General features: G+C 42.4%; 2 protein-coding genes and 1 long non-coding RNA gene across 9 annotated transcripts in view; 1 reads left to right on the top strand and 2 right to left on the bottom strand.

The window, feature by feature from the left end:
- The window catches only part of ELMOD1 (ELMO domain containing 1), a 64,454-nt gene extending 20,197 nt beyond the window's left edge, over nt 1-44,257 (bottom strand). The window contains exons 1-9 of one of the 5 annotated variants that reach the window (XM_067562800.1): nt 44,110-44,257; nt 43,456-43,487; nt 23,480-23,566; nt 13,066-13,218; nt 11,352-11,489; nt 8,122-8,267; nt 7,986-8,014; nt 5,926-6,023; nt 1-51 (exon numbers count right to left, since the gene is read on the bottom strand). The exon at nt 1-51 is cut by the window's left edge and continues 79 nt beyond it. In XM_067562800.1, coding sequence (XP_067418901.1) covers nt 1-51; nt 5,926-6,023; nt 7,986-8,014; nt 8,122-8,266 — 323 coding nt within the window. In that variant the 5' untranslated portion in view covers nt 8,267; nt 11,352-11,489; nt 13,066-13,218; ... (1 more) ...; nt 43,456-43,487; nt 44,110-44,257. Of the gene's footprint in view, nt 52-5,925; nt 6,024-7,985; nt 8,015-8,121; nt 8,268-11,351; nt 11,490-13,065; nt 13,222-23,479; nt 23,567-43,455; nt 43,488-44,109 lie in introns of those variants that run through there. The other 4 variants (XM_067562799.1, XM_067562797.1, XM_067562802.1 and 1 more) reach the window with 4 other exon arrangements.
- A 19,997-nt stretch (nt 44,258-64,254) lies between these two features.
- On the top strand, nt 64,255-131,585 carry ALKBH8 (alkB homolog 8, tRNA methyltransferase). 2 transcript variants are annotated; one of them, XM_067562795.1, is made up of 13 exons: nt 64,255-64,290; nt 65,817-66,005; nt 72,272-72,461; nt 74,757-74,997; nt 76,449-76,580; nt 78,012-78,107; nt 80,497-80,601; nt 84,109-84,179; nt 107,816-107,922; nt 114,152-114,303; nt 115,696-115,958; nt 129,044-129,193; nt 130,851-131,585. In XM_067562795.1, the coding sequence occupies exons 3-13, from the start codon at nt 72,333-72,335 to the stop codon at nt 131,418-131,420; spliced, it is 2,016 nt and encodes a 671-aa protein (XP_067418896.1). In that variant the 5' UTR covers nt 64,255-64,290; nt 65,817-66,005; nt 72,272-72,332; the 3' UTR covers nt 131,421-131,585. The 2 variants fall into 2 exon arrangements, with proteins under 2 accessions (XP_067418896.1, XP_067418897.1); XM_067562796.1 differs by lacking the exons at nt 64,255-64,290; nt 65,817-66,005; nt 72,272-72,461 and having other exon boundaries at nt 74,950-74,974.
- Nucleotides 113,602-121,112, bottom strand: LOC137162906 (uncharacterized). Of its 2 annotated transcripts, XR_010922560.1 has the most exons (4): nt 121,048-121,112; nt 114,906-115,058; nt 114,421-114,647; nt 113,602-113,986 (listed from the first exon to the last, which is right to left on the bottom strand). It is a non-coding gene; the product is annotated as an uncharacterized lncRNA (long non-coding RNA). The 2 variants fall into 2 exon arrangements; XR_010922559.1 differs by lacking the exon at nt 113,602-113,986 and having other exon boundaries at nt 114,230-114,647.
- Nucleotides 131,586-144,179: the final 12,594 nt, after the last annotated feature.

The following is a 144,179-nucleotide window of genomic DNA, read 5'->3' as shown; positions in this document are numbered from 1 at the left end:
TTTCTGTACCCTACAATCTGTAGGAGACAGGCCTGAAGAGATACTCCTAACCTAAGCAAAAAGAAGTCAAACAGTGAGGTAGGGAAAAATACTGCACACAGCCACTTAATTTATATGAATATCCTCAATGAATCAAAATCTTTAGTAAGTTTAATTATGGTGGAAGATTTTCATGGGGTCAATTTTTCTCAACAGAAAATTACATTTAAAGAGATCTTGTACACTGCACAATTTTGCCATTTACTAGCTCTCTTTAGTATTTAGACTTCCTTTGTAAGTTAATTTGTTTCCTCCTAGAACTGCAGTGAAATCTCTCACATTTGTTAACATCCCATTCTGACAGCACAGAGCAGCTGTGCTTTCAGCAGACATCCACGCAGCATCAAATCTTTCCCTTCATGCAAACCTTCTAAAAAGGATAAAAAAAGCCCTGGGATCAGGGGTGAACTAAAAAATTCACATTGAATTAATCACTAAAACTATATGTTTTGTTTCCATGCCACAAAAACCCACACAATTCAGCAACAAACCTGAACTAATGTGTCTTATACAGCCTTTATGGGATCTGCCCTTAGGTTGTAATTTTTGCCTTACATGCTGACAACTGCTGTAATGGTTCTGTTTTCATACCATATTGTAAGTCAAAACATTTAGAGATTTATGCACCACTTAAAAATCACTAGGCTTCCAATGCTTTAAATTAAGGCAATTTATTCAAGTGTTAGGTTTGACAGTCTACAGCATATTATTAAATGCAATTATATACTGAATGTTACTGAATGCCAATACCTTTTGCATCTCATAGGCAAACAGGCTATGAATATTTAGGCAGGTATTTAATTTGAGATTTTATGGAAATGTTTTTTTAATATAATCCCTAACATGAGTAAGGAAAGCACAATTAGCTTAATTTCAATGCCGTTTGCATGCCACTAAATCAGATACCAGAGATGATAAAGATCTAGTGGGTTATCTTGTACATCTCTCTGAAAATGCAAGACTGTCCCATTCAGTATATTAAAGTACTTTGATTAATCTACTGTAGTATTAAATGACTAGAGCAAAAAGACTCCACTTCTTGAAGACTATTCCACAGACTGTAACAGATATCACCATTAGGATATTTTTCTTGCCTCAGTTTCATACTGACTCCTAGTTAGACCCCTTTGGTCTACTTTTAAACAACAATTATCTTCTGGTGTTTACAGGCTTCACTTCTTACATCTTACATTTTTATAGTACCTTTCATTCCAAAGGAGGCTAACATGCTCTACTAAACTATATAGGACGACTTTCACCTCATTGCTAAAATGCTGCCACAACTGGGCTTAACTACAACAAGGAACACAGCAGTTTAGAGCAAGGAACTAAGAATACCATTGGCAGCTGAAACTGCAGGGCTAATTTAGATCGACAAAAAAGTAATTATTCAAATTAGAATTACATTTTTTTTAAAAAGATTAATGTTTATACAATCTTATGTACACACTCTTTCTTCATCTAAATCTGCCTACAGTATGCACACATTAAATCTATCTATCTATAGCTAAATTCCAAGGTCAGAAGGGACCATTGGGATTATCTAGTCAGAACTCTGGTATAACATAGGCCACAGAATGTCCCCAAAATAATTTGTGTTTGAACTACAGCATACTTTAAAAAAAAACCAATCCGGATTTAAAAATTGTCAGTCCATCAAAAGACGACAGGAGTCCCAGCCTTCCCTCCATCTGCTCTGCCTCTTGTCCCAGTCCTCCCCATCACGTACCTATACCCTGATCCCCCAGGCCTGGCTCCTTACACCTTTGCATTCCAATCTGGCTCTTTCCTCTCTCTCATCCTTGCTGCTAGGGTGACAGCAGGGGAGCCCTGAGAGAAAAGGACTGGGAATCTTTCTGCTCTTAGTTCCTTTTCTTGGCATCAGTGATAGCCCGTAGGAACAGCAATTGCAGGGAATGTCCTGCTCACCTCTGCAGCATGCGAAGCAGAGATGGAATCTTTGGAAAGCTTTGCCGGCAAATTCTAACAAGTCTCTACTGAGCGAATGTGCAAACAGATTTTCAGAGGCGTATAAATTTGGCCAAATTTGAGTGAACTTTTGCAGAGATGGTAAAAGACATATCTCCAATGCTAGGACAAGTCCTTGCTCCAGAGCATGGGGGCAGTACATTTTCTCAGCAAAACAGCTTTTAGATTATTTTTTAACATGGGCAGAACAATATAGTTTTTTGCTAATCTCACTCAGAAATGGCTGAACTATTTTTGCAGAAATTTCTCCATCAAAATTCTACCTAAGGTAGACTCCTGGCATGTAAATTTTCAGCCCAAATGGTGAAAATTTGGCAAAGTTAGAAGCAACTAAAAACAAGGTCTTATAACAGAAAGCTTTGTTGGAGATACTTTCTTTCAGAAGGGATACTTAATCAAGGGCTACAAAAATTATGGTCACTAAGGGCTCAGTCCTGCAAGGTGGAAAGCATATTCCAGTCCAGGAAATAATTTAAGCACATAATTTAAACTTAAGCATGTGAGTAGCCCATGAGTTAAGTTAAAAATGTGCTTAAATGCTTTTCTGGATTGGGGACCAAAGTGCACAGTGCTTTGTAGGATTGAGCCCTGAAGCTCCGGTTTGAGCGACCACTACTCATCTGGATCTTGACTTTACATCTCTTCTGAAAGACTATCTCCAGGAGCAGAGTGCCCACAACATCCTGCTGCATCTTTGTCATCAAACAGTTCCTGGAGCTATCCCATCAAATTACCAAAAAGGCCTCACCCTGCTTAGCCTGTGAGAAAGTAAAATGCCTGAAACGGCCCAGCTATCATATCAGCAGCTAGTCAAGCCAGACCTATTTCTTTCTTGTAGTATTTACTCAGTCTTGTCTGACCCTTTCACCATTTTGGTCCTCTGAATTTCCTCCAACATATCAAGGTCTTTCTGATACCGAGGTGTCCTGACCACCACACAATACTTGAGATGGGGTCTCACAAGGCACAGACAGACGGAGCGGCAAATGAGAACATCCATTAACACCTCATTTTTGCTCCAGATGGAGTTACTGAACAGAGGAGGATTTTAACACTTTGGCACAGAGGCTAACCTGTTCCCTAACAATTATGGTAGAGGCTGCAGAGACACCCTACGTAGATACAGGGGAAAGAGAATGTTAATTTGGTTGGAGATTCACAAGTCAGTCTGGGACATGAAGGGCTATCTACATATCAGTAAAGACCCCAAGCAGAGGAGAAGAAAACCAGTGTGAGTGAGAGTGTGTGTGTGGAGGGAGGCAGGGAACGGGAGGAGGGAGGGGAAGAAAAAGTCAGGTAACTGTTCAATTTCAAGGAGCTTTCAAAATGGATATAGGAATGAGCCAAGGCACACAAGTGCCTATTTACTCAGGGAAACAGAGGTGCATATAGCATTGAATAAAACTGGAACATGCTGAATAGTTTTGAGAACAGACTAAAGCACTGACCAACACGTGACATCTGTGCAAACATTGGGGTGACTGCACAGATACAACCCAGGCCTCCATAGATAATATATTAATACAAGCTCACACTTGCCTGTTTGAAACAGCATGAAAGCTATAATTGGCAGGGCTGAGGAGCACGGACAGTACACACAGAGGGTAGAACACCTACTCAGCGGTAGGCTACCAAGACACTGAAATGCTGACAGGAAGCGATGGAAAGGTCCTAATTTCATGTGACACGAAAAACTGAACCCTAAGGTATAAAGTGAATACCTGCTGAAATCGTTGTGCTGTCACTGCAAAACCTGTAACCTGTTACTCACTATTAGGAGAGAGAGAATTTTACACTGATCACAGTTCATTGGATACGATTTTCTCCCACTCCTTTTTTGGGAACTTTGTTTTAACTAAGATCCCTGGGGTTTAAGACCACTGGGAGTGGGAAGAGACCCCACCAGATGTTCCTAGAAGTGAAGGGGGGTTCCGGACTGTAATGTCCCGCAGGTTCTTGGTCAAACGAATGGACCAGAAGGTTCTGTTCCCCAAGGTGAATGTTGCTGCCGAGACTGTAAGGCGTGAGGAAAGCTAAAATATGGATGAGAAGAATTTCAGTGGGAAAAGGGCTAAAGCCTCCCTCGTCTGTAACGTGCCATCATATCACAATTATTATTATTACTGTCGTGCCTAGAGAATGGGGCCCCATTGCGCTAAGGACTGTACAAACACATCATGAGAGAGTCCCTAAATAGACAAGACAATCAAAGAGGTGGAGGTCAAAGACAGGCACATTGACGCTACGTGATTTGCCCAAGATCAAGTAGTAGGCCAGTGCCATGTCTGGGAATATAAACCAGAACTCCTGAGTCCCAGCCCTAGGTGTCCACGAAAGATAGGCTGAAAACTGACTGAACAGAATTCAACTACAGATTTCCAAGGGGGTCCGCATCTCCATTCAAAGTTTTCTAGGGGTCTGCAAATGAAAAAAGGTTGAGAACCACTGATTTAAACCACACTGCCCCACGATGCAATCTCATCTCATATCTATTTGTATTAATCCTTCTCCTCAACAATTCTCAGTTTCACACAGTCTGTGAATTTAATCAGTGTTCTGTTTACTACTCCTTCTAAGTCATTGATAAAGATGTTAAACAACACTGGACCTAACACCAATCAGCAGGTTTCTACTGGGCATCTTCTATCAGCTGGGTTCATTGACATTTATCATTAACATTTGCTTATGGTCTTTTAGCCAGTTTTCAGTCCACATGGACGGTGTTAATACCCAAGCCAATTTAAATTTATTTTCTCTTTCAAATTAAGCTCCAGAGCTCAACTCCCACTTCCCCTGCAACTAGTGAAGCCATATTTTAGTGCTACCATAATTATTGCCATTATCACTAACAGGATTTGAACCTATAATGTAATGAACATGATGGTATTTTTCCCTCTGAGTCCTTACTACTTCAAGTCCCAGCTAGAAACCAGGGCACATTTTGCTGTGGAACATGTTAGCCAACATTTTTCAAAAGCGACTAGTGATTTTTGGGTGCCCAATTTGAGTCACCTTCACAGATTCTGAAAAATCAGATAGGACCATTGTGATGCTCCAGTGTGCATGATCTGCAGGCTACAGCTATGTTATACAGATGACTTGCATAACACAGACCACATTATTTCAGTCCAGGCTTCCTGAATCCAGCCCACCACCCGTGGTTAACTACAGTATCTCTTTCAGGAAACATGCAATTTGTGAATTAAAGAAAAGAAACCTTAGAGGGATCCAATTTTCAGAAGGTACTCAGCACTTTCAACAAAATTAAGCCCCTCTGAAGTGTCGCAAGCTGGACACCCAGAAAATAAAGGTAACCTGAAAATCACTACTCCCTTTTGAAATACCATCTTTTGCATAAGAAATAAAACCAAAGTCCTAAGCACTTTTGATCGTTAACATCTTGTGGCATTTAAATAAAAAAACCAAAACAAAAAAAAGTGTTAATCACGTTGCCCTGGACAAAATTCCACCTTGGGTAATTAAAAGGAGAATTTTAGGTAGAAATCAGAATATTGTTTCAGTTGGTTATGGCATGCTTCTTTCTTCCTTGTCCTAAACTGCTATGTAATGTTGCTGTGCACTGCTAAAAAAACCCCACCATTTTCATTGCCATGAACACCAGCCACAGCTGCATTTCATCTCCGGGGGAAGTGACACCTAGATCGTTTGTATATCAGTTTATAAAAGACAGCAAGATTCAGAAAACCACCAAGTAAAGAGGCACAGGACTGCTGCCAATTATAATCACCATAAAAGATTACTTCTTATTTTGACAAGAAGCACAGTAGCAGTTTCACACTGACAAATAAAGTTAAGCATAAGGCCTGATTCTCCATTGAGACAGGCACTGAAGACAGCAACAATTCCAAATTTTCTGATAAATAAATCAGAACTTACTGTGGATTTACATCTGGATTAATCTTTTTCAGTTCCATGATGTCATCTATAGTTTTTTCAATGGCATCTGGATGAACACTCACTGAAGTTTGCAGCAGCTGGAAATAGGTTTTAACATACATTAACTACTATAAAAGACGATATTTAGTGAATACTCACCATGGTGAAAGGTGATGCTCGTTGAGAGCTTCTAGATGGACAGCCATGGAAATTCAACTTTCTATTTGCATACAGAACAAATACAGTTTGGGCAGCCCTTCCAATCAGTTTAACCTTGATCCTGATCATCCTCCCTAATTGTGAGGAGTCGGGTCATTTTCCCAGACTCACTCAGTCCTGCACATCGCTATGGTGGCTGCCAACTGTGAAGATGCTTTGTACTGTGGACTTTTGTCTAATAGGAACTAGACTGAGACCACCAGCTCAGAACATATATATGCATTTCTGGAATCCATTTGGTATTAAATTACCCAGAGTACATAGTATACAGCATATGCTGGGATCTAGAGGGTTTTGTAAGGTACATACTTGGGGCATATAGCAATAAAGCAAGAAAAAAGGTTCCCCCCCCAAGCACTTACAAGTGATCCCACCACAAAGGTTACAGATGCACAATCTCTAGAGTGAATTAATAGGAAAGCACCGCTGAACCATCAAGTGATCAAAATCTAGCAAGAACTCAGAGACAACTTCAAAATAGGGTTGCATCTTTTGAGGATCTGCTCTGGCAACCTGATCTGTCACTTGCACATATGCATGTATTCACTATATAAAACAGAATCATAGAAATGTAGGTCTGGAAGGAACCTCAAGAGGTCGTCCAGTCCAGCATCCCCCCCCCCATGCTGAGGCAGGATTAAGAATACCTTGACCACCCCTGACAGTATCCAACCTGTTCTTAAAATCCTCTATGTAGGGGATTCTACAACCTCCCTAGGTAACCTGTTCCTGTGCTTAACTATCCTTATAGCTAGAGTTTTTCCTAATACTTAACCTAAGTCCATTACTTCTGGTCTTATCCTCAGTGGACTTGAAGAACAATCGATCATTGTCCTCTTTATAATACTCTCTCATATATTTGATGACTATTACTATGTCTCTCTCATTCTTCTCTTATCTAAACTGACCATGCCCAGTTCTTTCAAACTTTCTTCATAGGTCATATTTTCTAAACCTCTTAGAATGTAGCTCCATACTTTCCAATTCCATTAACTGTACTGTAACATGTATAGAGTAGATGCCATTTAGTTTATTGTGTGACATTTTGTTTTGTAATGCAGATATAAATAGCGTGCTTTCCAATGATTCTGCATTTCCCTTCCCAGACAGAAGTGTATTGTTTAAAAGTACAGACTATGTTCTCATGCTCTTCGCTTTAACTCAGGCAATCGATTTAGAACAACAGAATTCTAATTTTACAGTATGAGAAAAGAGCGTGAGGCTGTTTTTAATATTTTTATGAACATTCATGAAAGTGAGGGACTAACACCACAATGCCTGCCCAAGTATATCTACATGTCCCCCAATCACCCTAATAATGGTGAAGTAATAACCCCATTTTCACAGCTAGGGAAACTGAGGCACAGAGTGATTCAATGATTTGCCCATGATTGCACAGGAAGTCTTTGGCAGCATCAGGAACTGAACCAAGAGCTCCTAAGACTTAGCCTAGTACCTTAATAAAAGGGAAGAAGGATGATCTTAGGTTTTATTTGTCTCCAGTACTGCCTACAATGTGCTAAGCATCATATGAACACAAAAGCAATCTCCCAATATAATTGTGTCAAACAATTCAACCTTATCTTGCAAAACCACCTGCTACTCTAGCCACAGACTTCTCCTAAGTAGAGGTAGCTATTTATGCTAAAGTGTGTCAGTCTTTAGTTTTCCCACCTCACAAAACCCATAGTGTGCTAATTTTGACAAATGAACACATTGTCATCTATTGTTAAATTTCACTTTTACAAGTTGGAAAAAAGCATGCTGTGAAATGCTGAGCAGAAAAGCATAGGAGAAAAAGAGAGAGAGAGAGAGAGAGAGAGAGAGAGAAGTTCACTCACCTTATTTTTTGAATCTCTCAGTGATGTCTCTGTTAAGAAAACAATTTAAAAACAATTATCTCAGTTCACTTTCAAGCTAAGTAACATACACAGTGTGTGTGTGTAATGTGAAGAACAACAAGTATTTTAAACTTACCTATCTTCATGGTTCTGCTGGCCCCAGGCTTGATGCTGTAACAGATCCTTTGTAATTCACACCGTCCCGTTAATTTCCTCACCACGAATTTAAGACAGCGCCACAAACATTTACAGTAGAAGTACAGGCACACCTGGACAAACATTCTGTCAAAGGAAACCTTAAAGTAAGAATTTTGAACTGAACTTGTCTAAACAACCAGATAAGATATTAAGATATGTAATTGTATCTCGAAGGAGAAAACTTTTATACAAGAAACAAGTAGAGTCTTATTCTGCAATAGATTACTTAACACAAGTAAGATTTGCAGAGTCAAGCCCTTCAATTTTACCGAGTTACAATAGCCAAACCATGAATCAGTTCAGAAAAGAATCTCCAAAAGAATTTTAGTTCTATGTTTTTTCCCCTTAATATATATATATACACGAGTTTGTGAGCACAAGTAAATCTTATTAATGTCAAGAGGAATTATGCCAGCATAACAGTGGATGTACAGACCACAGAATAAATATAGTACTGTAAAGTCTTGCAAACCACAACTCCTTAAATCTGCATCCCACTTTGATACAAATTCTCTCTGTGGCCTTTGGCCAGTCATTCAACCTCTCATCCTGAGAAGTTAAGGGACTGTCCATACTGATTAATACAATGACAATACTTACCTACTTCCCAGGGGTGCATGAGAATGAATGGCCCCAATTACAGAAAGCACTGAATCCTCCTTTAACCACGTGTTTAAGTGGCTGTACTGAATAGGAAACATTCCCAAGAAGGGCCAATGTTTGTACAGCCCTTTGAAGATGAGGAGCAGCAGTGTTTATATTTACAAGGTCAGAAAAGTTTAGATAAGCTGCAGCTCTGAAGAGGATTCTATTTTACATTCATGTTAATATTTTGTTATTAAAATAAAAATTCTAACAATATATTTTATTGTGTTTATTATGGTACTGCTGAAGGACCAACCAAAGATGGGGACTGTACAAACACAGAGTAATAGAAGGTCCCTGCCCCAGAGAGCTTACAGTCTAAATAGGCAAGACAGACAACAGTGGGGGGAAGGCTATAACACACAGAGTGAACTATGTGATGGCAGTAAATGTTCCAAAAATTTCTGTTTAGGTAGGAGGGGATAAGGTAAGTAAAAACCACAATAGCATGGCTGCTGTTAAAACAATTTTCACAGAACTGTGAATATTATGTTCAGAAAAACCTTCAGACCCAAGAAATTATCTGAGCAAATCAACCATGTAGTCCTTTTACTGCTGTGGATATGAAAGATTAGATTTTGCCATGCCAAATAACTCTTAACTCCCATTATTTTCACTAGGTGTGGAGGGAAGTGCAAGAAGCACTTAGCACTCCACAGGATCAGGCCCTAATTTCAGAAGTAACAGTCTAATTACAAAAATAGCCCTGATAATTAGGAGAATGACTCATTAATTTTCAAGTGTATTATGTTAAACGGGCTCAAGAAGAGTGACCCATTACATTCCACATCTCTCATTCTACTACAATTTTATGTGATGAATGCTATGTGTGTGTCAAAAATATTTGGAAAACACAAGATCAGCAGTAGTCAATTTTTTGTCAAGGTCCATATTTCTTGGTCAAGATCCAGACTCCAAAGAAATATTTAAAAAACCCCAACAATAATAATGCTAAACATAAGTAAATAAAAAGATTTTGGGGTTCATTCAAAAGCATACAGCAGGAGGATTAAGCTAAAGTGAAGGAAGGGCACTTTTCATTTGAATGAGAGCATCCACATGGGGGTTAAATGAACTTTAACTAATGTGCTTTGACTTTACATTATTAGATAATTTGTCTTGATTTACTTAAATGTCCCCGTGTAGACAAGTTCTTAGTGTTTATGCCACAGGAAGTCTATATTTTGGATTCAGACAAAAAACCTGAAGACTATGATGTGTCACCTCCAGTATCTGAATCAAATACACACAGATATGGAGAATATCCCAATTGCTAGCACTAAAGTGGTTCTTGCACATTTTAAAAAAAAGGTATTTGCTTCAATATATGCCAGGCAACCAATTTTTTAGTATTCAGAGAGAAAACAAAACAGTAGTCAGGGAAAAAAAAAATCACACCACTAAGCAGATACATAGACATCGTTAAGGACTTTGCAGCAATCAGAAGCATAAATCAGGCAAAAGGAGCAAATAAAATATGTCACACAAAGCCAGTCAAATGTCTTCATACAGAATCTCCAATTCTGTTCTTGCTAAAATGAACTCTAAAGCTCTGAGTCATTGGGGTTGTTACTATTCTGGATTAGGTTACCATCTTCAAACAAGAAAACAAGCACAACCCAGCAACTGATACCTGATGAAGTGAATGGAACATTAAAGTGTTCATCTGCATTCCTTATTAAACAAAGCTCCCAGTGAAGTAACTAGTTCTATCTAACAACATTGTTGGATGAGACTGAAATGGAGTAATGCAAAAATTTTGCTTTTTGATCATTGATCTGAGCCGTAAATTAAAATCACATACTATTGGTGGGCAGGACATTCCATGATTATAACATACTTCTATTTCAGCAGTGTCTGTAGCCCACAGTGGTTGTCTCTTTGCATATAGACAAAAGACCCATTTAATTTCAGGCGAGCTGCTCAATTGAAATGTTTATTTCCAACCCAGAGCATTACTCTTATGAACAATATAGCTAGTTTATAACAACTGTATGATTGTAGTTAACTCACTCCCTTAGGGCTTAAACATTACAATCCATCTTTTACTGGCAAAAATCTGATTTCATGGAGAACCAACGTTCTTGGAAATAGATGAAGTGTCCATAAAAACTTGCTAGTTGTGACATGTTATTCTGGCACTGCCTTTAGATTAAATGATGAAAAATTCTTATAGAGATACGAGTTTGGACATTACAGTTTTTCCCCGGTTCCAATTATGTTCACCATTATAATTTTGCATATGACTAGTACTAAGAATGGCAGTCGCTATCTATAAAATGGAATAATGATTCTGACCTCTTTTGAACAGCATTTTGACATCTACAGATGAAAAGGGGCTATAAAAGCTAGATTATTAACAACCCAAGCACAGCTATTAAAAATGGATCACAGTGCAACAGAACAACAAAGATACTGCATATGTGACTTATCATAAAACATTTAACAGTGGCTGTTTTTAATAAAACAGACTGCACTAATTTTAACTAGTCAGCTAACAAAAAATTTTTGTTTTGTAGATACCTGTAGTGTTATACTACTCGTCCATCTTAACCTTGTGATAGTGGAAGTCTTCTTTACAACGAGAATGGTATGAACAGTTACTGAAATTTGTTTTCAATGATTTTTTTTAATAAAAATGAATTCTTGCTTGCAGAGATCCTGTAATGAAAGCACACTGCTGATGAAATGGGCTAGGTTTTTATTTTAAAAATAAACTGAATTTCCTAGACACCAACCAAAACAAAAGACTGAGAACTTAAAAAAACCAAGAAAACAAGAAAAACAAAAACCTAGTGAAGCATTACAGCATGATCACTGAATTAGGCTGGATGAGACACAAATGACTGACTCTGGCAAGATAGCCCCATACTTACAAATTCTTGTGGAAATATAGTCCCTGTTCTCCCCTCCCCCAAGCCTGCTGTGGGCCGGGCACATATTTTCTTTGTACAGAAGATATACAGCCTGATTCACCACTGGCTTGTGTAGTCATTTACACCTGCTCAAAGTGAGTGCAACATGATACTCAATCCAATTTCTCCACTTAATTAGTGTTAATTCAAACATTATGGTTCAGAAAAGTAGGGTTTGTTCTCCTACAGCATGAGCTCCACAACACTGCATACATGCACATTATGTATCACACACATAATTTATGCATAACACAAATTATAAATAATCCAGAAGGAAAGCCTTCTGCCTTTTTTTTTTAAAACCAAAAATTCCTTGAGTTTCACTATATCTATTTGCTTTTTGTCCAATTTTCACCCTTAATTTGGACCACTCAAGTACATGAAAATACTGATTATGTTAAGAAAATCCAATCCATTACATTAGATAGAAGTTTTTAATGTTAGATTAATTAGTCTAAGTGTAAACGTGAGGCAGTCTGCTAAACTAAGGCAATGTAATGAAAGACACATGCATGCTTGAGTCTGCACAAAGTGATGATGGCTAGCCACCTAGGTTACCAAGATGCCACCTCTATTTATTGCTTTTCTCTGTTCTCCTGTCCACAAAATTTACCCCAAAAACTATTGTTAATTTTTTGCCCTGATTTTCACCCTTTAAATTTTTGTAATAAACACTGATAAATTCCTAGGATATTTTAAACAAATTAAAAACCTAAACTGAAGGGCCTCACACGTAAGTTAGCTGTACAGAAAAAGAAAATACTATACAATATGCACGTGGCCATGTTAATAACAGTGAACTAGTAAACTGTAAATGTTCTACTTTTCAGTGTTTCACTCCTGATCCTTAATGTTGTATTAATACTAGTATATGCACATGTTCACACATGCTCATGCACCCTTTCACAAATCTCTCTCTCTCACACGAGTGCATGCACACACACACACTAACTCCATCCCTTAGCCCAAACATTTTGAATGTTGAAAGTGATTTGTTACATGCAGAGCAATGTACTAAGGAAGCTCAACATAATTGGGATAACACGACTCAGAAGACCCTAAAAGTGTTTACCTCTACACTTCAGGCTCCAAGAGGGGTTTTTGGGTCAGAGTTAACTGCTCAGGTCTCTCCCCGCCCCTCCCTGTGTACTTAGGAACAGGCTCACACAGCAATGTCCAATGGCTGCAGAATACCACACAGCGGTTTGAAATGTTACAGGGATTTAATTATAATTTTATAACTAGAAGCTTTCCCGTACTATTTCAGATGACAAGAGATTTTCTGTGGGAGTTTTTTCCTCAGCAGTTTCTCTTTGACTCACCAGACTGAGTATAGGTATTGCATCCCTAACTCATCGCTTTCTTTTTCTTGCTCTTCCACTTCCTCAAGTTTTCAACTCCCTTAAGCCTTTCCTTCTGCATGTCACTCTCTTCTGTTTCCCTGGGTCTTCTCAATGTTCATTATCTGCCATGAACTACTTCAACAGAGAAAGGAATTGGGCATTTAGCCTTACGCTGTGTTCTCTATTTTCCTTGCAGCATGGTGAAACCAAAAAGCTACTTGAAGGAGCACAGCAATGAAAATGTTAATTATGGATTCTCTTCCATGAGTGGAGAGGAGAAAAGAGGGTGCTAGAAACTATACAATTCCTACAATCTGGTATCAGATTTAAAGCCATGAGAAGCAATAACCAATCAGGCCCGTAAACTGTATCATTTAAGGTTCGTCTACCAGGGGCATTCAGTAAAGTTAAGACGAATTAACTAAAGACGTGACATGAATGTGCATTAAACCCCCATGTCTATGCCCTCATTCAGATGTTGAGTGGTCTTAGTGCACCGTAACTTATTCCTCCTCAGATTAGGTTACAGCAAACTAAGGACATAACTTCTGTATTAAAGCTGCCAAATGGGTGTTTAATGTGCTTTAACTTGCATGTAATTACCTGTATAGCTAACCCCTTAGACTACTATGATCTCACAAGTTAAGCTGAGTTGGTCCTGGGAAGTAGCTGAATAGGAAAGTTCTTAGGAAGCCTACATGCAGCAGAATGTGATAACAGTAGATGGTGTTCTTCACTCTGAAATTGTCTACATGAGCATTTTCAGCAAAGCTTGCAAGGGGTGTCAAACATGGCTGTAAATTAGCCCCATGGTCCTTTCAACTGGAGTTAAACATTGTTGTCCTAATAGTGTGGACAGTGTCATCTGAGTTCAGTAATCACCACAGAAAAGTGTGCTGGATATGGTGTTTTCAGATGAGAGCAGTCAGATTTTTATATAAAGGATAGTGGAACTCAGCTGATCTTCTCCACCATAGCAAAACACACCAGTTCAGGGGGACCCATGTTTGTCATCCATTGTGAAACAGACTAAAAATCTGAGAAATGACTCAAAGTTAATAATGAAGCCCCATCTCAACACTGGGTTGTCAACTTGGGTAATAGTCTGTCCATCTAAACTTTCTTTGCAATTTCAGTTGGATAAACTGCTGCTTTTCCCCCTTTCTAAATCATGGTGCAATATAGTATTTCCATCCTCTATTAAACAAATGCTGCGTCTCACCCAAAACATGACTGCATGTACGTGACTAGTGAATTAACTGCCTGTACAGCCCTTTCAAATACTATAAGAGGCATTAGAAATGTAAGTTAATCATGAAAGCTCTCATTGAAGACAATAATTCTAGCCAAGCATAAAAAAAATCAAATCCTCTTTTGGCTCAAAGATTTCTCAAATTCCCTAACGCATCTGAGAAAAATCCTTTCCTGCATAAGGTATTCCCCCCAAAGATTTTCAAAAACACTCTGCATTCCATTGATTCTAATGGGACTGAGTCAGGTCAGTGAGGAGTGCTTTTGAAAATCCCACCTTACATTAAAGAATGGAACAAGCCCAATTCTTTCTCATCTCCGATGATTTTTCAGAGCCTCAGGAAGACTAGTATTTTCAAAGCCAACAATAGATCAGCATGAAACAAATTCAACTGCCTGAGCCCTTGGTGAACTGAATGCTTTTTTAATTAGATGCCCAGTGCTGTTGACTAAGTTTGGCATAAATTAAAACAAAATTTGCTAATTTAAAAATCTATGCCATAGATGCATGCATTTTGTTTGTCACCCTTATTGTCTTCCCTTCATGCCCAGTTTTAGGTCCTGCAGATACAAGAGATACCTATGCAACTATTTTTTCCCTGCAGACATACACAAATCAGTGAAAAATGTTATTTCTGTCACGTCAGATAATGGATGATGTTTAATCATTTTGTCTGCAGGATACCAGTGCAATATATTAAGGGCTGCTCACTGTACCATTACTGGGTATCTGCACTCCGATTTTAGCTTGGAAAATAAGACTTCTATATTCCATCCACAGAACAGCAGCTTGTCCAAGTAAGAAAAACCCTTTTAAAATGTTACACTGTCTTTTATGAACAATTTAATTTGATAGGTCCTAGTTTTATTTTTGTAACTTGCAGCTATAAACAAGGAACAGCAGTAAGGCTTTTTGCTAGCCTCCATTACAAGGGGAATTATCTGTCTGCCCCATACAAACCTTTTGATAGCTCCTTTTTTTAAAACAATTGTATGACATAATATCAGACAGTTTTTCAGACATAAAGACAACGGAATTCCAATTTACCCATCTGCTTATACATGGAGGAAAATCTCTATAGCAACCAAAGAACACATCAAGACAGAATCATTCAAAAGCATTCCATACCGGGAGCTGCACCTTTGCATTCCTTACTTTCAGCTGCCTACATGATTTTTATTTTACTTGATGGGATCAGGACAAGACAAAACGTGTCATAAAAATTTGCTAGTGCTTGGAGACACTTTCGCAGTAGAACAAGGAAGGGTGACTAGTATCTGGGAATTCCTGCAGAAAAACTGCACTACAACCAACTCCAGCAGATGTTAAGTACAGTAAGTAACTAATTTTCTAGTATCTGAAATAATCGTCATCGTCCTCCTCATCAACAAAAAGGAAGGGCCATCTTGGCAGCCTCACCAAAGATCAAGCTGTGATCAAAGCTGGTTCTATGAAAATCTTTTCCCTGTTTTTGCCAAAATTTCAAACTTCAGGAAATTTTCCAAAATGTTCCTGAAGTCAAACTGAAGCAAACAAAACAAGCCTAAGACTATGCATGTGTGATAAGAATCAGAAAGTGAGAGCTAGACTCCTCCCTTCTGGTTGGCTTATCAAACTCACACTTACTTCTAAATGATCTGATAACTGAGTAACCAATATTTACAAGGCCTCTGCTGGTACTGCACAAGAAGAGGGTGAGGGTCCAAATGAGTACATAAATCTAAATCATATGGACAGCCCCAGTATGGTCACCCTCAGTTTCTACCCAGTCTCCTTACTCTAGAACCTAACCGGAAAAGTGACAGAACGGCCTCCTAGTGCATTCACCTTGGCAAACAGTAGATATTCACTTCCGAAAGCTCCTGAGCTGCCACGCTTAATTCTCTCACAGATGTCTAGCACTGTGCACAGTTTCTAGGTGTTTCTCACTAGTGCTGTATAGACAGGGGTCATGACCTCCCTGGCCTGGTGCGGAATGCCTCTGCAGCTCCAAACATCATTGCTTTATTTACATAAGAATGGCCATATTAGGTCAGACCAGTGTCCATCTAGCCTAGTATCCTGTCTTCTGACAGTGGCCAATGCCAGGTGCTTCAGAGGGAATGAACACAACAGATAATCATCAAGTGACCCATCCTGTTACGCTTTCCCAGTTTCTGGCAAAGAGAGGCTAGGGACACATCAGAGCATGGTTTTGCCACCATATCACACCACATGCTGGTATCTAGTTTGCTGCTCACTATCACCCTAAGTCTATTTAACAGAGCTGGTTGAAATTTTTTTTGTTGTTGAAAAAGTTATCCTGGACAATTATTTTGACAACAAAAAAATAATTCTGGGGAAAAGCCAATTTAGACAAATGTTTTGGATTTTCTGATGAGGAAGATTCAAAATGAGATGCTTCATTTTGAAATGTCAATTCAAAAATGAAATATTTCATTTTGAAATGTTCAGCTGTTTTCTTCATAACTGTCCACTTTTTCCAATTCAACATTTCCAAGCTTTTCAGAATTTTCCATTTTGCAAAATTTTTGCTGTTTTGATGTTTCAATCCAATTCAAAATGGAAAGTAACTACAAAATGTTAGATTTTGCCATGAATGAAAAATTCTGTTTCCCAAACAGCTCCAGTATGTGGTATTTAGATACTTATTTGACTCACTAGTGTAACATCTAAGGGCCTCTCAAGTAAACAAACAAGACTCTCTCTCTCCATTCACTGCCTTTAGTAGTATAATAAAAGGAAGTAAAGAGATGGCAGTTTCCTTCTGGGCATCCACAGAAATTTATTTTAATTTCTAGTGTGCCCATCACTATGCTCCCAACGGGCAAGGCTAATCCTCTCCAATTAGTCACCCAACAGGAAAGGAATCAGAAACAAAAGGGGAAGTGGTTATATGGGTCAAAATGAATGCATTGTGTATCTGGATGGGCTTGATTAAAAGAGGAGTTTTACTAAATAGTACACTAAAAACAGAGATCTGGTCACCGGTGTCAGACAGAGACATTCCTTTGGGGAAAATCTAGTAATGGAGATTCTCTATATCCTAGTAAGGAGGAGAGGATGGAAGAGGATAAAATATGGGTAGGATCTGATGAAAAACAGTCAAATGAAAAAGAGTCCCATTCAATTACATCACATAATGGCAGACAGCCAAAAAAGTGATAATTTTTTAAAGTGCTTATATACAAACTCTAGAAGTCTAAATACTAAGATGGATGAACTTGAATGCCTCGTAATAAATGAGGATATTGGTATATCAAACTTGGTGGAATGAGGATAATCAATGGAACACAGTAGTACTAGGGTATAAAATATATCGGAAGGACAGAATAGGTCATACTGGTGGGGAATAGCACAATATGTGAAAGAAAGCAAAGAGTCAAATGAAGTAAAAATCTTAAATGAACCAAACTGTGCCATAGAATCTCTATGGATGGTAATTCCATGCTTGAATAATAAGAATATGGCAGTAAGGTTATACTATTGAACCTATCACCTGATCAGGATGGTGATAGTGACTGAAATGCTCTAGAAGATTAGAGAGGCTATAAAAAATAATAAACTCAATAATGCGGCATTTCAACTATCCCCATATTGACTGGGTACATGTCACCTCAGGACGAGATGCAGAGATAAAGTTTCTAGACACCTTAAATGACTGCTTCTTGGTGCAGCTAGTCCTGGAATCCACAAGAGGAAAGGACATTCTTGATTTCGTCTTAAGTGGAGCACAGGATCTGGTCCAAGAGATGAATATAATTGAATTACTTGGTAATAGTGACCATAACATAATAAAATTTAACATCCCTGTGGGGGGAGACACCAAAGCAGCCCACCATGGTAGCATTTAATTTCAGAAAGGGGAACTACACAAAAATGAGGTAGTTAGTTAAACAGAAATGAAAAGGAGCAGTGCCAAAAGTTAAATCCCTGCAAGCTGCATGGAAACTTTTTAAAGACATGATAATAGATGCTCAATTTAAATGCATAACCCAAATTAAAAAAATATAGTAAGAGCACCAAAAAAGTGCCACTGTGGCTAAACAGCAAAGTAAAAGAAGCAGTTAGAGGCAAGAAGGCATCCTTTAAAAAGTGCAAGTTATATCCTACTGAGGAAAATAGAAGGAGCATAAACTCTGGCAAGTGAAGTGTAAAAATATAACTAGAAAGGCCAAAAAAGAATTTGAACAACAGATATACAAAGACTCAAAAAGTAACAGTAAAAAAATGTTTAAGTATATCAGAACCAGGAAGCCTGATAAACAACCAATGGAGCCACTGGACGATTGAGATGCTAAAGGAGCACTCAAGGAAGATAAGGCTGTTGTGGAGAAACTAAATGAATTCTTTGCATTGGTCGTCATGACTGAGGATGTGAGGGAGATGCCCGTACATGGACCATTCTTTTTAGGTGACAAATCTGAGGAACTGTCCCAGACTGAGGTGGCATTAAGGGGTGGTTTTGGAACAAATTGGTAAATTAAACAGTAATAAGTCACCAGGACCAGATGATGTTCACTGAAGAGTTCTGAAGGAAATAAAACGTGAAATTACAGAACTATTAACTGTGGTATGTAACCTATCGTTTAAATCAGCTTCTGTACCAGATGACTGGAGAATTGCTAATGTGACACCAATTTAAGACTCCAAAGGCAATCCTGGCAATTACAGGATGGTAAGCCTAACTTCAGTATCAGGCAAATTGGTTGAAACTACAGTAAAGAAAAGAATTATCAGACACATAGATTAATATAATTTGCTGGGGAAGAATCAACACAGTTTTTGTAAAGGGAACTCATGCCTCAACAATCTACTAGAATTCTTTGAGGGAGTCAATAAGCATGTAGACAAGGATGATCCAGGGGATATAGTCTACTAGGACTTTCAAAAAGCCTTTGACAAGGTCTCTCACCAAAGGCTCTTAAGCAAAGTAAGCAGTCATGGGATAAGAGGTAAGGTCCTCTTCTGGATCAGTAACTGGTTAAAAGATAGGAAACAAAGAGTAGGAATAAATTATCAGTTTTCAGAATGGAGAGGTAAATAGTGGTGTTCCCCAGAGGGCTGTACTGGGACCAGTACTGTTGAATTTAGTCATAAATGATCTGGGAATAGGGATAGACAGTGAGGTGGCAAAATTTGCAGATGATCCAAAATTACTCACGATAGTTAAGTCCAAAGCAGACTGCAAAGAGTTACAAAGGGATCTCACAAAACTGGGTGACTGGGCAACAAAATGTCAGGTGACAATGTTGATAAATGCAAAGTAATGCACATTGGAAAACATATTTCCCCCCCCCCCCAATAAAATAATGGGATCTAAATTAGCTGTTACAACCCAAGAAAGATCTTGGAATCATTGTGGATAGTTCTCTGAAAACATCCACTCAATGTGCAGCAGCATTCAGAAAAGCTAACAGAATTTTAGGAATCATTAGGAAAGGGATAGGTAAGATGACAGAAAATATATTGCTTCTTTATAAATCCATGGTACTCGCGCATCTAGAATACTGCATGTAGACCTGGTCGCCCCATCTCAAAAAAAGATATCAGAATTGGAAAAGGTACAGAAAAGGCAACAAAAATGATTAGGGGTATGGAACAAACAGCTTTCACATGAGGAGAGATTAATAAGACTGGGAGGGTGGTGAATCACTGGAATGGGTTACCTAAGGAGGTGGTGGAATCTCCATCCTCAGAGGTTTTTAAAGTGCGGCTTGACAAAGCCCTGGCTGGGATGATGTAGTTGGGGTTGGTCCTGCTGTGAGCAGGGGTTGGACTAGATGACGTCCTGAGCTCCCTTCCAACCATAATCTTCTATGATTCTAAGACTGGGACTTTTCAGCTAGGAAAAGAGACGACTAAGGGGGGGATATGATAGAGGTCTAAAATCATGACTGGTGTGGAGAAAGTAAATAAGGAAGCGTTATTTACTCCTTTTCATAATACAAGATCTACAGGTAACCAAATGAAATTAATAGGCAGCAGATTTAAAATGAACAGAAGGAAGTATTTCTTCACAAAATGCATAGTCAACCTATGGAACCCCTTGCCAGTGGATGTTGTGAAGGCTGAGACTATAACGGGGTTCAAAAAAGAAGTTCATGGAGGATAGGCTCATCAATGGCTATTAGCCAGGATAGGTAGGGATTGCTGTTTGATAGAAGCTGGGAATGGAGGGGATGGATTATTTGATGATTACCTGCTCTGTTCATTCCCTCTGAAGCACCTAGCATTGGCCACTGTTGGAAGATGAGGTACTGGGCTAGATTGGCCATACTGGGTCAGACCAATAGTCCTCCTTATGTTGTTACGAATGAACTGGAGCTGAGACATGCATACAACTCTAAATCATCAGCAATGGTTCCCAGAGAGCTTCTATACAGAGTGTAGTGCTGCTGGAGGGGCCCGGGACGTCGTGCTGGCACCTGAAATCCAGGACAGAGCAACCCACTGGCACTTCACCTGGTGCTCGGGTTGCAACACCACTCACATTTGGCCTGGCCACCCCTCCCTCGGGGCAGGGAACAGCCCATCCAAATGTGAGTGCATGACACTGCAACCTGGTGCTCGGTGTGGCAGTGCCACTCAGGTTCGGCCTAGCCACCCCTCTGCCTGCACCAAACTGGGCTGGCAACGTGACCCTGTGTGCCAGGCTGCAACACCACTCATCACTCAAATCTGGCCTGTGCCATGAGAGTGTTGGGTGGGCGATGGAAGCAAGCAGAGCTGTTGGGTGGTTGGGGTTGGGAGGAGCTCCCCTAGCCTGGGACAGAAGCAGAGGGTTGAGCCAGGGATGCACTGGTGAATGGTCAGGAAGGTCCCGGGGGCAGTGGGTGAGGGGCTGGGGTAGAGTTGGTGGGCTGTGTGGTGAGTGGGAAGTGGTGAGGGCCTGTGGGGTGAGGAGCTGAGGGCAAGAGTTTGGGGGCTGAGATGAGCAGGATGTATGTCCAGGCTGCTAGGATATAGGGGGAGGGGGCTCTCAGGTTAAGTGGGAGCTGGTGGAAACCATTGTCACCCTGGTCTGATTAGCCAGTCAAATTTGGTTTATGCAATAGCTCAAAACTAGCTGGAGTAAACCAGTGAATCTTGCCCTTACTTGAAGTTTGTAGAGAATATGAATATTGTAAAAAAAACCCTGTATTTTACATGTGCTGACAGTGGGCTTTTTGATTAACTACATGTGTGCTTTAAAATGAGCCTTGCTACCTAGCTTAAAATTTGGCATAAAAAAGCTGAGTTGTGTCTCTTTCATGTTGATGCAATGTGTGTATTTATTACCAATGCATGAAGTCTCACAATTGCTGTTGTGCAGATTTTCAGTTACATAAAATTTACTGGTAAAATGTTAGTTAGATTTCGGAGAGCATCTCGTGTGCTATGTCACCGTAAGACAAAGCACCCATATTCAAAACCATTCCCCCACGTGGCAGAATTGACATCCTGACATCCCTTCTGAAAGGCTTCTGCACTATAAAATTTAGCACTACACTAATGCTGACAGAAGTAGTGAGGGAAATCCATTTAAACAAAAGAGGGATGGCAGCGAGGTTGGCTTGGGTACCAGATCATTACGGATGATCCACCTCAAGTAACAATACTGAAATCTGCAGTACAAAAGGGATTCTCTGCCATTATGAATTCATAGCTTGGGGGGGAAAGGAGTGGGGGGGGGGGTGGAAAGAGGAGAGAGAGAGAGAGAGAGAAATGCTCTGTTGAGAATGTAAATTTCTAGCTCTGTTGAAGAGGTTTTTTCAGTCCAGAGATAGCTATGTGGCTCTCCTGACTCAAACATATCCCCAAGGTTTATAACACTTTCCCTGTCACATGACAATTAGAAGAGATGAACAGGTCTGGAAATTACATTTTTCCCTTGCCTATTATTACAAGGAACATGGAAAACAATTACCAAAAAGAAATTGTAACTGAGCTGCAGATTGGAGGGGAAGTTTATTTTCTCTTATATTTCCTTTCGGTTGCCTTTCTGTATTTGACAGCTTTTGTGCAGTCAGTTTCACTGTTTCCCTATTATAGTCAGTCAAACAGCTACAGCAAAAACTGATTGCATGCAAGTGCGCAAAGTAAACACATTGGTAATAAACAGAAAAATATGTTCTCCTCTCTAATCTCTTTCAGTCATAATCTCCTAGAGGCTACAAGTAACAATAGTAAGTAAAAAAACAAAAACAAAAAGAAAAATGTAGATGTGTAATTTTTAAGTTGATGGCATCCCTTTATGCAGAGAGACAAAGAATCCAATATCAGTGATTCTTCCCTGGCTGTTCAATTCCTGGAACCAGATGATCTCAGTTTTGCTTTCCAATTTACTCGGGAAAAATTAAACATGCTCATTTTTCATAGATTGAACTATTCAGAAATCTACCTAATTTTTTTTTGGGGGGGGGGGAGGGGGGGGAGAGGAGGCGGCATATTAAATAGGACAAATCTTTCAATTGTTTGTTGTCACAAATGACATGTCTCCGTTTAAAGGCAAGTTCCCCAGATAATATCAACTCACATTATTGTATTGAAATAGTAGGCTACAGAGAGGGCTCAGGAAGTTGAGGTTGTAGAAAACATTATTTATATTAACACAGGTATCAGACTATTTTTAGTTTCCTGCACTATACTATTTTGTCTCTTGTTTTAGGTACTTTATGCTCTGAATCTTTGCAGACTGAACTATGGTCAGCAGCAATCCAGACAGGTATTGTTTATTATAATTGTATTTGTTATTCATTTCAATCCAGCAATTTAGTTGAGATAGAAAGAATGCCTCTTGCTTCAGAACATTAGCCACTAGTGAAGGGATTTTAGGGAGACCTTTCCCCAACGGGCACGTCATTCTTCAGTTGTCCATCTGTGAGTTCCTTCAACTTTTCTCTGTAGCATTAGATACTGGATTAGATGGCTCACTGATTGAGTCAATAGGCCAGTTCCTATATTCTATACAACTGAAAATGAAGTTAATAAAATCAAGCATTTTGAAAGTTTTAATTCAATGGTAGTGGCCAGGTAGTTAAAAAGCAACCAAATAATAAGCTATGTTCCTCTAGTAACACAGAAGATAATGGCCAAAATACCGCAAAATTGCTCTACAATGCAATGAATTATCACTAGACAGTTTTGGAGAAGAGTTACCTCAGGAAGTGCTTCATTGTGGTGGTTCTGATGATGCAATACTTCAACTGATCACAGATAAATTTGTTCTTGTGGAAATAATTGATGCTGTAGAAAAAAAGATTAGACATGTTTACTAACAGAGAAATAACAGTGTCCCAACATTCGCAGCTGGTCAACAGACAATGTATTTCTTCTACAGACTTTTCACAATTATTTTAAGAATTCCAATTACAGCAAAAATAGTAAGTTTATGTTCAAGTCCTCAGCCTGAAATCTTACATGTAAATACTTTGTTCTATGCCTTTATTTTTCAGATTATAGGATTTTCTTAAAGCCCAGGACTAAGAACAAGAATGCTTGGATTCCAGATGAAAAACTCTTTAATAGATGTCCTTGGAACTTGGAAGCTGCAACATCCTCCCCATCTGTAATTGCAAAAAATATGCACCAAACCTCACATGGGCATTGTAAGCCTCTATTCTTAAGCATTTGTAGCGGTATTTGGAGATCCTTGGATGAAAATCATTAAGTGAGTGTGAAGCATTAATTATTGGATCCTGATTTGACACATACATGAGACACATGAAACAGCTAACTAGCCTTCCAGGCAACAAGATCCCTGAGGTGATAGGTTTGCTATCTTACAATTTATTTCCTTGCATTTTTCTCAGCATCTCCACTACACTCTTCTCAGATCTGCAAGCCTAGTTAAGTTCCTTTGCGATTACCAGCTAGCTCAAAGCAAGCCTGTACACTACAGATTTCTAGGACTCTTCCCAGCAACTTTTTTTCTCTATAAGCTTCTAAAATGTGGTATTTTTCCCCCACCCTGAAATAATACTTCCAATAAGATGGAGAGTTCAGATATCAATTTTACTCAGCAAAATACTCAAAGGATAGATAAATAGGAGATGTTTTACCACCTTTCATCCTGAAGGATCCAAAAGCACTTTACAGATGTCATATATAGGGGACCATTCACCCATTCCTGAAAGTGAACCATCAACAGGGCAGCACATTCTGTGCCAGTAATAACTACATCCCTGTTTTTAAAAGGTAGAGGAAACAAAGATGTCTTTTTAAAAATAATCTAATCACCTACAGGCCAGATTTTCAGAAGAATTAGTTCTCATTTAGGCCCCTGACTGAAGTCCAGATTTTCAAACAGTTGGGCACCCAATATTTTGGAAAGAGCTCAGCATCCTTTTGAAATTCTTGCTACTTATTTTGGGGCCCAAAGGGAAGCTGAATTTTGGAAAACCTGGCCCTATGTACTTTTGCAAGACCAAATGATACTGATAATCCAGTGCAAACTTCCTTAGGTGGAAGAAGGGTGGGGAGGGGATCATTTTCCTTTCCTCTTTTAGAACTTTCTCTGAATATTACATTATATAGTAACTGGCTGCAAAGAAAAGAACAAGCGCTCTGTTTATTAAAAAACAGCTATCTGTTTGGATCACATCATACTGCTTGCTAAAAATATATAATCTCTAAACTATGAAAGCTTCATTTATTTAGATTGTTTTTGACTGGCTGAATCATGCTGCTGTCCCCTGAATACAGCTGTAATTGCTACTGGCTGCTGTGACACCTGCTTGAAAGGACAGACAGAGTAACAACAAACTCTGGTTCATTAATGAACACAGCAGGCAAGCTTCTGATGCTCCCTGGAGAAGCTTTTCATGTTCCTCAGACAATATCAAATGCAGGGGAAATGGGAGGAGAAGGGCAAAGACTGGAGGGAATGTAAACTGTCCCCCCCTCTCCCTTCCCAGCAATAGTTTTCTGTCTATATATGTAATTTTGCAGCATTCTCACTGCTGCTGGGTCTTAACTTCTTCGCATGAAATAAATGAACCACCTTTTGGTCTTAAGATATTTTGATCCTTAATGACAAAAGTAACAGGAACAGGACACAATCCAAACCCTTTTCTGGCTGTCATACCCCACTCCTTGCTAAGTATATACGTTGCCCTCTGAGCATTCCCAGTCAGTTCCTTCTTGACCATGGTCAGTGAAGGATCTTCCTGTTACAGATTGTGCTCCTCTGTTGTCACAGATCCAGAGGAAAGACCAACTGCACTTATAGTTCTACACCCCAGAATTCAGAGCTGCAGCACTGGGAATCATTAGCATTATATGGTGAAAAGTTCCAGAGGGGTAGCCATGTTAGTCTGTTACAGCCCACGAAAGCTTATGCCTGCAGAAATTAAATTTGTTAGTCTTTAAAGTGCTACAGGACTCTCGTTGTTATTAGCATTACAAGTTTGTGAAACCTTCTGTCTTCATGGGTCAAAGCCAGTCCCGTGGAAAAAGTAGAGCTGGTTGGGAATTTTTGAACAAAATTTGTCATTAAAAATTGGTCTGTTTCAAAAAGTGGTTTTAAAAGGTCATATATTGGTTTTTTTCATTTTTCATGCCAAAGTTATTGTTTTAAAAACAAACATCTCAACAACATAGTTTGATCAAAAGCTTGGTTTTGGCACATGAAAAATATTAATTTTTAGATAAAAATGTCTAAAAAAATCAGTAATTGATCCATGTGGAATCATTTGGATCTAAAACAGCTTTGAAATTACTCACAAAACTAACTTTTTTCTTTTTTAAACCAGTTATAGAAAAAAAGATAAATACTAAGGTTGATATTCTAGCCTCATTGACATCTATGACAAAACTGTTATTGACTTTACTGAAGTCAGGATTTCACCCTAGGAGCTTTAAAATAAAAAGCTAGTCCTCAAAGGCATAGATCTGGCCCAACACCAAGTATGGGAAGCCTTTGATGTGAATGAGATGGCAGCAAAGGCTACTGCCTCAAGGATGCACATATATAGCCAGAGCCCTGCATGGATACTAAATTTGCATCCGTGCAGGGAAGAGACACAAAGGCTACACTAGTCTCTTGGTCCTGTCCCCCATCTTCCATGGAGGTGTAGAAACTTGCTGAGTTTGGCAGGTAGTATCCATACTCAGCATGGTGTTGGGTTGAGAATACCTTTGTGTTATGTTCCCTATTCCTTATAGGTAAAATCCTCAGTGTGGGAATCATGTTAATTAAATGAAATGTTTAAGCTTATCGCCATTTTGAAATGGCGAAAGAACAACTAGGACTCTATCTTGGAGGTCTTCTTCCCCAGTGTTTCCCGCCCTTTCTGGGAAAAAGGTGGGAAAGGTAAGGTGAAAAGTGTGGCAACAGTATAACATCTAGTGACGTGGCACTCGCCCCCACTCGCCCCTTCCCCCTCCCGCTCGGCAATTACAGTAAACCCGAGGCCTGACCTTATCAGGACCTTTACTGACACACCTAAGATAGCACGTCTGAAACGGCAAACAATGGGATGTTGCTAAAAGCCAAGGGCAGCCATCGGCCATTCCGAATACTGCACATCTCTCACGAACAAGGGCAGCCATCGGCTGTTCCGAATATTGCACACCTCTCATGAACAAAGCATAGCCCAAGTGTATAATACTGCTGCATTTTGGCGGGTCTGGCAGAAGAGCTGTCGGCCCGCCAGACTGATCACCTGGAGCTGCTACCTCTTCCCGCCCCCGAGTCCTCTGCTGGGCGAGAGTCGAGTCGAGTGTAACCGGTCCGAGTTATGAACCCGAGCTTTTCTCGTGTCCCCCATTGGTCAGGCGTCATGACCCTGTTCCTCGTGGTGGTAAGATTTTAAATAGTACTCGTTATAGTTTTCAGATATTAGTAATATTAAGTTGATTATAATTTTGAAATTCATATAATCATTATTTAGTGTACTGTGTGTCTATTGTTGTTCTTCTAATCGGCTTAAATCCCCCTGTTAAGGAAAGTAGATAGTTCTGTTATATGTATTGTTCTTTTTACCCTCATAAAACCCCACATCCCCTTGGCCCCAAATAAACTTGTAAATAGTTAAGAAACTGTTTTCTCAGTGTGGTGCTTGGTAATCAGGGGATCCCTTTACCTGTCAGTAACATGGCGTCACGAACAGGATCCCCGGTTACCAACCCGCAATGCCCCTATCAGAATCCGGGTGCCACTAACAGGGACCTCCAATTCGAACATCTTCAGCACCACCTCCTAGTAAATAGAGGGTCCCCGTCAGCCCTTGAATGGGTCTGTTCCATAGGAGAAGGGACGCATTGTAAATCCTATACTGTTCCCTTGACACCCGACTCTGTGGGATGTTTAACTTATGCCACCCTCAATTCAGAGCTACCCCTAGTGACACCAGTCTCCAACCCAGGTGTACCTCCACGGGAGACCGGGGTACCGATACGGATCCTGCAGAACTATGGTCTGATTGTACCCGGGTCCTGCCCAAATTGACCTCAGCCCCCCGCATCTTCCCTGGTGGGCCTGGACACAGCCTCTTAGTCCAACTTATTGAGGCCCTAGAGGAAATTAAAAAAACCAAAAAGCTCAGACCCGACGCTTATAAACCTGAAAAGGTGGCCACCTGTCTTCACAACATACTCGGCAAAACCCTGGACAAGTTAACCGTAGTCCAGGGGGCGTTGGTCACCTGTATTCAGTCCCAACTGTCCACCGCCTCCACTACCCCGCCCTATTCTACTACCAGCCTCCCCATCCCTCCCCCATATGAGCCCGAGCCTGGATTAACACCCCTCCCGACCAAACCTAAAAGCCTCTACCCCCCCCTTACCGGAATCATTGAACCCAGAGCCCTCGGCCCCTGTCGAGGCCCTTCCCGTAACCGTCACCCGCCTTAAGGTGGATGACCAGGGCCAACGATCCCAGGTCTCCGAGTCTAGGACTCGCACTAAACCCGAGATGAAGGAATTCATGCGGGATACCGGCCGAGGACTGCTTGAAGCCCCACTAATTTGGCTTGGGCGCTTAGTGTTGGAAAATGGTCAGGACTGGTTAGACCCTGCGGAGGCAACTATTATTGCCTGCACGGCCAATTGGGCCAGGGGGTTCGCCGGTCACGCAGTCACTACCAATACCATCTGGAATCTCACGACCCTGGCCATAGCGCTCCTTCACCTTCACGGGTCGGCCCGGGGGATGCATATCCCCACCAACAGTATTAAAACGTCCCAGCAGCTCATCTACGCTATCGCCGGGGTATCTCTCACGGCATGGAGCCCCCACACCCACCCTCTCGATCTTACCCAGGTTCAGGTGGCCTCACCCTCACCATTCCTCTTCCTAACCGACCCTACCCTAATCCCTATTAATGAAGGAGCAGCTGACGTGGCTCTTGAGGGCTGTTCCTACGCAGATACCGGGGCCCTCCTTTGGCTGCGCACTTTCCGAGGTCACCCCATTAGTCGATTGTATGAAGCCGTCGACCGCATTAAGTGGCCCCAGGACGCTCGGGAAGCCTTAACCACCTCAGTCTCACGGGGATTTCCAGCTCCCCAAGACCCCCCCGAAGTGGTGGCCACCCAATCCCCCATTACTAAGCTGAGACCTGATAAACCCCGTTTCCCTGAACGCACCAAAGTCGAGAGGGCCATGTCGGGTTCCTCCTTAACCAAGGGATTAATAAAGAAGCCCTGCGCAAAATGACAGATAATGAACAAAAACAGTTAGCAGTAAAATTGGGATGGACTGATTACGGCACCTCTGGCCCCACCTCAGGAGAAAATTCAGGTTGGGTCCAGTACTCTTGCCCCAAGCCATCTTCGGACCCAAAAAACTAGAGGCAGCCGAGAGCCTAATTGGGGGCCCTGCCTCTACCAAGGACACTCGGCCTTATGCTACTCTTAAAACCCGCACCAGCCAACCGGTTCGATTCCTCCTGGACACCAGAGCCCAGGTGTCCATAATCACCCCTAATATCCCCCATGTCCCTACCACAACATCTATGTACGTACAAGGGTTAAATTCCACCGAAACACGATCGGTAGTTAAAACTCGTTTAACCTTTGGTCACACTCTAGCCATACTTAAAGCCCTGCTGGGAAACCAGAACCTGCTTGGGGTGGACGAGATTCTGTTGTTTAACCTGGGGGACCAAGTCCGTAGTGTCCTCCCCATAACCCCGATTCAATCGCCTCCCCACTGCCCGCAGTTAATCTCTACCACCCGCTGGAAGTTCCAATCCATTCCTACAGTACCTGAGGGCCAACAAGCGATTTGCCAATTAATTGCCTCCCTCCTAGCCCAGGGCAGAGTTGAACGCACCAACGCCAGTATTTACTTGTCTGGTGCGTGGGAGGTCCCCAAGGTTCACGCCCCGGGAAAATACCGCATGATTATAGATTATCGTCAAGCCAATCTGCGAGTACAATCATTGGCGTTTGCAGCCCAGTGGGAAATCCCCCAAATCGAGCATGCCCTGTTAGACAGCACCAATCAGTGGGGCTGCATGCTAGACCTTAAGGACATGTTTTACCAAATCCCACTGATAGATAAAGAGGGGATCCTCAATTTTGCTTACAAAGGGGCCCAATACCGGTGGCAAGAGTGCCCCCAAGGGTACAAAAACTTCCCCGCTTGTGCCACAGAGGCACTAAAGCGTACGCTAGAGAAGCTATGCCCACCTTCAGGGATCCAGCTCATTTATTATGTGGATGACATTTTAGTCTGTGGCCCGGACCCTAAGGCGGTCCAGCAAGCCACCCAGGCCACTCTTGACCTATTAGCCCAGGACGGGTGGGACGTTAACACAGAAAAAAGCTCTCTAGTCACATTCACTTCCTATCGCTTCCTGGGACTTGAAGTCCAAACAGACAGCGTGAGCCATATGGTCCCGGTCTCCATTTCAGCCTGGATGGACCAAACACCTACATCCAAACAGCATGTGCAGCAAATTCTGGGCACCCTTAATTACCATCGACAGTTTATACCAGCACCATTAGTGCCCAGTCTAGCTATTCTGCAGCAGTGTGTGACCCGCTGAAAGGGGACAGACCTTTGGCCCCCCGAGGCGGCCAGCGCCCTTCAGCAATTTGTCACCTGGTTTCAGTCTCGCCCAACCCTAGTTTGCTGGGACCCCAACACCTCCCTGCAAATCAAAATCCTTGTTTGGGAATCCCACATAGGGTACACTGTCTCAACACAGACAGGTCATGTCCAACTGGTCCCATAAGCTCCATGGCCCGGAACACCGCTACGGACCAGTGGGGCAAATGCTCCTAGCGGCTGTCGCTGCGGGACTATGGGCAAAAACCTCATCTGGAACTCTAAAAGGCCCCCATGCGGGCCTCATACCTTGCCTCACATTCACGCCCGCCCCTCAGTTTGGGGGCACAGCACCCACCTGGGAAAAGTTGGTCTACCAGGCCCAGGAGGAGTTCCAGGGTTGGACGTGTAAGTGTCCCCCTCTGCCCTTCAGGCACAGGAAAGCCCCTTTTCGCCATGGATCGTTTCCGATGGGGGCACCTCTCCGTCCCCTAGGGCGGGTATGTGGTGCTCCAAGTGTAGTACCTTCAATATGGAAATCCTGTCCCCAGGGGCATCAGCACAGCTAGCAGAGGCTACTGGGGTCCTCTTGGCAGCCCAAGATGTGTCACAAAACCACCCCAGATCTTGTGTGGTGCTCGGGGTCGATTCCTCCTATTGTCTGTCTGTCCTAACCGGGGAGGGTACCCCAACAGCACATGCGAATGTCTGGGATCAGATCAAAACCAAGGCCGAGTACACAAAACTCCCGTGGTTCATTACCCACTGCCCCACCCACCGGTCTGATTCCGACCCACTGCATACAGAGCTAGACCAACGCCTCCAACAAAACGAGGTCCTGCAGGCCACCCCCCCCAAGCCCACACTCCTAACCGACTGCTTAACGCAGTGGTTGCACAACGAATGGGGGCACCTGCCCCCCCGTGCCATGCACTGCATCCTCACCAGCCATGGCCAACGCCACTCCGATGTCCCCCTCTCACAGTGCACCTATGCTGCACAGGCCTGCCTCAAGTGCCACAAGGCCCGCAGCATGAACCAGCTGTGACACGAACAAGGAGCCTACAGGGCAGAGCACTTTGCTCCAGGGTCCACATGGCAAGCCAATCTTATCGGACCCTTCCCGGGGTCCAAGTCTCACCCGAAGGGCATCATGGTCGTGGATCTGGGAACATGACAAGTGTGGTGCCAGCCGTTAAAGGTGTCCACTGCAAAATCTGTGGCCTCAGCCCTTACCCTTCTGGTGACTACCTGGGGTCTCCCCACAGAGGTCCAAGCCGATGGGGGGCCCCCCCCTTCACTGGTAAGGTCATTGAAGCACTCATTGCCTCATGGGGGGCTAACCTCCATGTCCACCTCAAGTACCACCCTGAAAGCAATGGAGTAGTAAAACGAAAAATTGGCACTCTCAAATCCCTCCTTCAATCCACACTGGGCTGGGGGGGGAGGGAGAGGGGGACTACAAGGGGTGGGAACACCATCTCCCCCAGACCCTAATCTTCATGAATCAGGCATACTCTCGGTGGCCGCACCTAACTCTGCTCCCATGGGACCCCTGGAAACTCGTATACCAAGCGGGAGACACGGTCTGGGTACTGGAACCCAATGCGGAGAGCACCTGGAAGCCTGTCCCTGGCTCCATTATGCAGCTGGGGAAGTACCCCAATACCTACCATGTCCATACCGAGGGGGACTCGTCCTCCCTCCTAACACATCACAATTGGTTAAGTCGGCGCTCTTAGAAGCATACCTTTTCCCCCTAACCTCTTCCTTCCACCTGGGGGGGGCTAACTTGTCTCCATTTCTTTCTCCTTTTAAAGGTATTAATAGTCCTCATTCCAGAATGTCTCAATCGTGAACCAGACCATCTTCACCACTCCCATGAAAATTGGTGGGTAGAGTTGGCCTGCATGGCTCTAAACTCCACCAACTTCTGTGTTATGGGAGGAAACACCGTGGGCTCAGCCTTAACCACCTGTTTTATTGGTCTGCCAACCAACTTTTCAAGCATCCATGACTTCCCCATGTCAAAAGGCATCAACAGGTCTATGAGCGTACATGACCACCCCCAGTGGGGATCCACCCCAAACCCAGCACCACAATGGACAAACTCACACCGCATCACCTTCCAGTTACATATATATCAGTTTTGTTAATTGTACCAAAAACTGTGTTAATGTCACCAATTCGCAAAAGTTAACTTGTTCCTCCTCACAAAATTGTAGTTATTTTACAACCCATTTGTATTTGCCCAAGGGATAGTTCCTATTCTGCGGCCTCACTGCCTATACCTACGTCCCCACTAATTCCATCGGAGGCCCGTGTGCAATCGGAAGAGTACCCACCGCATTGGCCGTCCTGCCCCCCACCTCATCCTCTTCCTCGCATCGACGACATGCCCTAAAACCACTTGACTCAGATTGCGACAGCTCTATAAATTTACTTTCCAAGAATGAGGCAGTCTCCCCGGCTGTGTCGCTAATCGGCGTCCCCGCATTGGCAGTGGATTCATCTATACAACTTTCAAAGGTGGCACGTGCCTTGGCAAAGTCCATAAATCTAACATCCACCCTCATCGAGGCCATGGCCGAGGACCTCCACCAAGTACATCTGGCCACCCTGCAAAACCAGCTAGCCATAGATTACCTGTTGCTCAGACATAATCATGGCTGTCAAGAATTCCAAGGAATGTGTTGTTTTAATCTCTCCGATCATGGCACCCTAACTGAAAAACATTTAGCGGACCTCCACCATATTGCCAAAAATATAACACAATCCGATAGCGAAATCGATGTATGGGGGTGGTTAACCTCCTGGTTGCCAAATCTCCAATGGCTTAAGTATATGTTTCTCTCTGTCCTTGGTATCATAAATAGTTTGTATTCTAGGATGTTGTCTGTTCCATTGTCTATTGAAAGTTTTAAGTAGTCGTCTTAATTCTGTTTTATGTTCACAAGTACGTTATCCCTTGCCTCGCAAAGAACAGGAAGACGCCGTCTAAGAACCCCCCCCTTTTTTTGCTTGTGACTCAGTACACTCCACCCTCTCCCGTCCCTCTGTCCCCAGGGGGTCTTCGGGGAATTCTGTAGTCGGCGGGTGCTCGTTCCGGCCATGGGGGCATGCGGCAACAGTATAACATCTAGTGATCAGCACTCGCCCCCGCTGGCCCCTTCCCCCTCCCGCTCGGCAATTACAGTAAACCCGAGGCCTGACCTTATCGGGACCTTTACTGACACACCTAAGATAGCACGTCTGAAATGGCAAACAATGGGATGTTGCTAAAAGTCAAGGGCAGCCATCGGCCATTCCAAATACTGCACATCTCTCACGAACAAGGACAGGCCGAAAAGGAGTGTGATCTGCCTGGCAACAGGACTCTATAAATGGTAGCGAGTCAGTCAGCTGGGGGCTGTCCACCCTAGAGGCAGCAAGGTGTCGTCACGTGCAGGAGTCGCTGAGAGAAGAGAAACCTCTAGGAAGAGCATCATGGATAGCCCCCCCACAAGAAGATCAGCATACCTACCTGCAGTGGTTCCTGAGTCCATCATCAGATCCTGAGTTCCTGGCTCATCATTCTGGGAGTCGTGAACAACGCCCCAGGAGGGTGAAAAAAGACCCTAAGTAGTTCTTATTAACTTTGGGCCTGGGTAGTTTAGGTTTAAGTTGGGAAAGAATCTGGAGTTAAGCTCCACCTTGTTAAATGTGACCCCGAGTGACCCCTCATTTGTTATTTGCCCCCTGAATAAATTGTTCCTTGATTTGCTTTATTCTGAGTTTTGGTATTTACCCACCTGACTATTCAGACAATAGTTGCGGAAGGGGGTCCTAGGCACTTTTTTAATTGTTGGCGGGAGTGTTAGGTGTCTCCCATAGAATCCCATTTATTTTCTCCAACAATGGGATGGCCAGTGAGGGATCCAGATCATGCTCTGCTTTGCTCCTGCTGCCCTCAAGCAAGTTTGTGTATCCTCCAGACACATTAGGATAAGTAGGATTACAAGGTAGTTTTCCTCTTATCTGGATCATCCCCTTAAATGCTGTTCTTTTTGGGGAGCCCAGCAGTTTTCCAGGAACTGAATCATGTTCTCTACTTTTTAAAGTAGCAGCAGCATTCACTTCTAGAAAGTGGTTTCTTGTACTACAGGAAGATGTACTTGGTCACGATGGGATACATACTAGGCTATTCATGAAATTACAATAATGTACAACAGCCAGAACTATCCCCTTACGATTGCTTTTCACCCAAAATCTTTATAATGCATTTCCACAAAAATGTAACAATTCAATAGTATATCTTCTGCTTCCAGCAAAACTAACGTGTCAATGATTTTTTAAAAACCCCCACACACCATAGTTTGAACAAATGTATGCTACGTATGAACAGTGTGATTCAATTAGCTTGAAATATTTCAGCTAAATGTAATTCTATGTTCGGGAAAGTGTCCTGCAATAGAGAAAGAGATTCGGCTTGTGGTCTCCTGTTTTTTGATCAGAGATATCAGAAGAAAATTGATAGTTTCTCTTTAAGATGATAGCCTGCAAGTCAAGAATGCTTACATTTCCTTCTGTTTGTGCCAAAAAGAGAAATAGAGAAACAAAAACCTCCAAGGGTGGAATAGTACAAGCACAGCACACACTACCAGATTTGTTGTAGATCCAGAGAAGAAAATACTAAAAATCAAGGTTTCCAGCACATCTTGGATTAACAGCAATGAGACACTATTTAAAGGAATAAAATATTTTTTATAGCAAATACTGACTTAGCTCTTAAATAATTCTTACGGTTGATTATATTTTGCCATGCTAGCTGGAAACCAACAGCAATCTGAAAGGTTCAGATTTGCTAGAGGCAGAGATAAAGCAAAGATAAACTGCTAGATTTCACATCTTAACTCTACAGCTGTGGTTTTAAGAGGAGGAAAAAAAGAAGGTCCTAGACCCAACTGAAGAAAAATTCCAAAAAACATTTAGTTTCACAACGAAAAGAAGAGAAAAACCATGGCAGTTTTGTTTGTTTCACAGAGGCCTAAGCATGTATTCTGCAAGCAAATAACTCATCTGATTCACTAATGCTTATTGTAGAATTTCAGAGACTTAAGTTCGAGTCCTAAGAAAGCATCAGTGCTGAAAATGCAGTGTACTGACAATATGTAGGTAACTGATGCAGAAGAAATAAAGGTGACCTCACATTAATAGAAAACTTGTAAGTGGTGTTTGAATCTTTTTAAAAGGATGTAGATAATCAGCACAAATCACATCATTTGCTGTTGAAATTGCCTCACTAAAGAAAATATGGGGGTTATACAAGGTTTTGGTTTGATTTGGTCTTGAGAGTCAGTCATTTTAGAATCTCAAATCTAAAATTTCATTTAAAAAGTATTAAGTCTAGCCCTTATGATTGCAAAGTAACTGTCACATCATGAACAGAGTTTAACCAACATAATGATATGTACCTCAAGCCTGGTCTACACTAGTAAATGAGATCGGTTTAACTGCATTGATCATGGCTGTGAAAAATCTACACACCTGAAAGGCATAGTTAAGATGACCTAAGTTCCCATGAAGAAAGTGCTAGGTCAATGCAAAAATTCTTCCATTGACCTAGCTACTGCCTCTCAGGGAGATGGATTACCTACTATGCCAATGGATGTAGTGAAGGTTGCGAAAAACGTTGTGACACGTTTAAAAGAGTGACGCGGCAGGTCTGGGCAGGAACACTTGAGCAGAGCACAATTACATAGCCTGTTTCGCAACCCGTTATCTAATTGTGTTTTGTGCCAAGAAAAGCAAAAGGGCTTGCCAAGTTATTTGCTGTAAATAAGCCAATCCCTGCTATTCCCTAAAGTAAATATGTTATGCTGTATAAAATCTTGAACTGCGAGCTATGCCACAGAGACTCCGCCATGAACTCACAGGGAGTGTCTGGCATTCCCCTGCAGCCGCTTCGCAGAGCTCTAGGGTCTCCCCTTTGCTGTTTGGAGCGTATAGCATATTAAAAATAAGTGTACCTAATTAGACTGGGCATGTTTTTATTCCTTATCTGGTATCCAGAACCTACAGGCAGCAGTGCCTGGCATAATAGTGGGAGAACTCCTCCTCCTCCCATTCGCATAGGTAGTGTCCACACTGAAATGCTGCGGCAGCACAGCTGTGCCGCTGTAGTGTTTTAAGTGTTGACAAGCCCTCTGTCTGCAGACAGCCCTGAGTAACATCTGTAAGAGGTGTGAATGCCCCTCATTCACCTCAACAGGGTATGTGTTTGTGTATGGTATTTGAGAGGAAGGACTGTCCACTGGCTAGAGTGCTAGCCTAGGCTGTGGAAGACCTGGGTTCGATTTTTGCTTTGCCACAAACATCTTTCGACACCCTGGGCGAGTTGCTTAGTCTCTCTGGGCCTCCATTTCCCATCAGTAAAATGGGGATATAATAGCACTTGCCTACCTCAGGGGCATTGTGAGGATAAATATGTTAGAGATTGTGGAGTGTTCAGATACTATGGCAATGGGGCCATGCAAGTACTTCGGACAGGCTAATAACTGAAACCTAATGACATTAGTGTACATGTCAACAGCATTAACTATTTCACAAATAGCAAAAAGGGAGAGGTCAGCTGATGTCACAGCATGCAAGATATAACAGGGAACTGACTATCACAAAGATATAATTTGCAGTCAGTGGTGTTTTGCCTCAAGTGACCGGCAAAAGCTTGGTTTGGGGGTGGAGTCAAGCTACACAATTTCCCCCTTCCCTCAATTTGACCCAAGCAACCGAATTGTTTTTAAACTAAACTGTTGTTCGACAAAAGGGGACCATGCAATAATTTTGTCCGCTTATTTCCATGCTTTGAATTTTAAATGTTGTGATGCATTAAGAAAAGGAATCAAACATCCATAGAAAGCCATATTTTTACCACAGATGAATTCTCATCAGTAAGTTTAAGACGACAAAAAATTCCCATGAAAAAAACGTCACAGACAGGTGGCAGGCAATAAACAAAAATTCACGGAAACCCATGACCTGTCCATTGGGGTTGGAGAGACTGATAATCCAAGCCCCACCAACGGGTTTGGAGAGGCAATGCTGGCTGAGAGCTGCTCCAGGCCCAGTGCTGGCTGAGAGGCGGAAGCCAAAGAAGTCCATTCCATGACCAATCGTATCCTTACTCATCAGATTTTACTCACCAGGCTTCTTCATACAACTTGTATTTTCCTGGTGGCAATTACATTATTGCCAACCCCAAATGTTCAAAAATAATGAGTCAGGCTCACCAAAAACCATGAGATTGGCTTTAAAATCATGAGATTAGGTAAAAATAATAGATCTGATGTTCTTTTTATTTGCCTTCTGCTTTTTGAGCCAGTGCTTTTTGCACTGGGAGTCACATTTTGAAGCTTTTTCCACAGTCACAAGTGCTAGAAACTTAAAAAAAAGAAAAGTATGAAGGCTGAAATCATCACATATCCACCTGATTCCAGGAGCTGGGGCTTTAAGGAAAAAAATGGTCATGATACTCATGACACAATCATGAGAGGGCAACACTGCAATTACACAGTTGCAGTGACCATTCAGCTAGCAGCCTATATTTCAACTAGATTTCCTCCGCTTCATGGGTTTAAGCAAAAGTCAGAGCACTGAGGACAAATTGAGCCAAAGATTTAGATAGCATAGGGAAACTAATTGAATTAGTGGATAGTCCCTCTGTATAAGACAGAAGTCTTTAAATGGGAAACTGACCCACTGCTGAAAATGGTTGTCAATAAGAGGTCCTCGTAAAACTCGCATTACTGTTAAAAATGTTTCCTGTAATAGAACCAAGTGTTTTTGTGTTGTTACACAAGCAGCTAAGCCATCATCAGAACCAGTTTAAGAGGGCCAGTTGTTGGACAACTGTTTTGATTAATAGGTCAGTCTCCTAGTATGGGCAGGCCACTCTAGTGTCTGCGTACCTGATCCTAGGAGGTATTTGATTCATGCATTCTTTAGTACAAAATCCTGGAACAAAATGTCACACAAGGTAATCAGCAAGGTTGGACTTCAGCCATGATGGTCACAGGCAACAGGATTTTATTTTCTCTCTTAAAACCTATCATGCATTTTGACATTTTAGTGTTTGTGCATGTCAGAGAGAGAGAGAGTGAGGGAAAGGTAACTGTGAAGTTGAACTTCATTGACTTTTGATCCTGTCTTTCACAAGGGACTAAGAGCATGAGCACAGCGATAGCACTTTAAGCCTCACAACCAAGCAGACCAGAATCTATGAATAAGAGCTTTGACTCCCAGAGGGATTATGGGCATGAAAAACTCCAGAAAAAATGACCTGAAAGTTACATAGAACTTCCCTGAAGAGTGTTTGTTTTACACATTTTTAAAACTCAAGATTGCCTAAATCAAGCTGTATGTATTACTGTCTCTTCAAAATGGTATATACAATATTACCACTGAGGCAACAAAAACAAACAAAAAAATCTAGGGCCTTGGGGTAGCAACACCAGGCAGTTAAAATGGGAAATCCAATCTTAAATTTGGACTCATTCAATCTTCTACTTCCCAAATCTGTAAAAGACTGAGAATTGACAATTTATCCAGCAGCATCAGAACTTAATTTCAAACATTGCATCTCTAGAACACCCCTTTGTCAGGTAGTATATACACAACTTGTCACAGATGATGCCGGATTGAAACTCAAGCTTTCCTAGCCCCAGGCAGATTTTTCCATGTCAGAAGAACAGGGGACGCATGGGTTAACTGGAACGGTTTTCTGCAACACTGGGTTAGGTGAGTACCAATGAGCAGGTTTTACATTGTGAGGTCAAAAGCTTTTTCATTACAAAGGACAAAACTTGCCCAAATGAAAGTTTATTCTTCAGAAAGCAGCAAAAATTTCAGAACCTGACACTTTCAGTCTTCTTTCATCAGTTCTTTCCCACCCCAAGTAAATTATAAAGACATTTTAAAATTATTTGGTTGCATTTACAAAAGGCACACTCATAGCTGTTTGTTGTTATCATGGCTTGTTCTTTGTTAAAAAAAAGTTCACTATTGTCATCCAATGTGTAATATGCCTGTCATTTGTACTTAAATACAGGGAATGATAAATGGTTATTTCAGGTACAATGTCAGATTTGACTTGTTTAAAAAAAATACACACACACGTCCATGAATTTTGCCTCTTTTATTCTAACTTCCTTGTGTCCTCTGTTAAAGATTGCACTGGCAAAAGTTAGCATGAACCTAATCTTGTTCCTTGAGTTATCACATGAATTTTATTCATTCCACCACACTCAGCACTGTAGGGAAATTCAGAAAAATATCAAGAGTAGAAAGAAATAGGAGACATGTGAAAGTTCATAGCAATAACCTTGGCAAGAGAAAGATCTTACGGCTGCATTGTCGTGAATGATGGTTGGGATCCTGTGTCTGTCATAGTCTGAGGACTCATTCCATATTATATATGCAAATCAAGCAATTTGCCACAGAACATAGTAATTCCAATGTAGAAATTCCAGACATCACAAGAACAGGAGGATAGAGTTTATAAGGAGCACGGAGACCACTTGTGAAAGAGAGGCTAAACACTCCACAAATATCTGTAGGAAATGTGATCTAGGCCTGATCTCCCTACGGACAATACTTTTAAACAGGAGCTTGTGTTAATGTACATGACGTGAGCTATATTCCATCAGTTGCTCTTGTGATGAGGAAACTGCAAGATGTAACTCACAGAATTCCCTCCCTTTCACTTGGATTTCCCCACAGAAGGGATGAGATGTCTCTTGGCTTGTAAGTTTCAGTTTCATTCGGCATACTGTAGATTTTTTTCCTCTCTCTTTTTCATAAGAAGCAGCTGTGCACATGCAATCTGTATGTAACACAACAACAATGCTAGGTTTCCCCTTCTGCATAATACAAACAAAGCTGAATAAGTCTTTTCATTTATCTTTATCCAGCGGTAGGCACGGTCCAAACAAGTAGTCAGTGACAGTTCCTGTCCCCTAAGAACCTGGAATTGATGCAGACAAGACAGGCATCCAGGGCAGTTACATTTTGTTTAGGTTTAAACGTTACAGGTATGCAACGTTTTCTTCAGTTGATGTCTTTCTTCCCCAATTACCTCCAAAAGAGCATTAATTGTGAATTAACACTGAATTAACGAAGAGGCAGCATGGTCCAAGGGACTCAGGTCTGGGCTCTGAGCCAGGAGTTCCGAAGTTCTAATGCTGACGGTTGCATGGATTCGCTGTACAGCCTTGGGCAAATCACTTGATTTCTGCACCTCAATCTCACCAGCTCTAGCTGATGAATAATAATAATTACAATTCCCTACCTCACATAGGGCTGTTGTTTTACTGTAAAACACTTTGTAAGTAAAGTAAAACACTTTGTAAGTATGGGAGGGAGGAGCCATAGGTATAAAAGAGTAGAAGTGCAATTCATTTTGGGTGCAGAACCATGATTCTAGCTCCCCTGTACCTGCGAGGCCCCCTCCAAGACAGTGCTGCACCTCCAACAAGTCAGTTTCCCCCTCCTCACACACCAAGTCTGAAAACCATCTTTTGAATCTCCCAGCCCTTCTCATCAATTTGCTACTCCCCAAACTTTCTCCTCAAACCCTCATCAGACTACAATTCTCATTGATACCCCCACCCACATCAATTATCCCCACTCCATCTTATTTCACCAAAGTCCAATCATCCACCTTCATTTTATTCACTCCCCATTTTGGATCTCCTCAAACCATCTGGCTTCTTTCCCAGGACTTTAGCAAGCTCCTTTTTCCCCATACAGAATTAGGGCTATCCTTCCTTCCATAAACTCCTGAAAATGTCCTGCTCTCTGTGCGCTTGTTATGATCTATACCATCGAGCAACAAAAATTTCAGAGAAGCATCAGACAAAACTTCTCAATGAGGCTTAGCAGACATTCATGAATGTTAGAGACCAACTCTCCCTATGGCCCAGTGGGCTTGCTCTCCAGCCAACCCAGATTTTTCTTCTAGCAATTTTCTGCTAGTGCTGCAAGTAGCCCACGGGGCAAATAAAGCTCTCCTTGGTCTGGTTCTGCTCATCTGATACTGGCTTTACATAATAAAGCAGAATCATTGCCAATAATGGTTTCAGCTAGACCAGTGCGGATCCCAGTTCAGCTCTGAGTACAAGCCTATTCAGAGCAGGGTTAGAATAGATGGTGCTTTTAATACCAGCTGCTACCTAGAACCTTGTGTCTATCAGTGCCTACACTGAGAAGCTGCACTGCTACTAGCCCCAATGGGAATTTGTAAAATTAGCTTTCTAGCTGTGTTAACAGTAACTAGTCTCATCAAGTAAGGATTCTGTGGCAAGGACAATAGAAAAAGATCTTTTGTCATTTAACAAATTTTTAGCTATCTGAAAGTTACTTTAGCCACCTTAATATAGTCTTTAGTTCTATCTAATGAAGCTTTGTGCAATACCTGTCCTGTGGGCTGACAGGGTTAAGAGGCACTTTCTACATTGCTGACATGAGACCTTGATATGGTTAAGTATATAGACTTATTTGCTGAAATAACACAAAGCTAGTAGGGAAGTTAGCAGTGGTTTGTGGGAAATCTGTAGGGTTCATTCATAGTCAACAGTTTCCTGAAGTTTTTTCCACAAATGACCATTTGACTTAATGTGAAATACAACACCTCTGAAAAACAATCTGAATAGGCAATAAATTTATTCCAAAACATACAGTTGACAACCACTCAACATTTCTAGCAACAGTTTTCACTTAAATATTACACACACTCTAAAAACTAAGACACGAAGTTAAATTAAATGGAGCTGCATCTGGATTATCCAGACTTGGTTTAGAAATGGGACTATCCCAAAAATATTTTTAAAGGTAACCATAGAAAGATGCTATTGTCTAATGTATCACTGCTCCTAAAAATCTAGGTTATTTATCACTATGTAACAGGATGAAAATCATACAATACATCCTCACAGAAATTACTACAAGTAGCAAGCCCTTGGCATTTAGGGCATCCATACTCAATTAAGCGAGATAAGCAGCAGATGCACATTGAACCATTTCAACTATTCATGGCTAGACAAGTACACAAAATAATTCTTTCACTGTGTAACCAGATGTTTGAAACAGGAGATAACAATAATCCAGCAGCAGTGCACCTGGGAAATACATGTGTTACAGAAAGGAAATTGAACTTTATTTCCTCTATTTTATTTTTATGTCTATGTTATGTCACTTTTAAATTAGTGATACTGTTTTGGAGAGCGGAAAACTGATATTTGCGTTTACAACCACAAAAGCATGCAGATAAATAATTTCTCTCAAGAATTTTCTAAAATGGCTTCTTTGTTTCAAATGCCTTTGTTACCAGAACTGTTTATTGTTATCTGAATGTTGAGCTGTTGGGGCTCAGACAGTAAGAGTATTTCTCATCAATTATTGAATACATTGTAGCCTCTTTTCTCTAATACTCTTAAAAAAAACACGGGGGGGGGGGGGGGAAAGAGAGGCAAGAAATAGAGTAGAGGTTGATGGGGGATATAAACCTGAAGATTACAATTATGTTGACTCCAGAGGAAACTTTAAAACCGAGACTGTTATATGTTGGGGGTTTACATGAGATAAGCACTTCAAGGGGCTTGATTCTGATCTCACACCAGTATAATTCAATTGACTTCAGTGGAGTTGATCTCAGTTGCACCATTGTGAATAAGACTGGCCCCAGGTGTTTCACTCTGCTTTCCACCATATTGGCAACTCCATTTGTATTAGGATGGTTGTCAAGCCATCTGCATGACACAAACACTGCAGAGCCGCAGAGCAAGGCACCTGGATATCAGCCCAGAATTTGCTACAGTCCCTCTCAACGCTTTGGGGTTTTTTATGTTTTCTTAACTGCAAGAAGCAACCTAATTTCTCTACTATATAAAATCCAACTGAAATCCAAAGGTGGAAAATTTAAAGAGACCAAACTTTGACACCACAGATTGTAATGACAGTTACTGAACTCATTCTAAAAGAAAAGGAGACTTTTCATGCCGGTTCTGGTGGATTAGGAATGTGTGTCACTGGGCTACAGAGTCACTAAAACTGTAGAGCAGTCTGCCAAAATAAAAAATAAAAGCCTCTTTTCTCCAGCACTTACCTTCGCTGGCTGCTCCCTCGCCTTCCAATGACCTGGGAAAGGAGATATGGCCGTGAGTACTGCCCTGGCAGGCTGTCACTACAGCAACCAGAGTCATCGGATAATCATCATCAACTCAAAGAAGCTGCTCCACACACTCGCGTGCACAGGCCCCTGGCTGCCACAAGCTTACAGCGATCGCCGCAGCAGCCTCCCCCCGTTTCCAGCCCAGCGAGCAGGCGTGGAAGCCGCTGCCCATCTGGTGCGGTGCGGATGGCACCGGGGTGCCCCAGATTAAGCTCGCGCGCCTCTCCAGCATCAGGTTTACCGCGTCGCTAGGCGACCTACACGGCGCTCGCTGCTGCTGCCGAGCCCAGCCCAGCCCAGCCCCGACCACTGAGAGCAAAGATCGGGAGGCGGAGGCGGCTACTCGGCTACCGAATGCAGCACGCCCGGGGGCTGCACAACATAACCGGGGGGAGATGCAAAATGCACGGGGCGTGTGTGTGTGTGTGGGACGGGGTGGGAGGTGAACGGGACACTGCTGCTGGGGTCTGCCTGGCGGGTCACTCTGCAGCCGGGCTCGGTCTAGGGCAGCATGCGCCGCGGGGGAGGGGCGGGGAAGGAATTGACAAGGCGCCTCTTTCCTCCCTCCCCGCAACGCGGCTCCTTCACCTCTCTCCTGCCCCGCGGCTGGCTGCTACGGTCCCATAGCGCCGCAGAGCGTCTGCCACTCGCCGGCTTTCCCCAGCCCCGGCAGCTGCCGCAATGAGGCAGCGGCGCTGAGCTCTGGCTGGATCAACTGCGCCGGAAACAGGCGGCGCGCGCTGCCGGATTATGTGGGTCAGATTCGGCGGCAGCCGCCCGGGCGCGGGGAGGGGGCGGAGCCGGCTGGCGCAGCGCCGCCCGGTGGGGAGCAGGAGGCGGCTGCCCCCTCTCGGCTGGGGTAGTAGTGGCTGCTCGCGCTGGGTCGCTGTCCTCGTGTGCCTTGGGACAGGCGGGAAAGTTGGGCTTCGGGCCTCATCTGCCTCCTGGGGAACGAGGGAGTGCAGCCACCGCCAGCCCTTGCCTGGAAACTGTCCTGTGTAGCTCAGCCCCCTCCCAGTGTCAGGGACGTTGCCCAGGCCCCCGCCTGTGACTGTGAAGGCCACAGCACCCCCACCCCCCAGAACAGATAGAAACTGACTTGCCCTGCGGGAGGGCTTTGCCTGGCTGACCTAGCATTTGACATGGCCATAGGCAGTAAGGCCAGTGGTGCCCAACCCTTTTGGCTCAAGGGCCACAGATAATTTTTACAACCCTGAAGGGCCACCAGTCTCCGCCAGCAGGCCCCCCACTGCAGCCAGATGGAAGGAGTTCAGTGAGGAGGCAGCCTCCTTGCTGATCTCCCCTCTCCCTGGCTGCAGCATGGAAACAGCACATGTCCTGTAGCCCTGTGGCTCCACCTGGGTTTCTAGGCAGTGGCTCCCTTCTGCAACCAGGGGGCCGGGAGATCAGTGATCCTCTCTCTCTCTAGCTCCAGCAGGGACCCGAGCACCTATGGACCCAGGAGGAGCGCTTTGGTTTCTGCTGGAGCCCGGGGAGGGGAGCGCTGATCTCCCATCCCCTTGGCTGCAGCAAGGAGCCTGCATGGGTCTTGTAGCCCCATGGAAATACACTCCACCTGGGTAGTTGTGGGCTACTTTTGGCCTTCAGGCCATAGGTGGGGAACCACTACATTAAGAGCTGGGACCTGCCAGGTGAGATCACTCTGGCCCTGATCCAGCAAATCACTTCTTCACAGGGAAATTAATGGGTGGACTGGCCTGCTTGAAGTTAATGGTGTGTTCAGGTACTTTGCTGGATGGAGGGCAGGAAACTTAGCACCTTGAAGTATTGAGGCCTGAGCCAGAGTCTGATTTTGTGGGCACGGTTTTCCATCAGGGATCAACTATTCTGTGACCACAGTCAGTTCATTCCTTTTCCCTGGCCATGTGTTGCATACACCGTTTATTGTAGGCACTGAACTGCAAGCTCAGCAAAGATGAGATAAAGATGCTATTTGCAAAAATAATTCTTTGTCTGTTAATCGTGTTAGTCATTCTGCATGCAGGCACTAGGAATATGCTGGCACACCTTGTACTGTTTCTAACCTTTTGGTTCCCTTTTCCTTGTGCCCCTACTGAGTGGCGCTTAGAGAGGGTAGCCTTTGGTGAGTGTAACAGATATCCCCAATTGCCCCACTCAGGATGGGTCAGAAGGTTCTCTGCTCTTCAAGGACACAGCACAGGGGCTGACCCTTAAAAAGAATCTAAGGTCACCTTTCTGCATTCTGATCTATGTGGGCATTCTGCTGCTCTCAGGCAGAGCCCCACTGATTTAAATGGGGCAGCAAGTGGGTACAGCAGTCTGCTCAGTTGGGATTAATTGGCTTGAAATAGAAATGAGGATAGAGAAAAAAATAGGATTAAAGCAAAAGAAACAGGCTGCATAGTATATCTAGTCCTACAGCTGACAAAAATAAACAGTTGGTACCATTTATGTCATTACAGTAGAGAAGCATTTATAAAGACCACATAAGTTCTAGCCAGCCTATTTCCCTTTCTTCTATGTCCCCTTTCTTGGCTAACCTGCCAGTGAGATGCCCTGTCCTCTGGCTAACTGTCATCTGCCCCTTCCCCTCCATCATCACACACATCCAGTGTCTTGGGTCCCTCCCCCACCCCCTTGTCCCACCCCTGTGATAGCCTGTGATCCTTTTAATCTTCAAAGTGCAAACCTGTTCATCATAATGCCAGGCATTGAAAGCAAAGATATTTAAATAGGTGTCCCCTTCAAGGGAAGATGACAGTTGTTTCTTTCATGAAATGTCCACAGAATGCTTTAAAGTCTCTCACTATAATAATTGCCATTGGGTAAACAAGTCTGGGTTCCTGCTTTTCCTCTGGTTACATGTATTTCTCCATGTGTTTCTTTGAAGCTGTATGTAGACTTTCATCCCACATTGGCAACCATCCACTGTCTAATAGGTTGTCTGGTGTTGGAGGAAGTCCCTTGGGGATGCTAATTAACCTCTTTTCAAATGTTTCCCATTACTGACCAAAGATGTGAACTTGAAAATAGCTCACTGCCTGCTTGTTAAACAGACAAGGTTTATATTTCTTTTACAAGTTATATTTACTCTATATCAAATATTACATCCACAAATCTTTGCTAAAAATATTAAGGTTGCAAAATCAGGCGCTCAGTAGTTAGGAAATGCCAGAATTAAGGCTTCCTGTGCAACCTTAATTCAGCTTCCTTGTGCGTATGCATTATGACACAATCTTTAATCAAATGATCACATACTGTTTTTTCCACAGGAGTCCTGCGCTCAGTTCTGGTACCTCATCCCCAGCAGCTGAGAGAAGCAATTTCAGGGAAAGTCCAATTCAGCTCATGCAGCACTAGGTTGGGGCATAATCAGTACAAATGAACTCTTTGAGGAATTTAGCTGCCAAACTCTAACAAATCTTTACTGAGGATATATAAACTGAGATATTTCAGAGGCTTATAACTTGGCCAAATTTGGACAAGTTGTCACAGAGAGAGCAAAAAGCATATCCCTGACACCAGAGCAACACATCCCACTGCTTCCTGAAATTTTAAGCCTTTCTTCCAAAGCATGGAGGTACTAGAACCTCTCAGGAAAATGGTTGTAAGATGGAGGGAGGGCGTTAAACATGGGCAAAACAGTGTAGTGTACCCCTTTTGACCTGAGTGGCTAGCCGAAAATTTGGGAGGTTGTAAGTGTTCCCTTTGGGAGTAGAAATTGACAATGGAGTCTAGTGTTTTCTTTGATGCAATCTTGTTTATTTACAATGTACAGAGTCCTTTTTCTGTAAACACAATAGGAATCAGGAGCAAACAGTTCCCTTGTTTTTGGTTCTAAGACTGCCTTTCTAGCCAGTGCTCTATATACCCAAAAAGCATTTTCTCTTAGCTTTATGTCAGGACCACATTACTTTGTTTCCATGCAGTGTCTGCTTGGCTTTCTTTCTCTGCTGTTTTGTTTCTCTCTGGCCATGTCTACACTAGCACTTTTGCCTGCAAAACTTTTGTCACTCAAGGGAGTGAAAGACCACGCTCATTTAAGTGGTTTTATTATGTCGGCGGGAGAGAGCTCCCTCCCACCGACATAACATGGCTATATAAACACTCTTACAGTGGCACAGCTGTAGCGATACAGCTCTGCTGCTGTAAGTTATAAGTGTAAACTAGCCCTCTATCTCTGCTTGTGTTGTCTCTCTGTCTCACCCAGTCACACTCACATACGCAAAGACTCTACACTGAGGAACACCCACCCTCAAAGTCCAATAATCATGGTATGCTTACTGTTTCCCCTTTGCATTCTCCACCAATTAACGTTATTCAAATAACAAATATCACAGGATCTTTTTCAGGGGATAAGGCAACAAGCCACGTTTATTGTGAATACAAAAATTTGGTAAATAGTATCAGTAATGCAAATACCAGCGAAACACGGTAACAATATCAATATTGTGCTTTACAAATACAGAGATTCTTGCTAATAAAGTATACTTCATTGACACGTTTCAGTTGGTACTTTCATTCACACTCATACACACAGACAGGCATACACAGACGGAGACAGACATACATACACAGGGGTCTCACAGATGTTATAGTTACCAGCCTCTGGGTGTTCGTGGTAGTCACTGGCCAGGTGACTGTAGCACGAGGGTGAGGAGCAAGGTTCTGCCGAATCACATCGGTACTCCGGGATGGTTGGTGATATAGACCCGAATCTCCAGCCTTCATCTTGCTGTCCCATTTTATAGGGAAAAGACCCCATGTAATTCTATGGGTTTTTGTTCTGTCATGCTGCATCTGCATTTGGTGTGATCCTTAATCACCCACATTGTTGCAAGCCTGATCTGATTTTGTTCTTTGAAGTGGGCTGGCTCCAAAGTTATCAGGATGGGCTCCTCTTCAGCCAGTTGAGTGGTAAAAGTTATTATCTTCGCTCCTTTTTTCCTCCCTCAAACATTTTCGGTGAGACTGGTGTTTTCTTCCTCTGTTTCCGATATCCCTTACTCAGACCAATTGTTCAATCACTCTCCCTGTCTACACCCACCTCAATTGCTCAGCCATTCACACTTCAATCACTCAGTGCCAACTCCTGGCTGAAGAATTCACATATTATTTCTAAAGCAAACATTATTTCATTTTTGCCAGTGTCTTTCACAATTAGGTAGGTATATTACATTTCACAGTGTGGCTTTTTATACTTAAAATAGGGTTTTTACAAATATATTGAAAGTGGGTAAAATTAACAGATAAAGTGGTCAGTGGAGTGGTTTTACAAACAATTTTAAAACAAATAGAATTATAGAAAGTACAGACAGACTTGAATTATTATGCAGTAAATGGATATTTTAAAAAGGCTGAAGTGAACATTTAAAAGGGTAGAACAATAAGAGTCTGTTGAGGTTTTAACTTTTGATTAAAGTTACTATGTGTCAGGCTGAAGTGCCTCTTGGTAGGAATGGGGGCGGGTTTTTGGCTCTGTTCTTTCATGTATTTCATGAAAACAGGATTGGGCCAACAGGAGGAGGGGGAGTGATGGGGCAGGGCTGAAGCACAGTGCACTACAGCTATTCTGTTCTTCTTGAAGCCTGTAGGAAGTGGTGGGAACCAGAATGTAAATTAAAGCAATCTCAGGGCTGCTCTAATTTGCACTGGTCAGCACAAAGGCCCTTGAATGGTTCCATGATACAGGAAGCACAAATATGACTTAAAGCCACTTTCTCACACAACCCAATCCCTCTTTTTTTCAGCTAAGGGATCAGAATTACTGAGAATCAGGTCCAGTCTGTCACACTAGCCACCTTCCAGACCAAAGAGCAGCCAAAATCTCCCAAAGCAGACCTGCCATTCCACAAAATCTGATCCCTAACTAGCAGATGTTGTTAGGCAAACAGGGCTACCAGGATGTTCATAAAACTCCCAATAAGAAACTGAACATCCCTGCCATCCGTATAAAATCTTGTGCCCAGAAAATTAAAAATTGTGCGTTATAGCATAAATATAGCATGTCTGCCTACACCCATGTATTTAGAAGTCACAAAAAGTGTTAAAATAAACAAACCCATTCAGCAGAAAAAAACAAGCTCCCAGTAGTTGAGTGATGTCACAGTCTCCCAGCAGTGGCTCATGGAACCTGCTGGGAGACATAAGGAAAGAACAAATCACCAGCAAGATTAATTTATTATTGGAAAGAAAGTGACAGGAGCATACAAAAAGCAACAAAAGCATATATCAGCACAACTAGCTCAGATGTTAATGTAAATCAAAAGCGAAAGCTACTAATTATTTTGGATGGGAAATTTTGTTGTTGCACATTTTACTGATGGAGATAAGGTTGATGCAAACTATGTATGATATGTCCCTCTGAAGAACTTACCATGGTTTTTAACAGCTACGGGCAATTTTCCTTCTTCATTGCCAATGCCACTCAGCCACCATTGCTTGAAGTTGCTTTTCAGTTAATGTTTTCATGAAAAGCCAGACTTATATATTTTTATGTCCTCTTTGTCAAGTATAAAGTAGCATTTTGCAGCTTGTATTTGAAATACTTTAATCGTATATTCTGTTACTTCAGATATACTATAAGGAGAAAATATTTTGCACAACACTGAAGTATTCATAAGAGCTGCAATAGGAGAAGAAGAAGAGGAAGTAAGAGTGATCCTAGATAAATGAAATGCTCTTGGAGGGAGCATATGCCCTGTGGAGATACCTTTTCTTACCTTAATTTTTTAAACACAGTCAATAGCCCTGATTGTTCGTTCCATCCAAACCTCACCATTTTTGCATCTGCCCTTATTCTGGGAGCTGGCAGGAAATTGCCCGTCACTGGCATAAATTAGAGCAGCTTCAGGTCGGCATTAATTTACACTCAGCTGCCTATGGCTTCAAGGGGCCACCAGCACTGGAACTGGGAGGAGGACAGGACAAGGAGCCACACCCCCCCACACTTTTAAAAGTGGGAGGGCCATGCTTTTCCCTTTTTAGCAGAAGAAACATAAGCACAGAATTCATGTTCCCCCGCAGATTCCCCCCCTTCCCCACACAGAATAATAGATTCTGCTGGGGAGGCACTGCAATTACACCTTTTGCCCAGTCAGGGCTGCTGTGGCACTGGAAGAGAGGGCAGCTGGCTCATTGTCAGAGCAGCCGGCCATGGAGAGGGAGAAGGCACTTTAGCCTTGGTCCCCCCACTTCTACAAAGGTTCCGGCGTCCTTGCAACGGGCCATTTTGTCAGCAGAAAATAGTCAGAGCACAGATGGTCGCACCCTCTTCCTCAGTCATGCTACTGACACATTCTCTATTCCAAGAGCTGTTTGCCATCCAGGGGTCCTTATTCCCTAGTGACCAGATCCTCTGGCTTTAAGAAGTGTGCTGCCACATACAATGAAACTGCTGATAGTGGAGAAGCAGTAGTGGAATAAATAGAGCTGAACTGACAGTTTGTGTCTTTATTATTGCAGCAGTTTCCTAACTGTGAAAAATTAAGGTGGTGATCAGACTTTCCAGATTGAGGGAATATTCTGCTTTAGCAAGTCTATCGTGGTATCCTAGCACATGGTAACCAGAAACAATCAGTTCAATTCATTAACAATAGATAATGCTTCTTATTTTTAATAAATCAGTAGTTTTAATGTAAAACATGTTTTGATAAACTTTCTATTATGTAACCAGCAATTTTAAGGTAGTTTTATTTAATAAAATAATTAAAATGTTGTTTTTGTGCATTTTTAATTGAATATGAATTTCTATCCAAATAGGACTTGACAAAAATCACAAGTAAAAAATTAATCATCATCTAATAAATAAGAAATGCATCATTCATCATTTTCTAACATAATAAAACATGTAAAATTAAGAATCTGAATAAATGTAAATCAGGCTATATATTCACTTTATTAAATGTGCACAGATATAATGTGTCCTACTGATTAGCAAAAAAGAGCCCCAAATTTAGTGTAAAATGTATATGTAATTGCAGATAATATGTTTTAATGGTTGCCAATTAATGAGAATTCACCTTTTTCTTTAGGAAAATAAGTAAAAAATACAAATGCAAAACCAGATTAAAATTGATGATTAAATCAAGGTTTCCTGATTGTTGATTTAAATCATGATTAAAATCAGTGATTGAAATGGCTTTGATTTATATCAGTCTACCCTGGTATAAACTATAAAGCTCTCGCTGCATATGCAAATATTAAAGAGCCTTAATATAAAGGAGGAGGAGTTTTTCACAGCTGGAGTGGGTGATTTTAGAACTAGTAGAGCTCATCCTTTCACACCTACTTTTTATTTATAGATTGGAAGAGGAAAACAAGATTTTCAGCTTTTTCAACTTCCAGCTGGTTTCTTAACTTTGAATGAACTGGTCATTGAACTGAACTAGTTGAATAAATTGAAATGAAGAAAATATTTTCTTTGCACCGGTAGACGAAACTACTGCTGTCAAAGGCTGGTTTAGCATCTCAGCAAACTCTTGTTCCAGATGCTTAGCCAGTGACTTGCACCAGTTCAGTGTTCTGACTTTCTTTAAAACTTGGCAGCAAACATGTACTTCTTAAGCTTATTTTTTGTATTTAATTTAAATGATTTTATAGCTTACAAGAAATTTAGGCCTTAACATATGTTGTCAGTTTCCAATTTAATTTATAATAGGTTTATTTTTTCAAAATAAAGTTATCTTCAATTTAAATGAAAAAATCCCATTTCCATTTTTAAATCTGTTATTTTTTAAATGATTGATTTTATCCACCCTGGTTTATATAGTTAAATAAATAAATAGAAACATCAGTAAAGGACGTGGCCCTTTTGTGGTTCTATGAAAATCTAAAAATATTGCACCAAATTCCTGTGTGTATAACAATAATTATGGTTTGTACTTCTATTGACACTTTCATCTGAGGATCTTCTTTCACTTCAGATGGGTTATTATCTCTAGATTATGTCTAATACTGCACAACATACCTGAGATCCTGTATTCTGTCCTGTATATAATAATGAACCAAATGTGTATGTATATTATAGAGGTATGTGCTTAAAACACAAACAGATAAATAAAGGTACACTGGGGAACACACTAGAAAAATATAGGGAACAATCCTGCATAGGCAGAGAGATGATGTTGTTGACATAACATGTCTTTTCTATCTCTAATTTCTATGATTGTGTTTGACTAAACAAATCTGGTTACTCTAATTAAAAACATATTGATACAAAAATGATAATTTTTTTGTTACTATGGATGTACCTTAATATCTTACATTTATACACTGGAACAGCTGTGGTTTATCTGCATCTAGTTTACAACAAGCATCACATATAGGTATCTTCAAAACAATGGATTCTAAGGAGCTTGAGGATACTGATATTGTGGTAGCCAAAGTTATCTGAAGAAGGCAGATAAGATCAGTCAGTTCTTAAGCCTCTTTCATTGTTACTTGGTTCATTTTTGGCATCACACTTGATTTCATTCATATTCGTTTGACTGAAGATGTTGTACTGTTTAACAAAGGAGTAGATAACAACAGCATGTAGATGATGTCAACATGAAAGACGATATGTGACAAGCTTACTCACATAACTCTCAGACAGATGACAGTTCAGTGAAGTGGCTAGTCTGCTCATTTAGTTTACTCTATTCTTAATTTCAGTAATTCTGTTGGAAAGGATAATTTTTTCAGATGAAGTAAAAAGTTTAATTCATTTCATGGAATTAATTGTTCCATTCATTCCTTGAAGTAGAAAAAGCTCCACAGATAAGACCAGGGATGTGAATATGAATTCAAAACTTCTGCTAAGAATACATTATTTTTTTTTAGCAAAAGTGATTATAAATAGAACCAACTTCAGCATGCTGGTTATCATCATAACCTGCCCATATCCTCCACTTGTGTATCTGTGAAGATATATGACCACCGATATTTATATACACATGAAAAACCCATGTATCTACAATAAAGAATGGTCCTTGAGTCAGATTCTGAACGATGGGGAGAATGAAGGGGAAATTAAAATATGTATGAATCTTTGCTTTCCCTATTCTGCCATAATTAATCATATGCACACTTTGCATTTATATACCATATTTCATCCAAGGATCCCAAAGCATTGATTCATTAAGTTTCACAACACTCTGTGAATCTGATAAATATTATTATACTCATTATGCATATTGATAAACTGAGTCACAGAGAAGTTCAGAACCACAATTTTAAAATGTCCCACTAATTTCAGATGCCTCAGTTTTTTGGTACCCAACTTGACACACCTGCATCCTGATTTTAAGAGGTGCTGAACACTCACAACTCCAACTGAAGTCAATGGAGGCTGCAGGTTCACAGCACTTCTGAAAATTAGGTTCCAGATATCTCAAGTTGGGCACCCCAAATTAGGGTGCATTTCTGAAAATGTTGGCTGAATTGATGTGCCACAGTTACAAAGTGGGCCAGTTGCAGAGCCAGGATAATAATACAGGGACCTGATTCTTCCTCCACCGAATATGAGAAAATCTCATGAGTAACAATAGAGATACTCACATAGTGCTGGAGAGCAAGGAGTAAAAGGATAGGCCCCCCAAATCCCAATCTTTATAAGACATTGCCTTAATTTTTTCTACCTCCTTATTCTAGGCAGTGAAGAACTTGCCTGGTGGAGGAAGTCCAAAGACCTCTGAAAACCAACATGTAAATCATACAGTTCTCCAGCACATATAAACAATATTGTCCCCTTTGTAAATTGAGATTGCAGATGGTGTGTGGACTGCATGTGCTGTATATTTTTTAAAAATGTATTATTTCAGTTGATGGAGTGGACAAATTCATGGCGTTCCATGATTGTTTTTACGATATGTGAATACCCTCAAGGATTACTTTGGGAAGCTTTTGTTTACAAGGAGATACAGGAAAACAGAATGCCTGCTTAACGAATAGAGTAGTGAGGATCCTTGGGTAAGGTTGCATAGCTTTCTGACTGCCTAACAAATCCTAATTGTTTATGACAGAACTGGGTTTTATCAGGTTAGTGCAAGAATTTGACTGCAGGGATAGAAAAGAATAATATTATTCAAAATCAGCGATTTTTCAAAATAATACTTCATGTCTCGCCTTCCATGTAAAATAATGAGCAAAAGGAGAATGTAAAGTTTCTGTGTTGTGCAGCCAGGCCTTTGAAGAAGACATAATCATTTTCAGCCTTTGGTGAGCCTGAGAAAATGCAGGTGTTTTCCAAATAAATTGCTTGCAACTAAAATATTTGGTGACAGGTATAAGAATCTGGAGAAGCTATTCATGTTGAGGATAGTGATTTGGAGGGAAATCAGAAGTTCACACAATCCTGTAAACATTTCCTGACCTTACTAAGAAGTGAACTAAAATACTGTAATAAACCTGTCAGCTCATTACTGGATACCTTCTTCCAGCCTGGCTGAGTTGGAGAGAAACAATCTTCCATATGTGAAAAACACTGTGTTGCCCATTTCAGCTCCCAGTCAGTAAAGGACTCCATAACCCCTAGAGCAGAGGAAAAGGAAGTACTATCCTGAGACCATTGAGGACCAGGTTTAGGGAGAGAGCTAGAGGTTGTGTGTGAACAGGAGCAGCTGGCCGGAAGCAACAGCCTGGCAGTGGGGCGAGGGGTTGGGTTTGAAACCCCTGGGTTGAACTTCCTTGTTACAATAAGCTGAAGTAATTGGGCCTAGGGAATTTGCACCTTTTAGTTTCTAGCAGCCTTAGGCAAGGAATCCTCTGGACTCAGAATGTGTGTGTGTTTATGGAACCCCATCGAGGGCAAAAGACTCGTATTTGGAGCGCCGCCAACACTTGTGTCCTAACTTGTGGTACACAGAGCATGCCACCAAACATCTAGAGGGGACTGGTGCACCAGAACATTCACAGCGCCCCCTGCAGTGGAGTTGATGTATGCTGGGCTAGATTGTGGGGTGGGTTTTGTGCACTTCTGTGGGGTGTAATGAAGAGCCAGAACCTCCTGTATGTCCCAGTGTGGGCTACCCAAGATCTAGGTGTACAGAGGTAAATGAAAGCTACACACCTATTACTCCCCCATTGTTGCAGGTGGGTGGAGAGGGAGGTGGGAATGGCTGGGAAATGGACCCAACACCCGCTATGACCCATCATTAAGCAATGCTGAACTGGTACAGCAAGGAAGTAATTTTCTGCATGCATAGGCCAACAGTGGGGAGCAGTGGCCCTGTGAGTCACACTTCCTTCTCTGGGATGTGCCTGGGCCAAGAGACAAGGCAAGGGCCGTCGCTATGGGTTGCACTTTTGTGTCACAGTCTAGCTCAGTACTATCGTGTTTGCAGGGTAACGTATACTAACCTTCATTGCAAATACTCTGTATGTGTGGGGTTATAAAATTATATTATTTAAGTATTTCATTTTGTTAACATAATTAAAAACTAAATAACATTTCATTTTTTAAAAAACATCTGAGAACACTTGTTTATATTTCAGTTAACCATTTAGTGCATGGCACAAGTGCACATTTTACCTAGCCCCCCCAAATCCTGAGCCCTCAATGTGAAGTGACTCTTAATTAGAAGGCCCACAGCTATCCAGAACTGTAATCAGAATCAGTCTACCCGATTGTCTCAGAGAACTTAGCTTCTCTCTTCAATAAACTATCCTTCCAAAAAGGATGGCACACATTCCTCAGAACAGAAAAGCTAGGCCACGCAGCTTCCATCCATTTGTGACCCAAAATGAATGTGGCCAACTCTTGTGATTTTTAGCATAAGTCTTGCTGTATTTGGTGTATTTCTTAAAGTCCCAGTTCCTGGAACCAAGAGGTTGCAGGGGAACAAGTGGAGTGCCCCAGGGGTCGGTGCTGGGGCAAGTTTTGTTCAACATATTCATTAATGATGTGGAGGATAGGATGAACTGCACCCTCAGCAAGTTTGCAGATGACACTAAACTGAGGGGAGTGGTAGATACACTGGAGGGCATGGATAGGATACAGAGTGACCTAGAAAAATTAGAGTATTGGGCCAAAAGAAATCTGATGAGGTTCAACAAGGACAAGTGCAGAGTCCTGCACTTAGGAAGGAAGAATCACATGCACTGCTACAGACTGGGGACCAGCTGCCTAGGCAGCAGTTCGGCAGAAAAGGACCTGGAGTTTACGATGGAGAAGAAGCTGGATATGAGTCAACAGTGTGTCCTTATTGCCAAGAAGGCTAATGGTATATTGGGCTGCATTAGTAGGAGCATTGCCAGCAAATCGAGGGAAGTGATTATTCCCCTCTATTCGGCACTGGTGAGGCCACATGTGGAGTACTGTGTCGAGTTTTGGGCTGCCCACTACAGAAAGGATGTGGACAAATTGGAAAGAGTCTAGCGGAGGGCAACAAAAATGATTAGGGGACTGTAGCACATGACTTATGAGGAGAGGCTGAGGGAACTAGGCTTGTTTAGTCTGCAGAAGAGAAGAATGGGGAGGGATTTGATAGCAGCCTTTAACTACCTGAAAGGGGGTTCCAGGGAGGATGGAACTAGGTTGTTTTCTGTGGTAGTAGATGGCAGAACTAGGAGTAATGGTCTCAAGTTGCAGTGGGGGAGGTCTAGGTTGGATATTAGGAAAAAGTTTTTCATTAGGAGGGCGGTGAAGCACTGGAAGGGATTACCTATGGAGGTGGTGGAATCTCCATCCTCAGGGGTTTTTAAGGTGCGGCTTGACAAAACCCTGGCTGGAATGATTTAGTTGGGCTTGGTCCTACTTTGAGCAGGGATTGGACTAAATGACCTCCCGAGGTCCCTTCCAACCCTAATCTTCTATGATTCTATGAATTTCAGCTTTCATTAAAAAAAAAAAAGGTAAGTTCAAGTCCTCGTAGTTGCAGAGAAAAGCTTGAAAATGTAAACCATGTGCAGCCCAAAGGGTAAGAAAGCAGAAAGCAAATAATAACCCCAAATTTATTATTTAAAAAATCTCATGATTTTAAAGTCAATCATATGATTTTTGGGAGGGCCTGAATCACGATTTTTGAATTCTTGTGGTTAACAATTCTGAAAAGCATATGGATTTGGTGATTTGCACCAGCTGAGGAACTGGCCCACTATATCACTCAAGATTTCTGAGTCATTTGAAAACGAGATTTTTGTTCTTTAAACTTCGGGGGAAATCTGAGCCCCACTTTAGTCAACGACAAAACTCCCATTGACTTTAGCAGTGCTAGGGTTTCTCCCCGGATCTGATCTTAGCTGTATGCAATAGTTAAAGAGGTTTTGTTTGTTTGTTCGTTTGAAAATTATTAAGATGTTTTTTAGAAAAGCTTTCAAACTGGGAACGCCATGGAATACATTGGCCAGTTATTCAGTAAAGAAACTTTTCTAATTTATTTAGAGATCAAAGCTAACTTCAGCTGGCCCACTCTTCCATGGCACCAATACTTTCAAGTTAGGGATTATGTTTCTCAATTTTATAAAAAAGTTGTTTTATATACAAAGCTAACTTTAATAGAAGTTATGAAGTCAATTCAGAAACAAAAGAAGTTATAACTAATTATATCCATCTATGCAGACAACTTTCTTACCAAAATATGTCCATGTATGACATGCTGGGAAAAAGATCTGGAAAGACAAATTATCTCAGAGGAATGGGATTTGATCTGGAAAAGAAGACCTCAGCCTGTAGCATAATAAAAGAAAATTTCTTTAAGATCCTGTTTCAATGGTACCTCACACAAGGTATCTTAAATATATTGAATGGGGATAAGTGTTGGAGAAAATCTGGTGAGAGAGGGGATTTTATACGTATATGGTGGACATTTCCAGTCATTAGAGAGTATTGGGATGTAATTCGTAACCAAATATCACAAATTGTTGGATATTTATTACCAAATTATCCTTTGGTAATTCTCCCAGGGCTTTCTAGTGGAAGTGGTCATGCGAAAGAAAATGAAGAATTAATCTCTCATCTGCAAGGTTACTGACGGCCTCTCACTAGAAAAAAATAAATAGTCTCAACTATAGTAGAGGAATGATTAAAAAAAAGTAGGAGATTGTTATGGAAATATTAATGCACCAATCACATACCCTGCAAAATAGACCAAGGAGAAATAGATACTTAGATATTTGGTTACCATTTAATTCAATAATAATAATTTAAAAAAACCATTCACCTGCACAAAAACTGGCATACCTGTCCATTTTTTAAAATATTAACATTTGATGGACATGCCTGGTTTGTAAAATATGTGAAATCAGAGACTTCACTCAATTTAATAAAATCACCAGGAAGAGCGTGTCATGGATAGTATACGGATGTTCACCCTGCAATATGGTAACACCGTGTTAAACAGAGAGATCGGATGACTACATTCCTGTATAATGATTCTATAAACAAAAGTTCACCATTGTAATGATTATTGTTTTGTGTTTACAAGGCAAGGATTTATAAACTTGTTAATACTTCCTAAATAAATACATTTTAAAAAGCCTTCAATATGAAAGTCTAGTACTGAAGAGCACAAATGCATAATCAACTTGACATAGAGCACAGAGTTCCCTTGATATCTTCCTGAAGAATAAGAGCTTTTTGGCATTGTAGAGGTTTGTATGGAGAATTTTACTATCCTGGCTGGCAACTGTAACACATTTTGAATTTAGGTCAACAAATATTTCTCAAAGCTCCTAACTACTGCATGAACATTTTCCTGGAACAATCTGCCCTTGTTTCACGAATCATTTATAATAATACTCTTCTCTACTATTCTTCTTGGGTTGTTCTAAGCAGGTCTTTGTGCTGTAGGTCTCTTCTTGTTTCTGTAATGGATTTCATGTCAGATGGCGAAAAAGGATGGCCCATATGCTACCTTCGTGCGTGTTTCTCTTTGACTGGGTTTGGAAATGACAGCAGGCGGAATGGGGTCACACTGAGCTGAATTATGATGTGGCATGCCCACTCAGGCAAGGGAGCAAGGGGGAGTAAGAACACCTTTCCACCCTTGTGTGGACTACCCCCGGGCCAAAAGCACAGAAGTTAGTGGTGTTTCATGATTCTATACTCCCTTATGAATGACAGGCAATAGACAAGGCCACCTATCAAAGCACCTGCTAATGCACAGAGTCTATGTGAAATATTTACTGAAAACTGATCTTTTTTTACCAGAACATGTTCAGCTTTTGAAAAACTGGAAAATTGTGACACACACACACACACTCTCTCTCTCTCGGTTGAAAAGCCTTTTTTAGATGATGAACTTTCAGGCAGCTCTAATCCCCAGTACTGAGAGAGATTTTGTGTGGTAGTCAATGTTAATGTAGGTAGACATATGCAGTTGCCTGTTTGTGAGTAATCATTGAGGACTGATGTTTAAAGGAGATGTCTGTGTTCGTGGGTGTGGGTGCTACTGTACAAGAAAGGGCTATGTGGTACCTCAGTGCTTAACTCTGTATCTCATGGTATTTGTGGTTCTGAGCTGACTAAAATACGGCATTAGTAGCACTAAATAGTTTTTAATTTCCTTTCTCGTGGAAAAATTTCCCTGATTTTTTACCAGTAGGTGTTTTATATGTTTTCAAAGAAGACACTGAGACACTTTGTGCCTGATATACACAATTTACTGACCAATGCTGACCTTAAATAGACACTCCCAGGACAAACTATACAATACCTCTGTCATCCTGTTGGCAAATGATACATAGGAGGATAAAAAGACATCTTCATCCAAAGGATGGCAGGGAAACACCCAGCGTGACCAGCTGCTCCTCTGCAAGAAACCAGCTGTTTACACACTGCACTTGTATGCTTTCGTGTGTGCCACAAATCCCCATCATCCTGTTTTCCCCAGCAGTACCTGCAATAATGCATTTCAATGATCAGGTCATGAATAAGAAGCTGTGTCTCACAACAAAGCAGGAGAAATGAGCTCCTATTCATTCTCTCTGATCCAGAATTCAGAGATGCAAAGCAGGTGGCTAGAACCATGAAACAGAAGCAACCTCTGGGCAGCAGGTATTTCCCATTTGCTGGAGATTGGCAGTGAAATGCCAGCTTACATCATTAGAACCACCTTGTGAATCATTTTCAGATTTCATTGATTCCGTGCTGTGGCTCTCAGAGAATGCTGTCAGCAATATGTTTGGATGTTCTTCCCCTACTACTAACTCCAACTAACAAAAGCACTGTCAAAGGTTAACTAATCCTCACAACACCCTGTGAGGTAGGTTATTATCATCATCCCACTTTTACATATAGGAAAACTGAAGCCTGAGAGGTTAGTGCTGGAATTTATGAACGTTCACATGGGACAAGTGGCATGCTTAGGTCCATGTTGGGTGCTATGGCGATTTTCAGAAAAGCTCATTTGTCATGCCCAAATCTTTGTGGTGCTCCACAGGGCAGGTGTTCCTTGAGGTTGGATTTGAGACATGGTTAAGGGGCTGGCTGCTCAGCCAGGATTTTCCAAAGGGCTCACTAGTTGCTCTGCACACCACCCACCTGGGAACCTCACTTCTAAGTGATTAAATAAATACAGGAGAATGAGGGTGAGACTGAATCTGTGATCTTCTGAGAGATAAGAGTTTAGGTTAGCCAGGAACGGACACAATGGGAGGGTGATTCCAACATTTAGCATTTCTGGGTGTGGGCTGCATCGAGGGCTGGATTTAGGGGCAGGTGATCCAGGTGACCGCCTGTGGTGCCAGGTGTGGGGGGTATCAGGCTCAGGGCGCTGTTCTAGTTGTTAGCAACAAAAGGGAAAATAGAACATTTGAAGTAAAACGTTTCAGGTATTCTGAATGTGGATTCATTTTTCACTAACCTCCTAGAAAGTTCTGGACCTTTGTAGAATCTCATGGAACCTTCCAGACTTTCTGAGAACTACATTTTCCCTGAATCTCCTAGAAAGTTTCCATAAGCTTAGAGGACACGGATTTTTTCTTATTTGCTTATACATGGCATGAATAAATATGGATTTCACATCCTAGCTTACAAATGTATTCTCTTATACAACAGGAATAAATCATGCATGCAAAGTATGCAAATACAATAAAAAATAAGGTACTCTAAAGTTTAACAAATGGAGGGCATGGAGGCACTGGAGGCACTCCTTGCCTGGGGCACCATTTGGTTGAGGGCCGGCCCTGGCTGCACTAGCCATAGATGGCAGCAAAACCCCAGAGATCCTAGCATGATATGTAAGACTGTAAGTGAGGGGGAGGAGGAAGGTAAGACTCGCCTTGGATCAGAGATGAAGGAGATATCAATTCCTTGCACAAAGGATGTATGAGCCAATGGGAAACTTTCTTGACTTTGCTGAGATACAGATTATTTAGCTGTTCAGGTTCACCTAGGTCCTTTTTATGTGCTGTATAATGAGCTCAGAAGTGTCACATGGAGCCATGTCCTCTCAGCCTCCATTAGGTTCACCACTGCCCTTGCCATACTTGCATATGTTGTCCTTCCTTCCCCCTTCCCCCAGTGTGTTTTCATTTATTGTATCACAACTCAGATTGAACTGTAAGATCTCCAGGGTAGGAATGAGGTCTCTTTTTATTTGTTTTGTAAGGCAATTTTTTGGGGCACTGTATAAATAATGACTAATAATAATCAGTATAAGTATGAGTAGGAAACTGTTAGCTAAGGTGTAATGGAGAAAGTGTTACACTGGTTTGTATGTGTGATACTGCCCTCTGCTGCCCTATTGGTTCCCTTTGTAATGATCTGAGCTACTGCAGTCTGATTTTTTTGAAGTTGAGGATCACTGTGTGTGAATTACGTCTTTCAGCACTACTCCACATCAGAGATCCAGATTTAGCTCCAAATTTACTATCCTCCACACACTTGGTGCTGTCTTACTTTTCTATACACTATTCCCATCAGAAATATTGAAAATCTAAGATGATAGCAACCGTACAGTTTACAGATATAAATTAATCCTCTACCGTTTAAAGTGTGTGTTACATTTTTCTTGTCTCTCATTTTGGGATGTGTTCTCCACTGAACAGCATGCAGTTGGCCAACAGATGGTCGTGTGAAATAGCAGGCCAATGCCTGAGAAGATGAGCCTTTGAGTCCCTAAGGACCAATCTTCCTAGATCACAGCAGTTCTGGTATACAGCAATTGTCATCCCTTCTCCCCATGGGAGAGCTTTCTGCTGCAGCCAGCCTGCCCTCTTATCTGGAGAGTCCAACTCCAGAAGTCAGGTACTGCTGGAAAGAGTAGCAAGCACTCAGCCCTACTACCACACTGCATTTCTCCTCTCTTCTGGCACTATGCTAGAGGGAAGAGCTACATAAATGAACCTGGATGTGGAGAGACAAAACAGGTGATTAGTGTTGGGGAGGAGGTAGGGAGAAAATGGGGCTAGCAGAGGATTCTGGGAAGAGGCAAGATAGAAGGCAAAGGGAAGCTGAAGGGAGAACAGGAATCAGGAGTGAGTGGATGGAGGAGTTTTTCTGAGAGAAGGGAGAATGTGAGGGAGCAGCCAGGGGGTTCTACTGGGAGACAGGGGAGGTGTGGAGGCAGCAGGAGGGGATGAGTGAGAGGACAGGAGGCAGAGTGAGGGAGCACCTTGTGGAGATGCTGTGGGTGATAGGAGGAAGGGGAGATCAGGAAGCTGGCAGGGGATGGGTGGGAGGGATAATAGTGTGTTGGGGGTGGGTTTCTATCTGCAAAGATACTGAGTTTTCTGTCCCTGCCTCTCCCTGTTTATGGATCCTATCCGGATCAAAGGGGAAAGCTTGTTCAAAATGAGAATGAGACAACAGGAAATCGCAGAACCTTTAAAAAAACACACACACACACACACACACAACAACAACAGCAACCAGGGCTACATATTTGCAGTCAGGGGCAGGGAAGGAACACTAGGGTTCAGAACCTGGAAGGAGGAATGTTTCGTTTTCCCTGGGGAAGACCCTTCCCGTTAGAAATCAAACCTGCATTTCCAGGTATGCCAGTTTCTGAGCTAAGGATCTAGAGGCGAAGGTGTAGGCCCGTGTCTCCAACCTGCCGTGCACGGACCTCTGGGGGTCCGCAGCCTGTGCCTGAGATTTCCGAAGGGCTCCGCTCCCCCCTCCCGTCGTTTGGGGGTCCGCAAATGACAAGTGGTTGAAGAGCCGCAGGCGCAGGCAATAAGCCCGGCGGGCCCGTCTCAGTGCGGGCAGGGGAGGCTGCAGCGAGGCAAGCGGCAGGCCGGAGCACACCGCGGCGTGGGGACTAGAGGGTTAACAAGGCCGGGAAGCGGCCTGGCCGCGGCCGGCATTATGGGAGGTGCAGGCGGTGAGGCTCCCGGGAGCTGTAGTCCTGGCGGGTCCCAGCATGGCTGCTTCCAGCGAGGTAAGGACGGGCCGCGTTGCTGCCTCCGGCAGCTGCCGCACGTGGCTCAGCCGAGCTCCGGGGGCCGCGCTCAGAGCGGGGCGGGGGCCGCGCTCAGAGCGGGGCTAGCGCCGCTGACGTCAGTGGCACCGGGCCAGGGGTGAAGGTGGCCCCTTGTAGTCCCCGTGGTGATCAGTGATGGCTTGTTGTCAGACGCCTCCCCGGGGAGGGAGGCAGGGAGGGAGCTCGGCCCTGTGCTGCGGAGGACTGCTCTTTTGGGAACTTGGTCTGACAGCAGCGGGTTCAGGGCCCTCTCCTCAGTGGCATGGATAACTGGGGATTCAGGGGAGCATGCCTCTCTCAACCCCCTCTGGCAGGGTGCAGTGCTGATTAGCCCTGCCATGCCGCCTGCCCGTGGGAATCCAGCTGTGTGTGGGGGCGGGAGGGCAGGATGCTGGAGTCAGGACTCTCCCAAGGTTTTATGTCGCTCTGCCCCATTCCTGTGGTAAGTACTTGTTTTCATAGCTTGATGTAAGGGGGTACCCAAGGTACGTGCACATGGAAAGTACGTAAGCCCTTTCTATAATGTGCACATGGAAAATATGTAAGCCCTTTCTATAATGTAAACTTTCCTTGGCAAGCGGCTTGTGTGTGCACATGTACACCTCTGCTGTACAAAAAGGTCGCTCGTGGTCCAGTGGATAGAGCACAGGACTGAGATTGTGGGGACCTGTGTTCTAGTTCAGTGGTTCTTAATCAGGGATATTCATACCCCTGAGGGTACACAGAGGTCTTCTGGATGTACATCCACTCATCTAGATAGTTGCCTAGTTTTACAATAGGCTACAATAAAAGCATAGAAAAGTCAGTACAAATTAATGTTTAATACAGACAAATGACTTGTTTATATTGCTCTATCTACTATACGCTGAAATTTAAGTACAATATTTATATTCCAGTTGATTTACTTGATGATTCTATAGTAAAAATGAGAAAGCAAGCAATTTTTCAGTAATAGTGTGCTGTGAAACTTTTTATGTTTGATTTTGTAAGCAAGTAGTTTTTAAGTGAGATGAAATTTGGGGTACACAAGACACATCAGACTCCTAAAAGGGGTACAGTAGTCTGAAAAGATTGAGAGCCACTGTTTTAGTTCATGCTCTGTTACTGATCTTTGTATTATCTAGGGCATGTCACTTCAGTTCTCTGTTTCCCTTCCCACCCTTTTCTTGTCTTCTCTAGTTAGCCTATAAGCTCTCTGGGGAAGGGAACATTCTTACTATGTGTTTGTACAGCACAATGTGGCTGAGCCCAGTCTGATCCTAACAGTCGAATAAATATAATAAATGCAGAGATTATTATTTAGTGACAGGTTGAGCCCAAGTCACACCTCTGGATCTGGCCAGTCCTGAATTTTGGGAGTCAGTTTTTAAATTCCAAACCCAAATTCAAATTTTGCAAAGGATCCCATCTTTATTAAGGATGGGTTCAAAGCACTGTAGACCTTGTGATGTTTGCAACCCTGATCTATATCTGAAACTTGCATTTGGAGCCTGTCTCTGACTGTAATCTTTGACTTTATAAATGCATGCTAAGTAGATTATGCAGAGCCTTAGAGATTCAGACTAAAGTCCATCTTGTCTGTCATTACTGTTTCATATCTGCAGTCATACACAGCAAGGCCCTGATTCTGCAATGTGTTCAGGCAGACCTGCACTGAAGTCAGTGCGGTTCCATACACATGCAGGAGTTGCCTGCGTGCCTCTCATTGCAGGATGGGGACCTGAATGGTTAAAGGCTATAAAAGAAGACTATTGCGTCTGAGAAGTTATATATTGGCTCAAGAGTTAACTAATGACTGTGTAACTATATAGGGCATGTTACCATGAATACACTACATTTTATGTGCAATATTAAAAACAGCATCAAGAAATTATGGAAATAACGATAATAGGATTTTAAAAGAGTGCTTTCCTCCCCCTTCCTCTCTTTTTGTCTTTCTTATACATTTTATTTCCATTATCTATCTAGGCATCTAGATCTGGATTTTCTAGAAGTGCTGAGCTCCCACAACTCAAAGTGAAGTCAATGGGAGGGTCAGGTGCTGAACACCACTGAAAACCAGGTTTTATACTGCATCTATCAATCCTGAAAGCGACAATAAAAAAAGAAGAAAACTCCAGAAAATCTTTATAACTGGACATAGTGCTCCATCTGCTGGTAACTAGCGCACCTAACTACAGTCTACTAAATTAATCTTGCTATTCTCTTCAGAAATAAATTCTAAAATAGATGGGCCAGCCCATGCTGTCCATTGTTAAGCAAAACTCTCCATTAACTCTTCCCATTAATTTCAGCGTGATATGGACCATTATATTCACAGCTAAAATTGCCAGTAGAGCATGATTGCATCTGTGTTTTTGTTTTAATTGAGGGGTTGTTTTTTAATGCTGATGAAAATGGGTTAAGGTCAATCATAATGGGTATGATTCTCCATTGCTTACACTTTATGGTAATTTTGGCCTGTGCAAATTGGGTAAAAATTGTTACAAAATGGAAATGATAGAGTTTTTCACTCACCTTGTATGGGTCTTAGGGCCTGGTTTTGCACCATTAAAGCTTTGTCATTCATAGAATCATAGAAGATTAGGGTTGGAAGGGACCTCAGGAGGTCATCTAGTCAAATCCCCTGCTAGGACCAACCCCAACTAAATCATTGATTTCAGTTAGATGCAGGATCGAGCCTTAAATGGCAATGCAATGTAGAAGAAAGTGAAGACTCGAGCCCAATATGTGCAGGCAGACACTGTCAAGCTTTCCTATAGAGTCCTCCACACCATTGTCCTTAAATCCCGGCTTGTGTCTGCCATTGCTATTCCAGTCAGGGCTGATTCTGAATCAGTTTACTAGTGAAGTTGTTCTCAAACTTTCCAGACTACTGTACCCCTTTCAGGAGTCTGACACTCAAGCCCCACTGTCCAGGGTTGAAGCATGTAACTTAGCTTCACAGGGCCCTCTGTGTCATGGGGCCCTGGGCAATTGCCCTGCTTGCCACCCGCTAATGCCAGCCCTGCACTTTTGATCCTCCCTAAACCCATCCCTCCCCCCGCAGGTTGAGAAACACTGATCTAGGTGAGTTGACATACCTCCTGGAAGATCTCTGTGTACCCCCAGGCGTATGTGTACTCTGGTTGAGAACCACTGGATTAGTGAATCAGGCCAAAATCCTTGGTAAATAGGATGACCATGTTGACAAGAGCGACTTTTTCATTTCTTGCGTGCATGTGCTCATCTAAATTGTCTTTGTCTCTTTCTGTTGAAGAGGAAAAACTTTTCTTCCCACTATCTTGTTATAATGCTGTCTGCCAATTACAAGTAATAGCTCCAGCAGTAAAAGAGATCTAGATTCAAGTCTCCAAGGAAAATTGTGTAACTGATTTCTCAAAATGTGTTGTTAACTTCTTTGCAAAAAAGATAAACTGGAATTTTAACTTTGTTCTGATATGTTTCTCTGTGCTCTCCTCTCCCAAGTGAAAACTCAATTCACTGCACTTTTTGGTTAAGCAGGTTTGAGTTTCCCTTGTCTTTACCTGGCTAATTCTTACTTTCTTGTATTCTGAAATACACATTACAGGCATTGCAATGCACCAAGTGTTTCACTGTGATTGAAAACAAAATAATCTATTCCAGATTTTAAAAAAAGTATTCTGAATTTGCAGTCTTCATAGGCAAATGTGACCGCTCTTGAAGGGACACTGCTGTGGACTGAGTCCACAACTTCCTCTAGCTTTCTCATTCATGGGAGACCTCAGGGAGGGAAAGTGGTTTTTTAGGGTAGTAAAATTAGAAGTACTGGGATGCAGGAAAGGAAAATCAGAATTGAGTATAGGCAAAAACTGTGTGTCACAGATCTCTTATCTTTTGGAATAGTCTCCTCTAAGGGAGACATTGAATGCCCCATCACTCAGGACTTTTAAAACTAGTTTGTACAGCCCCTATATAATGAGGAATAATCCCACACTGGTTGGAAGATGGGCTAGGTAGTCTCATAGATCTTTTCTGTCTCTGTCTGTGTTTTTGTGGTCATGTAAGTGAAATATTTCATTAGGTAGGCTTTTCCCGATATGAACTGGTACCCCAGCATGTATTAGGGCACCTGCACCAGCAGAGAACTCCCTTTCTCAGTTCATTTGTAAATGTGAGATCCTGGCTGTTCAAAGATAGCATGACACTACTTAGCAAAGAGGTCAAAAACCGAATGGGCTGGAAACTCTCCTCTCCCCTCTCAACCCTATTAGTAATCAGTTGAAACACATTTCCAACACAGGATTGTTGCTGCTGTCAATGCTGGAACTTGTTCTATTGATAGAGGACATCGCTTTCCAATACTGGCAATTAATTTCCTTTCACAAGCATTTTAATTCACCTTAGGGTTAGAGAAGGGGGAGAGGAGAGAATTGTTTTTTTTTTTAAAAAGGAATTTCTTCAGCACTGTTAATTTTCTGGGTTCTAAATCTATTTTTTCCATTGAGTGCTTTTATTAATTATAGTTCCTCTTAAAGATTTCCCTTTTAGTAGTATGGAGCATAGTTGTGTGTATTTTATGCCAGCAACATTGCAACAGCACAAGGAATATATAATTATTACCTTTGTATTCTTCTTTAGTTCTTTATAACAATTAAACTAATATATTTGTGTGGACGTGCCCCTGGAACTGGGGAGCAGCATCCGGGTTTTCCCCTCTCTGGGCCCTCCTCAGAGGGGGACCACCCCTCCCGGCTACCTCCCACCGGGAGCAGTCTGGAGCCAGGCCCTCGGGCAGGGCTGGCCAGGCAAGCAGTCTGGAGCCAGGCCCTCGGGCAGGGCTGGCCAGGCAAGCAGTCTGGAGCCAGGCCCTCGGGCAGGGCTGGCCAGGCAAGCACGCCGCTCTCGGGAACGGCACGGCGGGGAAAGCTTCCTCACGGAGGATAGGGAAGTGGGGAGGGGGACGCAGGCCCACCCGTCTCCACTGCGTCCCAGCCCAGGGCCCTGGCAGTGGCAACAGCGTTTGCCACTGGGGCGGCGGGGCTCCTGCCGCAACACACCGCCCAGGTTGCCCCTGACTCAGCCACTAACGTGTGGTGATCCCTGGGCTTCTTCCTCCCCGAAACCCCCGGTACCTGCCTCCTCTGGGTCTCTGGGGTTCGGTAGACCTGCTAGGCCCTCCTCGTCCATGGGCGGCAGCTCCGGGAGCTCCATGGGCTCATCCTCGAAGGGTAGCTCCTCCAGGTCCTGCGGTCCCCAGGCCTCGGGCAGGGCCGGTAGGTCCTCGGGGTCCCAGGCTCGGCACTGCTCTGGCAGATCCGCCTCCGGCTCCCAGGCCCCGGGTGTTTCCGGGGGGTTCTCCTCAGGCTCATAGTCCTCAGGGAGCCCCAACGGGCCTTCTTCCGGCTCCCAGGCCGTGGGGGTCTCTGGTGGTCCCTCCAACTCCCAGGCTGCAGGGTACCTGGGGGAGGCCTCGGCCGATCCCCAGGCTGGGTTTAAGGCTGGCCACTCCCTCTCAGCCCGGCTCCCCAGCCCGGCCTTGGCTAGGAGCTCCAGAGGAGATGCATCCTTCCCCTTCAGCCACTTCCCTCCAACTGAGCTTGCCGGCCTGACTCTTAAAGGCCTAGCTCCGCCCCCCTGCTTCCGGTCAGGTGGGGTCCCTGGGGCCTTTAAAGGCCTAGTCCCGCCCCCTGGCTTCCGGTCAGGTGTTTCCCTGGGGCAGGCATCTGTCAGCCAGGGTGGGTCTGGCTCCCTCTCTGGGTCCTCCTCAGAGGGGGACCACCCCTCCCGGCTACAATTTGCATCTACTAAACCCCCCGCCCCCCACCATTTCATGTATAGTGTGCAATGCAGAGTTGTATCAGCTACACAAACAATGTTTCTTTTGACCTTAATTTAAATTTTTGTTTTTTAACGATATGTTCTCAAATAACAAATTTTAGTGGGTGCATCTGTAGTCGGATATTTGGTGACTACCTGGGCACAGATATGTATGCCATGATGCTAACATGGCATCATTTGAGCAGTACCTCTTGTCCTTAAGACATGCTCATGAGTATCACTTAGGAAATCGTATTGTGTTTTCATAACGGGTCTGCTGGTCCAATGATTTTATTGTGGGGATTGAATCCAGGATGAGCCTCTATAGTCTGAGCTACTGTATCAGGTCAATTAGCTTAGAGGCAGCAGCTGGCTCATAAAACTCCTTTGTGTCAGCCACTAGAGCGGGGACAAAGACCTAGACTAGTTTTAATGGATGTTAAACTGCTCTAGAGATTAGTACTGATTGCACTTTTACATATGGAAGTGAAGAGTTTGAAAAGATTTTTCATATTTCATTAATAGGTCTTGTGTTGCATTAAAAAGATCATTTTATTTTTTGAGTTCATTTTTAGTGATGTAAAATGTCATTAACGTCACAGAACGCACACATACGTGACCTTTCCTCTTCCAAGTCCTTTATGCACAGACACAATCTGGAAGAGGTGAGGTCCAGGGTGAAAGATCCACTTGCCTGTGTAATATAGAAAACTTCCCTGTTGTTGTTGTTTATTTATCAATTATACTGTGGTAGGCCCCGTAACTCCAAATGAAGATTGGAGTCCCATTGTGCAGGGTGCTCTACAAACACAGGTGAAGAGACAGTCTTCCTCTGGAGAGTTTATAATCTAGGAGACACAAACTGAGGATGGGGTGAAACCCAAATAAATAAATATGGTGGTGATTGACACAGATTTTCTACAATTTGGGACGGGGGGACAATGGGTAGGAAAGGGTTAGCAAGAGTAAAGGAGTGGGAAAAGGAGGAAAGGGGAAGTGGGACAGTCATAGCTCATCTGTCTAACCAGTGCTGTCAGAAAGAGAAGTGAGAGAAGATATGAGAGACAGAAAATATCTGGGAAGAGGGAGAGAACATAAATCCTGGCCCCATTGTAGTCCGTGGTAGTTGTGCCATTGACTTCAGTGTGGCCAGGATTTCTCCCTGAAAGTTTGAAAGAAGTGGAGGGAGACAGAAAGGAAAAGGAAGCAGAAACCAAGAATAATTCAGGAAAAGGTATGGCATGATCTGTGGTCAGAAAGAAGACGTGACGTGGAGCCAGGAAAGATGATAAGATAAAACAAAAACGGAGAAGTGGAATGTGTCAGCTTTTAAAAATGTATTAAGTAGAAAGTTGATTGACAAAATGTTACCATTGTCCCAATTGTTTCATTTTAATTGAAATTTTCCATGTTAAAAAATCTTTTCGAAAAAATATCAAAAACTGAAATAATTAGTCGAAAACCTGAAAACGTTTAAGTGTTTCTTTTAACAAAATATGAACATTTTTCTCTGGAAAGCTGACAGTTTTTGTGAAAATATTTGTTTAGTCGAAAGCCTAATTTTCTGTCGATAAACAATTTGAACAGAGGATTTTTGACCCACATTGATTGAATGCCATATTAAATTAACAATACACGGCTGTTTCATTCCTTTCGGTGACAGGGGCCTGGCTTTGGTGAGGTGTGCTGTACAAATATTTGATTTCAAACTCACTCTTAAATTGCAAGGATGGAAGTTAAAGCCAAATTTTGACATTTATGGATTTTTGTTCCTCTCAGGAGAAATTGGGGGGTGGGGGGGGGGAAGAAAGAAACAAGAGGAAGAAACCAACTGAAATAACAGGATGAAAACTATAGTGGAGGAGCAGGTACAGTGAAAAACAAATATTGCAAGCTTATGAGTAAAGGAACAGAATGGGGAAGAGATTAAACACTGAAATACAATAAATTGGCATTATATACTATACATAGGGCTCCCTTCATAGCAGCTTAGCTGGTTGGGAATTCTTTGTCCCTAATTTGTAGCATAGATTGCCCTTTATCTTGCATGAATCACCCTCAGGGAAAAAGTCTGGTGGAGCTGAACATAAGAATGGCCGTACTGGGTCAGACCAATGGTCCATCTACCCCAGTATCCTGTCTTCTAACAGTGACCAATGCCAGATGCTTCAGTGGGAATGAACAGAACAGGTGATCATAAAGTGATGATTCCCAGCTTCTGGCAAATAGAGGCTAGGGACACGTCAGAGCATGACTTGAAGGGGAAAAATCAGTTAGTGCATTCAACTTAGTTTTGTGATCGCTCCTCTCATCCCCCAAAATTGTGAGGTTTGTAAAATCATGAACTAAATGAAGTTTCCCACTCCTATCTGAAATAGGATTTGTGAAGCAGGTGAATAATCTCACCAGAGCACTGTAAAGTAGATGAGTTTTGTTCTCCATTTTTCAAATGGGGAAAAAATTAGACTTGCCCAAGATCAGAGAGGGATTTGTATTAGAGGTGGGATTAGAACAGAGGCATTATTAGTAATAGAAATAATGGCTTTTTTACTTAGGAGTTTTATGTTGTCAGTGACTCTTTAAGAATTATTTTAAAATGGCCTTTGACTAAATGACATATTCAGGATCTTTTTTTTTTTAAGGAATCGTGAATGTTTTCTACCTTCTGCTGTGGCCTTGTGTTTCCAGATCGCCAGTGTGGAAATGGACAGCACCAGTCAAAACAATCTGAAAAGGAATAAAATTGAGAAGAAATTATTGAGGAAACAGATCAAGGCCAGAAACACTTTAATGAGGCATGAGGGTATTGAGTGTGTGTCTCACACCACCCAGGTGACTTGAAGCTCCAGCTGTTATGGGAGAATGAATGCACAGCTTATCTATATCCTAGCCTCACCTATGTATTGGTTAATGTGCAGTTCTCTGGAAAGTGACGGTAAAAAGGGCATAATGAGATTCCATGTCGATTGTCTCTCATTGATTCCAAAGAATAACTGCACTTTGGGCTTTGGTCAAAGCTCATTCATGTCCATGGAGAGACTTCTGTTGACTTTAATGGTCTTTGGATCAGGTCTTTTAGGCTGAAAAGATTGTTCATATATCTGGGGAAAGTTCTGATAACTGTAATTATGTTACTAATGATATCTGTTATCTCCACCAATTAATACACATATTAGAGCCTCCCATTCCTTTTCCTATATTGCTTTCTTTGTCTCATCTGCTTTCATTTTTGTACCTTTGTATTCTTCCCTCCATGCTTCTCCACAAAGCATAATCTCTCTCTTTCGAACTCCCTATTAAAACCCACTCCTTCTAGAAATCCTTTCTAACTTGTTGTCCTCACCAGTAATCTCACCTCAGCTTCTCTTATGTAAACTGTTGCCTCATGTCTTGCCCTGTCTGTCTTAGGGCTCGATCCTGCAAACTCTTCCTCATTGTATTATTACGGTTGGCATTGCAATCTTGACAGTTGTTTTAAGGCAAGGTTGGGCCTGGTCTACTCTGAGATTTAAAATTGTGTGAGAATGTAGTTAAATAGTGATTTGAAAACCTAGTGCAGATGTCAAGTTATTTGGGGAAGGAACTGTCTTTTTGTTCCGTGTGTGTGCAGCACTAGCACAGTGGAATCTTGGTCCATGGTTGGGGCTTGTAGGTGCTACGGCAATACAAATAATACAGTAATAATAGTCAGTATTTGTAGCTGAATATAACACAGAGACTTGGAAAACCCTCTGAACTTAGTGGTAGAGCTACAGTGCACAGATTAGGTAATCATGAAACTTTCCTGAAATTCACTCTTTACTGAGATTTTGTTGGCTATGTTTCAAGCCAGAGCTATTTTTTTCATCATTGATTTGTAAAGCTCTGAAAAATGTGATTTGTAATAGAAGTGCTGACGCTGGTCTAAGCCCTCATAATAGAAATATCTCTCATAGATGCTCAGACACGTCACCTAACACTCCTTGTTAATATTTAAGAGTATTGTTATCCTTTTTCATTTATTAAATCTTTCCCTCCCATTTTCAAGCCAACTTGCTCTCCTTTGGAAGAATTAGGTACTATAATTTGAAACAACAAAACCTTTTAGGATCTGCTTTCAGAAAAGGTAATAGAACATGCTTTTAGAAAAAGATTGGCTGACTCATTCTGGGAAAGGTGTTGAGGAAAAAAAAATGTGTCCAAAGCAGATCTTCCATTTTAGGGACAATAACAGCATATGCTTGCTAATTATATGAAGGCACCGATATTGACTCCGTACTTAAGGTTGCATTTAATTTGCCCTTCAAATAGGACTAAAATGCCTCTGTTTCACATTTAAATGATTGATTTACTCTCAAACTTGGCAAAATAACTATTCAGAAAACAACCGGACTTAGTACATATTTTGCTAAAATTACAGACTCTGTTTTGCAGAGGAAATATATAAAAATGCTCTTTTTTGAAAATTTTGCATATTTTGTTTAGTTCCTCTAGCAAAATTGAGGATGAGCCTGCAGGCCACTCCCTCAAAAAAAAAAAAAAAAAAAAATATCGGTGGAGTTTAGAAATGGGCTGCTGATCTCTGTTCTCTCTGAGGTAATTTGTAGGAGCCATAGCTCTCGGCTGTCATGAAAAAAATCAGACAGATACAAGAATTTATTTTTGTTCCATCCTTTGAAGGTTATCGCAGAACACTTACAGCCAAATGTTGGCTATGGAATCTGCAAATACAAGTAAACTCTGTAGCTGAGGGACAAGAATGTTCAGGGCATGTGCAAGGCATGTATCATCCAACTATTGTAAATGTGTAGCCACCCCTGCACAGATAGCCTGTCTGTGGGCCCAGTTGTGGTGACCACACACACAAATGTGGGCATGTTATTGCTCTCAGAGCTTGCATGCTCTTGCTCTGTAAAAGCCTGTCCCTTAAATGTGTGCTGTACTAAAGAAGGCTCCTTGTGCTCTGGTTCTGCGGACTAATTGAAATATAAACATTTCTTTTGGAATATCAAACAGACTAATCACAGCGATTTTGGGATAATAGCTTCATTTCTCCTTATGACACTTGTGTTTGTGAAATGCTATTTTCAGGTAAACAAATCAGTGGTGACCACTAATGTGTCTGTTTTTCAATGTTTTTTAAACTAGAGCCTGGTCGTTGCCAATGGAGGCCTGGGTAATGGTGTGAGTAGACACCAACTGCTCAAGGTAGCAGAGGAATGTGGGTTGGTGGAAGCACTCTTAATGCCTCCAAATAAACCCTATTCATTTGTGAAATATGGGACAACAGAAGAAGCCAAGAAAGCCTATGACGCTCTCAATGGGAAAGAGATAACACTGGAGGATTCCAACCAAAATGTTACTCTGTATGTTAACTTTGTGGAAAAAGGTATTAATATTCTGCTATCCCATAAAGCATCCCTCTTATGGCTTTGCTTTTTAGTTGCTTGTTGTTGTGGAACTGTGGATGAAATTCTGGCGCCATTGAAGTCAGTGGCAAAGCTTTAATTGATGTCAGTGGGGCCAGGATTTCCCCTTATATTTTAGAACTGTTTGGTAAATCATTCCGTTTTTCGTATTTTTGTTTTATTATACAGCACTTAAAGCAATCTGTGGATGCTTGCAACAATTCTTTATATGGTTAAATAAAATAGATGTGTAAATACATGTATTAAATATAAGGGTCAGCTTTTCCAGGAACCTGTAAAGCAAAATTAATTGCTGAAGAGCAGCAAACAATAATGGGAGCAATAACCTACTTTCCTCATTAACTAAAATCTGGGGAAAAAAGAGGGGATTTGCAGCATCCCCTGAAATCTGGTCTCTTGCGGACTGAGGCATGTAGTGAAGGAGCTGCTAGCAGGACCTTTTGTGAAGGGTCCTTAGTTCCGTGTTTAAAGCTTGGAGGCTGCAGCTTGAACACCTCCCTGAGTACATGTGGTCATATCAGGTGGGGAGAGAGGTGGTCTGTCAGGTGGCTTGGAGCCAAACCATTTGTTGCTGGGGAGGAAGGATGGTCTTGTGGTTAAAGCAATAGATTGGGACATGGGAACTCCGAGGTCAGTTCCCACTCTACAGATTTCCTGTGTGACCTTGAGCAAGTCATTTGATCTCTCTGCACCTCAGTTTCTCATCTGTAAAATAGGAACAATAACATTTCTCTTCTCCCGGTCTTGACTGTTTAGATTGTGAACTCTGTCTCTTACTTTGTGTTTGCAGAGCGCCTAGCACAATGAGATCCTTATCTTGGCCCCTAAACTCAACCATAGTACAAGTAATTTTCAATAATAATAATGGCTGCAAGTTGGGAGCCTGTTATGTAAGTCATTTTCTATTAAGAGAGGTGTTGCATTGAACATTTAATCATATCAGGCTGCAGAGCTACAAATGACCATGTTAATTTTATATCATTTCTTACATTTAAGAAACAAATGCATATAGCATTCAGGCTTATAGCATTCCAACATATTTTCTTCACTGTACTCCATGCTTGTTAACCATGAGCACAGACAAATCTTGAGTCCTGGCAAGATATAAAATTGAATCCAACTAGAATCTCCCCTGAAATGCATAGGAAAGTTTTGACCTTTGTTTTAACAGACACATCTTTTTTTGAGAGTGGAAAACACTGAATCTCTTGGGTCCTACACTGTGAGATTTAGAATTGGGTTGTATAACAAATCCTGTTTTACGCTACCAAGGAGGATAATTAATTCAGATGATGATCAATCTAGGGCTTATCAGTTATTGTGCAATACAAGTAAATGTTCATCATAGCTTAAAAGGACACAAATGTGTCATTTTCCATAAGCAGAGTACTATTTTATTTTATACCCATAGTGCTTTGGGAGGACATTATGCCTGTAAGCTTGCCTCCAGGCCTGATGATGGTTGAAGAGCTTGTTTCTCCTGAAGAAGAACAAAAGATGCTGGAAAGTATTGATTGGACAGAAAATGAAGTCGTTCAAAATGGTGAGTAGAAATTGAGACCTTCAAAAATAACTGCAAATTGTCCTTTTGTTGAATTTTATTTCTTCAAGAAGTCTTCATCTTGGAGAATTTATTCCTTAAAATCATTCTGGTTTTTAGTCCTTTTAAAATTGAGTTTTATATCATACAGTTACTGTAATGGGGTCGGCACCCGGCTCTCACGGCGGAGTGTCACACACATGGTTTGTAGGTGGAACAGAACAAACCCCTTCTGGGGTATAACCTTCCAGCCCTGGTATGCGGTCATACCTCCAGGGCTTCCTCCCCAGAGACACTGTCCTCCTGTAGCCCACCCTGGATTCAGTCCTTGCTCAGTCCCAGCAGTGGGCCAGGAGCTCCTTCTTAGCTCCCCCAGTCCCTGCCCTCACTGAGTTGTCATGGGCCTGCTGCTCTTTCAGCCAGCCAGGAATCCATTCCTCTCTCTTCCAGCTCTAGCAGCAACTAACTGTTGCTCTGTTCTGCAGCTCCTTTAATATGGCTCTGCTGGGTCCTGATTGGCTGCTCCCCTTGCAGCCACTCTAGGCTGCTTTGAGGACATCTCCTCTGCTCCTCTTCAGGCAAGCTGTGGCTGGAGCCTGAGGCCTCCAGCAGGGGGCCTCTGGGCCTAGTCCACCCTGTCACAGTTACAGACAATCAGGCATGTGGTGTAAGGTGATCCTCATGAATGGGTTAATATAATATTATGTTTCTGCTTCCAGGAACAGCTAAGTAGAGTCATTTCCTGATAGCATGATTTTGTTCAGAAAATGTGACACTTGTAATTTGATAGCCTGGTTGGGAGCTGGAGCTTCTGTAGCACCAGTGAGGAGTTAAAGAAGCTTTCTTCCCAGCTGCTCATGTAGTTTCAAATGAGCTCTCTGGAATTAAATTTCTTAACAAAGCCAGTTATTTTTCCAGTTAGCTGCCGGATTACTTCTTGACACAGCACAAAGCATTATATTGACCTTTGTGTGCAGTATAATGATACAAGGAAGTGAAAGATGCTTTTACATCCATATCATGAGCTTGGCCATGTGTCAGGACAGAAAAAAGTATCAGCCGTGGCTCAAGGAAATTGGTACTGTTGTCAGAGAGAGACAAACACAAGGTCCAGGGACCTATAGCCCTTGCTTCTATGTATAAGCATTGACTTCTGTGGGATTGCTTCTATGTGTGAAAGCACCAGGGTTTTAACTTCAAGGAGCAGTGCTAGTAAAGCTCTGTGTTGTTTTGTCACTCTTAGTACATGGAAATGTTGAGTTGCATATTGAGAGTGAGGTTTACAAATAGCGGTCTTTTCAACTCCTCAGTATTTCTTGAGCTGCACAGAAGCAAATAAGCAATAGGCAAATATCCTCCAAGCATAGTAAATCGTGTAAATATATTGTACATATTTTAATATTTTTACATTGTTTAACTTTTTCTGCTTCACAGTCCAGAAGTCTTTAAAACACAGAAGAGTAAAGCATTTTGGATACGAGTTTCGATATGACAACAACAACATAGATAAAGATAAACCATTGCCTGGAGGTGAGAACTTTCCTATGAAAAGGCATTTTAAAATGGCATTTGTTTTAAATCTGTGTTCCAACAAATACATACAGAACCTAACTTGAGTACAGTGTAGTTGTCCCAGGAAGTTGTGTAACTAAAGCCCTGATTAAGGAAGACACTTAAACAGGTGTGTAAGTCCAGTTAACTTCAATGGAATTAAAGGACATGCTTAAACACCCTCCTTGAATAGGATACTTTCCTGAATCAGTGCCTTAGTAATCATATTTTAGTGTGCATTTATGAAATCCATTTTTAATCACTTATAACTTTGTATGTTTTTAAAAGTTTGAAGAAAAACTCACGGCTGCCATTCTTCATTGAAGTCTAGCCATATGTGGATTCTGAGCTGCTAAATTTGTTGTCTTTTGAGTAACCACTATATGAAGAAAAATTCAAATTCATTATTATATTGGAAAAAAGGGTGTGTGTGTGTATGTGTGTACACATATACATACATAATATAAAAATATTCAATTTATTCAAGATGGTAAAAAATATATAATACTTTAAAAAATATATTTTACTAGATTGAATAACTTGAAAATGGCTGAATGCATTTTCCTCGTACTTTCCAAAACAACTCCCCTCTGTGCTGAAATCAATCATGGAAAGTTTCTGAAAAATTCTCCTTTGAGTCTGAGAGCTATGAGTCAGAGAAATCAAAGTAAGCCATTTTACAACCTAGCTATGCAAATTATAAAATATGGAATTAAATTATATTGAAAGTTAAACAAGTGTTTAAGGTGACTTGTACAGTTTCCACTAGACAAATGCAAGTTACATTGTATTTCAGTGTCTGAAATTGTACCTAATCATAACAGCATTGATGTTTGTCTTGACTGTTTTGTGGCCTCCCAGCTAGAGGTTAAATGGTTTGTGTGTGAGAAAAATGCAAATGGAGGGAACAATTTTTGGAGGAAAAAAAGCAGTACTAACCATAAATATTGACAGATTGTTAAAAGGAATATTTCTTAGAATAGCATTCAAGTGTGCCATGCTTAGTAGAATTTTACAGTTAAGTTTTTGTCCAGTGTAGTAGCAAACTGCAGATTCACTGAAGGTTTCATTTTTGCATATTACTGATAAAATACTTTAGATTCAATAGATTTATTAGGAGACCTTATTTAATTCAAAATTTGCATCAGTAACTGACTTTATAGGTCAAATTTTCAAAGGTGTCTGTCACAGGTTGGCTGGCCCCAGTAAATGAAGTAGGTCCAGCTCCCCTGTGCCAGTGCAGATGCTCCCATGTGGCAAGCTAAGAGGTTGGGGCAGCGCCATGGTCTATAAATGTTCAGGGAGAGACCCAGTGAGGGAGAGTCCTGGAGAGACTCAGTTGGGGGATTGGAGGAGGTTTCTGGGAAAGCTGCAGGGAAAGCTTTCTGCAGGATCATCCCTGAGAAGAGGGAGGAATTGGAGACTGTATGTTTGGGACCTGAAGGTAGGGGACTAGCAAGAGGGGATTGCTGTTTGGCAGTCCCAAGTCAGAGAGCCAAGGCCCAAAGGCAGGAGGAGCAGCAGAGGGATTTGCCTGCTGGAGCTAAGGGCTGGAGAGGGCTAACAGCAGAGGAGGTTACCCATTGACAATCCAGTACCAGAGAGGAACTGTGAGAGGGCCATGGGCTGTGATGGGATGCTCCCAGCAGAGAGGCTGGAGGGGTTCCAGCTGGGAAGAGTGGGGTTACACTCTGGTTTGAAGGGTCTGGGTGGCTGTCCTGGTATAAGGACAGGAGAGGGCTGCAGTGGGGAGCTGGGGTTTGGTGAGAGACGCCAGCGCCTTGTGTTGCACGTACTATTTGTACTATTCTGGGGGAAATCTGGACTGTGATTATGGGACTTTGTTATGATTTATGTGGACCCTAATTTTTTAATAAGTTAACCCCACACGTGCTATATTTGCCCTCAGAAAGACTCTGTGGACTCTTTTGGGGGAGCCATTGTGGTCCTGGGTGAAATTCTGAGCCCATTGGAGTCAATGGGGATTTTGTCATTGATTTCAGTGACACTGAATTTGGCACACCGTTATTTATGGTCACAGACAATAGAATTTGCACATGCAAACAGTGGGCCCAGTACTGCCACCCCTTTGTGTGTGGAGGGCTTCTAAGAACTCCTCGTAGTCAATGGAAGTTACATATGTAGAGGATTTGCAAGATTAGACCTATTATTTCATCACACGTGTCATAGTGAGTACAAAGTTGCCTGTGTACATGATGGTATTCACAAACTTACAAGCCCCCTTTTGGCTGTAAATATTTTATCATATTTCTGTGTATTTTGTCCAATTGTTAGATTTCTCCTCCATCAAAAGCAGAAAAAAAAAAGTAGGAAAACAGCTGGTTTATACTTTTGTTTGTAAAAACAGGGCTCCCTGAAATTTGCAGCACGCTTCTGGATAAGTGTTTGAAGCAGGGATATATCAAACATAAATCTGATCAGTTGACAATAAACCAGTATGAACCTGGACAAGGTAAGTGCATTTGCCCTTTTAAAAAAAAAAAAATCAAACTCAATATTTATCTAGGATTAAAAACAGAAAACCAGCTACAGTGGCTCTGATTCAGAGATAGCCCTTCAGCATCTGCTAAATTCACCCTTCCTGAATGTGGATGCTTTCATGAATTGAGGGCAATGTCTGGATGCAGTCTTCCTAACTTGAGAACTCACATTTAGAGATACCCCGGTATTGAAACTGTAACTGAGATTAGAATCTGGTCCAAGTGTCTTTGGCCAGGTCATGTAAGCTGATCACATAATAAAAAAGTTGGTAACCTGGAGAGGTAAACAGTCCATGGATGACCGATCAACCAAATGCATTTTTCACTCACTTCCTGAGATACAGATTCTGGAAATTCATCTGTTCCAAGTACAAATGCAGGGGTTTCAACAGGCTGGTCAAGCTTCCCAACCTTCCCTGCCGTGTAGTACCCTGTACTTTGCAGTCAGCCTTCAAGAAGAAGCCCCCTTCTATTCATAAGGACATGTGAGAGAATCTTCAGGGTGATGCAAGCCATATCCCTGTACTGGAGAACGGGAATGCTGCTCCAACAATCTCTTCCAGACTCAGTAGGGGTGAAGAGGCATTTGCTTCCAGTAAGGCATCCATAGGGTAAAACACATGCTGTACTTTTTGCTGAGTTCAGTCATCAAGGCAAAGTACCTGGCTTTCCCTTCCCTGGAATATATCTGGTTTGTCCTTATGAATGAAGGACACACACCTCCCTTCTAGAATTGATCCCTGATGGCGTACTTAGTATCTGCCAGCTGAGGGTCTAGAAATCTGACCCTATTTGTTCACATATCTAACAGCCAGTTAAATTGGGATAGTCATGTGCTGCTGGCTGGGTTATCTGAATAAATTAGTATGAATTTGTAATATTTTTCCAAGAATACAGGAAATGTATAAAGCCTTTCTTGAGCACTAATCATTTAGGACATTAATTAGCATTCAGCATGTGCAATCCCATGCATTTATATAAATACTGTACTATGCAGTATCTGTACTGAGTCAGATTCTGTCCCTAGGTTCTAAGCTTTTCAAGGCAGGGAAACTGACTTCAGTTTTCAAAAATGACTACTGATTTTGGGAACCTCGGTTTTTGGGTGGCTATCTTTTAAAATGGGCTTGATTTTTCTGAGGTCACTTTCAGAAAATCAGGCCTGTATAAAGTGTCACAAGTTGAGGATCCAAAAATTGAGGCACCTGAAATTTGTGTTTACTTTAAAAAATGTAGGCCGTTGTTTCTTAGTAAGTGTTTGTACAGCACCTTGCACAATGGGATCCTGACTGGAGTGTTTGGATGCTGATGCAAAGAAATAATAGATGCTCATGTCTTTTATCATGCTGACTTCAATGTGTTTCTGAGGGCAGAATTTCTACACTTTATATTGTGACCATTTGGAATGGAGCAAACTTGTTGTAAGAAGCTTAACCTATGTAGTTCTGTATGGAATTAAGGACATTGTTCCTATTGAAACTAATGGAAGTCAATACATTTGCATGGGAGGGAGGAGTTTAAAATCTGGCTTCTGATATTGGTACTGTATAAAGGACTGGTCAAAAAATTTAAAACAAAACATTTTCCTGTTGGAAAATGAGATACTGTAAAAATCAAAATTTTCTGCAGGAAGAGATCAATTTTTGACAGAATTTTTGATTCAGAAAATCTAAATGAAATGTTTAATTTGGCATCAGGTCAACATTAATCTCTGTGTCTGCCTGAACATCTGTGGTGCCTAGTGGAAGTTGTATTTCCAGGTCCTTCATGTGCCCGTTCACCCCTGGACCCTGCTCTCTGGCCAGACTATTCCTCCCAGGATGCACTGGAGTTGTCCTCTGACTGAGCCCCGGCAGTGCATTTTGAAAACAAATGTTGAAATATCAGATGTTTCCATGGGAGTGGAAGGAAATTCTGTTTTTTTGATCCGCTGCAGTACTCCATTACACATAGTAGACATAAAAATGTATAAGGTTACTGTGATGGGGTGTGCAAACCCATGCTGGTGAACAAGATGTTAAGGAGCAGCTCTGGGCCTAGGTGGCCCTGCCCAGCTGCCCCTGCAAAGCCTGTGCAAGCTGGAGGCAGAGCTTAGAAGGAGAAACCAAGCATCTCAGAAGGGGGCGAGCAATGGAAGGGAGCAGAGCTGTGCCTTAAGTTCTGGAGAAGTACTGCCCAGGTGATCTGGCCACTCTCATCCTGCCTAAGCCAGCAGAGAAGAGACTGGTGACTTGTTGGGAAGGTCAGAAACTATATTTTTGGTTCCGTTCTCTAATTAACCATGTGAGGGGAAAAAGTGAATTAAGGCTGGACGTGATCAAGCAAGGCAGCTATTTAGCACACCAAGCTGCAGAACTTAGCTGCCCACCATTTGGCCCTGGATCGGAGCCCAGTGGAGGGGGTGAGACAGCTAAGGGAAGGCCCTGAATACGCAAGGGTCCAGACTCTAAGTCCTGTAACTAAGGAGAAAGCCCTGAAGCCCTTGTGAACACCAAAAGACTTCTCTGTTATTGGTCTTTTCTTTTTGTATACTCTGAAATGGGTGGACTGGAATGTGGGACCCGGCCTGAGGGCTGAGCCACAAAAGAAGGGACGGAGCCCACAAGATGGAGCTATAGAGGAACGGGGAGACATCAGGAAGGGGGACCAAGTGCCACACCCCTGCCTAACCACTAGATGGCAGTACAAGTGAGGGTCACCCTTCTGAGTTACACATATAGCACGCTACTGAAGGTCCTGATGAAGGCTTAACCTAGTTATGGCACATGGTGAGGTCTCATAGGAAGTACAAACTGAAACCATGTTGTGACGACTACTTCACACAACTGTATTTGTAGCATGGACAGGCTCTAATTCTGAAGCAAGGTGCGATTCTTAGGCCATGTCTATACTGATGGCGGCAAATTCGCTGCCGCCAGATTGATCTTTCTGGATGGATTGAGCAGTCAGTATAGACCCGCTCAATCGATCAGGAAGTTGACTGAGTAAAACCACCCTCTCAAGAAGTGTAGCGCTGCATTGACGGGAACACTGTTCCCGTCGGCTCAGCGCAGTGAGAACAGCGCGCAGAAGGGAAGCAGAGCAGTCGACAGGAGTTAGGCAAACTACACAGAGTAGCTTGCGTAACTCCCGTTGACTGCTGCCGAATCTCCAGGTCAGTGTAGACCAGGACTTACTGTGCTCTTTGACATGCCAGTATGCAGAATGATCTTCCAGCTCACAGCTACTGCTGCTGTTTGAGTGTTGGGTGCAGATCGAGAGGGTAATTCGTGCTTGTGGATGCACCAAATCCATTCCTGCATGTTGAGTGTAGCTCTTTGCTGTGTATGATGCTTTGTTTTGAAGGCTACGGATCAGAAACGTATCTAGGTTTACATGTGGACAGCCATGAAATAGGACTTAGGAGAAGATTAAATGAAAAGTGGTGGTATTTCATTGTAATTACTATGACTATTTATTTCCTGTTTTTTATGTTGCAGGAATTCCTCCTCATATCGATACTCATTCTGCTTTTGAGGATGAAATAATCTCTCTCAGTTTAGGAGCTGAGGTATGGTTAATACTTCTTTTTATATTTTGATGCTACTCGAATGACATAAAAGTGAAGATCTTAGTATTTAATAAAAGGCTCAATGTTTACATGACATTTTTTTCTCACTGTTTTGAGTCAGATTTCTAGCATTTTAAGATAACCTGTAACAATAACAAGTTACCAAATGGGGTGAAATCCTGGCCACATTTAAGTCATTCCCATTGACTTCAGTGGGGCTAGGATTTCACCATAGAATAAAATCTTCCATGAAACTGACTCTTTTAAATGTCTAGAGCTCAATTCTCCATTGCCCTTCCTCAGTTTTATTACCACCTTCAAAACACTCCATATCATTGCTCTTGTCTATGTCTTTATCTCATTTCTTCCTGTACCATCCCCCCTCCTCTCTGGTCTGCCCAAGCCTCTCTCCTGTTATTCTTGTGTGTATTACAGTAGCTCGTAGAGACCCTATTGGGGTAGACACTGTACACACACATAGCTAGAGACAGTCCCTGCTCTAAAGAGCTTACATTCTAAACAAACAAAACAGAGAATGGGTGGGAAGAGAAACGTAGGCACAGAGAGGTGAAGGGACTTGCCCAGAGTCACACAGAAGTCATTGGCAGAGCTGGGAATAGAATCCATGTTTTCCTGCTCCTAGTTCAGCTCCCTCTCCACTCTCTTTGTCTCCATTCTGCTTTGTATTGCACTTATCACCGTGGTTTCAGAGCATCCATACCCACTCCCTACTTTGTGCCTTCTGTGCTTGGAACAGCATCGCAACAAACACTGGCTAAATGCCCTCCCCGTCTGCTTTCCTGTCATTCCTAAAAACCTACATGTTCTGCCGTACTAACATGCACTAACAACCACACACAACTCCACTGTGCACTACTCCCATTGCTATGCTGCATTGCATGTAGACATTGCATGTATACATTGAATGTATTCTAGCCATTGCTAGTTGTCACATACATCTGCGGTACTATGTAAATAGCAGCAACAATCCCAGTGAGCCCACTTAATTTATATAGCAGTCGACAACCAGGGTCTAATTTTCAATGGGGCCTTGTGCCTGTATGGGCACATTTTATGAGCTAATGACTACACGTGTGGGTGATGTATGCTGTCACTTGCTCGTTCAGGTGCACAATGAATGCGAGTGTGTGTGTCTGCAAAGATGCACCTGTACAAGTGGAGATTGAATGCGGATAATCAAGCCCTGAAAGTCTGAAGCTGTATCCTGATTATTAGCCTGTGGTTGTGTTGGTGAGGATAGATAGAAGGAGAGAGGCATGGTCAGGCAGTCTGAGTACAAGACTGGGAGCCAGGAACTCCCTGCAGTTCTAATCAAGGCTCTGACACTGGCTTCCTCTTTGGCTTTGGGCAGGTTGCTTAGACCAATGTTTTCAAAAGTGTCCACTAACTGTGGGTGCCTCCCATGTTTCTAGGACCAGCTGTGAGTATAACATGAGTAGGGTCAGGGCATGCTCCCCCACATTGCCCAGCCCCTTTTCTCTAGCCATGAAAGAATAGGTTTCTTTTCATGCTCATTCAGTTTTTGGCCTTGCTTTTGAGGCCGTAGTTTCTATTTTAATCTAATGTGGTGTTTAAAATGTGAGCATCTGTCCATAAGAAAATGGGTTGAGGCCTTCAGTTGATTTTATGTTAAGTCCCTGCATTGGAAATGGTTGCCTAGAGGGGAGAGGCTCTGTATCCTCTCATCAGTCCCCTAAGCAATCCAGTCCTACCCAATTTATTTATTTATTTTTAATACATGCCGAGCATTCAGACATGGACATTGGGAACAGCCTGCAACAAAGTTCTGTTCCAGTGTAGCCCAAAGTTTTAATGCCTTTTCATGATGGACCATTGATGCACTTCTCTGGTGAAGGTAGTCAGTGTATTTTTAAAGGCTAGTAAATCAAGCCTAGTGGCCCATAAATTACTGCATTATTTGACAGCCTTTCCTTCTGGTACCTTTCTAACTTTTTAAACTTCTGTAATACACGTTGTTTGCATATTGAGATCCTCATCTGCATTTAATACATTAATCTTGGCTGCAACAATATGCCCTTGGCTATTGTAACCCATCTCTACTTGGTGTGGCATTCTGTCCCCCTCTAGTGGTGCCTAAATCTAGGCATAGAGATTAATGACAGCCTTAGCCAATAACCATGTGGCTTTTAGCTCCTGCAGTAGAGACTCATACACTAAGCTTTAGAGGTCCCAGGTCTGATCCCGCCAACCAACGACCAGGGTCTCTCTGAGTTATGCTATTTTAGTATTTCTTTGTCTGAGCCCAACAGTTTTCCCCCTGTTATTTTCAACATACAAAAATTATGCACATCTATGATGATGCATTACATTAAAGCATTTTTGTACTCATCTTTTGTTCTCCTTATCCTTTCATGTTTATCTAACACATTCACTGGGTTATGCAATGTAGTTGTAGCTGTGTCGGTCCCGAGATGCTAGAAACACAAGTTAGGTGAGGTAATATCTTTTATTGGACCAACTTCTGTGGGTGAGAGAGACAAGTTTTCAACCACACAGAGCTCTTCACGTCTGGGAAAATTACTCCCTGAGTCACAGCAAAATGCAAGGTGGAACAGATTTCCCAGACCTGAAGAAGAGCTTTGTGTGGCTCGAAAACTTGTCTCTCTCACCAACAGAGATTGGTCCAATAAAAGATATTATCTCACCCACCTTATCTCTCTCACATTCATTGGGATGTCAGTTTACGTCTTTTAATAAATTTGTTACACATAAATATTGTACGCTAGAACAGGGTTTTTTTTAATTTCTGATTTCAGCCTGAGTGTCATCCCTTGACTTGTTGTTCCAGTTTGCTTTACATTCATGATGAAAAACCATTGTACTGCTGATCTTTCCTTTATTGTTCTCCAATTCTTTTAAAAAAGAATTGCCCTAGAGCTTAGGCACGACCTGTGATGGGGCAGGGTGCAACCTGGACTGTGGGACTGGCACGTTTGAAGGGCTTGGCAACCTGGGCTACCTCTGACATTGTGATGCTAATGTTAAGCTACAAACCTCTGATAGGCACTGCACTTCCACAGACATCCACAGGCAGGGACACGTTCAAATGAGTTATGTGAATGATTTCCCAGTCATTCACAAATCATCAATAGAGAGACTCCAGCCAGTTCCCCCCTCAGCTCCCCAGTCTTGCACCCTAGAACTGTAACGTATTGCACTGGTCAGAAGACTGGCCAGTGTAAGTTTGTTAAATATTTCCCCACTCCCTCAGTGTGGAGTGGGCACACACTTATCTTTGTAAACTGAGCTGAGATTTCCCAAGCCCTTCAACCAAAACCACACTGTTTTAGGTTAAATATAAACAGATTTATTAACTACAGAAAGATAGATTAAGTGATTATAAATGGTTAGCATAAAGGTCAGAGTTAGTTACTTAAGAAACAAAAGAAAATTCACAGTCTTAAGTTCTGCAAATTAAGCAGGATTTGAATCAAGCAGTGTCTCACCCTGACAGATGATACAAACAGGTTACAAATCCCCATTACATAGACTGGACTCTCTTACCCAGTCTGGGGCTACCGTTCCACAGTTCAAAGTCTTTTTCTTCCAGACATGCTTTCAGGGGAGAAAAGCCATGTGATGATGTCATTTCCCCTCTTTTATACTTTCTTCCACTTGCTGGAAAGATCCTTACTGTGATCTGAGTGCTCTCTCTGAGAAGTCTCTGGCCACTGGGAGAGTGGATTCTCTTTAATGGGCCATCAGCACTGTCTGGGCAGTGATAGCTACTCCTTCATTGTAACTGAAAGGCTGGTTTTGGGTGTTCCTAACCTTACAACATATTTCAGTAAAACACATAGCAAAACTTTGTGTCTTCATACACAACGATAGTATGTACAATTCAACAGGATATCAATGTTCAGAATATCAAGACTTTTCAAATGATACCTCACAAAGGAGGCATTGTACAAAACAGAACCCTGGTGAATATGGGGGTTCCGGGTGCTACTTTGAGGTACAGAGTGTCACAGTACCGTAATAAACATCTTAAATACAAAGAAACAGACTAGCAGTCTATTGGATCCACTGTTGTATCTCTAAGCCGGGCCACTACATATTGTAGAAGAAGGAAAAACATCGTAATACATGTGTATACTTTATGTTTATACTAAGCCATGGGGTCATATTTCATTCTGACTTCTACCTGATGAGCAGCTTATACAGGCATGAGGATTGAGCATCCTTCTAACTTTTATCCTAGCTCGCGCATATGCAGAATGTTCTTCCTATCCATATAAATGACTAATCTTGTTTTTTTTTTAAATCTATCCAGGTACTTATTCCCCCTCTCCCCATTACCATAATATCTGAGCATTTCACTGTCTTCAGTGCATTTATCCTCACCACACCCTGTGAAGTAAGGAAGTGCTATTATCCCCAGTTTACAGATGGGGAACTGGTGCATAGAGAGGCTATGTGGTTTGCCCTAGTTATACAGGAAGTCTGTGACGGAGCAGGGACTTGAACCTGGGTTTCCCAAGTTCTTGTCTAAGGCCTTATCCATTGGATTGTTCTTCCTCTGAAATCTAGTAAGGTGTTTACCTCAATAATATCTTGCAACATAACACATACTATTCATAGAATCATAGAATCATAGAATATTAGAGTTGGAAGGGACCTCAGGAGGTCATCTAGTCCAACCCCCTGCTCAAAGCAGGACTAACCTCAGCTATATCATCCCAACCAGGGCTTTGTCAAGCCGCAGCTTAAAAACCTGTAAGGATGGAGATTCCACCACCTCCCTAGGTAACCCATTCCAGTGCTTCACCACCCTCCTAGTAAAAAACTTTTTCCTAATGTCCAACCTAGACCTCCCTCCCTGCAACTTGAGACCGTTGCTCCTTGTTCTGTCATCTGCCACCACCGAGAACAGCCTAGCCCCATCCTCCCTAGAACCCCCTTTCAGGTAGTTAAAGGCCGCTGTCAAATCCCCCCTCACTCTTCTCTTTTGCAGACTAAACAAGCCCAGTTCCCTCAGCCTCTCCTCATAAGTCCTGTGCTCCAGCCCCCTAATCATTTTTGTTGCCCTCCGCTGGACTCTCTCCAACTTGTCCACATCCTTTTTGTATTGGGGGGCCCAAAACTGGACACAATATTCTAAATGCGGCCTCACCAATGCCGAATAGAGGGGAATAATCACTTCCCGTGACCTGCTAGCAATGCCCCTCCTAATGCAGCCCAATATGCCATTGGCCTTCTTGCCAACCAGGGCACACTGCTGACTCATATCCAGCTTTTTATCCACCGTTACCCCCAGGTCCTTTTCTGCAGAGCTGCTGCCCAGCTCGTCGGTCCCCAGTCTATAGCTGTGCATGGGATTCTTTCTTCCTAAGTGGAGGACTCTGCACTTTTCTTTGTTGAACCTCATTAGATTTCTTTTGGCCCAATCCTCCAGTTTGTTTAGGTCACTCTGTATCCTATCCCTACCTTGCAGGGTATCTACCACTCCCCCCAGCTTAGTGTCGTCCGCAAACTTGCTGAGGGTGCAATCTACCCCATCCTCCAGATCATTAATAAAGATGTTGAACAAAACCGGCCCCAGGACCGACCCCTGGGGAACTCCGCTTGTGACCGGTTGCCAGCTAGACATGGAGCCATTGATCACTACTCGTTGAGCCCTATGCTCTAGCCAGTTCACTATCCATTTTATAGTCCTTTCATCCAACCCATACTTCTTTAACTTGCTGATAAGAATACTGTGAGAAACCGTATCAAAAGCTTTGCTAAAGTCAAGGTATATCACATCCACCGCCTTCCCTACATCCACAGAGCCAGTCACCTCATCATAGAAAGCAATCAGGTTGGTCAGGCATGACTTTCCCTTGGTGAATCCGTGTTGACTGTTCCTGATCACCTTCCTCTCTTCCAAGTGCCTTAAAATGGATTCCTTAAGGACCTGCTCCATGATCTTTCCAGGGATTGAGGTGAGGCTGACCGGTCTGTAGTTCCCCGGATCCTCTTTCCTCCCTTTTTGAAGATGGGCACTATATTTGCTTTTTTCCAGTCCTCAGGGACCTCCCCCTGTTGCCATGAGCTTTCAAAGATAATAGCCAATGGCTCTGAAATCACCTCAGCCAACTCCCTCAGCACCCTCGGGTGCATTGCATCCGGCCCCATGGACTTGTGAATGTCCAATCCTTCTAAATAGTCTTGAACCTGTTCCTTCAGCACTGCGGGATGTTCTCCTTCCCATTCTGTGCCACCCAGTACAGCAGTCTGGGAGCTGATCTTGTCTGTGAAGACAGAGGCAAAAAAGGCATTGAGTACCTCAGCTTTCTCCACATCCTCCGTCACTAGGTCGCCTCCCTCTTTCTTTAAGGGGCCTACACTTTCCCGAATCTTCCTCTTGTTGGCAACATGCCTGTAGAAACCCTTTTTGTTCCCCTTCACGTCCCTTGCTAGCTGCAACTCCAATTGTGCATCTTTCCTTTTCTTACTGATGAATGAGTCCGTCCAGTAGGAAAGTTCTTCAGACCATTCCTTTGTAAGATCAACCTGTGCAAGTCTAATTTGTTTTTGTGATAAATTTAGTAATGGTTTCTTCTTCCCATTCACTGTTTAGAAAGCACTGAAAACAGTTACCCACGTCAGTGGCAGTGTTGAGTTTGAGAGGACAGTGTTACCAGCTTATAGAATGTACATCTAAATGTTTAAAAAGTCATCTCCAAACAAGGAAATAGAGAGCCTGATTCTCCTCTCTGTTGCACTATTTTACACTGGTGTAACTCCACTGAAATCTATGGTGTTATGCTGCTGTCAGACAGGTGGAATAGAGTAGGGAATCGAGCCCAAGCTATTTTTCTCCCCTCCCCTTTACTGTGATTACGCATGTCTGTATTATGGGGGAAGGAGCAATACAGAAAATAATACCACTATTTAGGACAACACGTATTCCTCTACTGGTGTTAACAGGACAGGCTAAACTTTGAAGTGCAGAGGCAGGCACTCAAAGGAGGGAGAGGACAGAACAGCAAAGAAGAGCTGGCAGGATTGAAAGAGAGAAAGACAGTGATGAATCCTGAGACGTACATAGTATCTTTGGAGAGGTACAGAGAGTCTTGTCTCCCACTGAGCTTCAGTGGGAGCTGAGGCCATCTGCACCTCTCAGGAAGTGCTCTTCATCTTGCAGTATCAGACCCAACGGGAGTGACCTCAAACATTTCCCACCTTTCTTGGGCAACTACATGGTTGAGTGAGACTACCAAAATGTCCTGTTGGGCTTCCATAGGGCATACCAATCAGTATATTCCTCTTGCATCTAGGAGCTACTACAATATAAATAACAATAATGGGAAAAAGAAGTCAGAGCATTTAGTTCGGTTTTCTTTTCTTTGCTGAGAAAATGCCATAATAAAGAGAAGCAGGGGAGATAAAAGCCAATCTTAAGCATTTAACTGTCCATCCTCCTCTTCTTGAAAGTGTCCATTGTTTGAACAAAATACAGTGAAACAGGACACAGCAGTTCTCATACAAATAACTTCCACTGTTTTGGGGAGGCTGTTGTTTTCTCTGCCTCCATATGGGGTCTCTAGAGATGCGTAAATTACAGCTTCTTATCAGAAGTGTGTGACTTAATTTGAGGCCAGCTTTGCAATGATCTCAGAAGTTATAGTTTAAGCTTCTGAAAGGAGTTAGGGTTTCCTTTTGCAGACCTGAAGTGACTGTGAAAGGAGCTTAATAATAAGATTTTTTTCCTCCTCGAGCTTACTGATATTGGTTTAATTTGACATTTAACACAGTGTCACAAATAAGCCCCGGTTAGTTTCTGATCCGTTGTTAAAAAGATAGAGATATAGGAATTGCAATATCAGAACCGACCAATGGTCCGTCTCATTTGATGTCTTGTCTTTGACACTGGCATATTCTGGATGCCGAAGGCATGACGATCCCATAAGTATCTAAATGTATCATGGTATAGAACACAGACCATAACTTTGTATTGTAGGGTGGCCTTTTTTCCTGATCTTGGATCTTCTATCCCCAATGGTGCAGTTCTGTCCTTCTCCTCGTCATCCCAAAGAGTGAAGTGGAACACTCTATTTGCAACTGCACTCATTTGTTTTGGACCAGGTAAGTTTCAGGATGTTCAGCTAATCAGTCGGATTCATCGGTCAGGTTTAGACAATGGTGCAGAGAACATGATGTGTCCCTAAACTCAGCCAAAGTCCCACACACCTTAGAATTTATTCTGGATAGTCAAATATAGTTATTGAGTCTCTCAGTCTAAAAGGACAATTTATGGCTTTGTTCGGCATCTTGCAAGAAGGGAACACCAGAAAAAGACAAGCCATACAATCTTTAAAAGTACTCATGAGTGGCACTGGTCGAATGCTGATCCTATGGGATATCCTGCTAATAACCTCTTTCTGTGCTGAAAACTGGCTATTTATTTCTGCACTTTGTTTCCCATCTTTTAATCTGTTTCTAATCCATATGGGTTAAGACATAGCAATAGAGAAGGCCTTACTGTAATAAAACCAAGTTTTCTTAATAGCCTCTTGAGAGAGATTTTTTCAGAAGCCTTTTGAAATTCTCATTTTTATCTAGTGGTTTTCATTTATCTGTTGTCTTGTGAACTCTAAGAATTCAAACAAGTTAGACAGGCACTATTTACCCTCACATAATCCGTGCTGCCACCAGTTGTATTTTGCTTATCTTCTTTAGACACTTACTCAGTTTAATGTTTGCTTGATGTTTTGTTTCCTTTATTTGTCTTTCACAGTAGGCATACGATTTCTTATGTGATTGATGAATTGTCCTGGTGGTAATTAAGAGAGTTTGAGCAAAGTTATTCCCTCTGCACACTAACAGCATAACTGTGCTAGGTGAAATTGTTAAATGAAAGCAAACATTCTTTAAAAAAGTGTTGTTATAGCTGTAGCGTCTTCCTGTAAAAATATCAGACTTAATATTTTAATCACAGCAGTTTAACCTTGAATAAGACCTAGGAGTTAGTCAAAGCAATTGTGCTTGAAATAATAAGTCTGTTTTCCCTAGGTGAAAAGTCACCTCCTCAAACCCCTTGAGGGGCTCTCTTGAGCTTGCAGGGTGGATAGCATGCCTTGCATCTGCACTAAACGGCCATCCCAGGCCTTTTACAAGCATTGGCTGGAGGCCTGAATTGGTGCAGTCTCCAGTGGTTTCTTTGCACGGCAGGTAGAAGCCACCAGGGTTGGAGGTGCACTAGTTTATTCTATCCCCTTGACTAGATTCCACTACACAATAGCTCATTCTTGGAAGTAACAACAAAGCTCCTGCTCCCATCAGCCGTTTCAGGCATCATGAGATAGATGCTTCTGGAATCCCAGCATGCATAGGTGTAATCACAGTTGTAAAGCATGCTGGGAGTTGATGTTGCAAACAATGCTGTTTTGTGAACATGCCAAACTGTCGTAGGGTCAAGTAAGGCAACCATTTAATGTGACTGACATTCATACGACATCTTCCTTGAATATGTGTATCCTACATATCTATTACCCTAGCAATGTCCACTCGACAAATGGCTTCATATGCTGTATCAGGCCCAAGCACAGTGACAAAGCCCATCAGAGGAAAGACTCCTAATCTTTCAATCAGTATTGAATTCAGCCCTCAGAGAAAGGGAACAAAAACCTATCCCTCAGCGCTGCATGGGAATATGTCATATTTTTCCTCTTTTTTTTTAAGGCAAGAAAGACTATTGTATTCAGAAAATATACTATTCCCAGTTTCTTTACGTCTGTCCTTCTCTTTTTCCCCATTTTTATTAAAGATTCTTCTCATCACCTTCATGTCCTACTGTTGCTTCCACCTGATCAATTATTATTTTAATCTTTGCAGGGCTCCTGGAAGCTCATATTTCCTCTTTCATATAAATTGTCCAAATGGAACCCCATGCTGTAAATTCCTAATCCCCGCCTCCCCATTCTCCCTTCCACAATGACATCTGCTGCTAGGCTAACTCCTCACTTAGCCAAAAGATAGCTGCAGACACCCAATGTGAACAATGACATGGTCAAGCATCCATTTCATGAAACCCTCTGCAATCTATTTACAGAGCTGGCTTCACAGTGAGATGCCATCAAGAGGAGCATTCATACAGAATTGCCCCAAGAATTATGATGCTCTCATCATTTCTCTGGGAACTGTTTGACAGTAATTTGCTTTGAAGCAAGACAGCAGCATCTGTTTCTTACCTCACCCCCATCCCACCAGCTGTTATAGAAGGTACAAAATCAAAGTTAAGCTACAAAAACAGCTGAATGTTTAAAGGATGTATTTTAAAAATATTCTATTTTCCCCCTTCCCCCCTTTTTGGCAAAACTCTCTGAATCCCTGTTGCCTCTTTATATTTCCTGGGGTATAGTGAACCTTAAAAACTTTGCTTTCACTGTCAAGGGCCACACCTAAGACAGTAGCTGAGGAAATTTGGCTCTCACCTCTCTCCTGTATAGGAGCCTGTGACATACCCAGGATACAACTGAAACTGCTGAATAGCTGTGTCTCCTCAGTTCTCCAACCTGGAATGCCTTTTCCACTGCTTTACTGGCGAACAGCCAGTCCTGGCATGTTAACACACAGCTTCCAGCATGTAACTTGCTCCAAGTTACACAGTATTGAGTGCTGCTAGTTAGCCACTCATGAATTACACTGCAGAAGAACACCAGCAGATTTTCTAGTCCCAGACTTTCCCCAAGAAATGTGTGTCTTGTAGTCACACTATTGGACAAAACAAGCTCATATGAAATCCGTCATGTCATCAATGGAAAATGATATGCACCAGTTTTGTTATCCCAGATGAAGTTCCCCCACACACTTTAATCCAAACACAGTGGAACAAGTTTATTAACTACAGAAAGAAAAGAAATATTTTAAGTGACTACAAGTAATGAGGCTTAAAGATCAGGACTGGTTACTAAGAAAATAAAAAGATAAAATGCAAGCTAAGTGAACCTAAAAGCAAAAATGTTTCTCTCACTATAAGCTTCCCTCTTCCCCCCCCAAGTTCAGTTCCTTAAGAGTTGTTGATGTCATGAGCAGAGATGAAGGAGCAGAATGAGGTCAAGCATTGTTCTCTCATCTTTATAATTCAATTCCTTGCATTCGAAAAATCCTTACTGAGTCATGGTGACAGTTTTTTGTGGACATGCAGTTTGAACCGTCCTTAAGATGAAATGCAAATTTCTTGTTCACGCCTTCCCCGGGCCAGAGAATGACCGCTTAAGCAGGTAATACTCCATTAACACCTGGCTGGGGTGCCAGTGTGTCTTTGTTTCTGAAAACTGATTTGGGCCTGCTTTTCTCTCTTGGAATATGTCACAGCAATGTTATACAGTAAAATCTTATAACTTCACATACAATTTTGGTACATATCCTTTATCAGGACAGTAATGTTCAGCAGATTGAGTTTTCAAATGATACCTTACAAGGCATACTTTGTACAAAATTGGTCATAATGCTGTAAAAGTGGTGAACATAATGGTATATAGACTGTCATAGAGCTCCCTTTCCGAACTTTCTCTCACTGCTCTCACCAGCAAGCAATGAGCTTCCTGCCCAGCATTGTTGAGCTCACTCCTCTTACTCACCCGTGAATTGAGTTGTAACGTTACAATATGCCCTGAGTAAGGGGTAGCATGTAGCTTCACCGCTCCAGGAGCAGACTAGAGAATGAATTGAGAACTGGTGAGTTGCAGTCCCTCTCCTGCTCCCTTCTTGCTCTGTGAGAGGAGTAAGTTAATTCACCATTTTTTTTCGGGAGCAGCTTACTTCTTCTTCCATTCACCTTGGCTGATGAGTGGAGGAGGCAGAGTTGGGCCCCTGCCCATTCCCTGCTCCTCTCCCACCCCACTTGTTTGCTGGGGAGAATATCAAATAAGGACACCCTGCTCTACTCCCTGCAGCCAGAGTCAAATAAGGGGTGGAGGGATTCTTGCTGCTGTTCACCACAGCTCCAATGAGCCGCTTCACCAGCCCCCAATCCAAGACTTTGGCAAATAGGATAGTGACGTTTTAATTGGGAAGATACTAAGCTAAAAAAGATTCCATCTGATATTGAGTGCAAAGGTACAAGGGGTTTTGAAAAATATACAGTACTGGTGAAATAGGTTCGGAACCACACCAAAAATCTACCTCGCTATGAGAAAGGGGACTTGTTTGTTGCTGCTGTTCTTGTTGTTTTTGAAGCATTGGAAAGCTGCCTAGAGTTTTCTGGCCTTCTGAGAAACAATCCCAAATGCTTACCAAACAAGCAAAACTTCCACAACATTGCTTTATTAACCTGATATTGAGCTAACAGAGCACTGTTGATTCTTGCCCATTGCCTCCAAACCTATTTGCTGTTTTTATAGACTGTCACTCCAGTCTTTCTTGTTTTGCATGCTGAGGCAGCATCATTTCATTTCCACTTTGTGGCTGCCTGGCTGTTAAGATTTTAGTGTGATATACAAACGCATAGATGGAATTTTCCAGTGGAATCAACCACATTTACTGAAGTGTCTTGTTATTTCATAGCTTGTCTTAGAAAATTCTAATTGTCTTCCATGTAATGGGAAGTATGACTATAATAAGTATCCTAAAATGTTTTATACCTTTGGAGGAGGATAGAGTACCATGGAGCCTTTCCACTGACTTCAGTGGAAGATGGATTGGACCCAGTATATGTTTTGTTTCAAACGAGATTGAAATAGTATGCCTGTATATTTTATAAATAAACAAAACTAAGTCCTCTCTCACTCTCCCCTGCCTTTCCCTTCCCCCCGCCCCTCATGCTTATCACTATGGTATCTGAGTATCTTTTTAGTAATCATAGAAGATTAGGGTTGGAAGGGAGGTCATCTAATCCAACCCCCTGTCAGAGGTGAGGATATGCCCCTAATGGGATCACCTGTTTTAGGGAACAGTATGAAATCTCAGTTGTGATCCCATAAAAGTTGTGGTAATGGATCAAAACTCAAGCAGCTTGCAATTTAAACTACAATAGATTTTATACAGCTGTGTATGTAGCTTTTCTCTCTGATGCCCTACAATCCAAAAGCTTTCTTGGAATGTAACAGTGGTGTATCTGATCTTAGAAAAATCAGTTTTGTTATTTGGTGGTGGACATGTAGTGGGATTTCTTTCTTTCTTTCTTTCTTTTCTTTCTTTTTTTTTTTAAGCAATCTTTATTTCTGGAAGAGTCTTATCATTAGAAATTATTTTCATTCTCTGTGCTATTTTTGGAAGATCAGTACATGGTGCATAAAATGAAACCTCTATTGCCTGCCACAAATTAACACCGAACAAGCTGAACTCAAGGGCATTAGAAAGTCATTATCTGTAACTGTTGCATTTCAGTAATATTTCAGTTCTGGAATTCAATAGAGAAAGCTAATTTCATCTCGTCAGTGACATCATTGTCCATTGTTATAGGAGTCTATTTTAGAACTGTGGCGAATTTCATTGAAAAGTTCACGCATACAAATGAAGCCACCATATGATAAAATAAGAAACAGTCACAATTAGTCTTTAAGCAAAGAAACAAGCTTAATTTGTTAAGGTCCTAGCGTGGCATATTGTCTCTCCTGGATTTAAATTGGACTTTGATACTATCTCAACATATTGTAGCAAATGGAGTTCAAAATCAATCTGCCTTTGCACCCTCTCTCCACAGCTGAACAGTTTGCATGCTACAATACCTTCTGCATCCGTTTTTGTAATTAGGGTTGTGTTCATTAGTGTTTAGACTTTTAGGGGCATATCCTCAGGTGGTTAAAAATATCAGAGCTTCACTGACTTTGTTGAAGAGAGAGGTGTGTGTGTGTGTGTGTGTGTGTGTGTGTGGGTGGGTGGGTGGAGAGAGAGAATTATATGGTGTTTTCTTTCTGAAGTGCACACCAGCTGGAGCTGTGTTCATACTCACAGGCTGGGAAGGGGTTCTGAGCCAAGGGGCAGGTGGGGGAGTTCTGTGTCATAAGTATGGATGCTAAACAACAAGAAAGACTGATGAGCCTGTGGGAGGCCATTGCTCCAGCATGTGAGGGACTTGATTAGAGGTCTGGTCCTTTTGGTGAGGGAAGAAAAGTTGGAAGGAGCCAGAGGTTGATTATGAGGCTGAAAGAGTGGTGGTAGGGGAGAGAAGATTGGGCACCCTTCCTTCCTTTTCTTTGTCCACTTTCCACAGTTCTGACTCCGCCACCACTACCAGTTCCCTCCCAAGGCATCTGTTCTTCATCTTCACCTTGATAACCCAGTTTTTACTTTGAAAATCTGGTCACACTACAGCAGTGGGAAGGGCTCCCTGATGCTTGCAACTTTTGCCCCTTGTCTCCTTTTTTTTTTTGGTACACCAGCCGCCAAGGATGATGTGGATACAATTTATCTATTCATCCGTTTTTCCCTGCAGGGGTGGGTATTTTAGAGTGGGTGGATCAGGAGAGTTCTGTGGTGAGCACTGATCCTGTTGAAGTTGAACACAGTTTTGTAAATTGTTGTGTGTCTTTGTTATAGGGAACAGTCTCTTTTATTTTGATTTTTTAGTGATCTTTTTATTGATTGTCATAAACAAACAGACAATAAGAAGTATAAGGTAAATGACATATGGCTTGTATGTATTTCCAAATGCTTCCCATGATTTCCAGTAGAATCAGGCAATTTTAAAACTCATCAAAGCTGCAAGATCAGACAATACTATGTAGATACAACATGTTAGGGGGCAGTTACAGTAATAAAATAGAAGATATACATGAACTGGGAGAGGAGGGAAGGGGGGCTAAGTGAAATGGAGGTCTGGCATTCTTTCAGCTGTCTCAACTTTTTTACCCAACTGTATCTAGAAATTCAAATTTCCTTGAATTCCTCTCATTGAACTCTTCCGTGATAAGCTATTCTTTCTTTGGCTGTCAAGTCTTTCATTTTAATGTCTAGATAAATGTATAGTATAAAATCCTCTCTCCGTTGAAGTCAGGGGTGTTCTTGACTTCAGTGGGACTAAGATTTCACCCATGGAATATGGGATGACTTACTATTATTTGTATTATGGTATAGCCTAGAAGCCAGGGCCCCATGGTGCTAGGCACTGTGGAAACATATAACAGAGGCCAGTCCCTGCCCCAAAGAGCTTGCAATTGAAGTGTAACAATATAGACAACAGGTGGATAAAGCAAAGTATAAGCCAGGACACAATAGATGGATACAGACAGACAGATGGGGATAGTACAAGAAAGCAATGAGACAGTATTGGTCAGCCTGATAGGCAGTGGTCTCAGCACATACCTAGCTGTTGTTATGATTTTTTTACCTATTTAAAATGTTACATTTCACAACTTTTCAAGCATCTCTGGTACTTTTTGAGATGTGGAGAAGAAACAGCTACAGCGTGAAGTGGATAAAGCAATTTCCCCAAATGAGTTTAAAGAAATCTATTTCAAAGAAAGTCATGCTGTGTTTGAATTATACTTCACTGCCCTGCGAGACAACATTGACCAAGAAGATGGCTTTCATTATTTTTATAGGCTCTGTAGGGAGCACGATTTTAGTTGCTATGGAATGACTTTACTTTTGTGTAGTTGAGCTGTTTTTGTTTATCTAGGGCCAGATTCTGGGCCCCTGATATCTCCCCTCTGCACAACACCGCAGCACAAAGAGGATGTGAAGTTGTCCTACCAGGCCACTTAGTGATTCCTGTTGCCTAGGGGTATCCCCAGATGCCACATCATCCATCTCCTGCCAGGAGTTCACACGAGTGTGTCTTAGTCTCATGCTCTGGTAATACCTACCTTTTGTAACAACTTCTGCAGGGTCATCATAAGATGGTGTCAGTTAGAGAAGTGTTAATCTCTTTACAACCACAGGTTCATATTAAAAGTTTAGCCTTTCATCCTGCTGAGGTATGGACATTGAGAACTATACGGTTTACTGAGTGGAAGTTTCAGATGCAGCATGCTGGGGACATGGTGTTTTGGTTACAACAGGACAAGGGGATGGAGTTGCAGTAAAGACAAGGCAGCTGGAACAAATCTGGAGTCTCCTGGGAATCAATTCAATTAGACCCCTTGTTTACAAGGTCCAAAATTCATGATGCAACTTTCTTCTCCCCACCAACCTCAGATTCTTATTCTACTCTGCTGGAGAGTAGGAGGTTCATACTCTCAGAGGTGGGGCGGGGGTTGTTTCCAGAACTGCTACATGTCTTTGTGGAGAGAGGAGACTGAGTTTTCCTAAGGATGAATTTTCAGTGTGCTCTAGCCAGAGCCATAAAACAGGGAAACATCCTCATTTTCATGCTGTTATAAATAGATAGCAGTGCACGCTCCATGCCATGTGGCAGTGGTGCAGGGGCAGTAATTGTCCCTGCTGCAGGGTGGTTCCTCACATGTCCCGGGCTCCCTATTGCTTCAAGTTTGGCAGCCTTTTTTTGGACCCACTAAGGCCCACTCATTAAATTTTTTTGTCCTTTTAATTATTATTCCTTCAATTGCCTAGAGGACCTAAATCAGGGGCCCAATGTGCTGGTGCTGTACAACTTAGTAAAAACAAAAAGACAGCCCCTGCCCAGAAAGCTCACAACTTAGAATTACAACAAGACTCAGCAGATAGGTGGACAACCAGATAGTTGGGGTGGGGACAAGGTTACAGCAAAAATGGGTATCTGCATCTGTAATGGGAGAAAGAGGAGAGGGATGAAATGTAAATCTGAGGAGATGGACACATTGAAATCAGTGCCAAAATTCCTTTTTACTTCACTGAGGTCACGATCTGGCATGTCCTGAATGACAGAACTGTAGTCTAGTGCTCTCACCACGGACTTCACTCCATTGGAAAGCATAGGACACCTAAATTATCAAGAAAGAAAGAGATGGAATGGATACTTTTAAAGGCTCACATACATTCAGCCTTGTCAAAGGAAGATGCCATTCCACTGATGTCAGCAGCATAGCACACACCTTCATGAGGGCAGAAGTTCCACCTAAAGCAGTGGTGACCAAACTTTTCCTGTCGCTCCCTCCCCCTTTACTGCATAAGTTGACTCAGCAGAGATGCTTGGGCTGAAGGTGGAGCTGGGAGGCAGAACTGGGGATGAACTGGCCTAGGAATGGAGAGGGAATGAGGGCAGAGCTGGGGCTGGGGCTGGAGCTTGGGTGGGGGTGCGGAGCAGTGGGCAGAGTGGAGTTGTGGCTGGGACTGGAGTGGAGCTATGGCTGGGGGCGGAGCTGGGCTGGAGGTGGAGTGGATATGGGTGGTACTCCCTCCCAGACCCCCGTGTAGGCTGGCCTGGGCCCTACTGTGCACCCCCCCAATTTTCCTCTGCACCCCGCTAGCGGGGTGTGCCCCACAGTTGGGGGATCCCTGCCCTAAAGTGGGTAAAGTATTGCTAAGCAAAGCTAGGTCAATAGAAGGAATAAAGTGAAGATTAAACTGTTAAACCCTTGTAGTGCATAGAAAGCAAATGGCTGAGGCAGAGTTAGTGGGGCCATTTATGAAAGGGTGAAATGGGAAGTTAGTGAAATGTGATAAATTAGATACTGCTGAGAACCTGACTGTGTCTTTGTGACAGCAATCATAGAAGGAGCTGAAGGTCATATTCTGGGGCTGGGTCACGCTTTCCAGAGGGGATTAAGGTAAAGCTGCACCAGAGGAGAGAGCGAGTCAATAAAGTGATTTACCTCTCCACTGCAGGAACTGGGGGATCTCATGCAAAATTCTAACATCAAATGCTTTGAGGCTTAGCACAGGGAGCCACTTATGTAATTGGGAAGCTGGGGAAGCATGAGAGCCTGATGAATTACATTCCAGCATGCTGAAGGAATAAGAGACTTGGAAGGAGAAATAGTGAGAGTTTTTAGCATGGCAGAGGTGGCTTGTGGTTGGTTGGGTTGTTTTGTTTTTGTTTTTTTTAGTAGCCCACTAATGATCTGGGCGTTTGCTTCTCATTCACCACTTATTCATCCTCTCCAAACACATTACGAAGGGCTGCTGAAAGATGGGCTTTCGCAATGGCAGACCTTCTGGTGGAAGTGTGACTTTACAGATTAGGAATACTAATACTCTGAGTTTCTACATCACCTTCCAGCTAAAAATTGCAGAGTGCGTTACAAACATGAGCATATTCAGTCATGCAATATGCCTCTGAGAAAAGGAAGGAGTGTTTATCCTCATAAGTGAGTAGCCTAAGGCCAGTGGTCAGTGTTCACTGCTGCAATTGGATACCATGGACCGCAGCAGCATGGGGGCTGCGAGGAAGATAGTTGCAGTTGCCTGATCCTCTGGTCATTTCTGCACCAGTCCCAGATGCACCAGCTGGTAACAGCTCCCAAGGATCCATCTTCTAGCTGTGCACATGGGGCTCATTCAAGGGAGAACCCCCGTGGGGAAGTTGCAACTGCCTTCTATTCCCTTTGCACCATCTGAATCTTTCAAAAGGAGCAGAGCAGACAGAGAATCTGGCTCACTGAGTCAGTAGCTGGGCACTGAGTCCAGGAGCCCTGATAATAGTATCCTGGCCTAGTCATTAGCTCTGCTGTCTTTCTTATGGTTATCCAGAAAATACTAGCTGTGAATGAAATGATGCCAATAATTTATTTGAGATGATGATGAATGGTTTAAAAATCAATGTAAAGAACTACATTTAAGAAGAGGGGTTAACGAAACACTTAGTGTGGTATTAGCAGCACAGAGTGACTGGTATATGAAATGAAGTATCAGAAGAATGCAGTGCACTATTTTGAGGGAAAACTGAATACACTTTTTGGTGAAAGAAAATCTGTAAATCTTATCTGACTCCCAACACCATAGTATCTAGGCACCTAAGTAGTTAGTTGTCATTAATATGTTCTGGTATAAATCAGATAAAGGGTTAGCTTAATTTTTTTGTGTACTAGATTTTGAGGGTGAGAAGTGACGAGGCATATCAACTTCATCATAGTTTCATATTCCGCAGCATGGTCAGATTCTATGGTGATGTCTGCAGCATAAATACCTGGATAGATTAGATAACATGTTTTTCTAGATTTGATCTAATCTAATTTAGTAGATTATTTTGATGCAAAGAACCTTCCCTTCCCCTCCTCCAGAATTCAGGTACTGATAACTTGTGTGCGATGACATTTAATGTACCCTTTGCATCTAATCATAGAGCACGGTACCAACAGTAATATTTTAGGCATCAATCTTGCCAGTGACTCTGTGAAGACAGACTCCTGCACTCATATGGAACCCCACTGTTTCATTGGGGATTTGTGTGGCCACAGGAGATCTGTTCATCCAGAGTCATTTGCAGGATTGGGACCTTTAGTCTCACAGCAGACTTATGAGGTAGGCATGCTTTTACATTTTGGGAAACTGAGGCACAGAGGTTACCCCCTGGTCAGCAAGTCAGTGGCAGAGCCTGGAATAATAGTCCATGTTGTGTGATTCCCCTCTCAGTCTTTTAGCCACTAAATCATGTTTTCTATAAAGTTTTAGATTGGTGTAATTTATATTTAATATTAAAGTCAAATCCAAGAAAAATGGGAAGTTATCCCTTCACAGCCAAGTGTGAAATCCTTATTGACGTATATGTCCAGTTGCATCATTCCTTATCCACTTTTGGACAACTGCTCGCTTTCTAGAGTTCTCAACTATTATTCACTTCTGTCCTCCTCATCCTTCATGAAATACGATGTCAGCTCAGAGGCAGAGGCAGCATAAAACTCTCATACTCTTAGAAGTCAAGAAAAAGCATTTCCCCCTTTTTATTTTATCTCTTTTTCTTTCTATGCATTTTGCTATGTTTTATGTAATAGGAACAGTGTTCAGGATGTAGGCCTATGCTTTGCTTTGATGTTTAGCCATCTTGGAAAGCTGTTCACTGAGTCATATACTCCATCATCCTGAACATTATCCCTTAAATAACCTGGCATCATGACGTGGTATTTACCTCTACAAGGGAGTATTATTAGCTGCTTATGTACCTTTCAGACTTTTAGCATGTGTAGAGACATGTATTTTTTTCCATAGATACAAAGAAAGATTGTAAATGTTGTATAAGATCAAAGCATCCAGCATTTTTATTATCAGCTGCCATCCCCAGTGATGCACTGTGGGCTAGGTGGAAATTTGATCTTTATTGGCTTTGCCACCTCAGAGAATAAAGAAAATGGGTAAAAACAAAAATAGTAATTGGAAATAGCTCCTGTGTAGCAGAGCTGTCATGAAGCAGATTGATTCAGTGGTGGCAGAGTAGCTTTATTGATTGTGAGTCCTTAGTGAATGAAAAAGAGGACCAAATGCCTTAATCCTTCCTTTTTTGTGTGTCTGACTGCAACAATTGAATGTCCTGATAGGATAAAGACACATATAGAAGTATCTACTTCCGTCAGCAATAGTTCTGTCAGAGATGAGACTAGAGTGCTTCAAAAACTCTGCAGGGTTAAATGTTCTTTACTGTACTATTGTCTAAGGGTGACAGAAATTATGTTCCTTAGATTTTTAAGTCATCGGGTACTATGATTCTAAGAGTTGAAAAGAAACACTAGCATAAAAATTGCAGTCACTTTCTTCAGATGTTCATAGGGTGTTGCTAAATTTTGGCTCTTAGTCTGACCCTCAGATTTGTTGCTGAGACAAAAAAAGTCAAATTATTGTTTGCTCTAGGTGCATCCAGGAATACGTTGGTATTATTAATAAATACACTTTTAGAGCACTTTTCATCTGAGGATCTCAAATTGCTTCACAAACAATAGTTGATTGTGCCTCCCAACATGCCTGTGGAGTAGGTGAATATTCTACCCGTTGTACAGATGAGTAAACTGAGGTACAGAAGGCCAGATTCCCATTTATCCTAAGGCCACTTTACAATGCTGTAGCAGTGAGGGTCAGGCCCAGTGAGATTAAGTAACATGCCTAACATCCCAAAGAAAGCCAGTGTCCTGATTTCCAGTCCCCAGCTCTCAGCAAGACACAACTCTTACCCTTACTGTCAGTACATACATTTACTACAGTTGCTCCTGCCTTTGGTTTTGGTGGTGGATTCTGCTGTGGAGTTCACTGTGCAGAACCTGACGACTTGAGTTTTGAGCAAGAGCAAATTTCATCTCAGCCCATCTCTCTGGCATCTCCTCCTGTATGACTCTGTCATCTTATATTTAACATGGCCACATGGAGCTCCTGATCTTCCGTCAAAACCATGCCCCGTTCCTTCTGTCACCACTGAACATTTCCATCCTTCTTGTCACCTAGGCCTGCAAATTGGGCCCCGTCCTTTGCTCTGCACATCCAGACCTTGTCCAGTTCTTGCTGCTTCCTCCTCCACAGTATCTCTGGCGAGCTGGTCTACACACAAACTTGCACTGAAATAACTGAATTTAATTCACACCTTTTGTTATTTTGGTGCATACCTGCACATGGGCACTCTTATTCCAGATTGTAAGTGTCCTATTTTGATGTTGCTTCAGTTGATTTAAAAAAAAAAACAATAACAAAGGCGTGGACTAAAACCATTTTCTGTGCAAGTTTGCTTGTAGGCAAGTCCTAATATGCAGCCTTTGTTCATTGTCCCTGCAGCACGTTCTACCACCTTGACTTCCTGCTCCTCTCTCACCTCCCTAATATCCATCCAGTTAACTCTAAACACAGCTGCCAAGACCCTCTGCTGCCCTGCTCCCTGCCTTTCTCACTGTAGCTAGTTCAAGCTTCATATGCCTCCTTACGGCCTTTCACAACTCTGCCCTTTCCTACTTCCCTGCTTGCATCCTTTAGCTAGGGGTATGTCTATACTGATGGCGGCACTGTTGATGCTGCTGGATCGATTGAGTGGACAGTGGAGACCCGCTCACTTGATCCTGGAAGCACCCTCCGGACAACGCCGTAAAAGCCACCCCTGCAAGAAGAGTAATGCTGCGTCGACAGGAGGGCATTTCCCGTCAGTGCAGTGGAGACGCTGCAGTAAATAAAAGTTAGTAGGTTGATGGGAGATACACAAGCTACATAGAGTAGATTGCATATCTCTTGTCAACTGCTGCCGTCATTGTAGACCAGGCCTAGTCCTCCCCTGCCCCTTTTTGCACTGCCAGTGAAAGCAGCCACTTCACGCCACTCTTTACACATGGAGCAACCCCGCCACACAAAGCCAATGACCTCTTCCTGCTCACAACACACTTCTCCCATGGTGCCTACAGGAAACAGTCAGCTGATAAATGTGGTGGGCAGGGGCCACTGGGGTTTGCTATTTATTTATTTGTGTAGTTATTTAAATGATTCAGAGCCATCAAGCAGTGCACACAGGTAACCTGTAGCCATGTAAATTTATTCCTGTTACCCTCCTCCTCCTTCTCCTTTCAACCACAGATTAGATTGTAAATTCTTCAAGGGAGGGACCATGTCATTGGATTTGTTCCTACAACCCTTGGCACAGTGGCACCTTGATCTTGGATTGGGCCTGTAGGTGCTACCACAACACAAATAACAATATATTTAAATGCCTAGTGTGCATTGGTGACCATGTATTTCAAGTGTTAATTTGCAGCATATGAAGCAGAGAATACATATGACAGTCTCTGCCTCACTTTTGGGGGGGAGAGAGGGGATGACTGATCACTGCACCCTGTCCTCTTTGCCAACCTTCTGTACATCCACAGGCTGGACACTGTGTTTGGATTCAACATACTATAAAAAGGTCTTTCTTTTTAAATTGCACACTTGATAGGTTACACATCAAGTGGCTGCACTTTCGAGTACATGACACTCATTCTTCAGCATAATTGGAGACATTGCCTCTAAAATTATTTTGTCCATCTTTCTTTCAGGGTAAATCTTCTCTTACATAGCTCGTTTAGGTGCCATCTATCTGCCCTGCTCCTTATCTTCCTCATCTTCCCCAGACTGGGAATTGTGTACCAATAAATCCAGGGCCTAGGCAGCCAGGAACAAAATATAGTGTTGTCAAATCTCATTATTCCAAGTTTCATAATACTTGGTGCTTTCCTTAAAGCTCCAGCTCCTGGAGTTGTTTGATTTTGTGGAATCTTAGCTTTCATTTAAAAATAAAGACTCTTATCCACAATTGTAAGGGCTAAACTTGAAAATGTGACCCGAGTGTACCTTACTTGTTCAGAAATCAGAAGGTAAATTAAAAGAGGAAGGGATGTCCCAGTGGTTAGGGCTTTAGTTGGGGACTTGGGAGACGAGTTCAATTCCCTACTCTAACACAGACTTCTTGTATGTCCTTGGGCAAGTCACTTAATGGCTCTTTGCCTCAGTTTCCCATCTGTAAAATAGGGATAATAGCACTTCCTTACCTCGTAGGCATGTTGTGAGGATAAATATATTAAAGATTGTGAGATGCTCAGATACTGCAGTGATGGGGGCCATATAAGTATCTGAGATAGAAAGAATTTATTTTTTAAATGTTAGAGGCTTGAAAAACCAAAAATAAATCTCATGATTTTTTGGACCCTGTTTGAGGTTAGCAGTAGGGAAGGAGTGGAGATGTTAAGGGATATGGGGAGAGTTGGAGGCCCTTGTTTCTCAAAGAAAGAAGTGGATGATTGACGCTGGATGAAAATTTGGCCCAGCACACTTTGTCTGTCTGTGCAGTGCCATGCCCTTCATGGGGCTGCATAAGTACTTATAATTCTGGAGGCTTTTGTTTTTGTTATTAGATTGTGATGGATTTTAAGCACCCGGATGGCCGTACAGTGGCGGTTATGCTGCCTCGCCGGAGTTTGCTGGTGATGGCTGGAGAATCCAGATATCTATGGACTCATGGGTATGTGTTGAAACTCCTATGTTAACTGCATTACTTACATAAAATGGAAGATGGATAGGACTTTCCCCCTCCCCCCCCCCCCACTTAATGCACTATATTTAAATCTGTTCTGAAGAAAATTAACTTGAATGTTATAATTAACGATACAGGCCTTGATTCTCTCCTCTGTCCGAGGGGTGCTCAGATGAAGTGGAAAAGCAGCGGGCTGTAGGAAACCATTTGCAGCTCCCTGATTCAGGGATGCTTGGCTCCAGCTAGGTTAGAGCTGCAAAGGGGTAGCTCTGATTTTCACCACTGGGGTAAGATCGCTCAGGGACCTTATACTGGTGAAGGATTAGGTGTAATAGGTTACACCGCCCCTCCTGTCCAATCCATGCCTGACCCCTGATACATCTTTCCTTATGCCTGGTTTGTGGTAGGAAGAGGGGATTGGTTCAGGGGGCCATGGAGCCATCTCTGTCAGCATGGGGGTTGGGCGTCTTCATCAGCTGCTTCCAACTGGATTAAAGCCACTTTCGACTGTTTATACATCACAAAGTGGCCTTAATGGAGTGGGGTTTCTGCAGTAGAGATTTCTGGATGAATGTATCTTGAGGTGTTATTTATTATAGAGTTTAAAGACCTACTGTTAAAATCATGCACAACTGGGAAACACATATGACAGGAATGTGGGAGTATAGAAATCAGCATGTGGGATCAAATCAGTTCTCTCCCAAGTCCATCATACTGAATGCTTTGGGCAGTAAAGCCCTTTCTTTATTGACAGAATAAATCCAACATGTTTATCAGCAATATGAGCTTCTTGCGCTCTCCTGTCAAACTCTCTCCACTTTCCTCTGCAGGGATTATCTCTAAGGCTGAGAATATAGTTCACTTGTCATGTCAATAGAATCCCTGGCCTCACTGCTGAGACTCCAGGGGTCCCATTTGTGGTAGATTTTGTGCTGTGGACACATGTCAACTAAGAACCAGATTGAGACCATTTCACATGTCTTCAGATGATCACTGTCTTCTGGGTTCATGGACTTGGGCCAGCTTCAGTTCAGGGATCCCAGGACTTTCTCCTTTGATGTAGTAATTTCTGGCCCAGACTTTTGATGTACTTTGTCCACCTTTCCTAAAAATGATTTTCAAAGCGATCCATATATATTTTTTAAAGGCATTTGTGGACCAGCTCCTCAGCTGATGCAAATTGGTATAGCTCCATTGATTTCAAAATACGCATAGAAGGCAGAACATCCACCTCGTGTGTCTTTCTAGTTGTCTCTGCTCCCTTTAGTTTCTTTGCTCTCGAAGGCCAGTCGTTGCAATCAATAGAGCGATATCCATTTACACCAGATGAGGATCTGACCCTTTGTGTCTACATGGGCAGTTTCAACAGTTGGCACATCAGAGCAAAGAAACTAAGGAGAGTAGACACAGCTAGACAAGCATATGGTGTGGTGCGCAGCCTTCTAGTGAAGCATGCAGTTGCAGCCTGTGTGAAATTAGTTAATTATTAGGGAAGCAAATGTAGTCAGTTGATTTGCAAATATAACTAATCATGATGTATTTAAGATCATCTGTGTTGCTTTTTATCTACTTCTCACAAATCAAATTCTGAAAGCAATTTTGAAATCATTCTGGAAATGTTTTCATCGCATATACTTGGATGCCAGGGAAATTAGAGACTTCATTTAATCTCATTAACAAGGTACATAGGGAAAAGAGTCGTTTTTCTCCTGTTTCAAAAGGAGCTTTTGATTCTGAGAGAGGTATAAGGTTGAGAAACAAATTGGACAACATTAGAAAGTAGAAGAAAGTGCTCATTTTGCCTCAACAGTACAATTAGCCTTGCATTTCCTTATGGGGTTTTAATTTTGGTTGCAATGGCTATTTTTTGGTTAAGTACAAATGCATTAGTTGTTGCAATAGGTCACCACATGGCCACACAACAGCAGTCACTTCTATGGAGCTAGGCTGAATTGCACAAGCTAGCCATGCAGTCGGAGCTGTGCCTTCTTAGAGGCTTCTCCCTTCTGCCTCACTGGTAGGTGCTTCTATACGGATTCCAGGCTTCCCTTGACAGCCTTATTGAGCCTGCCATTCTCAGCTCTGCCCCATTACTCCTCTCTGGATCTGTGGAAGATCCAGACAGGGAGTTAATTTACTACATTCTGGTTTTCAGGCAAGACCCTCCTGTTTTCTGTCTGTGGCAGGGTGCAGAGGCCCCTTCACTGAGCATACAGATAGAGGAGGCTGTGTATGTTAATGAGCAAAAGGGTGCTGCTCAGGATGCAACCACCAGTGCAAAAACACTCCCCTTGTTTTTAAAAAAATCTGATAATTTGTATATGACCTTGAGCCAGTTTCAGAGATCCATGATGCACCTGCTGTCTCAACGAGGTACATATGCAGACCGGCTGGTTCTGGTGCTACTTGGAAAAGGTTACAATAGAAATTGGAGATAATGAAGAGATGGGATTGATAGTTGTGCTTTGCAAAAATATACAAATAAACTATCTTCTCATCTGATTGATCCCAGGAGGGTTAAATTCAGCTTGCCAGCATGGAAGTCAATATTACATTGAATTCCTCTGCTGCTGAGAATCAAGCACTCACTTTGAAGTCAGCAGTTCTGAAGGGGCTTCAGTATGAGGCCAGTTCCTCAGAGACTAATTCTTTTTATTGAGGAAATTTCTGTATTAATCTTCTTGATGATGAAGTTCAGGAAATGCCTCAGTGTGACAATAACAGTTTTGAAGTGCCAAGCGTCTTCCCTGAAGACTCTAAACTTGGTTCCAAAGTTACTTGATTTATTCCATGGGGAAGCCATGGGAAAGCACATGTGGGTGCAGCTATATCCCCCTTACCTCCCATATGTTGTATCCTCTGCTTTACTTCCCACAGTTTTCCCATGAGTCTGTGCTTCCTGTTACCCTCCAGCCAGGTCCAGTTTGAATAGGGCTGTGCAAAATTCCTGCTTTGGAACCTCTTCATTATGAAATCCAGAACTTTTCACAGAGTTGTATGAAATGTTTGTTACCCCTTTACCCCAAAACAAACTGAAAAACAAAAAAAAATGTCTTTTAGTGAAATCTGACCTTGCAGAAATGCCTCTGTCCCTCTACTCTACCCACAAGACCTGGGCCAAACTCAAAAGAAAATTAAATCACTTCAGGGGCTTCATTGACACTACTCCTAGCTCCCGTCTTGCCAGTTTATGTTCCTTTTTTCTGGTGAACTGGTGAGGTTTATTACTGTGTCCTTCAAACCACTGGTCTACAGAATTACGTCCTTGTTAGACGTTTATTAGAGAACTGCCACGTTACTTATAATAGAAACATAGAAGTGTAGGACTGGAAGGGACCTCAAGAGGTCCTCTAGACCAGTCCCCTGCACTCAAGGCACAACTAAGTATTATCTAGACCAGCCCTGACAGGTGTTTGTCTAACCTGCTCTTAAAAATCTCCAATGATGGAGATTCCACAACCTCCTGAGTCAATTTATTCTAGTGCTTAACTGCTCTGATAGTTAGTAAGTTTTTCCTAATGTCCAACCTAAACCTCCCTTGCTTCAATGTAAGCCTATTGCTTCTTGTCCTGTCCTCAGAGTTTAACAAGAACAATTTTTCTCCCTCCTCCTTGTAACAATCTTTGATGCACTCGAAAGCTGTTAATATGTCTCCCCTCAATCTTCTCTTCTCCAGACTAAACAAACCCAATTTTTTCAATCTTCCCGCATAGGTCATGTTTTCTAGGCCATTAATCATTTGTGTTGCTCTTCTCTGGACTTTCTCCAATTTGTCCACATATTTCCTGAAATGTGGCGCCCAGAACTGGACCCAATACTCCAGTTGAGGCCTCATCAGCATGGAGTAGAGCGGAAGAATTTTGTCTTGTGTTTTGCTTACAACATGCCTGCTAATACATCCCAGAACGACGTTTGCTTTTCTTACAACAGTGTTACACTGTTGGCTCATATTTAGCTTGTGATCCATTAGAACCCCAGATCCCTTTTCGAAGTGCTCCTACCTAAGCAGTCATTTCCCATTTTGCATGTGTGCAACTGATTGTTCCTTCCTAAGGGGAGTGCTGTGCATTTGTCCTTATTGAATTTCATCCTATTTACTTCAGACCATTTCTCCAGTTTGCCCAGATCATTTTGAATTTTAATCCGATCCTCCAAAGCACTTGCAACCCCTCCCAACTTGGTATTGTCCACAAACTATATAAGTGTACTCTCTATGCCATTATCTAAACCATTGAGGATGATATTGAACGGAACCAAACCCAGAATATATCTCTGCGGGACCCCACTCGATCCTTCCAGCTTGGCTCACTTAAAGAAGGGGCCTGGAAAAGCAGAGTTGTGGTGGGTCAGGACTGCATGAATTGCCAGGTTTGGGTCAGGATGCTTGCAATCTACCTCGGTAGAGCCAGTGATGCTGTTGCAAAAAATAACAGCAGAATCTGGGGTCGGGGGGAGGGAATGGCATTGCTTGCAATAAAAATTAAATTTCTCAGTGAGCAGTGAACTTCACTGACTCCTGTCCAACCACTTGCTTTCTCTTTGGAGTCTAATTCCTTCTGGGTTGCAGTGGAATAGGTTGAAAACGCTTGTGGCACAGTCCTAGAGGGCTGTATTGGCACCTTGCAGTGCAGCCTAAGGGGCCGCAAATGAGGAGAGAGGGCTTCTGAGGGTCACAATTTTGTCCCTGCTTTCCTCTTTGCTCCATGGGGGAAGTAAACATGGGTCAGCCTTTTTCCTAGTGAACCTCTCTTCTCCATCTGTGCCAGTTCAGTGCTGGCCAGCATGTTGGTAGGCAGAATTAAGGTTCCATCTCTCCCAGACCACTTGTATAAGAGATGGAGTTGCAGCCTCCTGCTGTCCTACCACAACCGGGTCTGGCGATGTGGGAGCCTGCACGTGGGAATAAGGGGCCTCCATCTGTCCCCTTAATCTTGGGCATTGCCGGGATAATGGGTGAGCCCCATAGAACTTAATAGAAAAAATTATTCTACCAAAGAATTCTATAGCGTGGTTCAAAAAAAAAAAATCTCATTTTCTGTTACAATGTATGAGTAATTTCACTATTAAATGTCTATAGAATCCTATTCATTTTGTCCCTGTTCAATACTAGTCAAGTCTTGCTTCCTTCATACTGCAGGAGGAAAGACTTGCTAACAGCTGCCACTCAGTGATACTGGAGACCCTCAACTATGAGGGTAGCTGTGGTATCTCAGCTATGTGGTAACTGTTGGAAATCCTGCTTCCTTGACGGAGACCATTCTAAGTGGCACGTGTAATGGTGATGAACTGCCTGTTGCGTATTTGTAAGTTGAGAAGCAACAGCACGTTAAATAGCATGTTGGAATAAGGTTTATAACAGAATCTGTTTAAGAATTGCCCTCTAAAAATATAATCAGTTATGAGTGTTACAGTGCAGGGCCACTGCACCTGCATTCCCCCTCTGTGGTCCCTCACGGGCACCCACTTTAGGCTCCCAGCTCCCCAGCTGTCACTCTGTCTTGAGCAGAAACCCGTGTCTCTCTCCCTTCTGACCAGGGTTCTTCCAGGCCGCACAGTTCCCTGCCTATACTGTGATATTTCCAGCAAGCCATATTGTCTGCACATTGCTTTCTCTTTGAAGGCTATAAACAGTGTAATTGCCACTGTTCAATTACCAGTCAGCTCCTTATAAGCAAGCACGTTTATTCTGAAGGTGAATGCATGACAGAAAAACACATATTAAAAACAATGAAAGAACCTACATGCATGCTAATAAGCTTACCAGAGGTCACCCCAACTCCAACAAGGGCTCTGGTAGGAGTCAGTCCTTCAAACGCCACAAAAAGGTTTTCCTGTGGTTACAGGCTCATCATGCCAGCCTTAGCTGAGAACTAGCACAGCTGTGAATAGTTCAGTCTTTCCTTTGTACAGCTTGGGCCTTTGAGCTTCAGATTCCGGGAGCAGGTAGTCAGACAGTGCATTCCTCCGGGCACAGCTTCAAAAGGCTAGGTTTTTGCATAACCGGAGGCAGGGAATTTGCATTCATCTCCCCCTCGAGAGGTTACATACAGTCCTGGCCCACAATAATACATAAGCCATTCATTTAATACAATGGACCCCAAAGCTACTTAAACTAAATTCAATGAGGTCTCTCAAGGCTGTGGCTGGAAATTGCTCCATCTGTCACAATGAGCAGTTTTCCCAGTACCGATTGAATAATCATTTTATTTTGTATTAGGATCACGCCTCGCAAGTTTGATATTGTTCATGCATCTGAGGGACAGAAAGTTGGATCAGTCACACCTGATGTTGGAGATTTGACATTAAACAGGAGGGGAACAAGGACATCATTTACTTTTAGGAAAGTGAGAAGAAGCCCTTGCAATTGTGGTAAGTATCTTGGGTTGATCATTGAATCCTGTGTGTTGCCTGTTTATCAGGCCCCTAAGCACAGTTATTTGAAATTGTGTGTAATGAATGTTAGATATTTATATGGACAGGCCTCACCTTCAAAGCTTGCATTTCCCTTGTGTAGCCAAAGAACAAAGCCCACCGGGCACCATTTCCTGTTAAAAGCAGTTACAAAACTTAGGTGCTCAAAATGGATGATGCAGTTTAGGTGAATGGATATTTTTCCCCAAGTACATCTCCTCAGCAGGAGAGTTATGTGGACATGATTGCTCCTAATCAGCTTCACTCTAGCCAGGATCTATTTTGGGCTGATCTGGCCAAACCTGAAAAGTAAGATAAGTGAATGTCAGAAGAGCCAAACAGGAGGCTGCCCTCTAAGGATATCAGTTTGATGCTTTCTAGAGCAGTGTTTCTCAACTGGTGTTAGGGTTCCGTGACCCATGGGAAGATGTCCCGGATTTTTCTTACGCTGCCCTGGTGTTTGGAAATGAAACATTTTTTTTGGCAAAAGGCCAGAGTTCAAAAGGGTGTGGTTTAATTGAGAAACACTGTTCTAGAGGCTTGAGACCCATATTACTTACTGGGTGAAATGAACGCAAAGGCCAGCATGTGGTCCAGCAGTGAGGGCACTTTTCTTTGACTACGGAGACCTGGATTCAATTCTCTTCTCCACCACAGCCTTGTTGTGAGACCTTTGGCAAGTCATTTAGTCTCTCTGTACCTCAGTTCCCCATCTGTTTAAAAAAATCAATAATATTTTATTCTCTCACAGGAGTATTATGAGGATAAATACATTAAAGACTGTGTGGTGCTCAGATACTATGGTGATGGGGGCGATATAAGTACTTTAGACAGATAAACATCACAAGCCTTATGCACTTCGTAAGCCCTCAAAATAGGAGTTAACTGGGATTTAAGTGGAGTTTAGCTCTTGTGCACAGTGGTGAATCTCTCCATTAAAAACTTAAACACTGTAGCCAAGGCTCTATTACAACAAGCACATGATCTTTGACACTAGTGGTAATGTATTATTTTTGGAAGCAAAACTGTTGGGAATCTTAGATAATGTGACAAATGATCATTTTGCAACAAGTTTCTAGCAAGCCATTGATTAATATACTGGCTGTTTGTTTTCAAATTTATCAGACTTTCACAATCTGATCTGCAGTTCAGCTGTATTGACAGATATTTAACATCTCAAACTTTTGGTTTAGGAAGATAGATGAAGGAGGCAAAGTCTTCATTTTATTTTAACAAAGGTTTTAGTGGATTTTCTCTTTCTTTTTTTGTTTGTTTTCCTATTTAAGTAAATGTAACCACCAATGGCCTGGTTAAAAGTTTCCTATTTGGATTTCTTATTCCTACACCTAGCTTACCCTTCTGTATGTGACAGTCAGGAAGGCCATGAAAAAGAAGTACCCTCATTCCATGACAGTGCGACAGAGGCCTCAAAGCTGGAACAAGAGTATGTACACAAGGTGTATGAAGAGATCGCAGCACACTTCAGCAGCACCAGGCATAGTCCATGGCCCAAAATTGTTGAGTTTCTAAGGACTTTACCAAAAGGATCTATAGTGGCTGACATAGGATGTGGGAATGGGAAATATCTTGGAATCAACAAGAACTTGTACATGGTAAGTCACTGATGTTATTTGTCTTCTATTATTATTATTTTTTTATTATTAGTGTTACAGCAATGTCTAAGAGCCCCAGTTTTAGACTGGGATCTCATTGTGCTAGGCGCTGTACAAATACAGAACTAAAAGATGCTCCCAGTCCCAAAGAGCAGTTACCAATTGTCCTAAGTTTGCACAATCCATTTGTCCCCTTTTCTTTTTTAAAGCCACTTTGATTTACAAATCAAATCAAACTATGTAATAGTGGAAAATTGTACTGAATTATTACAATGGTCTGTATTCACCACTGCCATGATAAACCTACTAAAAGGGCAAATGGTTAGTCAATTCCAGCTGTCCCGGTAGATTTTCCACTCGGAAGATGGGTTGGAAGGGATGTGGGACAAGTCCCTGAAACCGCAGCACCAATAAGATCTCCAAGGTGTATTTGCAAGGTGTGTCCTCTGTATACTGCTCCCTGCTCCTCTTTTGCTGGCAGCATGGCTTACTTGGGAAACCGGGCATGCCACTGGCTGTTCTTGTCATGACTTCATGCTGCACCTCATCCCTACACACATCTTGAGCATGTACAGAAGCAGCAAAATAGAAGAAAGTTGAACTTTTCAAGGAGCAGCATCAACTTCAACACAGACTTCCAATTAGAACTTGATAAAGTTTTGAGGGGAGCCTGTAAAGTAAAATGACGTAGTCCTCCTCTGCCCCCATGCAGCATGCTCAAAGAGGGGCGTCTGTGAGTTCTCAGGGATGAAGGGAACTGCCACAAAGGCTCCACTTTGTTTTTTGTGAATTTTCACCCTTTATGCTCTTTTGTTTCCTTCTGCACTGTGTGATGGAGGGTAGCATTTGGCCCTATGCAAGTGGCATGTCTTTATCTGATAATCAAAAAGCAGAGTTGTTAGAAAATATGCCAGAGAGATGCATCTGTATAAAAATATCCATTTCCCAGGTACACTAGTAGATAGCAGTAGCGTGCCTTGGGCCAGATCCTCACTTGTTGCAATTGGCAACAAAATGAATCCATTGAAGTCAATGGAGCTACGCTGATTTACACCTGCTAAAGATCTGGCCTACTTGGCCTCCTGTGTGTTATTGCTTCCATTCCCCTTTAATCTCCTTTCTGCTCAATAAATCTTGGTGTAATGTTTCTTCCTTGTTTCTGTTTTCCTTTCATACTAGATTTTGGGGTGTATCGTTTTCCATTGCCCTTTGCTCTTCCTCTGATCTTTCTCCTTTTGTTTTTGTGTTCTTAGAATTTCTTGCCTCCCCTCAGTCACTCCTCCTTTCTCTCATCTTCATTATCAATCCCTTAATCTCTTTTCCCATCATCAAAGACACCTACCATCACTAATATTCACTAATCTCCCATATCCTATCACTCAGCTGTATCTTCTACCCTCTGACACATCCCCACACTCTCTCTCTCCTCCCTACCCAACACAATGATACACACACGAACAACATTTGTGTGTGTTTTGTGTTTAGACAAACAATATTTTTAAATGCAGAAGAAATGCATATATTTCATAGTTAAAAGATACCATAGTTTGTAGAGATACAGGTTTCCCTTGATTCTTTGGCTAAAAAACCCCTTCCCACTGTTATACAGCATTCTTTCTCCTGCTCTCCTCCATCCCCGAAATGTCTGCATTTCAGCAATGAGTTGATTCCTTTCTGTGTTCAGACTAAAATATTTTGGAATCCATCAGGCTGAAAATGTCAGAATGTAAAATATTTTGATTAATAATAGAAATCTGACTTGTTTCTGTTTCAGGGATTAGTCCTACTATTTATACTCGTCTATAAAATATAAGCTATTATTTAAAGCCCTGCCAGTATCTGTAATACATCTGTTTCCTACTGGTGTTACAAGCCAGAAAGAGCATGTTTAAGCTGGCATGTTTATACCTGACTCCTCTAGCCTGAAAATTATTATTAGTCTGTTGGTAGGTCAAGTACATGGTAATCTTTCATTCCTGACTGAGCATTCTCCAGAAAGAAAAATCTGCACATCTAGAGAGAAAACATTCTTCGAGTGATGGTCACGATGTGTATTCCACCCATGGATATGCATGCACACCATGCACCTAAATCTGGAGATTTTTAGTAAGCAGAGTCCACTGGTCTGCACATGCGCAGTTGCTCTCCTTATGGTATAACGGGCGGTATAGACTGCCACCTCTCCCTCCAGTTCCTTCTTACTGCCGCACAGTCTGAGTCAGAATCTTCTGTCCACAACTTCTTCCGTTGTTTTCCTTAATCTGTAGTTTTATATATAAATTGTTAGTATTTTCACTATTTAAGAATGTATAGTTTTAGTGTAGTATAGTTAGTTCTTTCCCAGTCTCGGGGAATTTCTCCTGAGCGCAAGAACCGTGCCCAGAATCCTGGGGTTTAAGAACTGTGTTTTCTGCTCTCACTCCTTTTCAGTGAGCTGCAAACACCAAAGCTGCCTTTTTTGCCTTAGTGCACTTAATAGACATGAGCCTCACCATCTGCCACTTCTTCCCTCCCTAGACTCATTAGGGTTGAGAGCTCAGACTGAGAAAGCATTTCCTGGGGAAAAAAGTGATACATCAGTAAAATTCAGGCTGGGGAGATTTCCCCCCCCCCCAGCCCCAGTACATTGGTCCTGATCAAGAGGCAGCAATCCTCTGAGCCTAAACTCAGCAGCTGAGTCTACAACTTCCAATCCTAAAGAATTCAAGGCTTCTCATGAGTGTAAGGGGGACTCCCACAAGCACAGAGACACTTCTTCTTAAAAATCTACCCTGAAAAGAAAAGATCCCTCTCTGACTCCATCCATATTGACCCCTTATAATGGTCTTACTGGGGCCTTTGGGTCTTTACTCTGGGCACCCTGGATCCATGCCTGAACTTTATCTACCCTAGCCAACACCAACTGGCTGCAGAGTATGATGATAAGGAAGCAGATCTGGATCCGATGGTTCCAGCAACTATCTCATCGTCCTCCCCAGATAAGGTGGTCACCCTGTCTTCACCATCTCTCCCTAATGATCCCAGGTAATACCAGGAGCTCGTACAAAGAGCAGCACCTGAGTTCCAGACCCAGCTTGAAGGGGGTCCTTCAGGAACCTCAACATAGGCTATTGGACATCTTGCAAGACTCAGGTCCCAGTTGAGTGGTCTTCCCAGTCAGTAAGGCAATTATGGATCCATCCAGGGTAGCATGGCACATTTCTACCTCATGGAATCCCATCCTAAAAAAGGCAGAGAATCTCTACTTCACTCCACCTAAAGGAGAAAAGATTTTGTTCTCACATCCAGCACCAACTCCCTAATGGTACAAGCAGCCATTGAGAGATCCAGGCTGCAACACCAAGACAACACCAGAGTGCCAAATGCCTTGGCCTCCTAGGGAGAAAAGTTAGTTTCTTGATAAGACTTAAATTTTTGAACTGCTAATTACCAGGCTCTCTTTGCATAATTGGTGAAATCATATTTTGCTAAGTTTTTTGGGCTTGAAGACAAACTGCCTCAGGAGGATAGAGCCCAATTCCAGAACCTAACTGATGAGGGTAAATTTGTGGCCAAAACATCTCTTCAGGCTGCAGTAGATGCTGCTGATATTGCTTCCAGAAGGATGGCTGCTGCAATTGTTATGAGGAGAGAATCCGGGTTTCAGTCCTCAGGTTTCCTTAGGAAGGTACAAAGTACCTTTGAAAACCTGTCCTTTGTTGAAGTTAATTTGTTTAAGGAAAAGGACCGAGTCTCTTCACTGTCTTAAGGACTCAAGAAGAACACTTTGCTCTCTTTGATACCACTGCCCCAAAAGAGGAAACACTACAAAAAAGGAATACAGGTCAAGATCGCCCCCTCTACCATTTTATCGTCAGCACTCTCACAAACCACTGTGCAAGTGACAGAAGGTGCAGAGACCAAGGTACATAGCTACTTAGACACCTATTACAATGCCCACTTCACCCACAATTGGAGGACAATAACAACAGACAAGTGGGTGCTGGAAATTATTCACTCTGGCTATTCAATAGAGTTTCTATCACTTCTTACCCACAAATCCCCTTCCCAGCCCCTTTTCAGGGACAAATCTCACAAGGAAATACTACATCAGGAGGTGGACTCTCTTCTCCAGCGAGGAACCATAGAACAAGTGCCACCTCACTCTACTCCCAATATTTCTTAGTTCTCAAAAAGAATGGAGGATGGAGAGCAATATTTGACCTACAACAACTAGATATCTACATCCAAAAATTAAAATTCTGCATGGTTACACTGGCATCAATAATCCCCTGTCTAGAAGAGGGAATATTGTTCATGGCTTTTGACATGAAAGATGTTTGCTTTCACATAGACATTCATCTGTTCCACAGAAAGTTCCTCAGGTTCCTCCTTGGACTAGAGACCATTGCCAATTCAGAGTCCTCCTGTTCCAGGATCTTTACAGATGTCCTTTCAATGGTGGTAGCATGGATGAGTAGAAACAGCTCTACTGACTTTGTGTCTCAGCAACTGGATCCTGACAGGCAGATCCAGCAGGGGATGTCTAGTCAGCAATCTTATTCCTACTCCATCTATTTTTCCTGGGAATCTGTATCAATGAATAAAAATCTATTCTGATTTCTACAAGGACCATAGATTTCATAGGAGCAACCCTGGATTCGACTACAACAAAAGCCTACCTCCCAATGAGCAATTTGATAAAACTGGTCAACCTCAGACTACAGTCCCTTCTAGGTCTTATGGACCCAACTATCACTGTTTGCCAGGCTCCACCTCCATTATCTACCAACCTGGCTTCAGTCCATCCACTCACAAGACAAAGACACCATCAATGCCAGAATAACTGTTCAAGCCAAAGTCACGGCTTCTCTTGCCTGGTACACAACCCAGAAAGTCTGTGTGGGAGTTCCTTTCCTCAAACGCACACCTGAAGCTACTATCACCTGAAGCTACTATCACCACAGATGCTTCCCTCTTAAGTTGTAGCAGCCACGTGCTACATCCCTCTAATTAACTGCATTTCCTTGGGCCACCTCCCCAAAGCTCTTATCTTTCTATGAGTTCCAGCAACCAGTCAGAAGCTCTTCCTCCCTCCTCATATCCCTACCAGCACTGAGCTGTGCTTTGTGATTCTGCAGTTCCTTTTGGCCAGCCAGGAGCACCCTCTGCATTCCTCTAGCTCCAGCAAGGAACTGCCTGTCTCTGGTTGATTCTACAGCTCCTTTTTATAGGGCCCTCCTGGGCCCTGAATGGCTGCTCCCTGCAGTCTCTCTGATTGGCTGCTTCCCCTGCAGCCACTCTAGCCCACTTGAAGGACCTCTCCACTGCTTGTTTCATGAGACAAATGTGGCAGGACCCATAGGCCTCCAGCAGGGGGCCTCTGGGCCTAGTCCATCCCTTCACATACAACTATATAAATTTATGGGATGCCCTCCCTGGAATACAGTGCTCAGTTCTGGTTGCCCTATCTTAAAAAAGACATGTCAGAAACATAAGAGATCCAGGGATTGGGGATTAAAATGAATACAAGCATTGAGAGATTACTGTATGAAGAGAGATTGAAGATATTAACAGTGTTTCATTTGAGGAGATCAGTATGGCCCCAACACTGTTCATATTTAAGTCCATGCGGGTTTGGGGCCCAGAAGAAGGTAGATCAGGCAACCCTGTTTACTCATTCTCATAATGTGAGAACAAGAGGATGGTCCATAAAAATGAAAGGTGACCCTATTTAAAATTGATACACACAGTCCATAATTAACATATGGAACTCATTGCCACAAGGTACCACCTACACCAAGGGTTTAACAGGATTCGAAATAGGATTAGATAGTTCCATAGCTAATGAGGATTTTTTTATAAGCAATATAAACCTCCAAACTTTAGAATGTAACCCTTATTACCTGGTGCTTGGTTTAGGAGGAAGCTTACCCTGAGGGCAGTTTATTCCATAAATGTCCTTTATGATGTTTTTATGCACCTGCTTCTGAAGCACTTGGTACTGGCCACTAAATGGAGGGCCATTCTATGATTGTCAGAGCATACCAAGGAGTTGGACATTCATATATTTTGATTTCTTCCCATAGTTTATTTTGTGGGTACAAATTTGTTAGAATTGGGCTCAGCCCTTCTGAAAATATAGCCCTTAGAGGGATTTTATTCCTGTTTCTGTGAAATATTGCTTCACAGTCCCACAGGAAATAGTTTTGAACATGGGGCAACAAGCCTCATTTTAGGGTGATTATGCTGGGTTAGTCAGCATGCTCTGCTCTCTTCTTTATGCCGGGGAGAGGGTGCAGCTCTCCTTCGTGTCCCTGCTGATGCTTTTTTGGATTTTGCAGTGAGCAGGTCTGAGCCTGATCATATTTCATATGTTGTTTTAGCCCCATTGACTTTGGGTCAGGCATTGGTGTGAACCGGGGGGGGGGAGGAGCGGGGGCGGGGGAATTTGCAGAGTGTGTTCCATTTCGCAGGTGCAGTTTCAGGATAACAGGATTGCTTTGTAGATACAGAGAATCAGATCTTTCCTCCATTTTTCCCCTTGACTGAGGGCAGTATTTGACCCAGCATTTTTATCATCTGTGAGCTGCCCTTACATGACAATACTTGTTAGTTTCTTTTAATAGGTCTCTCTGTGTTCATAATGCCTATTCTCTCAGCCCAGGTTCGGTAGGACAGAAGGCAGTGATGCAGTGCTGAGAAATTAAGAGGTTTTTTTTATTAAGCCACAAATATATAAATGCTACTATGCAGCCTGAAGTATTTTGACCTTCAGATATTGCAAAGTAAAGAGTAGGAACTGAGACAAGTAGTTTCAATGTAGGCAGTGTGCTGTAGAGATTACGGTACATTGTTAGAAGAGGTACTTTAAATAGCAGCCCTAACAGCAGTTCAAAGTTAAGGTATGTTTCATGGTGTTTTAATCTTCAGGCATTATCTGAAAGTGTCCCCACAGCTGTCTGTGCTATTGTGTTTGCTTGACTTTCTTTAGATGATTACACACAGTCTTGTCTAGTCAGGTATTATTGTGTGACAATGGAAATAACATGAATTCAGGCACACTCAACAAAACCAGCTATGCTGTAATGGCTGTATTATTCTATTACAATAGAGAACAGCAACTGCATGACAATCAGAAACTCAAGTGAAGAATTTTGAGTGAGTGATTGAATCAGAGCCTCATTTAGTTAGGACAGAAACTGGCAGAAGATTGTGAATCTGAGATCCCACTGTTTTTTGGCTCCCACATTGTTGCAATGTGTGCAAAGGAACCAGAGAAACTGATGATCACCAAACAATTCCCTGGGTTTTCTGGTTGGTTTTCATTACTTTTATGTCATTGTTTTCAAGCACGATTTTGATACCTATGTCCAGGGCTTTTGTTTTCTTATAATGCCATATTTCAGACTAAGCCACCACAATGGCCTAAATCCTAAACGCACTGAAGTCAGTGCAAGACTCTAATTGAATTCATTGGGCTTTGGATCTGACTCCAAGTTTCCAGCTTGCTGAAGCAAGAGTGGTCATGCGTGAATATACTTGGGAAGGTACAGTATCCTCATAGAGGTATAGGCATCATTTTCATAGTTTCCATTTTTATTTGGGCTGACACACTGGTGGAAAATGCAAATACACAAGTGACTGTGTGAAGTGTATCAAATAGATCTTGGCAAGAATGCTGACATCAGTGAGAAAAGTGGTAACAAGCAAGGTCTAAAATGGTGGTTTATAGTGTAGCAGTTTGTACTTTTATAACATCCCTTGTCCAAGGATCTCAAAGTATTTTACAAACATGAATTAATCTGTAGTGATACTTAGCACTTATATAGCACTTTACCTTTTCTTCTGTGAGACATAGATCTCTTTTTTTCCCCAGTCTAAGATCAGCTAGGATTTGGAGCATCACATAAAATATGCAGTTTTGTCAGTAAGGGGAGGATAAAAGGTTTGGTGCATTATTATTGCAAATTGGTGGAAGTATCAGGGCGGCATTGAGTCTGCTGTCCTTCCAAAGCAGATGCCATTTCAATGAGCCTGGTGGCATGTGAAAGCTGATAGAAAGAACTGACTTACAAAGTATCCCTGGAGCTAGTTCACTGTCTTGGGTAATGATCAGACTGCACTGATGGAACTGGGCAGGCAGTCTGCTCTGGGGAGCCTCCTTTGCCCTGCTCTCTCAATAAGGAGGGGGGTGGTCATATTAGTAACTGAAAGGTTAAAAGATCTGAGGGTGAGGTTGGTGGGGGACGAAGGGAGAGCTCCAAGGAAACAGGTGAGCAAGGAGCACAAAACAAGTGAGCATACTAATACATATGAGTTGATTCTGATATTATGTCACTGAGGGAAGAACCTCCTATTTTTTTTTAACCATATTATTTCCAAAGCATATGATTTCCAAAGGCATCTTGACACTCTGTGGTAGAAAACAAAACACCATGTTAAAGAAATGCTAAAGGTCTGACTCAGACCAACTGAAGCAAGGCAGTTTTTCTCTCGTGCCGTGGCTATACTGTCATCTTTCTTGCTGTGCGTGTGTGTGTGTGTGTGTGTGTGTGTGTGTGTGTGCATGCACACTTGCTAGAATGTAATTTGGTTCCTCAAGACTCTCATGCTATTAGTTATAGCTGAAATGTTTCTCTGGGGAGCCGTATAATTTCATTTGGTGTTTAGATTTCAGAATTAGATGTTGTTCTCTCTGTCTGTGTCTGATGAGCTGAATCAATCAGGTTCCAAGAGACTTAAATGAACTAATTTCACCAGGTGGAGTTAGTTATAATGAGGTAAAGTACAAAGAACATACATAATGATGGGCAACTGTGACATACCGTGGCACAATCCAGACTAATGAGTAGCTGTGTCACCCCTGCCCTGTGTCTGGGTTTAGAGTGCCTTGCTGCTGTAGCCTCCAACCTGGACTGCTCACAAACAGTCACTCCCAGTTATGTTTGTGTGTGCCACACCTTCCAGCCTTGGTTATATGGCAGGGTGATCCGATCCCCCAACACATCCCCAGACCCAGATCTTCCCCCAGAAATGTATATACTGTACTGACCAGCCCTGTCCGGACAGTACAAATATATTAAATCTGTTATTCCTTTAAGAAAAGAATATGCCATTGTATTATTTTAAATGGTTATCCAGACACTTCAATTTAAACACACTGGATTAGAGAAAACAATAAAACAAGTTTAACTACAAAGTGATAGATTTTAAATGAGTACAAGTAATGAGGCATAAAAGTCAGAAATGGTTAGAAGAAAAACAAAGATAAAATGTTTACTAGTATCTATTAAGAAATTAACTTAATTGCAAAGCAAACTTTCTCACCACATGCTCCAGCAGATTAGTGACCAAACTCTCCGGTCTGGACCCCTCCCCCAGAATTCAACAGCTGTTTCCTTTTGTCTTCTCAGGCATGGAGAATGAGGTGGTCAGGGAAAGGGAAAGAGAGAGAGAGAGAGGTGTTTTGGGGTGTGGGCCCCTTCTTTTTATAGTCCTGTCCCCCCTTGGAGAAGCATTTCCAGCTGGGAACATGGCGACAGGCAGTCTGGGAAGAAAGGAAACTGTTCTGTTTCTTTGCTCAGATGTAGATTTTTGTCCTTGCCCCCTTTCCTGCCAAAGAATGGCCACTTAACAGGGAATGGTCCATCAGCCTTTTTGACACCTGACTGAGGTGTCTGCTTGCCCTTTCTCTCTGAGGCGCTGGTTTAGCCACTCCCCAGACTTATCTGGGAAACGTGATGGGAATCATGATTTCAGCTGATGTTCATAACTTGACAAATAATGCTGCTACATGCTTTTTGCCATATTATTGATCAGCAAGTAATGAGTTTTTAAATGATACCTCACAAGACATTGTATGTTATTACAGTTGTGTGTAGGGTGTGAACGAGGGATGTAAAAATTAGTTTAATTAAAAATCCGTTTAAACGTTCCAAAAATAGAACTGTTAAAGGGTTAAATGCTGGGGGGAAGAGACGTGTGGGGCTCACACCTCACTGCCAAATGAGAGGTGCCTAGCTGTGGCAGTACCTCGGCAGCTCTCACTTGCAGGGAGCTGAGCCGAGCCCAGCTGCAGCTACGCCCCCCCACACACTTGGGGCCTATCCCCACATGTGGAGAGCCGAGGCCAGCTGAGGGTGAAAAATCCTGGAAAGAGTTGGAGTTACATTGCATAACATGCAACAAGAAGAAAGAAGTGAGTCAAGCACAAGTGGTAGCAGGTCAAGCCCCAGATGTCTACCAAAGACAGCACATAGGGAGAACCAGAAGAATAGAAGGATAAACAGGAGGTGAAGATACTGGCTGAGGAACTAACCAAAGACACTAGGGCTTTCCAGGGCTGCTATTAGTTATCTATGCTGTGATAGCTTACAAAATGGGCTAGGTGCTGCACTAACATGCAAGAGGAAGACAGTTCAGAAGCTTACCATTTTATGACGGTCTGATGTCTTCACTCATTTTTGTCAGGTTCCTACCACATTTTTGGACACACAAAAACAATAATAATTTCTCCCCTTTTCCCACTGTTCCAGAAAATAACAGCAAGGACTGCATTCTTTGCTGAATAAAATAAAATTTAGAAACATATCTTGGCAAAAACTAAAACACTCCATTATACATAGGGCATTTTCTTAATTATTTATTTTATTTTTAATGAGAGAGCAACGTCAGGGAGAGGGTCTCCTAGACAATAACACGGGGCACGTCTCTGTCCCCAAAGTGCTTTATGAACATGAAACTTCAGCATACCACTCTGATGGCGAAGTGATGTTTTTCCCTAGTTCACCCCAGCAAGTCAGTGCCAGAGCTGGGAACAGGAGCCCAGAGTTCTGACTCCCGGTCTCTGGCTGTAAATGCCAGACAATATCCTACAGGACAACACCGCCTCCCCACTGTGGAAAAAAATACTCATAAAAATAATGGGCAACACCTTCCACTCTGAATTGGCCTCGCTCCATTGAACTCACTCAGTTTACACCAGCTGAGGATCTGGCTCATTGTTTTTCAAAGACCTAAGCCAATGTGTACTTGTTTTGAACAGGTACAATAAATGTATAGTTCTCACACTGTATGCTATAAAATGCTGGAATATGGTTCTTTGATAATTTTATATAAAAAATGTCATTACATGCTTATCCTAGTCTTATGGGAAGTCTATATCTACACGTTTCACATTTCCCTACTCAAACAGAAGCTACAAAGTGTTGATGTGTATTGAATCTTTATAGCAATTACCACAGCGACACCGGTAACGCCACCAGAGCTGGACTGTTTTATCCATTAGAAAATCCAACTATGGAGAGTTCAGTATTTTAGCTGTTTAAAATTTTATCAGGCTAAAATTTGGCATCTGCGGGGCAAATCTTGGCTCCAGTGAAGTCAGTGACTGAGAGTTTTACCATTGGAACTAGAATTTAGCCCTTGGCTGTTATCCAAGTTATTAAACACCTAAGGGGTTCCAATCAGACACGTTGCACTGCTCACATGGTGCAGAATGGTTGGATTATAACTATAAGTAGCCAATGAACAATTCCTGTGGAGGACTGTGTGAAGCTACAGCTCCTGTGTAAAGCCAGCAGCTGAAGGGAAGAGAGAGAATATCAGGATTCCGTTACCATATGCCTATCTACCACTGGCATAAGGTTCCTTAAGGATCAAATATCAATAGTGTAAGTTAGAGCAGCGTGACACAGAAGCATTGGTGCCAACTGGCAAAGGGTTCATAACTGTTCATTTCAAGCAACTCCTGTCTCTGGTCTGGCAAACTCACTATACCTAATACACCACTTTCATGGTATTTATCCATACAGGATAGCATGTGAGATCTCTACTGAAACTTATCTACTGAAACTTATCAGTACTCCTAATTATCACAAGATGTGTGTACAGATAATATTTAAGGAGTAATGTAACAATATTGAAATGATGCCTTATGGGCTTGGAGTAAAAGTTAGTCACCAGGAAATCAGATGTCTTGGTGATGGCCCATTCAAGCGGGAGTTGTTCCCTCTCCCTTGTTAGCCAGTAATTGTCTCCCCTTGCTCCATCTCTGAAAAGTCCATGGAAAACCATCAAAGACAACTGCAAACAATTGAGACCACTTGGAAGTAAAAGAGGAACATTACAGCAGACCAGGGTTTGCCCTGGCTATGAATAAAGATAAAAGACTGATTCAGTGTATCACAGGGTGGAGAATAGTTCCAGAGGGGTGAATCCAGGGTGGACAATGACACTTTGGATCCATTCACACTGAAGAGACATCTTGTTGGGGGGGAGGGGAAGAGGGTGTCATGAAAGGTTAGATCCTGGTTCCTGGGAAGCCAGCCAGCTCTGCAACAAACTGAACTTTAGGGGGCGGGGGGAACCTATTTATTAGATTGGAATGGTCATTAATAAGCATAGTTTTTGTTTTCTGTTGTCACCATTTGTTTCCATCTCTCTTGTCTAGTGGGATCTCTATTTTTTCTTAAATAAAGCTTATTTTGTTTTATTAGAAGTACTTACAACTGCTGTGCGTTATACAGAAGCGGTGATTTAAGGTAGAACTGATAAACTGGAATGCACTGTTCCTTTGGGAGCAAGGGATGTGGGATTTCTGTGAGTACCAGTGTCAGGCTGAGAATACTTCAAGGGGACTCGGGGGCTGGGACGCATTGATAGTTAATCTGCAAGGTAAAGATAGGACTGACATAGCCCGGAGGAGAGTGATTGAGTGGCTGACAGGCTGGTGGTGTTAGGGTGCAAATCCCCAGCTGCCACAGGCCACGATCCCTTATGCTGGAGGTAGGGAGTAACAAGATGACTGACAGCCTGGGTACTTAGGAACTATCACAAGCGGTGCCAAGGCTATTCTAACTCATGCTTTTCAGAATCAAGGATCCATAATCAATTCTCTGAGAGTCCGGTGCCCCCGCATGCCAATTGTAAATGAGCAGCAACAAAAAGAATTGTTTGGACTAATTTTTCCCCCCTTTAACTAAAACTCACTTTTTACTAAAACGTATCCTGTGTAGTGTTTGAACAGAAGAGATTGATGGAGCCATTCCTGTAACTATCTTCCTGTGAAAACCAGTAGTTTAACCAAACGCTTTCTGTTCCAGATTGGCTGTGATCGTAGCCAAAACCTGGTGGACATTTGTGGAGAAAAGAAATTCCAGGCATTTGTCTGTGATGCGTTGTCTGTGCCAGTTCGAAATAGTTCTTGTGATGCCTGCATCTCTATCGCTGTAATCCACCATTTTTCAACAGCAGTAAGTCAACTTTTATATCTGTAGGTCTCACAGGAGACCACCAGCTTGTCCTGTTGGAAAGTGAATGGCAAAAGAGGATCTAAAAAGAGGAGAGAATGTGGGAGCAGAAGGAAATGGGAGGGAAAGAAGAGAGGATACGGACGGGGAGGATGAAGGCCTGAGGGATGGATATAGCCACTTCATCCCTTTTGACTGCTTTTTCTCCTTGTCTCCTACAACTCTTTCATCCTCAAAAACTTTCAGCACTTCCCCTACTCACTGGCATTAAAACGATCATAAGGTGAAGAGCGGTTACAAGTGAGGTGCATGATAAGATTGGGCTCTGCTGCATCTTGACATTGATGTTGTTAATTTAGAGTTAATATTTATTTAGATTACTTAGCTTGCAAGCTCTTAGAGGGTAGGGATCATTTCTTTGCTATGTGCCTGTACAATGGGGTTGGAGCCTCTGGGCACTACTACAACACAAATATAACTAATAGTAGTAATTTGTATTGCAGTCGCTCTGAGAGTTGACAGTCAGAGATTAGGGCCTTAATGTTCTAGGGTTTTAGAGGTTTTAAATCCTTAGAGATTTTTAAGGTGCAGCTTGGCAAAGCCCTGGCTGGGATGATTTAGTTGGGGTTGATCCTGCCATAAGTGCAGGGGATTGGACTAGATGACCTCCTGAGGTCCCTTCCAACCCTAATCGTCTATGATTCTATGACAGAGAAGTGACCGAGTTTAGTATGAGGATGATCAGCAGCCAGAGCACACCAGCTAACCTGATGCACTTCTGCTCCTCCCTAGAAATTGTCTTCATGTACTTTCCCCTCCTTATCAGCTGCCCTTGCTTCTCCAGTCACTTCCCATTGCTTGCTAGGTGCTGTCCTAGGTGATAAGATTGCAATATATCTGTATTACAACTCAAAGACTTCCTTAGACATTAGACTCTGCAATGGTATTGCTATCCCTGCAATTTTCCCACTCTGTGCAGATCCCTGGGGCATTGTTCCACTTTCCCTTAAGAATTTGCTTTGATTGTATAGACACCTGTGCTTCATTTTGTTCTTGTTACAATTAGTGACATTTGAGAGGAAGATCCTGGAGTGTAGGACACAGTAGACATGGATTAAATTCCTGGCTCAGTCTGAGACTTTGTGCCTCAGTTCTCCATCCATAAAGTGAGGATCACAATACTTTGTCTGTCTTGTCTATTTAAATTGTAAGATTTTTGTGGCAGGGATTGTGTGTTTGTACAGCACCTAGCACAGTGGGGCCTGTATCTCAATTGGCACCTCTCAGTGCTACTTATAATAAAAATAAATAAAATTAATATAGCTGACATTTCGACATGTTGTAGACAAAAAGTAGTTCCCATACAGTTTTGGACTAGCCTATGTGTGAAGTGGTTGACTATATTATGGATGAATTACTCCCCTGCCCCTTTACTCATCATCAGCCACTAGTGGGATGTATGCTCATTTGTATTAGGCTAAGAACACATAACCAAAGAGTAAGATGGAAAAAAATCTCTCCAGTCTGTTTTGTACCTGGGGGGAGAGCAGGGAGGAAACTTCTGTTCATTGCAGTCATAGTGTTGCTGTTGGTTCCATTTCACTTTGTTCCTGCATATGTACTAACTTCAGACATACTCACTGAGTCTTTTCATTACTAGGAGAGAAGACTGGCTGCTGTCCGTGAATTAGCGCGGCTTCTAAGGCCTGGCGGAAAGGCACTCATTTACGTCTGGGCAATGGAACAAGAATACAACAAACAGAAGTCAAAGTACCTTAAGGAAAAGAGAGCTAGTAAAGGGAAAGAGGAGGAAATCAATACTGATGGGGCCTGGGGATTGTTCAGTGATCAAATGCATGACAACGGTAGCCAAGACTCAGCATGTTCTGACCGAGTCCATAATGACTCTAAGGACAAAGACGGCAATGCAAAGCAGGAAATGGACACCAAGCTGCCTGTTCATACTAACAGAACGTCCTTTCATTCTCAAGATGTGCTGGTTCCCTGGCACCTGAAAGGTGGCACTAACAAGAAAGGGGAATGCGTCAAAGCCCTGCAGCTTCCAGCTGGTTCTAAAGAATTGCAAGAATTCAATCCTGTTTTCAACCGCTATTATCATGTGTTCTGTGAAAGAGAACTGGAAGCAGCCTGCAAAACACTGGATTGCATAAGAATTCAAGAGAGTTACTATGATCAGGGAAACTGGTGTGTGGTTCTTGAAAAGCAGTAACCCACTACACTTCCTCCTGTGCATCTGAAATAGATGCTATTTTCAGCCTAAATCTTTGCCTATGATAATACTCTGCAGAGGCATTTTAAAACTCATCTTGCAGTTGTTACTGCCTTTAAAATTGTACAATAAACACTGTTATTTTAAGAACGTTAGCCAAGATTAGATGCTGGTAGTTGTCTCCTTATGTTACTAAAATGATGGCAAAATTTGGTATTAACAGAGAAATTTATTTTACATTTCACAGTAATGAAGAGAAAGAAAGAAGGAGTGAAATTCTGACCACATGAAAGTCAATGGCAAAATTCCCATTGACTTCAAGGGGCCAGGATTTCACTCAAGGTATGTAGTTTTAAAGACAAAGAGCCTGATTCTCCACTCTGTTATGTCAGTTTTATGCCAGTGTAACTGAACTGACCTTGGTAAGGGTAATACACTGCACTACACCAGAGCACAGAACCAAGGCCATTATCAGGAAATTAACTACAGTGTAACATTATGGATTGGTGAAGCAGAAGGAATGTTAAGTTAGGCAGTTTGGCAGAAGGTGTAGAAGGGACATAGCATTACTAGTTTCTCATTTTCTTACATTTTGTCTTTAATAAAGTTTTTCTTTAAATTCCCCATTATTGACTGTCCATTCGTGCAGTTGGAGGCTGAATGTAGCCTGGCCGCAGGCATTTTAACCACTGTCATCTAGACTTAATCTATTCTAGCATTGCTACTATTAGTGGATCTGCAATGGTGGAAAGTGTAGGCAGACACTTCGAAACCTTTCACTCAGCATCCAAATGTTGCAACTCAATGTTTCTCTAAGATTAAGAGAAACTAGCAATGGTTATCCCAACAAACACTGTTAAAGGTGGATGTGAGAAGATGTGATGATGTCAGTCCCTAATGACAGGATGCTGCTATTAGCAAGATTTATGTTATGGTAATAACTAGAGGGCACAAGTGGGTTTAGGACACCATTGTGTGTGGTACTATACACAATAGTCTCTGCTGAAAGAGTTTTTAATCTACATACACAAGAGACAGACAAACAGAGTTATAGAGAAGTGAAGTGAATCACCCAAGGATACACAGCAGGTCAGTGACAAAGGTGGGAGTAAAACTCAGGTCTCCTGAGTCCCAGTCCAGTGCCCTAACACTGGAGCATGCTGCTTTTGTAACAGTAGTATTTGTGCTACAGGGTGGGTAGCATGGGCGGTATCTCCAGAGCACACCATTAACTCCTTCCTTTCCTGGTCCAGTATGGGGTTTGTCTACCCCTCACAATAAGTAATAGTTGTAATCTGTGAAATTCATGGCTGTTTCAAAATAGTCTAAAGGTTTCTACACATTCTAGGCTGCTGCCATGGGCAGCAAGTGCTACGATTACTCACATTAATTTAGAGTTGTAATTGGGACACTTACACACTACAGCAATAATGTTATTGGGGTTAATATTTAGCCAGCAGGGCAACTAACTGGGAGGGCAACATGATCACCCTTGAACAGGTCTGACATCCACCCCACAGAGAGCAGTGCAATGTATGTACAATGTGGGGTCACACACACACACACACCTCGTTATTCAACCTGGCAACATTCTGCCTGCCCAGGGTGAGCTTTTTTTTTTTTTTTTTTTTTTTTTTGACTGGTAAGTAAAACCATGTAATTTGTTTTCATTCTCCCTCTCAAGGTAAAGGTTTAGGTGAGTAGATTTTGTGCCTTGGCTGGTAAATTTCTCATGACAACTTTGCAAGCTGGTACCCATGAGAAATTCACAGCATGGTGAGATTATGACAACAGAGGGCTGCCTCTTTTCCTTCATTTTTCCTCCTTTCCCATTTTTCCCTCTTCATCTTTCCTTTTCCCTTACTCTTTAGTTCCCCTCCTCCATTCTCTCTTTCTATTTCTTCTTTCTTACCTTGTCATCTTTCTCCTGTCCCGTTTCCCCACCCCTTGTTTAGGCCAAGGTGTAGGTTTCTAAAGGGCAACCTGCTCACATATGCATTTGAACATAGCGCTAATGACATTCCATCCAATAGAGGACAGCGTTTGGAAGACATCAGGTATTCATTACTGATTATTTTTAAATTGCTATGGACAAGCCTTATTGATATATTTGCAAACGAAGAACATTTAGGGTGATGATCATGGCATGTCGACAGTGAAAATGTGATGGATATTACCATTTAACTTAACAGTTCATTATATGCACAATATCTGCTGCTGTGGAAAACAGCTATGCATAACAATTGATTAATAATCTAGCATGTTTTATAGAAGTAAATACCCACTGGCATATTTTAATCTCTTTGGCTCAGATTTTCAAATGCTCACCTCCTTTTGTGACACAGGGCAGGGACTATCTCCTTGTTTTATATTCATAGCGGTTCTAGCACAATGGGTCTCAGGCCTACAGGTGCTACCATAATGTAAATAATAAATACTTATTACGGCAACTGAGATCGTTTGAAAATTTAACCCCAATTATGAATGCTGACTCCTTTCGAAAAATCTGGCTTGTACCACTCCAGTGGTCTATTCTGTGATATGGCTCCTCCTATTCACAGGCATTCTGTGACTTCCTCATGGATGTTTTTTACTATTGATATTGCAAAGAGGTTTTGGTCTTTGGAGGTGCTTTTCTTTTGATGAGCTGCTAAGTCATCAGTCATCCCATGTGCCTATTACTCCTAGTTATTCAGGATCCTCTGTCTGCATGTGCTTGTTCTAATATTCTCCAAGCTAATGTAAGCTGAATGCCTTTCATTTTCTGATTCCATACAGACTGCTTGGTCATTTGTATAGCAATGCCCAGGCTGCTGCTGACACATGACTGCTGCATTTGCATTTCCATACAGATGTGTAATTTATTGGCAGGAAATCAAGCACTGTTCAAAAAGCTACCTAAAGTGCTGCTGTAAATCTCAATGCTCACTTTGTGCTCCACTTGTGAGTAGCATGTGAGTAGTCCCATTGGCTTGAGTTTGAGCCTGTGCTTACGTGCTTTGCTAGACTGGTGCTGAAGTGCTCAGCCCATCACAGAATTGAGCCCATAGGAGTACACCATGGACCTCGTTCTAAAAAGTAATACATTTTCTCAGGGGCTTTTACACCTCCCCTGGAATGTTGCTGCACCCTCTCACCTCGTAGCAGAGAGTATGTGTTTTGGGGGAAATGAGTAGGCAGCAGCTCACTTCTGGTTTTGTGTTAAGTGTTTTGTTAGGCCTTGAGGCACTGGAGCTATAAATGAACAGGCCAGAATTAAGATTCCCTCTCAGACCACTTTTACCCTGGTGAAACTCCATGGACTCCTTCTTGCATGAGAAGGGAATCAATCCCAGAATTTGATTATTAACGATGTGATTACCACACTAAGAAACTTTGAAACCCCCCCCCGCCAAATAAGCCAAATACCTGTTCAGGGTATTCCTTGTATACTAATGCACTTAGAGGATAATTGTTCAAGATGGAATTCATCAAACAAACTGGAAAGATGCCAGCTGTTCTTCTTCAACTGATGGTCCCTATTGTATTCCACTGAAGGTTATGCGTCTGGAGCCAGAATTTTTCAAAGAAGTATTCCTCGCTGGTCTGTGCATGCGCCCTTGTACTGCCTTGTGGTTTCGCCTGAAGTGATATAGGGTGGGGCGGACCGCCCGCATCTCCAGTTCCTTCTCACTGCCACAGGATCCGAGTCGGAGCTTCTGCTGTCCCTCACCAAAGTGTACAGGTGAAAGGTCTGACTCCACAAGGTGCTGAGTACCCTCCATTCCCACTGACCTTAATGGCAGTGGAGGATACTCAGGAGCTGTGAGGATTTGAGGAATTTGTTTGTACAATTTATGGATGCTGGCTTATATTATGCAACTATTACTATGAAAATTGCTGTATCGTGGAATTTACGAGGGGCTGACGGCCAGTAGCATGTACTCCCACCACACGAGAGACAATGGAGAGCAATTGACCATAACATCTGTACTCTGACCTAACAATGGGTAGGCTGTGGCTGAAGCCTAGAGAACCAGTTTTCTCCCTCACCTTAACAGGCGGCTGGTGTTTAGAATAGTGGAAAATCCCCAGAATCAAAACAAATAAATCAGAGGGTGGTGGGGATATATAAAGACGTGGACACAGGAAGCTTTGGGCTGGAGGGGAAGAGCTAAGTATGCTACCTTAGTGGGATAGCTGGTTTAGCTGTGGGACCAACCAAGGTAAGAGAGAGCAAGCTGCCCTAGAGAGAGGGAGGCTCCATGACTGAGAGGACAAGCCATACACTGAAGCAGAACCCTGGACAACCCCACAGGACTGACCCCAGCGCCACGAATACTCTGGAGTGGTGAGGAAATGGAGGCAGGGAAATGTGTGTAGGGTTTATTATTTGTCTAGATCTGCGTACTACTTGTGTGATTAAGTACTGAGCAATATCTTAGAATCCTATGCACAGTCTGTGTGTTGTGTTCCATCCACAACATACCCCTGAAGAATTAACCTGTGGACCCAGGACACCCACATGCCTGGAGTTCTGGGAAAGGGTATGTTAAGCTATGGGGGAAGTCTGAGGGGTCAGGCCAGTCCCAGAGTCTAGGCAGTTGGACTGTGGGGATTCAGTTTCAGGAGGGGGCACTAGACAGAGGATCCGCACCCTGAAAGTGTGTCTAGAAGCCTCAAGACAGGGTCAGTACCTGGACTCCATTTAGAATTCAGAGGTTTAAAGTACAAAGTATCCAGCAGTTGTTCCTTCACAACAGTCTAGTGCAACTTTTCCAGACTATTGTACCTCTTTCAGGAGTTTGATTTGTCATGTGTACCTCAAGTTTCACCTCACTTTAAAACTACTTGCTTACAAAATCAGACAGAAAAATACAAAAGTGTCACAGCACACTGTTACTGAAAAATTGTTTACTTTCTCATTTTTACCATATAATTATAAAATAATTCAATTAGAATATAAATATTGTACTTACACTTCAATTGTATACTATGTAGAGCAGTATATACAAGTCATTGTATGAAGTTTAGTTTGTACTGACTTCGCTAGTACTTTTTTATGTAGCCTGTTGTAAAACTAGGCAAATATCTAGATGAGTTGATGTATCCCCCCTGGAAGACCTCTGTGTACCCCCAGTGGTATGTGTACCCCTGGGTGAGAACCATTGGTGCAGTATCCAGGAAGAGGCATTCAACTGTCCCATTGACCTTACTGTTTGTTGAGGGTAGTCAGAATCTCAGACTCATAGACTTTCAGATCAGAAGGGACCATGATCATCTAGTTTGACCTCCTGCACAGCACAGGCCACAGAACCTCACCCACCCACTCCTGTAGTAGACCCCTAACCTATGACTGAGTTATTGAAGTCCTCAAATCATGGTTGAAAGACTTCAAGGTACAGAGACGCTGCCAGCAAGTGACCCGTGCCCCATGCTGCAGAGGAAGGCGAAAGTTGTCACTCACCACCTCCCAGGATTGGATCTTTTGGAAAAGATTTCTTCAGTGAAGGTGAGGCAATCTCCTGTGATGCTCCAGAAAATAAATGGGCACTGAAGGAGAAAATGACAAGGCGGAATGACGGTTAAGAGGTGACAGATTTATTACAGAGAGGTGGTGTGAAGGGCTCTGGTTTGGGAGGATAAACTTGAAATGCTCATTACAAAAGAGTGATTTGCCAGCCACAAGCACTCTTCGTAACACTCCCTGCCCCTCTTTTCTTCTGGAAACGTAAGGAGCTGAAAGGCTTTAGGATCAGGAGTCTGAGTTCAATGGCTAAGGCTACATGGTGCAGTGGTTTTCACACTAAGTTCCTTTTGAGGGTTAATTAAGTGACAAAACTGCATGAATTATTGTCATTATTATTATTCATGAGAAACCTATCAGTTGAAAAGACTAAGGCCTACCGCTACACACCCATGCAGTGGCTGTTAATTAGGCTTATTGGCTGATCCTCACTGAATGCTCCAGAGGAGGATGGAAATCACCCAAGACAATGGGGGAATGTTCCTTCTCAACCCCAAATTTGACAGTCGATTTAACCCTGAGCACGTGAAGACAAATGCTCCGTACTCCACACCTCTAGTTCCCAGCCTCCTCTTGAGGGGATAACATGGCAGCCACACCCTTCTTTGGTGTTCCAATGCGTGGTGACAGACCCACTGCACTCTGGGGCCCTAATACAGGAAAGCCCTTCAGCATGTGTTTAATTTTAAGCATTGAAGTCAATGGGATTATTTTACACGCTTCAAGTTAAGCATGTGCCTTGATGCTTTGTTGGTTCAGGGTCTAAAGGGCTGATCTGGCAAAGAGTTGAGTGCCTGCACTTCCCACTCAAGTTCCTAAGGACAAAACACTCCTTAATTTCAATGAGGTCAGGATTTTACAATCAGTACTGAGGGCACTCATTCTATAGATTTGGGCCCTGATTCCTTTTTGGAGGTCTGATCATGGCCTGGTCAGATACACAGTAGATGCTTGTTTACAGCGACATCTAGTAAGCGCAACCGCTGCTTATGAGCAACATTTCCCCATGGAAAACTGCATGATGGGGGATCTTTGCTCCAGATGTTAATTAACTGCTGAGCTGGGTGTGAGTTATCAGACCAATTCTAGTAATGAATCCTTTATTGGTATCCAAAATACTGAATCTGCCTGACTGTATTGTGAGCTCCCTTGGAGTAACATCGCCTACCGCCAGGAATGATCAGTTCCTATTGTCCAGCCTAAACAAAAGAACTCTGGTATACTCCCTTGAGCCATCGTTTACCCATAAACAAATCTAGTGTTCTCCCTTGAACCATTGTTGTTTCCCTACAAAAACCCCTACCCAAGTTCAAAATTTAGTTCTGGTGCTTGGATCCAAACGCTGCACCAGTTCCACTGGGACTTCACCTTTTTCTAACTGAAATACCTTCCCTGATCGTGTTGGGTGCTCTGCCTGTCTCAAGCACTCTGGACCCTAAGATGAACAGCTTGTCTACCCAGGAACCTTCGACCGGTTCAAGCTGCACTGAGTGGTGAGACCCCCAACTCTCTCTCTCTCTTTCTCTTTGGTTAAGCCCACTCTCTCTCTCTCTCTCTCACTCCAGGTATAACTTTCTAACCCTGCTTTTGTAATCAACCTTGGGCTAGATTTCCCCAATACCCGATTTGAAACCATGTAATATTGTAACTGTTTGGTTTGTTTGTCTCTCCTTGTATGGGTATTACTACTAGTATCATAAGTTTTATATACCTGGCAATAAAATAACTTTTATAATCAAGCTGGTTGCCAGACTCTCTGTGAACTTCGTTTATTCTTTCATGTTCTTGGCATCCCTATTTTGCTCTGCAGCAACACTCCTCTTACCTAAGCCAAAGATCCCTGTAATACTCAAAAATCCTGTGGGGTCTGCTCATCAAAGGAGTTATTACTAGGACAAGTGTAACATAAGATTGGGGGAGGGTGCTGAGTCTGGAGCATATGAGGGTGTCAGCATGGAAGTACTGATCTGTCCTGCCTGCTCAGATGCTCTGTTCTATGCTGTGGCATATGAGGGTGTCAGTTTGAAGGTGCTAACTGACCCTGCCTGCTAAGACATCACAAGCAGCACATTGATAAAATTACAGAGACCCCAGAATGTAACCCTAACAAATAAGTGCACCCCAAGGTGACGGGAAAAGTAGATTTTCTACTTTTTCTAAATTTTCTTTTTCTAAACATTTTCTAAATGTTTTGGAACTTAAAAATGATTTGGGTTTAGTTTTAAAACCAGGGGAGGATTCTTGAGAGATTTATTGGAAACATCAGTACATACTTGGGAACATATTTACTGTGGATTATCCTGAACACCCCCCAGAAGTGGACACTTTTCATAGCCATCCAGCTGATTACTTTTATGGGAAATTTCAAACTCAAAAAGTTCACAATGTTTGAAATCAACCTATTTTCTGTATTTTTGTGAATGTTGCCACAACATTTTTATTTAAATTTTATCAATTGTGTTTGTTATTATGTTCAATAACAATTTCAAATATGATTTTGATTAACTTTCACAAAAAGTTGAACATTGTGAAGTAGATAGGGGTTTTTTTTGGTGTGTGTGAAAATTTTCATTTGTCAAAAAAAAAAAGGCTGTTTTTTGTTTAAAAAAACCTTTTGGAGTGAAAAATTTCAACCAGCTCCACTTATAACCCTTCCCCCACCCCAAAATAGTTTTCTGTCCATGTATAACCTCATTTTAAGGGGCTTGCCTAACTTTAACTATGTTTTATTCTATTAAAATGAAAATTAAATAAGTTGATGCAGAAAACTAAAGAAACTTGTTCAGGCCTCCTCAGGTCAAATAGGGTTAGTTTGTTCGATAAAATCTTTTCTGTTCCATCTATCTTACATTGGCCCCATTACCATCAGAGCTGAGCACCTCACCATCTTGAAAGTGTTTCTCCTCACAACACTCCTATGAAGGTGATATTATCCCCATTTTATAGATGGGAACAAAGAGGCACAAAGAGACTGAGTGACTTACCTGAGATCACACAGGAAGTCTGGCAGAACTGGGAATTGAAGCTGTCTCTCCCAAGTACCTAAATGAGCTAACCACTGGTCCATCCTTCCTGTAGCACCAGATTATCAACGGGCAAGCACGGAGCAGAAAAGATTGTACAGAAAGCAGACAAGATCCTCACACAAGAAACCCTTCCTTGGGTTTCTTGGCCTGCTGACTTTTCTGTGATCCAGCATTTTCAGTGGATGATATTTTCCTCGAAAAATATTTCTTTTGTTGAGATATTTTTATTTACTTTTACTGCTACATTGGCAAGTTTTTAATGAGATTTCTCAAAAACAGAGAAAAAAGGGCCATGACAGCTGAATTGCAAATGGATAATATTTGAAATTCACGCAGTGCTGTGTTAGCAAACAGAGTTCTAACTTCTGTTTCTATCTACTGAAAAAGTTCTTGCATAATGGGTGGGAAATTATGAAATACAATGCCAACTATCCTAGGAATTCTAACGTAATCTTTCCTCATAAACCCTCCCTGCTACCTCCTTTCTTGATCACTGTGGACATCTCCCCCATCCTGCTTGCCCCTCAGCCCTGTAACCTAGGTGTCATTTTTGACTCAGACCTTTTTCTAGGTCCTCACATGCAGGCTACATCTAAATCTTTAAGATCCTTTCTGCATAACGTCTCTAAGATAAGGCCTTTCCTGCTCATTGTTGTCGTTGGCAATCCCTCAGAGTCAAGGATGATCTCATCACAGGTTTTATTTTATCTGGGTCCTTCGGTGACTGAGGAGTCTGGTCCTTGAGCTGCAGGCTTTTGGCAGATGTTGCAGGTGCTATTGGAAGGCCACAATTGCTGCATGACAGTTGTCAAGCCTTTCTTTTCTGGTGTTTTTCTGCAACCATATTGCAAGGTGGTTTTCCTCAACAGTGGTCATTCCTTCACTGACAAGTCTTTGCCAGTTAGCCCTGTCTTGGGCTACTGTCTTCTGGTGTGTGGTGTCAATGCTACATCTCTTGTTGTTGGTCTTGAGGGTGTCTTTGAAGTGTTTCTTTTGGTCTCCCTGTTTCCTTTCTCCTTTGGTAAATTGGACATACAACAATTGTTTTGATAGGTGTGCATCACGCATGCAGACACAGGGCCTGCTCCACCTCAGCTGGTGCTGGATAATTAGGGCGTCAATACTGAAAACGTTGGCCTCTGTGAGGTCACTGACGTTAGTGTGGCAATCCTCCCACTTTATGTTGAGGGTCTTCCACAAAAAGTGCTGGTACTGGCATTCAAGGTTTTCAGGTGTTTACTGTAGGTCACCCAAGTCTTGCAGCCATAAAGGAGAATTGGGATTACCATTGTTTTGTAAACTAAGAATCTAGTGTGTGTCTTGATGTCATGGTTGTTCAACACCTGGCAAGACAGTCTTCCGAAGGCAAGGCTGGCACAGTGGATTCTGTGCTGAATCTCAACGTCTATGTTTGTCCTCTGTGAGAGATGGCTACCAAGGAAGGCAAAGTGTTCTACATTTTCCAGTTCCTCTCTCTCAGTATAGAACTTCCTTGCTGGATCTGATGATTGACCGGGAGCAGGCTGGTGGAGAACTTTTGTTTTGCCGATGTTCAGTTAGCCCTAGGCTTTTATAAGCTCTGAAGAAGCAGTTAAAGGAGGATCTATAAACAGTCCTTGAGTGTGCAACTATAGCACAATTATCTGTGTACTGGAGTTCGGTTGTTGTTGCCAATGTTGCTTTTAGTTCTGGCATGGAGGCTAGAGAGGTTGAAAAGGTCGCTGTCAATCTGATATTGGATGCCAATGCCCTTTGGCAGACGGTCTTGGATTAGTGTTTTCATAGCTGCTAAGAAAATGGAGAAGAGAGTGGGTGACAGCACCAATGTACATAGCTAAAACTCTAGTCCAGAATTTCATCATTCTGCGTCTCACTACTGCAACAACCTTTTCTCTGGCCTTGCCAAATTCAATCTTGCCTCACTCATATCCATTCAAAATGCTGCTGCAAAAATCATTTTCCTGTCACTTTAAATTTGACTGTCATTCCTTTCTTTGCATTCCTCCACTGGCTTCCCCTTCTCCAATGCATCAATATAAGCTACTTGCCTTTACTTTCATGATGTTAGCTTCCATCACCCTCTTGTTAAATTTTCAAACAAGCATCTTTGTGCTTTCTCCCATGCTGCCCCTCACACTTAGGAGGAGCTCCATGTAAACATCTGCAAAGCTACCTCACTGTCTTCCTCCAAATCCCTTCTCTTTTGCTCTGATGCCTACAAAAAACTCAAGAACAGTTAGGCTGCTGGTGAGACCACTGCCTATCATTCTGACCAATAGTTTCATTGTTTCTTTATACTACCCTGTTGGTCTGTCTGTAATTCATCTGTTGTCTCTTGGTTTATACTTAAATTATAAACTCTTTGGGGTAGGGGCCATCTTTTTGGTCTGTTTGTGCAGTGCCTAGCAGAATGACCAAGTCTATAGTAATACTACTAATAAATGCACATTTGAAGCATCTGCCAGCACAAAGCATGGTTGCCTTCAATTCTTCCACTTCACCCTTTAATCTTGTAGACTATCATTCCAGTGTCTACAGGCAAAATAATTACAATGAAAGTATGCCCCACATTGAACTTCCATTTTCTGGACTGAGGGATATCCGTCTTGGCCAATGCCAGAAGCAGATTGATGAGGAGGTCTTGTGGAGCCATGGACAGGATGTGCAAAGATGAAGAGACATGGGGATAAATGCAGCCACAACCTCAGAGGAGCCGGAACTGGGGCTGCAACCTGATCCACTCTAAGTAGATGTTCATCACGGTTTCCCTCTCACTGCATAAGGAAGCCAGTGTTGGGAGACTCCATGAACTTTGCCAACGAACACGCACATGCTCACAGCTCCATGGAGGAGCCACCAATTTATATCCCCAGAAGGCCATGGAACCAGAGTGGAGGAAAAGCTTGCTCATTGGGGGTCCTTGTCCTTGAAGGTGATAAGAGATCCCACCACTTCATATCGGGGCAGGACACGGATATTCCTGAGGCACAGTTTGGAGATGGACAGACTGACTGGAATTTGCCCTACTCAGGTGGTGTGATGGAGGAAACTGTGGGACCTGTGGGGCAGGGGCATGATGACTAGCTCTGGACAACCGGGTACGGGGGTGGGGGAGGAGCCTACCTAAGAACTCCGCAAGGAAAGAGAGAGAGGCAGATTGCCAGGGTGGTTTTTCACCTTCTGCAGCATATGGCAAGGTACACGTGGATGGGTAGCTCCATGTGCTGGGCAAGTGTCACAGGGTGCAGCCTGCCGTAGGTCAGTAAATCTCAGTTTCTGGTCCCCTAGTGCACCAGCCTAATCAATTTCTGGTGCACTTTGGGACCTCCAGCACCTATGCAAGAAGGTGGGGAAAAAATCTGCTCTGTTCTATCACATATGGTCCCTAGTAACTGAACATCTCACAATCTTTCATTTGTTTATCCTTACAACACCCTTGTGCAGAAGGTATTATCCTTATTTTACAGATGGGGGAATTGAGGTCCAGAGAGACTACATAATTTGTCTTAGATCCCACAGGGCCTATGTAGAACAGGGACTTGAATCTGGCTTTCCCAAATTACAAGCCAGTGACCTAACCATTGGACTGTCCTTCCTCTTATAACAGGCATCCAGGTAACAGAAAATAAACTACAGAGGAAGATAAGATTCTCACTCAGAGAGACACTTTCATGGGTTCCTTAGGCTTGTAGTCTATAGGTATAGGTATTTGCTAGGTGAGGCATAGGTGTAAGGTAAGGCAATAATGCAATGAGCCTACCAGCCTCATGGCCTGTAAAACAATAGTTTAGATGAATGAATGAAGGCATAAGCCCCAAAAGCCTTAAGAATAGGTAGCTGACCAAAAGTAACACTAGATCACAAGATATCACAAGATAGAATGCGGCAATGACTAAACTGCTGACAAGTAACCACAAGATGCTAGTTTATAGCAGCTTGGGATATTTTAAATTAGGGACATCAGCAGATGTCTGACCACCAGAATACCATGGTAACTAATTGATGCATATGCAAATAAGTTTGAGGTAAAAGGATTAATAACCTATGGGAGAAGGACACACCAACATTAGTAAGGTGCAGAACTACAAATCAGGAAAAAGGGCTGAAACCCCTACTAAATATGCATTAAGCACAGTGGTATCAGTGTAACACATTATAAAAGCTGTATCCTGGCCAGTGTGCCTAGGGAGATGACATGATGATGACCACTGAGGATGGTGAGAGGAA

The sequence above is a fragment of the Emydura macquarii genome, unplaced genomic scaffold (assembly GCF_026122565.2).
Source record: "Emydura macquarii macquarii isolate MOO-44397 ecotype Brisbane River unplaced genomic scaffold, CSIRO-AGI_Emac_v2 contig_2473, whole genome shotgun sequence".
NCBI lineage: Eukaryota > Metazoa > Chordata > Testudines > Chelidae > Emydura > Emydura macquarii.
Note: the sequence above shows the minus strand (reverse complement) of the source record. Positions and strands in the feature narration are given on the sequence as shown.

Coding starts and splice junctions, on each gene's coding strand:
- ALKBH8 (XM_067562795.1), top strand. CDS start 72,333: ATGGACAGCACCAGTCAAAACAATCTGAAAAGGAATAAAATTGAGAAG. Junction 76,581..78,011: donor AAATGAAGTCGTTCAAAATG/GTGAGTAGAAAT, acceptor TCTGCTTCACAG/TCCAGAAGTCTTTAAAACAC. Junction 114,304..115,695: donor AAGAAGCCCTTGCAATTGTG/GTAAGTATCTTG, acceptor TCCTACACCTAG/CTTACCCTTCTGTATGTGAC.